This window comes from Aotus nancymaae, unplaced genomic scaffold (assembly GCF_030222135.1).
Source record: "Aotus nancymaae isolate 86718 unplaced genomic scaffold, 86718_ANA_hifiasm-v0.15.2.pri h1tg000015l_1, whole genome shotgun sequence".
Taxonomy (NCBI): Eukaryota; Metazoa; Chordata; class Mammalia; order Primates; family Aotidae; genus Aotus; species Aotus nancymaae.
Window position 1 is genome coordinate 10,556,288 of NW_026988427.1, and position 121,053 is coordinate 10,677,340.

The 121,053-nt window shown below is 43.4% G+C and overlaps 2 protein-coding genes across 8 annotated transcripts; one reads left to right on the top strand and one right to left on the bottom strand.

Moving 5' to 3' along the window:
- The first annotated feature begins 9,854 nt into the window (after positions 1 to 9,854).
- Positions 9,855 to 98,408, top strand: CNOT6 (CCR4-NOT transcription complex subunit 6). 7 transcript variants are annotated; one of them, XM_021676302.2, is made up of 12 exons: positions 9,855 to 9,869; positions 48,161 to 48,274; positions 72,729 to 72,915; positions 75,470 to 75,555; positions 86,265 to 86,369; positions 86,451 to 86,519; positions 87,586 to 87,743; positions 88,847 to 89,001; positions 89,593 to 89,747; positions 90,655 to 90,885; positions 93,078 to 93,280; positions 96,115 to 98,408. In XM_021676302.2, exons 2-12 carry the CDS (start codon positions 48,163 to 48,165, stop codon positions 96,325 to 96,327), a joined length of 1,674 nt encoding a protein of 557 aa, XP_021531977.2. In that variant the 5' UTR covers positions 9,855 to 9,869; positions 48,161 to 48,162; the 3' UTR covers positions 96,328 to 98,408. The 7 variants fall into 7 exon arrangements, with proteins under 7 accessions (XP_021531977.2, XP_021531976.2, XP_064232698.1 ...); XM_021676301.2 differs by lacking the exon at positions 9,855 to 9,869 and adding an exon at positions 10,039 to 10,156; XM_064376628.1 differs by lacking the exon at positions 9,855 to 9,869 and adding an exon at positions 17,037 to 18,067.
- A 12,518-nt stretch (positions 98,409 to 110,926) lies between these two features.
- SCGB3A1 (secretoglobin family 3A member 1) lies at positions 110,927 to 112,278 on the bottom strand. Its single transcript, XM_012451510.2, has 3 exons — positions 112,190 to 112,278; positions 111,378 to 111,616; positions 110,927 to 111,076 (listed from the first exon to the last, which is right to left on the bottom strand). The coding sequence occupies exons 1-3, from the start codon at positions 112,242 to 112,244 to the stop codon at positions 111,053 to 111,055; spliced, it is 318 nt and encodes a 105-aa protein (XP_012306933.1). The 5' UTR covers positions 112,245 to 112,278; the 3' UTR covers positions 110,927 to 111,052.
- Between the last annotated feature and the right edge of the window lie 8,775 nt (positions 112,279 to 121,053).

Consider the following 121,053-nt stretch of genomic DNA (forward strand, 5'->3'; position numbering starts at 1 on the left):
CTCGGCCTCCCAAAGTGCTGGGATTACAGGCTTGAGCCACCGCGCCCGGCCGGTTTCTTTTTTTGAGACAGAGTCTTGTTCTGTCACCCAGGCTGGAGTGCAATGGTGTGATCTCAGCTCACTGCACCCTCTGTCTCCCGGATTCAAGCGATTCTCCTGCCTCAGCCTCCCGAGTAGCTGGGATTACAGGTGCATGCCACCACCCCCCAACTAGTTTTTTACTAGAGACGGGGTTTCACCATGTTGGCCAGGATGGTCTCAAACTCTTTGCCTCATGATCTGCCCCCCTCGGCCTCCCAAAGTGTTGGAATTACAGGTTTGAACCACTGCGCCCAGCCCATTATGTTGTTAAATAAATAAATAAATTTTAATGAAAAAAATAAATAAATGAAATAAATTTAAAGAGCAATTGGGGCCGGGCGTGGTGGCTCACGCCTGTAATCCCAACACTTTGGGAGGCCGAGGTGGGCAGATCACCTGAAGTCAGTGTTAAAACTCGCGCTCTGAATGAAGAGACCCCCCCACCCCGCCCCAAACAAGCTTTGTGCGAGCAACATGGCTGTTTATTCACCTGGGTCCAGGTGGACTGAGGCTGCAAAGGGCATTAGCAAAGGGCAGTGGGGTAGGATTTGGTTTTATAGGTTTGGGGTGGGCAGTAGAAAGTTACAGAAGTTATTTTAGGGCGGTATTTTGCAAGCTGGGAGGGGTTCCTAGGGCGTGGAGGCACGAGGTTGACCAAGGTCGATTACAAAGTCCAGTGACCTTATCAATTAGGGCGGGAGTAAGGAACAACAGAGAATATCTCAAAGTTGGCTGGGCTCAGTGGCTCATGCCTGTAATCCCAGCACTTTGGGAGGCCGAGGCAGGTGGGTCATCTGAGGTCAGGAGTTCGAGACCAGCCTGGCCAACATGGTGAAACCCTGTCTCTAAAATAAATAAATAAATAAAAATAAATAAATAAAGAGAATGTCTCAAAGTTAAGTAGGTGTCTCAGGGGTTGATACTTCTTCAGTCTTCCAGGTACTTTAGATTTTCCAGGAACTCTTCTGCAGGTCACAGAGGTGAACATGGCATCCATGACACCGTCAGTCTGCTTAAAAGACCTTACAGTCAGAAGTTCAAGACCAGCCTGGCCAACATGGTGAAACCTTGTCTCTACTAAAAATACAAAAATGAGCCGGGCATGGTGGCGGGTGCCTGTATAGTCCCAGCTATTTGGGAAGCTGAGGTGGGAGAATCGCTTGAATCCGGGAGGCAGAGGTTGCAGTGAGTTGGGATCGTGTCGATGCACTCTAGCCTGGGCAACAGAGCGTGACTCCATCTCAAAATAAAAATATCATGACTATAAATTATTTTATAATGGCAAAAAAAGGTGGTTTAACCTTTAAAAGGTAGGGCCTGGTGTGGTGGCTCACGCCTGTAATCCCAACACTTTGGGAGGCTGAGGAGGAAGGATCACTTGAGCCCAGGAGGCTGAGGCTGCAGTGAGCTCTGATCAAACCACTGGCAGAGGAATATCCCATCTCTTAAAAAAGACAAGAAGCATCTGGTATAGTCATGATGCTGTGTTAGAGAATAATGAAAAAGAAGTTGAAAAGAGAGAAAAAAAAAAACAAAAGGTAAAACCAGAAATAAAGCCAGATTGGCCACCTTTTCCCCTTCCCACCAATTCTCTACGGCAAGTCTTTGGGGAGCGCATCTGAGCTCTGCATGGGAAACCCCGTCTCCTACATTCTGAGACCTCGAGGCATTTTCTCGACTTCACATACTGAGTTTGAGGCCAGGACAACAAGGTGCCCAAGAGAGCAGCTGGCAAGATGCCTGTGCCGTGTAGGTGGAGGCTTGACAGAGCGTGGACCTCAGGCCTCTGTCTCTTTCTTCTTCTATTCCTCTCTTCCAGCAACGGCATCCCAGATTTTTGAGAAGTTTTGCTCATGTCATCCAGGCTGGAGTGCAATGGCATGATCTTGGCTCGCTGCAACCTCTGCCTCCCAGGTTCAAGGATTCTCCTGCTTCAGCCTCCCAAGTAACTGAGATTACAAGCATATACTACCACGCCTGGCTACTTTTTTGTATTTTTAGTAGAGACAGGGTTTCACCATGTGGGCCAGGCTGGTCTTGAACTCCTGGCGTCAAGTGATCCGCCTGCCTCAGCCTCCCAAAGTGCTGGGATTATAGGCATGAACCACCATGCCTGGCCCCCTTCAAATCTTTCCATGTATGCTTGCGTGCAGCTGAAGACGACCTGCCCCCATGATTAGGGCATGTGACTTCTTCCTTATGGGTGTATGACACACACCAGAACACGGTGTTTGATTTGGAGATGGAAATGACAGTCAGGGCTGGGACCGCTGTTTGACCATTTGGGGGATGCTCTCTTTCCTGCCAGGCTTGAACCTTGAAGGAGCTGGTACCCCTTTGCTTGAATATGGTACCTGATGATAAAGTCACCATGGAGGTGAGCAGAACCAAGTGGCATTAGCTCCCAGATCAAGCCACACCTGCAGCTAGTGGACTCTCGTAAAGCTAGCTGAGCCAACAAATTCCTTTGTTCCCCTCTTAAAGCTGTTTGAGTTAGGTTTTCAACCAATCGCAGGCTGATACAATGGGCTCAGGGACAAAGGATAACAAGGGTAAGATATGCTTGGGATCAGAAACTGCATCTAGGATACCAGGCCCCATCTAAGGAAAACTGTGGTCTGCAAGCCTCAAGTCCAGAGAATGGAAGACAGATGGCCAGGATGTGTCCATGTCTCTGGCACTACATGGCAGTGAGAAATTTTGGTCATCAATGCTGATCTCTGGCCACCAAGCCTGCAGCCCTAGAAAGGAGGGGTCCAGCTGTTAGAGCTGAATGTCTCCACAGGCCTGTATTTAGATTCACCAAACAACCTCTGAATGGCTTTGCTTCCCTCTAGAATGTGCTTTCCTGCTAGGAGACGGTTTGTCACACGGCTGTTCAGTTTGTCTTACAGATAAACCTGGGGACCTGCTTCATTCATCAGTCTCCTGTGAATTTCAGTTCTTGTGGCCAGTCCCTAATCAGCACTGCATATCTCTGGGTTATGGTCCATATCATCTCTGCCCATTTTCTTTTGCCTATAACAGAATCTCTCTCTCTCTATTTTATTTTTTTGAGATAGAGTCTTGCTCTCTTGCCAGGCTGGAGTGTAGTGGTGTGATCTTGGCTCACAGCAACCTCTGCCTCCTGGGCTAAAGCAATTCTCCTGTCTCAGCCTCCCTAGTAGCTGGGACTACAGATGTGCACCACACACCCAGTTAATTTTTGTATTTTTAGTAAAGATGGGGTTTCGCCATGTTGGCCAGGCTGGTCTCAATCTCTTGACCTCATGATCCTCCCACCTCACCCTCCCAAAGTGCTGGAATTACAGGTATGAGCCACCGCACCCAGCTCACAGAATATCTTACGCTGGGTAGTTGATATAGAAAAGGAATTTCTTTTTCTTTCTTTGTTTTTTTTTGAGACAGAGTCTCACTCTGTTGCCAGGTTGGAATGCAGTGGCAGGATCATGGCTCACTGCAATCTTCACTTCTCAGGTTCAAGCGATTCTCCTGCCTCAGCCTCCTGAGTGGCTGGGGCTACAGGCACACCACGACGCACAGCTAATTTTTGTATTTTTAGTAGCAATGGAGTTTCACTACGTTGGCCAGGAGGGTCCCAATCTCTTGACCTCGTGATCCACCTGCCTCAGCCTCCCTAAATGCTGGGATTACAGGCGTAGGCCATCACACCCAGCCAAAAAGGAATTTATTTCTTACAGTTCTGGAGGCTGAGAAGTCCAAGATCAAGGGGCCACATCTGGCGAGTGCCTTGCTGTTGGTGGGGACTCCCTGCAGTCCCAAAGCAGCACAGGGGGTCACATGGCTACCGGGCTGGGTGTGGGAGGTGCCAGCTCAGGTCCTTCCTCCTCTTTCTACAAAAGCACCAGTTCCTCTCCCATGATATCCAATTAATCCATTAACCCATTAACTGATCTATGAATAAATTAATTTATTCACGTGGGCTGAATTTTACCTCAGTTAAAGAAAATAGGGTAACCTAACCTTGAGAACATTATCATAGAAACTTTGAGGAATTATTTAGCTTTATGTATATGTATTGTGAAATTCAAATACTTATTTCCCATAGACTCTTATTCATGTATGTGTAAGAGACAGAGAGTGAGTCAGAGACAGAGTTTTAGTTGACTTGAAAAGAATAAACTATGGGCTGGGCGTGGTAGCTCACACCTGTAATCCCAGCACTTTGGGAGGCTGAGGTGGGAGACTCGCTTGAACCTGGGAGGCAGAGGTCACAGTGAGCCGAAATTGTGCCACTGCACTCCAACCTGGGTGATAGAGCAAGACTTGTCCTCAAAAAGAAAAAAAAGAAAAAAGAAACTTAGATTTTTATACACTGTTGGTGGAAATATAAACTGGTACAGCCTTTTGAATGAGCCATTCGGCAATATCTACCAAAACCCAATACATTGTTTTGCAGAGAGGGGGTTTTGCTATGTTGCTCAGGCAGGTCTCAATCTCCTGAGCTCAAGCAATCTGCCAGCCAGGGCAGAGTCCTCATGACCCAGCCACCTCCTAAAGGCCCTACCTCTCATTACTGGGCCATCCCCTGAAACCATTCTGCCCTCTAGGGCCTCTAGGCCTCAGAGCCTGTGACAGCAGGTTTTCCCAGGGGAAAGACCCTTGCTTTCTGCTTCTGAACACACATTTTCACTCTACACGGCCGGGCTGAGTTTTCCAAATTTGTCTGCTTTGCTTCTCTTTTCTTAATTCTGTCTTCATGAGTGCTGGAGGGGACACATATTCAAACCATAGCAACATTCACCATCAGTCCTGGGTTGGAATTCCAGTGCTCCAGTCATGTTTGAGTGACAGACACCACAGCAACGCAACAATTATGGCCATGACCCGGGTGTCCATTTTCATTATTCAACCACCCATCCGAAGCCATCCTCTCAGGGTTAACAGGAATCCTGGACAGAAATATCGTTACAATTAAGCACTAATCAGGCAGCACTGCGACCCACTTCCTTATAACAGAAAGTCACGTAGCTCCAGACACTGACCGAGTGCAGCCTCTTTGTTCCTACAGACAGGATTTCTGACGTTAGAGTCCTAAGGCTTTTGTTTAAGAATCACTTGAGCAGCCAGGTACCGTGGCGCGCACCTGTAATCCCAGCACTTTGGGAGGCAAAGGTGGATAGATTGCTTGAGACCAGGAGCTGGAGACCAGCCTGGGCAACATGGTGAAACCCCATCACAACAACAACAATTAGCTGGGTGTGGTGGTGTGTCCCTGTAGTCCCCCACTCCAGAGGCTGAGGTGGGAGGATCACCTGAGCCCAAGGAGGTTGAGACTGCAGTGAGCTGTGATTATGCTACTGCACTCCAGCCTGGTGACAGAGTGAAACTCTATCTCAAACAAACAAAGAAACAAACAAAAAACAAGGACAAAGCAAGACTCTGTCTCAGGGAAAAAAAAAAATAAAGAACGAAAATAAATAAAATATATATACGGGAGGCTGAGGCAGGAAAATCGCTTGAACCCAGGAGGCAGAGGTTGCAGTGAGCTGAGATTGCGTCACTACACTCCAGCCTGGGTGACAGAGCAAGACTCCATCCCAATCTATCAATCAGTCAATAAGAAGTACTCAAGCAGAACCTGAATTCCAGCGGAACAGCTGATGCCAACCAGTTTGAAGAGCCCCCCAACCCCCACCCAAAGGAACCAAATCAGCATGAGAACACCCTGCTTCACCCTGCTCTCCTTGACAAACCAACAATCTCCACTCTTCAGCCCACTCTAAAACCCTTGAAAATCCCAGCCCCAGACTCATCAGGGAGGCAGATTTGGTCTTCCAGCCTCCACGTCCTGCGGGCCTAGGATCAAACCTGCTCCTCTGCTGCAGCCTGGTGTCTTGGTGCACCGACTTGCTGTGCACACCTGATCATGACCCTGTTTTGGTCACACATCCATCCGTGCAATGCATTTATGGAGTCAAATTAGAATTATTTTGGTTGTAAGCTACAGAAGCCAAACTCAAACTAACTTAAGCAAAAATGAATAAATAAATAAAGTATGGGTGTGTATACTTGGAATAGGTCGCATGCTAAAGGCAAAAACTACTGAAATCAAGTTGTCAGGACTTTACTCTGAGACTCCACATCTTCATCACTGTCTCCTCTCTCCCTGTGGTGAGGAGGATGGTGCTGGCTGCCAGCAGTTCATGCTGTCCTAGCTTGGCACGTCTCAAGCCCAGATGGCTCCTGCTTTTACTGCCTGGCTGCAGTAGAAACAAGGCCCAGGCCAGGCCAGTGAGAGCTCGCCCTGGGTCTTCGGCTGGAACCATTAGGAAAGAAGCACCTTCTCTAAGTGGAGAAGCTGGTAGAATCTAAGCCTGCAGGTGTTGGTGGCAACTTCCCTGCCTGTGTGAGGCCAGGAGAGAGCATGGCGAGCAGGGTGGAGGGTGGGAGGTGAGATCGATTCTTGATGCCACCTTACAATGCCTGAATGGTTCAGCCATGTGGCACTTGAATATATCAATTCCCTCCTTCTTGCAAAGCCTATTGAGTTGTGAGTTTCATAACTTGCAATGGGAGGCCTAATGGGAGGGGCACTTTGATCTGGGTCTGAAAGGGTGAATAGGCATTTTGCAGGGTTCTTTTCAGATATGCAGAAAGAACAGGGCATGCACAGCAGAGCCACCATTGTACCCTCCTGTAGTAGCAAGTCTCCCCAGAGGGCTCCAATAAGTCCACCCGCCCTGTATGTGCACACAGCTCTCCACAGCTCCTGAATCTGGCTTGGGCTTGTGCCTGCTTTAATTAGCAGAATACTGAAGTGACCTTCTTCAGAAGGCTTGGCAGCTTCGGTTTCCTTTTGGAGCCCCTGGTTGTCATGTAAGAAGTGCAGGATGACCTCCTGCTGGAGAGAGGAGTCACACACAAAGGCTGAAGGATGGGATGAGACACTGCAGGGGGAGGCCTCATTAGGGGGCACTTAGGTGCCAGACGTTCAACACCCAGCTGCCACCTATGGCACAGGCATGAGGCCCCAAGGGAGAGTATCAGACTCATGAGATACATTAAAGCTGTTGCTTTATGCTACTGACGTTTTTGTTGTGCAACAAGACCTCCCCTCCTCCATACACACCATGCCAGTCACAAGGGAATAGCTCCCTCTTTTTTTTTTTTAAAATACAGAGTCCTGCTCTGTTGCCCAGGCTGGAGTGCCATGGTGCAACCGTAGCTCACTGCAACCTCTGCATCCTGGATTCAAGTGATTCTCATGCCTCAGCCTCCCAAGTAGCTGGGATTACAGTCATCTATCACCATGCCTGGCTAATTTTTTTTGTATTTTTAGTGGAGATGGGGTTTTGCCATGTTGGTCAGGCTGGTCTCCAACTTCTGGCCTCAAGTGATCTGCCCACCTTGGCATCCCAAAGTACTGGGATTAAGGCATGAGTTACCTCGCCCGGCCAAGAGTAGCTCCCTCTGGCCCTACAAATTACAAAAAGGCACCCAGGCTGGAGCACGGGTGGCCAGGGCACTCACACAGGGAGGAGAGGCCCTGCAGGATGTCTGTCCCATCGGCCCCTCAGCCTGGATGCTCTGTACAGCACAGGGCTGCATGACGCCCTCTGCCTGGGGCTGGAGGAGGCTCTGGAGCGATGGCCACAGGCGGCTCTTTGGTCTGCAGGTGTTCTTCCCGACTCCTGGGCTTTTGCATTGCCCTCCTTTTGCCCAGTGTCCTATGGCCCTAGAGGCGTGGGCTGTCACTACTGATGTCATGGCAGTGCCAAGCAATGACCATCCCAACACCATGCTGGGAAAAGGGAGATCATCTTGATCTTTTCTTTTTTTGAGACGGAGTTTCGCTCTTGTTACCCAGGCTAGAGTGCAATGGCGCGATCACGGCTCACCGCAACCTCCGCCTCCTGGGTTCAGGCAATTCTCCTGCCTCAGCCTCCTGAGTAGCTGGGATTACAGGCACGCGCCACCATGCCCAGCTAATTTTTTGTATTTTCAGTAGAGACGGGGTTTCACCATGTTGACCAGGATGGTCTCAATCTCTTGACCTCATGATCTACCCGCCTCGGCCTCCCAAAGTGCTAGGATTACAGGCGTGAGCCACCGGGCCCGGCCCATCTAGATCTTTGAGCAGCTTTTGTCCCTCATCCTCTCCTTGCCGTTCCAGCCAGGTCTCCACCATCCCAGACTACAGCAACCCATTTCCCACATCCCCAGCTCAAAACAGCCTTCGATGAAGTAGAAACTTTGGTTTGTTGCTATAGTTCCTGGAACCTGTCTCACTCTCATTTCTGCAGGGTTGATTTTCCAGGAAGCAGTTAGCAACCTATCCTAGTTTGCCACATAGGTGGGCAGGCAGCTATTCCTTTTCCTACCCTTTAGCACATACCTCGATTTTTTTTTTTTTTAGACGGAGTCTCACTCTGTCTCCAGGCCGGAGTGCGGTGGCAAGATTTCGGTTCACTGCAACCTTGCCTCCCAGGTTCAAGCGATTCTCTTGCCTCAGCCTCCGGAGTAGCTAGGATTACAGGCGCCCGCCACCACGCCCAGCTAATTTTTTGTATTTTTGGAAGAGACGGGGTTTCGCCATGTTGGTCAGGCTGGTCTCAACTCCTGATCTCAGGTGATTCGCTCGCCTCGGCCTCCCAAAGTGCTGGATTACAGGTGTGAGCCACCGCGCCCAGCCAAAAATACAAAAAAATTAGCCGGGCGTGGTTGTGGGTGCCTACGTAGTCCCAGCTACTCGGGAGGCTGAGGCTGGAGAATCGCTTGAAGCTGGGAGACGAGGTTGCAGTGAGCCGAGATCTCGCCACTGCACTCCAGCCTGGCGACAGAGTAAGACTCCGTCTCAAACAAAACAAGACAAGTCTGTCGGGTGTTATTCTTGGCCCTAGACTGTGAGCTTACTCAGGGCAGGGTGGGGTCTGATTCATCTCTGTGCCCTGAGCATCAGTCAAGTAATACTTCCCAATGTGAGCATCATGAATCAGCCAGTCATTTCTCTGCCCTCCTTCAATCACCAGAGTTTGCCCTGAACAGAACATCTTGATCTTTGAACGCAGCAGCTCCTGTCCATTACTCAGGCTAGGACCCCAGCACCAAAACAGTCCGTTAATGTACTGGAATGAATTACCACTAATGGACTGAAACGGGCTATTAACTTACTTTTTTCTGCACAATTGAGAAAGGAATAATTATTTGACTGTTGACGATTGAATGTCTTGTCTTTAGGCAGAGCAAAATACTGTCTATGGTCAAAAATCTGTGTTTCGACGTGATTGACAGGTGAAGGCCTAAGGAAAAGGAAGAGAAAAGGGGAGGAGGATCAAGGAAAAGAGGGAAAGGGGAGATAAAAGTGGACAACCCGAGGTGGAAAAAGAGCTAGATGAAAAATGAAGGAGCGCTAAGGAGAGGAGAAAATAGAAGCGCCAAGGAAGGAAAGGAGCGAGGAGAGCGGGAAGAGAAGGAGCGGATGGATGGACGGAAAGACGAAGGGAGGGAGGGCGGGAGGCGGGGAGGAGGGGAGGCAGGGCCGTCAGCGCGCCGGGCCGAGCCACCGCTCCCCAGCGCGGGGGTGAGGAGGCGGGGCCTGGGCAACGGCCTGCCGGGAGCGACCCCTGCGCCGAACGCTGGATGGTTGCGCCCGGAGACGGCGGCCAATGAACGGCCGGGATGTTGGAGCGGAGGCGGCGGTCGGGGCGCTCGCTGGCTGAGAGACGGCAGCCACCGCCATGATGCTTGTTTGCTTTCAATGAAAGCGAGGGGGGCGCGGAGGAGGAGGCGTCGGCGTCGGTGGCGGCGGCGTCGGCGGCGCGGAGGTGAAGGCGGCGGCAAAGGCGGCGGCGGGCGCAGCGAGGAGGGCGAGGCCGGGGTCCGAGAGGGCGCGAGGGCGTAGTGGCCGCCCGTCGGGGCGGCTGAGGCGGGCGGCTGAAGTAGTGGCTCTCGGAGGGGGAACAAAGAGCGGCGGCTAAGGCGGCAGAGGAGCGGCGGCGACGGCGCTGCAGCAACTGGCGGGACTGGTATGGTGGTTCCACAGGGCAGACCGCGCTGCACTCACAGGGAGGAGGCGGCGGCAGCGGCGGAGGAAGGCGGCGCACCCCGAGAGGTGAGCGCTGAGCGAGGCAGGCTCGAGGCCCGGCTGGGGCGCCGTTCTCCGCTCCGGCCGCGCACGGATCCCCCATCGGCTGGGCTCCCGGGCCCCAGAGCCCCAGAGCGGGCCGGGCTCGGTCGCGGGCAACTTTAGTTTCTTGCGCGGCGGTCCCGCTGCCCCGCAAGCTGGCGGCTGTTGGGGGGGTGCCCCTTGGACGTGCCGCGATCCCGCCCCGCCCCGGGCCGAGTCCAGGGGCTGGGGGCGTTGATTGGCGGCGGCGGCGGCGGCGCGCGTGGGGAGGGGGCCGGCGCTGGGCTCCCGGATCCCAGCTGATCCCGGCTGCTGTCGCCAGAGGAGGCGAGTCCATGTCCCGGGACTGGTGGCCGAGATGGGTGGCAACTTTTGAGGAGCGCTCTGTGGATGGCGCGCTGCGTGGTGTGGAACTGGGCACTTCGTAGCGGCAATTACTGTCAAGCGAGAAACCAACTGTTTATCCCCTCCCCCAAAATGTTTTTGAAATTCAGTTTAACGCAGATTTTGTGGGGAGAGGACAGGGTGGATTACAGGTTAAAGAATTAAGCACTTAGCATGCAATGAAGAGATTTATGGTATTGCTAAGGATTCGGAGATTGTCCTGGTTTCTTGAAGCATTTTCTCTGGTAACCCAAATTACATCCCTCCTTTTTTCCCAACACTAATCGTTATTTTCTTTGGAAACTTTTCCGTAACTCTTTACCTCCTTCACCTTCCTTGAAGAGCTTGCTAACAACACCTGTAGCCTTACTTCTGTTTTTAACCGTTATTGCCATTGGCAACATTGTGAATGGTCATCTCGCTTGACCTTCTTGGATTTGTTGTTACTGTGTTAAGCTGATGTGTTTTAGATAATCTGCTTGAATTTGAGTTCCATACTTACCTGTTTTCCAGGTGGATTGTCTCATTGTTAGTTCTGAATCTCCTTGCCTACTTGTATCTGGGAATTTAACTTTTTTTTTTTTTTGGGAATTTAACTTTGACGAGGAAGAGAGTGAATATGAATAACTGAAAAATAAAGTAGTGTGTAGTAGCAGTTTGTATTTTTTACAGTATACTAGAATTTACCATTCCAGAACAGATTTGTAGGCTGTAGGAGTGGACATGGGCGGTTGATCAAAACAGTTTAAAGGCTTTTTTGGGGAATTGCTGTTAACACATTTATCACAGTCTTTATTAAATGTATTTATTGTTTTTGAGACAGGATCTCACTGTGTCGCCCAGGCTGGAGTGCAGCGGAACAGTTCTCGGCTCACTGCAACCTTGGCCTTCTGGGTTCAAGCGATCCTTCTGCCTCACCCTCCTGACTAGCTGGGACTACAGGCAGATACCACCACGGCTAATTTTTAAATTTTTTTGTAGAGACAAGGTCTTGCTTTGTTGCCCAGGCTGGTCTCCCAGCTCCGGGGCTCGAGCAGTCTTCCCTCCTTGGCCTCCCAAAGTGCTGCAATTACAGGCATGAGCCAACATGCCCGGCCATCACAGTCTTTAGAATGTGATGACTTTTAGAGTAAAATTTAGAATAAAAATTGCTTAATATCTTTAGATCTGTGATCTCTTCCAGGTGTTTTGTTTTAAATACTTGAACAGCTGCTGGTGAGAAAACAGACCTTTCTAGGTGGAGGTGACTTGCCCACGTTATGTAGCTATAAGGGAAAGGACCGTGTTTGTGTGCATGTGAGAGCACGTGAGAGTGTGACCTAATTGCCAGAGGTTTGTTCTTTTGGGAGGGTAGGGGTCGTTTTAATGGTTAGAAGTTATTTAATGTAGTTGACTCTGGTCACTTCTCAGTAGGTGAACAAGATGCTTAATGAAATGGTCAAAAAAGATTGTTTTTCCTATATGTAAGCAAAAAAAAAAAAAAAAAGATTATGTGATGGCCAGTCTGTAATCCCAGCACTTTGGGAGACTGAGGAAGGATGGCTTGAACACAGGAGTTTGAGACCAGCAAGACCCTGTCTCAAAAAAATATGAAATAAAATATGTAAAGACTGTGATAACTGTCACAACATAGTGTGACCATGTCTTGATCAGTTTTAAAAATGGTGACAAGCGAGACCAAAGATTTTCTCTGAAAGTCAATCATTAGATAATTTCCAAAGTGTCTTGATAGTGGTGGTGTAGCTCAAGAGGCTCCTTTTGAATACCTCTTCAATTTGTAGGTATTTTCAGGTTTCTTAAATCTTGTTGGCAAATAGTCTCAGCTACTCGGGAGGCTGAGGCAGGAGAATTGCTTGAACCCGGGAGGCGGAGGTTGCGGTGAGCCGAGATTGTGCCATTGCACTCCAGCCTGGGTAAGAAGAGCGAAACTCTGTCTCAAAAAAAAAAAAAAAAAAAAAAAAAAGTAAAACTACAATTATTGGGAAATTTCAAACTGTTTTCTTTTGAGCAGACATAAGGTTGGTTTATAGAACTTGGTCCTATGTACAAATATATAAAGGCATTGTAGGAATGCCCACTGTAGCTGTAGTTTAAAAGTATACGTTTTATGCCAGGCATGGTGACCCACCCCTGTAATCCCAGAACTTTGGGAAGCTGAGACGGTTGGATTTCCTGAGGTTAGGAGTTTGAGACCAGCCTGCCGAATATGGTGAAACCCCATCTCTACTAAAAATACAAAATCAGCCAGGTGTGGTAGTGCATGCCTGTAATCCCAGCTATTCCCTAGGCTGAGGCAGGAGAATTGCTTGAATCCAGGAGGTGGAGATTGAAGTGTGAGCCAAGATCGCACCACTGCACTCCAACCTTGGCGACAGAGTGAAACTCCGTCTCAAAAAAAATTATGCATTTTGGTTAATGCTTATACATTTCAGTACCTGTATTTGCCTTCTTATATTCTTCAAAGCATAAACCTTTTTCATAGTACAATAGAAAAGGATTATATAGGTAAGGCATAGTGTAATAAATGGTTAAGGCAGCTCACAGCTGTATTCTTTGGGACATTAGGGGTGAGGGATCAATATGTTCAGCGTATTTAGAACCCATTCCCATATGCAAAGTCCACTGGTTTGAGAAGTTCTGCTTTAAAGCTTTTATCACTTTGGAATAGTCTTAATAGGTTCAGCTAAAAATGTATGTTTTACTGGGATAGCCAAAGACTTGGAGTTGTAGATATCTTTGGCCCACTACTCAAAGTAGTCATTTTACAACAAAGTATGATTAATAGGCTGGGCACGGTGGTTCATGCCTGTAATCCCAGCACTTTGGGAGGCTGAGGGTGGGTGGATCACCTGAGGTCGGGAGTTGGAGACCAGCCTGACCAACATGGAGAAACCCTGTCTCTACTGAAAATGGAAAATTAGCTGAGCATGGTGGCGCATACCTGTAATCCCAGTTAGGAGGTTGAGGCAGGAGAATTACTTGAACCCAGGAGGCAGATGTTGCGGTGAGATCATGCCATTGCACTCCAGCCTAGGCAACAAGAGAGAAATTCCATCTAAAAAAAAAAGAAATGCTGAATAAACTGTAAACATACTGTATGCATAGCTGGGGTGCATTAGAGTACAGTGGAATGTACCATATTTTGGTACTTGAATGAGTAATTAGCGAGAAGGGGGATTAGTTGATCCAAAATGGAGACTCATTTAGGCTTTCACTCTACCCTTCTCTGGTCTTTACCCCTCCTTCATCCATTTATATTTTCTTGGTAACTTAAGTTACACATTAAGGGAGGTACTGGCCACAGTGTCTAACACTGAGAATTCAAAGAGAAATGATACTCCAATTTTGTCTTCTAGTCATATATAGGCTTAATAAGTGCACGGAGTGCTGCAGAAGACAATAATGATTAAACTTGTGGAGGGTGTGGAGGCAGTTTACGGAAAATAACCCCGACTAGGAATTTGCCTCACTGGGGAGAGAGAGTCATTTCGAACAGAAGAAACTGTGAGTGCACCGAGGTGTCAAGTGTTAGGGGAAGGCTAGTGATAAGGCGTGTTACTGGAACAGTGGGAATGACTTGAGGTGAGCCTGCAAAGGTGTGTCTTGTCTAGATTTTGAAGGACCATGCTTGCTCAGCTAAAAATGAAGTTTATACCTGTATTTTATAGCAGAAGAGAGAGCCAGAATATTTTCAGCAGGGGAGCAAGGTGATTTAGAGATCACTTTGGCATCTCTGTGGAGAATAGAGTGGAGGCCCTACAAGTAAAAATCGTATTTGAGAAGTATGGAGTTAATGACTTTGAATGTTTTTTTTTTCTTTTTCTTTTTCTTTTTTTTGAGATGGAGTATCACTCTGTCACCCAGGCTGGAGTACAGTGGCATGATCTCGGCTCACTGCAACCTCCACTTCCTGGTTTCAAGTGATTCTCCTGCCTCAGCCTCCTGAGTAGCTGGGATTACAGATGCCTGCCACCACAGCCAGCTAATTTTTTGGTGTTTTTAGTAGAGAGGGTTTCACCATTGGCCAGGCTGGTTTCGAACTTCTGACCTCAAGTGATCTGTCCGCTTTGGCCTCCCAAAGTGCTGGAATTATAGGTGTGAGCCACCATACCTGGCCTGAATCTATTTTTAACTTGGATATGGTGTCTCCTGAGTCTGTGGTCCTTTTTGTAGTAGGCTTGAGGGCTATGGCCAGTTGCTCTATAATACAAGGTCATTTAAATTCAAAATGTCAGTACGTTTCGGAATAGGTTAAGAGCAGTCAAAAGTATGAAAGTCATAAAATGGTACACATGAAGGTTCAGGTATGGAGAACACTTGTCTTTTGAGTTAGGCTTAGGCAGACTATAGAACTTAAGCTGGAAAATTCAATCCAGTGCCTACCTGAAATCAAAGCCACCAGACTTAAAAAGTTATCAGTATCCTGATTGTTTGCTAGGGTATGGGCTGTAAACATTTTGTGAAATTTTGGGGGAAGGCAGTCTTCTCTCTAGTAAATTATTGGAATTGAAACAGAGTAGCTTAAGGTCTCCTCATTCAGCTGTTAATTTATACAGTCAGTTCTGCTGTAAAGCAACATAACAGGTTCCTAAAAATCACTACTTTGCAAGATCGTATAGTAGAAATGATGGACAAATGGGATTGGGGTACACATGCTAAAGCGTTGTCAGTAACACATTTAAAAAAGGAACCTGGGCCGGGCGCGGTGGCTCAAGCCTGTAATCCCAGCACTTTGGGAGGCCGAGGCGGGTGGATCACGAGGTCAAGAGATCAAGACCATCCTGGTCAACATGGTGAAACCCCGTCTCTACTAAAAATACAAAAAATCAGCTGGGCATGGTGGCGCGTGCCTGTAATCCCAGCTACTCAGGAGGCTGAGGCAGGAGAATTGCCTGAACCCAGGAGACGGAGGTTGCGGTGAGCCGAGATCGTGCCATTGCACTCCAGCCTGGGTAACAAGAGTGGAACTCCGTCTCAAAAAGAAAAAAAAAAAGGAACCTGGACTGGGTGTGGTGGCTCACGCCTGTAATCCCAGCACTTTGTGAGACCGAGGTGGGCAGATCACGAGGTCTTGAGATTGAGACCATCCTGGCCAACATGGTAAAACCCCTTCTACCCTGTCTTTAAAAAAAAAAAAGAAAAGAAAAAAAGTCTGGGCATGGTGGCTCACGCCTGTAATCCCAGCACTTTGGGAGGCCAAGGCAGGCGGATCACCTGAGGTCGGGAGTTTGAGACCAGCCTGACCAACGTGGAGAAACCCTGTCTTTAAAAAAAAAAAAAAAAAAAAAACCTCTACTAAAAACTACAAAAATTAGCTGGGCATGGTGGCTCGTGCCTGTAACCCAGCTACTTGGGAGGGTGAGGTAGGAGAATTACTTGAACCAGGACTCGAGAGGCCGAAGTTACAGTGAGCCAAAGCCGAGATCATGCCACTGCACTCCAGCCTGGGCTACAGAGTGAGAGACTCCATCTCAAAAAAAAAAAAGAAAGAAAGAAAGGAACCTGGTAAAAATGATAGAATAGTTTTACACATGTTGAATAGTTAAGGAATATGTAGATACTGTAATAAATGTGGCATTTTGCCTTTTATTTTTTTATTTTTATTTTTTTTTAAAGATGGGTTTTCACCATGATGGCCAGGCTGGTCTTGAACTTCTGACCTGAGGTGATCCACCCACCTCAGCCTCCCAAAGTGCTAGGATTACAGGCGTGAGCCAGTGCACCTGGCTTGCCTTTTATTTTTATTTATTTATTTTTTCTGAGAGTATTCCAGATAAGCATTTTGCCTTGAAGAGACCTGGTTTGCTTGTGGAAAGGGAAGTCAGAAAGGTTGCACCTTATCAGTTACTATGAAGTGGTAGAAGGAGAATTATTACCTCTAATCTGATGGAAAGTGGTAACACCAGAAACGAACGGGTATGGCTCTTAACACAGAGTGAACTGACTTAGCTGGTAGGTGTTTGAAGTGTGTTTCATGTATTTCTACAAAGTTCAGTTTGGCTGGATGCAAGTTTTTTGCCTTCATCTAGTGTTTACATGACAAAATAGCACATAAATAAACAGGAAGTATGCATTGTGCTCAAATTCTCTAATTTGTATATCAATCACGTTGGAACAAATTCTCCTTTCCTTTTCCTTTCTTAGCATGGTCTCACTGTGTCACCCAGGCTGGAGTAATCATGGCTTGCAGCAGCCTTGACCTTTCAGGCTTACGTGAGCCTCCTGAGTAGCTGGTATCACAGGTGCGTATCATCACACCTGGCTGATTTTTCTGATTTTTAGTAGAGATGAGGTCTCTCTATGTTGCCCTGTTTGGTCTCACACTCCTGGGCTCAAGCAGTCCTCCCGCCTTGGCCTCCCAATGTGCCGGGATTATAAGAGCCACTGCACCTGGCCAAATTCATGTTTTCAAAACAAGTGTTACAGATGATTATACTTGTTTAGTACTGTTTTTAAATAGTACTAAAACTCAGTTTCAGAAATACTTGTTGAACAACCTGTGTGTCAGGTACCATGCTGCCTTTGTGGGGCTGACAGTCTTTTGTACCAAATAGGTTTATAATGTTGTGGAAAAAGACAAATGAACCAATACAGCACTGATCAGGTTATACAATAATAAGGAATGCACAAAGCATTTTGGGTATGCTAAGGAAGGAGAAACTTACTCTGCTTGGAAAACCCACAGAGTCATCTCAGAGGTCTTTAAGCTGGGTTTTAAAGGATGAATAGAGATTTGTCAGGTTGAGTAGGATAAGGAGAAGGAACAGCATGTTGGGAACAACTTGGGCTGTGGAGCAAAGGACACAGGAATGAGAGGGACAGGAAGAGTGGTCAGAAACAGCTTGTAAATGGTTGTAGGCTTTTTCATTAAGTGTTGGGATTTCCTCCTGTATATGACCGAAATCCAGTGAGTTTAGGTGGATGGGGTGAGCAAATGGTGCATGTAACGTACTTTTTCAGGAGGCACATAATGAAAATGTGGAAGCTGGATTAAAGGAGTCACAGTTCATTTACGTCCTGTGAGAGCTCAAGTACATCAGCTTAGGGGATAGAAAAGCATAGGATACCAGAATTAGGGACAGACAAGCCATGAGCTATAAAAATAGGGAAGAACGAGTATGATTCAGAAGTTGTTTAGCTTGGAGAACTGTTGGTACAGTTCAACTTGGGAAATAGAACAGATTTGGACAAGGAAAGTAGAATAGTTTGAATTTTGATCCTGTTAAATTTGACATACCTCTTGATATTTAGGTGGATATGTCTAACAGGTATCTGGACCAGAGTGTGGTTGGGGGTTTGATAGATTTGGTCATTGTATAGTTGGCATTGGAAGTTAGGGGATTACTCAGGAAGAGTGTGTGAACAAATGCTTTTTACCTTTTTAGCAGAGATAAGATCCCCATTTGAGAATTGGTTGAGAATTATGGACTCTGCTGAAGAGGATGAAAGTATGCACATACACAAGTGTGAAACTTAACTCATGGACCACAAGAGGAGAGGACCAAGGGAACCGTAAGGAACAACTAACATTTTGTTCTGGACAGGATTAAAATGGTTAAAGAGATAAGCGCAGAACAGGAGAGAGTAATGTTACAGATGCCAAGAGAGGTCATAGTGCCAAGAAACGGAGTTTTTAGTGGTGATCATTGTGCCCAGGTTTAGAGTGGGATGAGGAGATCTGGAAATGGGTTGATAGGATTTGGCAGGTGGGGGAATGAAAGCAGGGAAAATTTTGATGGGACCAGGGGATATGTAAGTCAGACTGTAGATTGGGCTGAGGAGCCAATGAGAGGTTAAGATGAAGGTTATAGACTACTATTTGGAAAAATTTAACTAGAAGAGAAGGAAAGAAGGGTAGTAGTTTAAAGAGGAGAAAGGGTTGAGAGAAGGTAGGCACCTGTGTTAGTCACCAGCTTTGTTTCCTTAAGTCCAAAACTTAGCAAATAAATTTCTGACATATATTGCATGTATGTTTTTCAAATGTTCCCCTGATCTATTAGTTGAAATGATTGTATTTTTATTTGGTCACACAACATTGTTTTGCCTGTGGAATTTTATGTGATTTCAAAAACAATAAAAGAATTCTTCCTCATTAGAGGTAGAGATTATCTGCTGTAAAATTATATTAAAATCTTTTTTTTTTTTTTTTTGAGATGGAGTCTTGCACTTTCACACAGGCTGGAATGCAATGGTGCAATCTCGTGTCACTGCAACCTCTGCCTCCCAGGTTCATGCAATTCTCCTGCCTCAGCCTCCCGAGTAAGTGGGATTACAGGCACATACCACCACAACCAGTTAATTTTTTTTTTGTATTTTTAGTTGAAACGGGGTTTCATTATGTCGGTCAGACTGGTCTTGAACTCCGGACCTTGTGATCAGCCCGCCTCAGCCTCCCAAAGTGCTGGGATTACAGGCGTGAATCACTGTGCCCAGCTAATATTACAGTCTTCAGCCTTTAGTTACTAAACGAAGATTTGCTTTCATATGCCCTGTGCTAGGTTTGCACTTGGGTTGTGCTTCATTGCCCAAACTTTGATTAAATATTTGATGCAGTTTTAAGTGTAAAATAGTAGGAAAGAGAATCATTAGACATGGTCATTTTCTTTCCAAGTTATTACTGCAAACACGTAGAGACTTAATAAAACAAATTATCCAGTGGCTCCATATATACAAAACAGAGTATTACTGGTGATTCTTTAGGTACATAGATGAGGTCTCTCTACGTTGCCCTGTTGAGTGGTTAAATATAGTTTTACTAGGCAGATTTCGATTATAGGGAGATAGATGTATTAGTAGTCTTCTAATTAAAGACTAAACAGAGATGAAGATATGACTTGACTAAATTAAATCAAAAATTTTATTGCACTCAGCATTTTGGGAGGCAAAGTTTTTTCTTCTGTAAGATTGTGTATTGTTGTTAAGTAAACACTTCAGCATCATAAAACAACGTTTGATGAAGCAGACTTCCTTTGTTAATGTAAAACTACAACAATGAAAACTGTAGTTTATTTGAGACTAAAGAATTGTCATTTGGTTTTTAGTTTTATGGAAACTACAGAAACTCAAAGATTTAGGGGTTTGTAACCACTGAAGAAAATAGTACTGAATGTTAGTGGTGCAGCGGGCTCTGCCTCTTTACATGGTTGTATCTCATTTAATCCTCACATCAAAATTGTGATGTGTAGCTATCACATCTACACATCTTTAATCCTTTAAGCATTAAAGATGATTATAAGCCTATCATTTCAAGCTGGGACTTGATACAGCTCTGACTCCAGTTTGTATTCTTTTTTTTTTTTGAGGTGGAGTTTTCACTCTTGTCTCTTGTTGTCCAGGCTGGAGTGCGCTGGTGTGATATCGGCTCACTGCAACCTCTGCCTCCTGAGTTCAAGCAGTTCTCCAGCCTCAGCCTCCCGAGTAACTGGTATTACAGGTGTGTGCCACCACGCTAGGCTAATTTTTTTGTATTTTTAGTAGAGATGGGGTTTCGCCATGTTGGCCAGGCTGGTCTCAAACTCCTGACCTCAAGTGGTCTACCTGCCTCAGCCTCCCAAAATGCTAGGATTACAGGCATGAGCCACCATGCCCGACTCGTTTGTATTCTTACTGACACTGTGCCCTACTTCCTTTTTCCTCTTAACAGACTCCCAGGGAATTATGACTTGGAATGGTCCTTTGAGGTTAATTTGATAATATAGGAAGACCCAATTATTGCCCCAAATTTATAACCACTTATACTAGTAGTTGATCATGTTGACGTAATGGAGCTAAGCAACAGAATCTTTGTTAATATTTGTGATTCTCTTTTTGGTTATGGATCAAAAACCTCCTGAGAGTCCACATAAGGTTACTCTTCATGCTAGTCAAACATTCGGTTATAAAGCATTTCATTGTTTTGGAAAAGGCAGTCTGTTATACATCTGTAGTCAAAAAGCAGTGTGTAGTGTTGACATTTTCTGAAACATTATCAGTGGCCTTAGAGTAAGATTTTAGTATTGTTGAAAGCTTCTTGATGCTTTGTAAGGTCGACATTTTATGAATAATTTTCTTTCTTAGTTTTTTTTTTTTTCTTCTGGACGGGGTTTTACCGTGTTGGAAAGGATAGTCTTGATCTCCTGACCTCGTGATCCTCCCAGCTTGGCCTCCCAAAGTGCTGGGATTACAAGTGTGAGCCACTGCACCTGGCTTCTTTCTTAGTTTTAAGGGGAAAAGACTAGCGGTTCAAAACTGATTGCTAATACATTACAACTTCCCAAGTCATTGTTAGCAGCTAGAATAAATACTGAATGGCTCAAAAGACCAAAATTCCCAATAGATAGTAGTACTTAGAATATTATGATTCATTGTAAGGTGAGGGGCAGTAAATAGATTTTGGAAAGTCTGGCAAAAGTTAAGAAAAATGCAAAGATTCATGTTGGCATAAATGTTAGGGTACTGAAGCTATAAACGAAATGGCGGCTGCTGGTCTCTTGCTAAGAGAACAGATTTAGGACTGATGACTTCCCCACTCTTTACCTTTTTAATCTTGGTGAGATTTTTACAACACAAATCATAGTTTTGACTTAATACCTTACATATTAATATGCAGACTTTAAATAGAGATTTGCAAAACAGTGAGACAGTGTCACTCTTCTCACTAAATTTTACTTTGTTTTTAAAAATAGTTTTCATAAAAGTGTCATTTAACATGTGATAGGTTTATTACTGTTACTGAGTTCATAAATATTTTAAAAGTTCTCAGAGAGATCCAAGATGGCTGATGATTAGCAGCTCGGGCACGTACCTCCCAGTGAAAGCGCAAAGAACGAGAGGACGCCACACTTTCAGACGAATATTAGTTGCTCACGGACCACGAGATTCCCAGTGGAGGAGCTCCACGGGTCGCCAGGGCGACTCTTGTGGCCGGCGTGGCGGTTTTGCTGGTGCCTTAGCACGCCAGTTCTTGGTGCAGAGTCCGGAGATTCCCGGGCAGAAAAGCACCATCAATCTTAACACCGCTGTTTTGGCCGGCTCAGTGGATTGCTCAGATTTTGGCGCTGGGAATCAACAAGTTGGACGTCAGAGACCCAGTTAGAAAGTCGGTAATTATAAAGACGACAGATGGACAAATATATAATGAAGGGAAGAAACCAGCGTAAAAAGGTAGAGAATACTCAAAATCAGAATGCCTCTCCCTCTACAGGGGATTGCAATTCCTCATCAGTAACGGAACAAGGCTTAATAGATTACACGTGCGTTCCAATAACAGAAGCAGGTTTCAAAACGTGGGTGATAAGAAACTTCTGTGAATTAAAAGAACTTGTTCTAACCCAATGCAAAGAAACTAAGAACCTTGAAAAAAGTTTGACGAAATGTTAACGAGAATGGACAATTTAGAGAAGAATATAAGTGAATTGATGGAGCTGAAAAACACAACACGAGAACTTCGCGAAGCATGCACAAGTTTAAACAGTCGAATTGATCAAGCAGAAGGAAGGATATCAGAAGTCGAGGACCAGCTCAGTGAAATGAAACGAGAAGACAAGAATGCAGAAAAAAGGATGAAAAGGAATGAGCAAAGTCTCCAGGAAATATGGGACTATGTGAAAAGACCTAATTTACGTTTGATAGGTGTACCTGAATGTGATGAAGAGAATGAATCCAAGTTGGAAAATACTCTTCAGGATATCATTCAGGAAAATTTTCCCAACCTGGCAAGGCAGGGTAATATTCAACTCCAGGTAATACAGAGAACACCACAAAGATATTCTTCAAGAAGACCAACCCCAAGGCACATAATCGCCAGATTTATTAGGGTTGAAATGAAGGAGAAAATACTAAGGGCAGCTAGAGAGAAAGGTCAGGTTACCCATAAAGGGAAACCTATCAGACTTACAGCAGATCTCTCAGCAGAAACCCTACAAGCCAGAAAAGAGTGGGGACCAATATTTAACATCCTTAAAGAAAAGAACTTTCAACCCAGAATTTCCTATCCAGCCAAACTAAGCTTTATGTGCGAAGGAAAAATTAAATCTTTTGCGAACAAACAAGTACTTACAGAGTTCACCACCACCAGGCCTGCTTTACAAGAGCTTCTGAAAGAAGCACTATACATATAAAGGAACAACCAATATCAGCCTTTCCAAAAATATATCAAAAAGCAAAGAACTTTAACACAATAAAAAATTCACATCAACTAATGGGCAAAACAGCCAGCTAGCATCAAATGCTGGTATTAAACTTATATATATTTTAATTGGATAAAAAGCCAAAACCCATCGGTATGCTGCATCCGGGCCCATCTTACATGCAACAATACACAAAGACTCAGAGAGAAGGAGGAAGATTTACCAATTGAACAGAGAGTAAAAATAAACTAATAAACAAAAAGCAAGAGATGCAATTCTCACCTCTGATAAAGTAGACTTTAAAGCAACAAAGATCAAAAGAGGCGAGGAATGACATTACATAATGGCAAAAGGATCAATGCAACAAGAAGAGCTAACGATTCTATAGATAAACGAGATAGAAAATTAACAAGGACATTTAGGACTTGAACTCAGACTTGGAACAAGTAAACTTAATAAACATTTATAGAACTCTCCACTTCAAATACACAAAACATACATTACCACCTCACACCTATTCCAAAGGTGACTATATAATTGGAAGTAAATCACTCCTCAGTAATCGCATAGCATTTCATAGGTTTAAATTAAATATTGGTTGGCTGTTTGTTTGTTATCTTCTTCCCTTATTCCTTCCTGACTACATCATTAAGTATAATTATCAGTATAAAAGAGGTTTTCAATACCCATTACTAAATTGCATTCTAGCCTGGGCAAGAAAGCAATACTCCCATTCTCTCTCCCTCTTTCTTTTCCTTCTCCCTCCTCCCCATTCTCTGTCTCTCTTTCTCTTCCTTTTTTCTCCTTCCTATTCTCTCTCTCTCAAAAAAAAAAAAAAAAAAAAAAAAAAAAAAAAAAAAAAGTTCTCAGTTTTGATTTGATTCTTATTTATTCTTCTTATTATTTTATTTATTTATTTAGAGACGAAGTTTCGCTCTTCTTACCGAGGCTGGAGTGCAATGGTGCGGTGCGATCTCGGCTCACTGCAACCTCCGCCTCCTGGGTTCAAGCAATTTTCCTGCCTCAGCCTCCCGAGTAGCTGGGACTACAGGCGTCCGCCACCATGCCCAGCTAATTTTTTTGTATTTTTAGTAGAGACCAGGTTTCACCATGTTGACCAGGATGGTCTTGATCTCTTGACCTTGTGATCCACCCGCCTCAGCCTCCCAAAGTGCTGGGATTATAGGCGTGAGCCACCATGCCTGGCCTCTTATTTATTATTGATAGCTATAACTCACATCAGTGAAAGCTCTAAGGTACTAGTTAATTTTTTTTTTTTTTTTTGAGATGGAGTCTTGCTCTGTCACCAGGCTGGAGTGCAGTGGCATGATCTCAGCTCACTGCAGCCTCTGACTCCCAGGTTCAAGTGATTCTCCTGCCTCAGCCTCCTGAGTAGCTGGGATTACAGGCATGTGGCACCACGCCCAGCTAATTTTTGTGTTTTTAGTAGACACAGGGTTTCAACCATGTTGGAAAGGATGGTCTTGATCTGACCTTGTGATCCCGCGCCTTGGCCTCCCAAAGTGCTGGGATTACAGACGTGAGCCATATTGCCTGGCCAGTACTAGTTTGTGTGTGTGTGTGTGTGTGTGTGTGTGTGTGTGTGTGTGTGAGACGAAGTTTTGCTCTTGCTATTTTTTTTTTTTTTTTTTTTTGAGACAGAGTTTCGCTGTTGTTACCCAGGCTGGAGTGCAATAGCATGATCTCGGCTCACCGCAACCTCCGCCTCCTGGGTTCAGGCAGTTCTTCCTGCCTCAGCCTCCTGAGTAGCTGGGATTACAGGCATGTGCCACCATGCCCAGCTAATTTTTTGTATTTTTAGTAGAGATGGGGTTTCACCATGTTGACCAGGATGGTCTCGATCCCTTGACCTCGTGATCCACCCACCTCGGCCTCCCAAACTGCTGGGATTACAGGCGTGAGCCACCGCGCCCGGCCTTGCTCTTGCTCTTCTTGCCGAGGCTGGAGTGCAGTGGCACAATCTCGGCTCACTGCAACCTCTGCCTCCCGGATTCAAGAGATTCTCCTGCCTCAACCTCTCGAGTAGCTGGGATTACAGGCATGTACCACCATACCCAGCTAAGGGTTTCTCCATGTTGTTCAGGCTGGTCTTGAACTCCCAACCTCAGGTGATCCACCTGCCTCAGCCTCCCAAAGTACTGGGATTGCAGACATGAGCCACTGTGCCCGGCCTGGTAATAGTTAATTTTTTTTTTTTTTTTTGAGACGGAGTTTCGCTCTTGTTACCCAGGCTGGAGTGCAATGGCGCTATTTTGGCTCACCGCAACCTCTGCCTCCTGGGTTCAGGCAATTCTCCTGCCTCAGCCTACCGAGTGGCTGGGACTATTGGCGTGCTCCACCATGCCCAGCTAATTTTTTGTATTTTTAGTAGAGACGGGGTTTCACCATGTTGACCAGGATGGTCTCGATCTCTTGACCTCGTGATCCACCCGCCTCGGCCTCCCAAAGTGCTGGGATTACAGGCGTGAGCCACTGCGCCCGGCGGTACTAGTTAATTTTTAAGGGTGCGAAAGCGTTCTGAGATGGTAGTGTTTTGAGATCTGCTAAGTGTATTGTGGAGGGTTTGGGACTATAGAGTATAGATGAGGAGGTTAACTTGGGAAAAATAATCATCTGAGAAATAAACGAGGGGCTCAAGATCCCAGCCGCGTAATATCTGGATAATGAACAGAAGATCTTAGTTTTGTAAATGATAGAATTCTTGAGAATGAGGCTGTAGTAGAATAGAAAGACTTTAGCTTTGCAGTTAGATTGTCCCTGGTTCAAATCCCAGCTCTACAACTCAGTTACTAGGAGTGTGCAATCTTGGGCAAATTATATAAACTCTAGGTCTCAGTTTCCTCTTCTATAGAATGAAGGTAGAATCAGCCTCGTGGGTTGCTATGAGAATTAAGGTCATACAGGTAAATTATTGTATAGTAGTTGAAAGCACAAACTTCAGTCAGACTTGGGTTAAAATAACAGTTGTGCCCTTTACTATCCCTGTGACCTCAGGAAAGTTACTTATTCTCCAGATATTCTTTCTTTATGTAAGGATTATAATAGTGTCTGCTTACAAGAGTACCGAGGGTTAAATGAGATAAAGCATGTTAAGTGCTGGATAGACCTGGTGGGTAATGAGTGCTCACAGAATAGTTGGCTGCTGTATGCCTACTGCAGTACATGGCAGATCGGTACACAACACACATTTGCCATTACAACTCTGTTTGATGTTTGCTCTTATCTTGCTATAGCATGTCACAAGATAGAGTTTATATAGTTTAACCTTGAAGTTTGTCCCCTTGCTTATCTCAGGCTATCCCAGAACCAGTAGTATTAGTTTCCTTGGATATGGAAGTCTTTTCTGTCTGTTTTCTCTAGATTTTGCCTTTTAGATAATAATTTTTCTTATTCCTAGTAAGATAGGCTCTGCTTTTAAGACTTCTTTTGTACTCTTACAAAATGTTTGCTTTTATACTATCATGGCTTCTGCATTTGAATTCATATAGGCATTACCTGAATATTTGCTAAGCTCTGGAGTTATAAGAATACTTAGAATATAAGTGCAAGGAGCCTGTATTATAGAAGGTGAGATGAAAAAATATTAAGGCAGGGTTAATGAATACCACAGTAGACCTTTTCAAGGTTTAACATAGCTCACAGCTGGAAACAGTAAACTTCTGTGGCAGTGATATGGAAGAAGGTTGTGATGGACCTTTTGAAGTTGAATGTCTGAGTTGGCGTTTGAAAGATGACTAGGGGCCTTTTAATGTCTGGGGCATTTCAGGCAGAAGCAATAGCATTGCTAAGGCATGAAGGTTTGTGAGGGGTAAGTGGGAATTAGGGAGATCCAAGATGATACTAGGGAGGTGTAAAGAGATCAAGTCAAATTCAACTTACTTGTTTTGTAAATGAGCCTGGGTTTCCTATTTCCAAGGGTATTGAGATGAACAAGATACAATTTTAGGGGCCCAGTGAGGTGGCTCACGTCTGGAATCCTAACCCTTTGGGAGGCCCAGGTGGGCAGATTACCTCAGGTCAGGAGTTCGAGACCAGCCTGGCCAACAAAGTGAAACCTCATCTCCACTAAAATACAAAAAATTAGCTGGGCATGGTGATGTGTGCCTGTAATCCCAACTACTTGGAAGGCTGAGGCAGAAGAATGGCTTGAACCTGGGAAGTGGAGTAAGCCGAGATCGCTCCACTGCACTCCAGCCTGGGTAACAAGAGTGAAACTCCGTCTCAAAAAAAAAAAAAGAAAAAGAAAAAAAAGAAAAAGAAAAACTAAATAAATAAAAAATTGTTTTTGAGAGACGGGATCTCTCTCTGTTGCCCAGGCTGGCCTTGAACTCCTGGATTCAAGCAGTCCTCCCGCCTCAGCTTCCTGAGTAACTGGGATTATAGGCATGTGCCATTGCTCCTGGCTCCATTTTAACATATTACTATTTTCCTCCTCCTCTTTCCACCAGGAGTATGGCTTGAAACTCATTTCTCTTAATCTGTTTTGAAATTTGTAGACTTTCATTCAGCTCTCTGCTCACTGCAAATGTGTGAAATAATGAGGCTCTTTGAAAAGATGAGTTATATATTGTGTGTGGTATATATATTGTATATCTGTTTTGTTTTGTTTTGTTTTTGAGACAGTTTCACTCTGTCTTCCAGGGTGAAGTGCAGTGGTGCTAACTTGGCTCACTGCAACCTCCACCTCCCAGGTTTAAGCAATGCTCCTGCCTCAGCCTCCCAAGTAGCTGGGGCTACAGGTGCATGCCACCACTCCCAGCTAATTTTTGCATTTTTAATAGAGACAGGGTTTCTCTATGTTGGCCAGGCTGGTTTCAAACTCCTAACCTCAGGTGATCCACCTGCCTCAGCCTCCCAAAGTGCTGGGGTTACAGGCATGAGCCTCCTTGCCTGGCTCTTATATTGCATTTTAGTCTGTTTCCGAAAGCTATGAATTTCAGAATGGTCTTTGAAGAATACTCAGCAAAACTCTGTATTACTGTTCAGTCTAATCTTGCTTTGTGTAAGGCGTTCATGGTCCTGATTTTGTGAGAAAACAGCTTGTGAGCTGGTGATCTTCCCGCCTCGGCCTCTGAAAGTGCTAGGACTGCACCCAGCCTTCTTTATTTTTATTTTTTGTAGAGATGGGTCTCCCTATGTTGCCCAGGCTGGTTTTGAAATCTCTGGCTCAAATGATCCTCCCACCTCAGCCTCCAAATGTCCTGGAATTACAGGCTTGAGACATGCCATATGGCTGAAACTTCCTGATTTTATAGTCAGAAGTCTGCTTCACTGTAATCTCAGCACTTTGGGAGGCCCAGGTTGATGGATCACGAGGTCAGGGGTTTGAGACCAGTCTGGCCAACATGGTGAAACCCTGTCTCTACAAAAAAACACAAAAATTAGCCAGGCATGGTGGCGGGCACTTGTAATCCCAGCTACTCGGGAGGCTGAGGCAGGAGAAGCACTTGAAACTGGAAGGCGGAGGTTGCAGTGAGCTGAGATCACGCCACTGCACTCCAGCCTGGGCGAGAGAGCGAAACTCCATCTCAAAAAAAAAGAAGTCTGCTTCACAAAGAGCTTGTTTTACTGAATTTTGCAGTGTAATTAGAACTTGGCTTTAGGAAGAATAAGTGGTATTTAGGTTAGTTGTAATCCTAAAACCGTAAGTACCAATTAGAAGAGGCCATTGTAATGGCTGAGGAAATGAAAATTAAAGTCCTAAATTAGAGTGGTGGTAGTAAAAATAATAGAGTTGTAGTGTGAGTGTATGGTTGTGAGATTTTTGTTTGCTTCTCGGTTGCTTAAGCTGTAAGGTCATGCATTTCTTATTTATTCTTTATTCCTAGTACCTGGCAGAGTGCTTGGCACGAAGACGGTGCTCAATAAATATTTGTTGAAAAATGATTCTGTAGAGAAAGCTTCCTTAAAGAGCATGGTTCTGTATTGAATTGCTTTTGGATTTTTCTTCTATGAAAACCTTATTTTGGTTGTGAAGGAAAAAAATCGACCAGTACATTAGCGTAATTTGCTAGGCATTACACAAGACATTGGGAGACACAAACTGGAGGTAACATGCTGTGGTAAATGTATGGTGTGCATGCAGAGTGGGGAGTACTGAACTTGTTCCTGTGTTGAGGAGGGCTTACCAGAGACTGTAATATGTCATCTGAGTTCCTGTGAAGAGAAAGTAGGAGTTTAGGATGAAGGTTGTCTTTGGCAAAGAGATTAGCATGTATTGAAAGACTTATGTCTTAAGCTGGGCGCAGTGGCTCACATCTGTATACCTAGCACTTTGGGAGGCCGAGGTAGGAGGATCCCTTGAGGCCAGGAGTTCCAGACCAGCCTGGGCAACATAGCGATGCCCCATCTCTACAAAAAAATACAAAATGTTAGCTGGGCGTGGTGGTGCTTGAGCCCAGGAGCCTGTGACTGTACCACTGGACTCTAGCCTAGGTGACAAAGCGAGACCTTGTCTCAAAAAAAGTCTTAGAACTAGGTTTCCTCTAATTAGGACATTATTGGGTAGGATATGTCAGAGTAGCTGGAGACAAGTGAGAAACTAGTTAGCTAAATCGAGGTATTAGAGGACTTTGAGGTTTGGACTTCATGTAGGCAGGCAGGCAGGCAGGGCCATCTTAAGTTTTAACAGGAGAGTGGCATGAGCAGGTGCATATCAGGAAGGTAATCAGTGGCCGTGTGGGGAGGTTGTGTAATAGCTGAAATTGAGAAATGAGGAGGGCTTGTATTAATTTCAGTGAAAATAGATTGGCATGAAGGTTACTGTCACTGCCTTTTCAAATGTGCCCTAACTTATGATTGCTCTAAGGAGCCTGATTACTCAAAAGGGTCTTTCTGCACATTAGTTTATTTGTTTCTGCTTATCTCCCTTCTTTTCCTCTGTTGCTCTTTTTTTTTCCCCTCCTTTGTGGTTGGGAAAAGAAGTAAAACACAAAGAATGGAGAAAAAGAAAATGTAAAAAGCATAGTAAAAGAAAAGAGAAATGTCAGATTCAAGATTTAAAAAAATTTTTTTTTGAGATCAGGGTCTTACTCTGTCATCCAGGCTGGAGGAACAGTGGCTTGATCTCATCTCACTGCAACCTCCGCTTCCTGGGCTCAAGCCATCCTCCCACCTCAGCCTCCCAAGTAGCTGAGACTATAGGCACACACCACCACACCTGGCTAATTTTTGTAGAGACAGGATCTTCCATGTTGCCCAGGTTGGTCTCATATTCCTGGGCTTGGAGTGATTGGCCTGCCCAGGCCTCCCAAAGTGCTGGGAAAATTTAGGATTTTTTTTTTTCTTTTGAGATGGAGTCTTTCTCTGTCGCCAGGCAGGTGTGCAGTGGCGTGATTTTTGTCTCACTGCAACCTCCGCCCCCCGGATTCAAGCCATTCTTCTGCCTCAGCCTCCCGAGTAGCTGGGATTACAGGTGCACGCCACCACGCCCAGCTAATTTTTGTATTTTTAGTAGAGACAGGGTTTCACCATGTTGGCCAGGATGATCTCAGTCTCTTGACCTCGTGAGTGATCCACCGGCTTCAGCCTCCTGAAATGCTGGGATTACAGGTGTGAGCCACCGCACCCAGCCCCAAAGTGCTGGGAAAATTCAGGATTTTATCTTGCCAATTAAGATTGCCTGTAACTCAGTCTCATTTCCTTTAAAGAAGGTCTGGCCAACTAAAATAAATAGTTTAATGTCTGAGAGCCTTTTAACAAAAAACCGCATTTTTGTACCTGGTCAAAGTAACATCACACAAATCATTAATGTAAACATGAACTAGGTATTAAATGTCTTCACTCATTGTCCATATCTTTTTTTTTATGGCTGACTTGTAGGTCCGATGTAGGGACCATTCATTGCATCTGATTATATTCCTTAATTCTCTTCAAATCTAGAATAGTGCTGACATCAGTTTGCTGAAGGCAACAAGCCCATTTACCTGCAGGAAATCCCACATTCTAATTTTGTCTGATTGTTCCTTTGATGTTATTTGGCCAGTTCCTCTAGTTTTCAAATAGAGGTGTAAATATGACTGATGTGTATTTCATTCTGCATCTCATCAAGAGACCCCAATATCTGGTTCTTCCCCCATAGTGTTGGTAAGATTGGTGAAGGGGGTAACGATTTATTCGTCCATTAAATGTTTTCTACCTTAGGATTAGAAAGTAATCTATGTAGAATCTATGTAGTGGTGCTTTTTAGCATTTCATTAATGCTATTATTCATCTAATGCTTTTAACCTAGTATAATCCTTTTTTTTTTCCCTAGGGGTTTCACTCCTGTCACCCAGACTGGACTGCAGTGGTGTGATCACTGCCCACTGTAGCCCTGACTTTCCTGGCTCAGGTGATTCTCCCATCTCAGCCTCCCAGGTAGCTGCGACGTACCACCACGCCCAGCTAATTTTTGTATTTTTAGTAGAGATGAGGTTTTGCCATGTTTCCCAGCTGATTTTGGACTCATGGACTCAAGCTGTCTGCTCACCTCGGTCTCCCAAAGTGCTGGGATTACAAACATGAGCCACTGCATTTTTTTTTACTGCTGTTTTTATAATGCTTGAATAATGTTGATTAGGAATTATGTTGTTTTAAAAAAATTCTTTCACACTTAATTTATTAGCCATCATTTTTTTTTTTTTTTTTGAGACAGAGTTTTGCTCTGTCGCCAGGCGTCAGGTTGGAGTGCAGTCACGTGATCTCAGCTCACTGCAACCTCCGCCTCCTGGGTTCAGGCACTTCTGCCTCAGCCTCCCGAGTAGCTAAGACTACAGGCACGCACCAACACTCCCAGCTAATTTTTAGTAGAGATGGGGTTTCACCATGTTGGCCAGGATGGTCTTGATCTCTTGACCTTGTGATCCACCCGCCTCAGCCTTCCAAAGTGCTGGGATTACAGGCATAAGCCAATGCGCCCCGTTAGCTATCATTCTTTTGTAAAGTAGGGCTTTTCTTTTTTTTTTTAATTGCATTTTAGGTTTTGGGGTACATGTGAAGAACATGCAAGATTGTTGCATAGGTACACACATGGCAGCATGATTTGCTGCCTTCCTCCCCTTCACCTATATCTGGCATTTCTCCCCATGCTATCTCTCCCCAACTCCCACCCCCGGCAAGTAGGGCTTTTCTTAAACTGACGAGCTGTTTGATTACTCTGGATCCAGTTCCTGCTGAGGCATAACCACTTAAATCTTTCTTTTTAGTCACTCATCTCCATAGTGTAATAGCTGCCTCAGATAGTGGCTCATTTGCAGCAGATGTGCTGTCTCTTCCCCATCTCCCCCTCCTTGTCTTGATTTCTTTAGTAGTTTCATCTTTTACATCACTGCCAGCTCTTTTTCTGCATTTCTGCAGCACAGAAAGCATTATGTTATCTCTCTTTTGTTTTGGCTTTCTTCTTCTTCTTTTTTTTCTTTTTTTGAGATGGAGTTTTGCTCTTGTTACCCAGGCTGGAGTGCAGTGGCGTGATCTTGGCTCACCGCAACCTCCGCCTCCTGGGTTCAAGCAATTCTCCTGCCTTAGCCTCCCAAGTAGCTGGGACTACAGGCATGTGCCACCATGCCCACCTAATTTTTGTATTTTTAGTAGGGACGGGGTTTCACCATGTTGACCAGAATGGTGTCGATCTCTTGACCTCATGATCCACCCGCCTCGGCCTCCCAAAGTGCTGGGATTATAGGCGTGAGCCACCGCGCCTGGCCTGGCTTTCTTTTTTGAGGTTCTCATAATTTGTATTGATTCAGTGTGTTTTATTTCATTGTAATTATGATTCTTACTGTTCACATGTCATAGTTTGTCCTGTGAGGACCCCTTCTAGCTGTCTTCTGTATCATGTTGACATTATTACTCCATTAGACTTAGGTTTTTGGCACTGAAAGATGTCCTAGGATCATTTTACATATTTCCTGCCCCTGTCTTGCAATTGGCCATTTTACAAAGAACTTTGCTTCTTGGTATTAGAGCTAGAAATTGAAAATTTAGAAATGCCATTATTTCAGAAGTAATATTGCTTCTACAACACTTCAGTAGATAGAAATATATTAAATCATGAGTTTATATTTATATTCTCAAGCCAGTTTTAGTATTTGTGTGTGTGGTGAGGGGAGTTGATGAGGGGAGGGAGAGACAAGGTCTCACTCTCACCCAGGCTGGAGTGCAGTGGTGTGATCATAGCTCACTGTAGCCTCAACCCCCTGGGCTCAGGCAGTCCTTGTGCCTCTACAGGCATGTGCCACCACACCTGGCTGATTTCTTTTTATGTTTTGTAGAGATGAGGAGTCTCCGTTTGTTCCCCAGGCTGGTCTCAAACTTCCGGGCTCAAGCAGTCCTTCTGCCTTGGCCTCCCAAAGTGCTGGGATTACTAGTGTTTGCCTGGTCAGTGTTTCCATTTAATTTCCTTGATTTATATACACTCTGTTTCTCTGACAATCTTGGTTCCTTTTAATTTAGTTGTTTAAAAAATTTTTTTTGTAAAGACAAGGTCTCACCATGTTGCCCAGGCTGGTTTAAACTCCTGGGCTCAAGTGATCCGCCTGCCTTGCCCACCAAAGTTCTGGGATTATAGGCGTGAGGCACCTCGCCCAGGTTATCTTTGGTTCCTAAGGTGAAGCTAAAATGAGCTGCTGAGAGACCAACTTTCCAGTGTTTATTCAGGAATAGCAGGAGATTGTAATCAGGGACACATATGCTTTAAGGGTCGTAGGTACATCCAAGGAGGTTGGGGTAAGGAGAAACTTTTAAAGACAAAGAGGAAGTCGAAGTAAGTTGTTTTGAAAGAAAGACTGTTGGCTACAAGGGCTTAGTGCAGGAGTTAGTGTTGGTTCATTGGTAGAGACAGCTGTGTCAGGCAATTGTGCAAGCACGTTATCTGGGATACTGCCATTTCGAGGGATTCCTTGCATAGTGAGTGGTCCATTTTGTTAGAGCTTGACATTAGTCACTCCATTTTGATACTGATAACTTTTGCACTAATACCATTAATGTCGTAATGAGTACTTATTTAGCAAAAGTTCATGAGTTGTATGTTTTCTTAGTAATTGCTTGTCTGAAAAAAGTCCTTTTATCTGACCGAGTGTTAGAATATAGAATATTTTTTAGTTTAGGTAAAATTTACATAAAATGCAATATGCATGTAGACCATAAATGTATAATTTAAGACTTGATAAATATATATACCCATATAAACCATATACCTATTAATATAGTGAGTATTTCCATCACTCACTATAGGGGCAAAATGTTCTGATTTTTATCTCCACAAATTCATATAAATTGAATCTCTTGGGTTCTTAATGTTTGCGATTTATTCATATTTGTGTGTATCAGTACATTAATTCATTTTTTTTAATTGATCAGTAGTATTTAGTGGTGTCGATATGTTAAAATTTTATTATCCATTTACTTTTTTTTTTCTTTTGAGAATAATCTTGCTCTGTTGCCCAGCTGGAGTTTAGTGGCTCAAACTAGGCTCAACACATCCTCTGCCTCCTGGGTTCAAGTGATTGTCCGATTCTCCTGCCTCACCACCCCCGCCTTTTCAGACCCCCAGTAGCTGGAATTACGGGCGTGTGCCACCACACCCAGCTAATTTTTGTATTGTTAGTAGAGACAGCGTTTCACTATGTTAGCCAGGCTCGTCTTGAACTCCTGACCTCAAGTGATCTGCCCACCTTGGCCTCCTAAAGTGCTGGGATTATAGGCGTGGGCCACCATGTCCAGCCTATCCATTTACTGTTAATGAACATTTGGGTTTTTAGTTTTCGGCAATTATGAATAAAGTTGTTATGAACGTTTTATATTGTCAACCTGAAGTAATAGAAAGGATCATAATCCAATTTCAAAGAGTTTATTTAAGTGGAATCTGGGAATGACCATCTGGGAAACATGGACTCTAGAGCACTGGGATCTGGGCTTCAAAGTTAAAAGTTAAGGTCCTGGGCCAGGTGCGGTGGCTCACACCTGTAATCCCAGCACTTGGGGGAGATCATGAAGTCAGGAGATGGAGACCATCCTGGCCAACATGGTGAAACCCCGTCTGTACTAAAAATACAAAAATTAGCTGGGCATGGTGGTGTGTGCATGTAATCCCAGCTACTCAGGAGACTGAAACAGGAGAATCTCTTGAACCAGAGAGTCGGAGGTTGCGGTGAGCCAAGATCGCGCCACTGCACTCCAGCCTGGTGACAGAGTGAGACTCTGTCTCAAAAAAAAAAAAAAAGTTAAGGTCCTGCTTATATAGGCAGAAAAAAGATGTTTAATAGGATTACAACATTTTCTTGGCGAGGTTGGTTTATGAGTTACAACAGTTTAATGAGTAACAGATTATTTTCTTTTCCATATAGCTTTTTCTTTTCTTTTTTTTTTTAAGATAGGGTTTCACCATGATGGCCAGGCTGGTCTTGAACTCCTGACCTCAGGTGATCCACCCACCTCAGCCTCCCAAAGTGCTGGGATTACAGGTGTGAGCCACCGCGTCCCGCCAGCTTTCTTTTTTTTCTTTACAAGAGTGTGTTTAACATTCTATCTGTTTTTTTTTTTTTGGAGGCAAAGTCTTACTCTGTCGCCCAGGCTGGAGTGCAATGGTGCAGTCTTGGCTCATTGCAACCTCCACCTCCTGGGTTCAAGCAATTCTGCCTTAGCCTCCTGAGTAACTGCAGACTATAGGCATATGCTGCCACGCCCAGCTAATTTTTTGTATTTTAGTAGAGACGGGGTTTCACCGTTTTGCCCGGGCTGGTCACGAACTCCTGAGCTCAGGCAGTCCACCCACCTTGGCCTCCCAAAGTGCTAGGATTACAGTTGTGAGCCACCGCGCCTAGCCACATTCCATCTTAAACAATGTAGTCGTGAAGTCTTTATGTGAGAGAGGAAAGAGGGAAATTAATCTATAATGAATATCAACAGTTAAGAGGAAGAGGGAAGACATCTTCCCTGGCACTGGTTAGTCATTTACAACATTTTACAGAACAATGTAGGTAAGAAATAAGGTTAATTTATAATCAGAGAACCAAAAGTTACAGCTGCCTAGGTTACAGTTGTCTGCTTAAGTGACTCAGGTCCCATAATCACATTCTCTTAAGGCTCAAAATATTTAACAAGTTCCAACAGTTTAGATTTTAAATTACTTATTTTCACAATATACCTATATTTTTGGGTATGTATATTTTCATTCTTCTGGGTAAATACTCAAAGGTATATATGCTGAGTTGCAGGTTGAGTAATTTTTTTTTTTTTTTTAATAATTTCAACTTTTAGATCGGGGGTATGTGTACAGCTTTGTTACATGGGTATATTGTGTGACATTGAGGTTTGGGACATGAATGATCCCATCACACAGGTAGAGTCCGTAGGTAGATTTTCAGCCCTTACACTCCTTCCCCCTCCTCCCTCTAAGAGTCCCTAGTGTTTATTGTTCCCATCTTTATGTCCATGTGTACTCAGTGTTTAGCTCCCACTTACACAGTATTTGATTTTCTTCTCCTACATTAATTCACTTAGGATAATAGCCTCCAGCTACATCCATGCTGCTGCAAAGGATATGATTTAATTCTTTCTCGTGGCCAGTAGTATTTCATGATGTATATGTGCTACATTTTCTTTTTTTTTTTCTCCCCCCATTTCTTTTTCTTTCTTTCTTTTTTTTTGTTTTTTGAGATAGTCTCCCTCTGTTGCCCAGGCTGGAGTGCAGTGGCACAATCTCGGCTCACTGCAACCTCCACCTCCTGGGTTCAAGTGATTCTCCTGCCTCAGCCTCCCGAGAAGAAGCTGGGACAAAATTTTTTTGTATTTTTAGTAGAGATGGGGTTTCACCATATTGGCCAGGCTGATCTGGAACTCCTGACCTTGTGTTCCACCTGCCTCCGCCTTCCAAAGTGCTGGGATTACAAGCGTGAGCCACCGCGACCAGTCCACTACATTTTCTTTATCCAGCCCACTGTTGATGGCAGCTGGGTTGATTTCTTTGCTATTACTTTGCTGCATTAAACGTATGAATACGTGTATGTTTTTTGTAGAAAGATTGATTTTCTTTTGGGTGTATGCCCAATAATGGAATTGCTGGGTCAAATGGTAGTTCTGTTTTTTTTTTTTCCCTTCTTCTTTTTCTTTTTTTTTTTCCTTGCAGATTCATCAGGATTTTTTTTTTTTAGAGACAGGGTCTTGCTATGTTGCCTAGGCTGGAGGGCAGTGGCTATTCACAGGTGCGATCCCACTACTGATCAGCACTGGAGTTTTGACCTGCTTCATTTCCAACCTGGGCCGGTTCACCCCTCCTTAGGCAACCTGGTGGTCCCCCGCTCCCGGGAGGTCACCATATTGATGCCGAACTTAGTGCGGACACCTGATCGGCATAGCGCACTACAGCCCAGAACTGGGCTCAAGCGATCCTCCCACCTCAGCCTCCTGAGTAGCTGCGACTGCAGGCACGTGCCACCGTGCCCAGCAGGATGTTTTTAAAATTCATTTTTATCTATCTGTTTGTTTATTTATTTATTGAGACAGGGTTTCACTCTGTCACCCACGCTGGAGTGCAGTGGTGTGATTTCAGCTCACTGCAAACTCCACCTCCTAGGCTCACATGATCCTCCCACCTCAGCCTCCCAAGTAGCTGGGACCACAGGTACATGCCACCATACTGGCTAATTTTTGTATTTTTTTTTGTAGAGACAGTGCTTTGCCTTGTTAACCAGGCTGGTCTCAAATTCTTGGGCTCAGGTGATCTGCCTGCCTCAGCCTCCCAAAGTTCTGGGATTACAGTTGTGAACCATTGGGCCTGGCCTAGTTCTGTTTTTAGTTCTTTGAGAAATCTCCAAACTGCTTTTCACAATGGCTGAACTAATTCCCACCAACAGTGTATAAGTGTTCCCTTTTTTGGGCAGCCTCACCAGCATCTGTTTGTTTTTGTCTTTTTAGTAGTAGCCATTCTGACTGGTATGAGATGGTATCTCATTGTGATTTTGATTATATACCATTTTTCTGTTTAGTTATGTTGAGCATCTTTTCATGTTTGTCGGCTGCTTGTATGTCTTGGTTTTTGAGACAGAGTCTCACTCTACTGCCCAGGCTGGAGTGCAGTGGTACGATCTTTGCTGACTGTGGCCTTGACCTCTTGGGCTCAAGTGATAGCTCCGTCTTGGTCCCCAAAGTAGACTGAGGTGGGAGAGGGCATGGAAGTGCTGCACCCCTATGCTATTCTTTGCCCTTTATACAACCCCATCTGTATACTTTATCATATCCTTAAACCAGTGAATGTGTTTTCCCATGTTCTATGAGCCGTTCTAACAAATTAATCCAACTTCAGGAGAGAGTGTTGGGAACCCACAATTGTGTGTGAGAACCTATTACTTCAGTCTGAAGAAGAGAGGGGCAGTATTGTGGGACTGAGCACATAATTTCAGTGGGATCTAACTCTGGATAGATATTGTCAGGACTGAATTAATTTCAGTGGGATCTAACTCCGGATAGATATTGTCAGGACTGAATTTAGCTATAGGACACTCAGTTGGTATATGCTGGAGAATTGCTTGGTGTGTGGGGAAAAACCTTCACGAACATTTGGTCACAGAAATGTTCGTGTTAAGTGTGAGAGTAGAGGAAAAATCATGTGTCTTTTATTTAACAGCAGCTTCTCAGGCACCCTTGTTGTTTTCCCCTTAAATGCTCATTTTGAAGTTTAAGTATAGGTGGCTTTCTTTTGCTTATGGGGGTCGGGGAGAGGTGGGGTTGTGGCATACCTGCTGGCCAGGGGCTGCTAGGATGGGTGGATTTCGGCTCTGATTTTTATTATTTTGTAATTACCAATCCTTTTCTGAGGGGGAGCACTCGGATGTTTGATTTTCCCCAATTTTCACTGAACATGTTTGATTCCTGACTGAAAAACAGACCAGAGACCCTCTCCCTTTCCTAGGTTTCTTTTCACCTCTTGCCTAACCAGAGGAGGTTCAAATATATTTAAGTGCTTTAAATGTAACTTTTTATATTTGACCCTTGTGGGTGTCTTTATTCCAGTTGGTTTTCCTAACTTTTCTTATTTCTTTTTGCTTTACCTCATATTCTGCTGTAGGATACAGTAAAATTCCTGTTCAAAGGTTTAGTCTGTTAACTCCCTTTAAAATTCAAGAGGGAGACAATTGTTAAATACAGTAAGTTCTGGGTTCCTGTTCAAAGAACCAGCATATCAGTTTGTTCAGCTTCCCTCTTCTTTGTTCTCCATTTTAAAGTTTAACTTCCTCATTCTTTATGCCTCCTTGCCCCTAGTTTCAGTAAACAACCTTCTGCTAGCCTCTGTCACCTGATGTATCACCTGCTCTGTAACGATTCTTCCTGCTGAAACTACTCATCCCACCACTCCGACTCGTACCTCTGCTCTCTTTAAAATAGCCAATTGGAATTAGCTTAGACTATGCCGTCCAACCCTAGCCAGTAGGGAAAAGACACAGCAGTAGGGACTAACTGCATTAGGGATTAGACCCCCTTCCCCTCCCTTGTCTGGTGTGTTCTTGCCATTGTTCCACCCACAGGACACACCCTTCTATAGAAGTACATAGCCTTGCTGAGAAAACTTTTGCCTGACTGCTATTTTCACTTTGCAGCACTGAGCATTTTACTTCCAACAATTTTGGGGGCCCACACGGAATTTTCCCATTCTCCTCTGGGGAACGGGTTTCCGGTCACTTCTTGTGGAGAGGCGTGTCCCACTCCCTCATTGCAGTGGCCTCAGGGTGAAAGATCAGGACCCACCTGGTGTGAAGAATAAACCTGTACTTTTAGCAACGCAGAAAGAAACAGACCAGAAGCTCGGGGGAAGGATTCTCACGTACTGCAGTGACCAAGTAACTCTGTGACCAGACCAAGATAAGAAATGCTGCAGGGGCGACAAATAATTCCTTGGTGGTTGGGATATTCTGGAGGTTGAAAGGAGTGTGTGTGTGAATGATCCACAAGCACTACTGATTGTGGTGCTACTTGTGTGAATGGTAGTAAGCAGTACTGCTGTGCAGAGTGAGTGGATCCTATCTGCGGTTCTGTGGTCATCTCATATGGCTTAGGGCAGATCCTGCCATGGGGTTTATACCAGCATGCCCATGCCAAGAGGGACCTAAATCTCTTCCAGGGGAGAGGCCAGAGTGAGCGAAGCACAGTAAGGGTGCAAGGAGCCTCCAGCAAGTTGAGGGAGGTGCTAAAGGATCGGCAAGAAATCACTAGCAGGAGAGATTGAGCCTTGGCAGGCCTCCAGAGAAGAATAGGCAAAATATCTCTAGTACAAGGGATTGAGCCTACCTAGGACCCAACATGGGCAATACCCCAAGCAAGATAGGGAGTAAGAAGAATAAAGATATCCCCCCGATAGTCCCCTTGATCTCATGTTAAAATACTGGAAAGACGAGAAGCCTAAACATACAAAAAAGCAACAAATGATAAAATACTGCTATTTTATTTGGACTCAGGGACCCGTCCTCAAACCCTCAGTCTTCTGGCCAAAATTTGTGTCTAATGAGGATGTGATGTGTCAGCTTTTGATTCAGTACATAAATGACAAAATCCGGTTTCTCAAGAGGAACTAGACTATGCTCTTTGTTGGAGGCAGGGACCTGTCCTGCCTTTTCCCCTAAACACAACTAGAGAAGAACCCGATATAGTATCACAAAAGGACATGAGACTCCAGCACATGGGATCCCCTAGATATTCTTCCCCTGCTCAGCACCCCCACCCCTCTCCTCAGGCAGCTGCTGCCGCCCCACATCTCACTCCAGATCCTTCACCTGCTCACGTTATTCCTTCTCCTTACGATCCTAACCCTTGGGAATCATCCCAGGAGCCTGTCACCTACCAGCCTAAGGACCTCTCCCTAAAGGTGCTCCACCGTGAAACAGAGCAACGTAAAAAGGATATCCAGAAGTTCCCTTTTCCCTCTGCAACTAAAGAGTCAGTTCCTACTCTCTTTCCCTTAATTGAAGTGCCACAAGGAGGGGGAGCCATTGGCTTTGTGAATGCTCCCATAACCAGTTTAGAAGTCTGGAGTTTAGTTGAGCACCATGGCTCACACCTGTCCCTGATGTCAGGAGTTTGAGACCAGCCTGACCAACATGGAGAAACCCTATCTTTACTAAAAAATGAAAAATTAGCCAGATGTGGTGGCTCATGTCTGTAATCCCAGCTACTTGGGGGGCTGAGGCAGGAGAATTGATTGAACCTGGGAGGCAGAGGTTGTGGTGAGCTGAGATTGTGCCATTGCATTCCAGCCTGGGTGAAAAGAGTGAAACTGCGTCTCCCCTGCCAAAAAAATAAAAAATAAATAAAATAAATCTGGAGTTTAAAAAAAGAGTTAAGGCCACTACTAGATGACCCTTACGGAGTGGCAGATCAAATTGATGAATTCTTACTTCTCTTGCAACCATAGTAGGTGTACTGATTCTTGTTGGTTGTCATGTCATACCATGTGTCCATGGGCTAGTGCAAAGACTTACAGAAACAGCACTTACTAAAACCTCCCTTAACTCTCCACCTTGTTCAGAGAAGCTTTTTCTTTTAGAGGATCAAGTCAAGCAGCAAAGCAAAGACATGTTAAAAAGGTTTGAAGAGGGAAGAGCTATAAAAATTGAAAGGGGGAAGTTTTAGGATACAGTAAAATTCCTCTTCAAAGGTTTAGCCTGTAAGCTCCCTTTAAAATTCAAGACGGGGAAAATTATTAAATACGATGAGTTCTTGGTTACTCTTCAAAGAACTAGCATATTGGTATGTTTAGCTTCTCTGTTCTTTGTTCTCCATTGTAAAATTTAACTTCTTCGTTCTTCACGTCTCCTTGCCCCTAGTTTTAGTAAACAACCCCTTTCTAGCCTCTAACACCTGCTCTATACTTAGTCATCCTAAGTCACCTGCTCTGTCCCTAGTCATCCTAAGTCACCTGCTCTGTAACCGTCCTTCCTGCCGAAACTACTTACCCTGCCACTCCAACTCAGACCCCTGCTCTCTTTAAAATAGCCAATCAGAATTAGCTTGGACTGTGCAGTCCAACCCTAGCCAATAGGGAAAAGACACAGCAGTAGGGACTAGTTGCCTTAGGGAAAAGACCCCCTCCCCCTCCCTTGTCTGGTGTGCTCTCACCATTGTTCCACTTGGGGGACACACCCTTCTATAGAAGTAAATTGCCTTTCTGAGAAAACTTGCCTGAGTGCTATTTTCACTTTGCAGCACTGAGCATTTTACTTCCAACACCGCTAAGTCTCTTATAACCCCTCACTGTGATTCCTATTCCCAGCTCCCTCTAACCTACAGCATTTCTAGAAGTGTGAAGTAGATTGGATTCATGAAGGTTTTTTTCTTCCTCTAGATTCTGGCAAGCATTCGAGGTTTCTGGTATATATGTAGGCCACTTTTAATTTAAATGTTTTTGTATGGTCTTTTCATGGTTTGTAATTCTGCCTTGCACCACTGACTTTCCCAGGATGGTCATAAGTTTTGTATATTTAAGCTATTTTGTAAGCGAATCTGAAAGCATATCTTTCTAATAAATACAAGTAATGTTTTGTGTTTGAGTGAAATAATTATTCTAAGATCATGAAAAAGTGCTCTGAGATCTGAAACAGGTAGAGATTTTTGTTTTATTGTACCAGGATCAGTAGTGGTGTCTGGCATTTGATTGGTAAGATGTTAACTAGTTAGGTGCTATATGCCTGCTGACTCTGACTGTGGCCTAGCTATTTAAAAAAAAGTATTCTTTTGTAATTCTCCTTGAAAGTTTTCAGGTGTTTTATTTGGGAATACTTTTATTATTTTAGATAGTAATCTTAAGTGGCATACTATACATTTTAGAGAGCAAGAACTACTTGTTGATTTAAAAAGCCTTGGGAAAAATCCTAAGTTGCCTGTGTTTCTGTATCCTTTCTATTACCTAGACTTCAATGCTATACTTTGTCAGACTCCCAGAAAAATGGATTGGGGTTTTCAGTGGGCATATGTCCAATCTGCTGTGTTTCTTTTATTCTAGCCTTTTTTTTTTTTACTTCCTAATTCCCAATCTCAGGAAAATAGAGAAGCACTGAAGATCTCTTCAGTGCTTTGGGGATTAGAATGATGAGTACCTTAAATTTTAAGACAGCCGATCTCACGAAAAACCAAGAAAGGGAGTGATTGGATGCCTAGGCAGAAATCAAGACTGTTTGATGGAATGGCCATAGGTACAGGGCATGGTTTTCAGATTTCTTAGGCCAGTAACGCTTCCTGAAGTGTGATCAAACTGAACATTGATTCATACTAAGCTTACATGAGATTGATAAGTCAGGTTTCTGAACTTCAATCAAGAATTGAAATGATTAATAGAACTAAAATACTAATAGCTGGTCAGAGCAATTTCTTATTGTCATTAAATTCTATTTGGGAAAGCTAATGAAGATCAGATAGTTATTTTGTAAGTGGAATCTGGTCAGAATAGTGGCATTTAGGTGATCTTAAGGGATGTTTGTCATCAAGCTCTGGTAGCACAGAACAGAGCATTTTATGTTTTCTAGGTTATTACTGACATATTCATGTCATTCAGAAAGGACGCTTCCTTTTCCACATTGTCCTCTGGACAGAATGAACACTTCTTTATGTTTACCTTTCTGTACTGGGTATTTTGTATCAGTCTAAAAACAGCAGGTACCATATTTCTATATTGGAGAAATTAATATATGAGACCAGTTTGTTTTATCTGGCCATTTATATTCTTATTTCAAGCAGCTTTTTAGGATTACTTACCTCCTTCTGTGCTTTGACTCTACAGTCAAAACCCATTTCTATGTTTGAAAAGTAGACCAGGTGTGGTGGCTCATGCCTGTAATCCTAGCACTTTGGGAGGCTGAGCCAGGCAGATCGCAGGAGCCCAGGAGTTCGAGACCAGCTTGGGCAACATGGTGAAAACCCATCTCTACAAAAATTAGCTGGGTCTGGTGGTACATGCCTGTAGTCCCAATTACATGGGAAGCTGAGGGGAGGATGGTTTTTGAGTCTGGGAGGTAAAGGCTGCAGTAAGCAGAGATTGCACCATTGCACTCCAGCCTGGGTGACAGAGTAAGACCTTGACTCAAAAAAAAAGTAGTTCTACTTTCTGTCAGCAGGGAGGCAGCCTAGCATAATTAAATTAGCTTTAACTTTTTTTTTTTTTTTTTTTGAGACAGAGTCTTGCTCTGTCGCCAGGAGCCAGGCTGGAGTGCAGTGGCGCAATCTCAGCTCACTGCAATCTCCGCCTCCTGGGTTCAAGCAGTTCTCCTGCCTCAGCCTCCCGAGTAGCTGGGACTACAGGCCCAGCTAATTTTTGTATTTTTTAGTAGAGACAGGGTTTCACCATGTTGGCCAGGATGGTCTCGGTCTCTTGACCTTGTGATCTGCCCGCCTCAGCCTCCCAAAGTGCTGGGATTACAGGCGTGAGCCACCGCGCCCGGCCATTAGCTTTAACTTTTAATCAGACTCGTTCAAAGCCTGACTCTGCTATTTCCTAGCCTTGTAACACTGGGCAAATTGCTTAAACCTTTTTGAGCTTGTTTTCTGGTAAAATGGAGATAATTGCACCTCTGCAGGAAGAACTAGCAAAAAAACTAAATCTAGAGAGATAGGAGGAAAATCAAGAAAACAGATATCCTGGGAACCAAGCAGTGTGTTTCAAAGAGGGAATGATCATCTATATCAAATGCTGATCATAAGCAAAAAGAGGTCAGAGAAGTGACCATTGGAAATAAGAACATAAGATCACTGGGTTTCTCTTTTTTTGAAAAAGAAAGTTGTTAGAGACAGGGTCATGCTTTATTACCCAGATTGGAGTGCAGTGGCATGATCATGGCTCACTGCAGCTTTGAACTCCTGGGCTCAAGTGATCTTACCCCCTTAGCATCTCAAAGCATTGGAGTTACAGGTGTAAGCCATTGTGCTTGGCTACTGGGTTTCTTCTTGATAGTTTTTGGTGAAATGTTAAAAACACTCATTTGAATGGGTTTAACTGGAGGAGGAGAATAGAAGAGAACATAGACAACTCCTGAGGATTGTTTTTGCTATAGAGAGAATGAGACAAGGGAAGTACCTGGAGTGAGAAATGAAGTTAAGACATTTTTTTAAATAGAGGAGAGAATACCACATATATGTGTGCTGAAAGTAAAGATCCAATAGGGTGGCATAATGTGGTGAGAAGAGAGAAGGGATTGCCAGAGTAATGTCCTTGAGTAGGCAGAATGATGGGGTGGATAGACGTGCACAAATGGCTTACGTGTTAAGGGAAGGGATAGATTGGTATAGGTGGGAGTTTGTAGAAAGGGCCCTTCTTTTTCATTGTGAAAATAGAAGTAAGGTCATCAGCTTAGAGGGAGGTTGGAGGAGTAGGTGTTGGAGGTTTGAAGACAGAAGTCGTCTAGGAGAATGAGATAGACTAGGAATTTACAGTATTATTTCCGGGCAGTATATAGAGTCTGAGGAATTATTGCTGACTGGCTCACTTTAGGCTCACATGGTCATAGGTTTTTCTCCAGCTGTGTTAGCTGCATGGGTATACAGAGTAGGCGGACAATTGGTTAGATCAGGATTATGGTTTAGCCAAAAGAATAAAAGCGAGACAGGAACAAGGGCTTTGAGGAAATATGCATGGGAGTGATGTTTTATTTCACCTAAATATTTTAGAGTGTATCATCAATTATGGACAAGGATTTTAAAAAATCACATACAGGCTGGGCGTGGTGGCTCATGCCTGTTATCCCAGCACTTTGGGAGGCCAAGGCAGGTGGATCGTGAGGTCAGGAGATTGAGACTATCCTGGCCAACATGGTGAAACCCCGTCTCTACTAAAATACAAAAAATCAGCCAGGTGTGGTGGTGCATGCCTATAGTCCCAGCTACTCGGGAGGCTGAGGTAGGGGAATCTCTTGAACCCGGGAGGCAGAGGTTGCAGTGAGCTGAGATCGCACTACTGCACTCCAGCCTGGCAGCAGAGCAAAACTCTGTCTCAAAAAAAAAAAAATCACGTACAACCATAATACCTTTTTTTTTTTTTTTTTTTAAAGACGGGGTTTCACCATGTTGGTCAGGTGGTCTTGAACTCCCGACCTCAGGTGATCCGCCCATCTTGGCCTCCAAAGTGCTTGGATTACAGGCGTGAGCCACAACGCCTGGCCAATACCTTTTTTTTTGAGGCAGGGTTCACTGTTGCCCAGGCTGGAGTGCAGGCACATAAATCTTACTGCAGCCTCAACCTCCTGGGCTCAAGCAATCCTCCTACCTCAGCCTCCTGAGTTGCTGGACTACAGGTGTATACAACCATGCTTGGCTAATTTTTAATTTTTTTTGGTAAGAGATGGGACCCAGGCTGGTGCCAGTCTCATAAACTCCTGGGCTCAAGCCTCACAAGAGTGCTAGGATTACAGCCATGAGCCACTGTGCTTGAATCACAATACTTCTTTAATATTAACTAATATTTAGTCCACTTTCAACTTTCTCTGATTTTCAAAATCAGAAAACCCAGATTTGTTCAATTTGGGACTAAACAAGGTCTGTACATTGCCTTTGATTGCTGTACCTCTTAAGTCATTTATTCCATATGTTTCATCTTAATCCTCTTTTTCAGACCATTGATTTGTTCAAGAAATTTGGTCTTTTGTCATTTAACTTTTATATTCTGCATCTGGCTGACTGTATTCTTGTATTATTTTTAATTGAAAAAAATTTTAATTGTGGTAAACTTGATAGTTGCTATCATAACCAAGTATACCGTTTGGTAGTATAAAGTATATTCACATGGTTGTGTCCTGTGATGTTACTTTAAACATGTTCCTCTAGATCCCTTACTTTCTGTAAACTAGAATCAGATCTGGAGAGGCTTGATTTGATTCAGGTTCAGTTTTTAACTTTGTTGGTGAGGAGTCATGGACATAGGTGATTTATGTGTACTTCTCATAGTGTCTTATTGGGAGGCACGCGATGTTTGGTTGTCCTAATGATGAGACCGATCATTGGATTTAGGTCTTCTAGCTCAGAGGTTCTCAACCCTGGTACTTGTCCATGGCCTGTTAGGAACTGGGCTGCACAGCAAGAGTGAGCGGCAGGTGAGCAAGCATTACTGCCTGAGTTCCGCCTCATGTCGTCAGATCAGCAGCGGCATTAGATTCTCATAGGAGTACAAACCCCTTTGTTAACTGCACATGCGACGGATCTAGGTTGTGTGCTCCTTGTGATGCTATCTAACTAATGCATGATGATCTGAAGTGGTACAGTTTCATCCTGAAACTACCCCACCTCACCAAATCGGTGGAAAATTATCTTCCCAAAACTGGTCCATGGGGCCAGAAGGGTAGGGAACTGCTGTTTTAACCTGATCTATCCATTTGAAAATTTTCCACTGATTTTTTTTTCCACTTAATGGTTTTATTAACTATTGATAATCATTGCCTAGATCCATTATTTTATTAGAGATTGTAAACTGATTATTTTCTAATTATATAACTCTTTTTGCATTTATTAGCTAGAATTCTGTTAAAAACAATCACTCACCTAGTTTCTGCCAGAAATACAGGATAATTGTTTGATTCTTTTCTTTTTTCTTTTCTCTTTTTTTTTTTTTTTTTTGAGATGGAGTTTCGTTCTTGTTACCCAAGCTGGAGTGCAATGGTGTGATTTTGGCTCATTGCAACCTCCGCCTCCTGGGTTCAAGCAATTCTCCTGCCGCAGCCTCCCGAGTAGCTGGGAGTACAGGTGTGGACCACCATGCCCAGCTAATTTTTGTATTTTTAGTAGAAACAGTGTTTCACCATGTTGACCAGGATGGTCTCGATCTCTTGACCTCGTGATCCACCCGCCTCGGCCTCCCAAAGTGCTGGGATTAAAGGCGTGAGCCACTGCGCCTGGCCGATTCTTTTATTTTCTAATTTTCAGGTGACTTAAGTTTTTTGATTTTCAGATAAAATTATGAATTCATGAAATTCATAATGACTCAGTTGCAGTCATTCTTGTGATGTTCAGATTGTCTCATATTTGGCCAGTGGAAGCTTCTTTAAGCTGGCTCCTGTGTCTGCCGTAACTGCACCCTTGTTAGCTTCTCAGCTTGTTTGTTTCTGTCTTGTCTTACACTTGAAATAATCAGTTTCTGCAAGAACGTCTTTTAGTGGAAGATGGTAGAGATTATAATATGGGTGTCCACTTTTAAAAGGTGGTGTGGGCCTGTCGTGGTGGCTCACGTCTGTAATCCCAGCACTTTGGGAGGCCGAGGCAGGCGGATCGCGAGATCAGGAGATTGAGACCATCCTGGTCAACATGGTGAAACCCTGTTTCTACTAAAATACAAAAAATTAGCTGGGCATGGGGGCACGCGCCTGTCGTCCCAGCTACTTGGGAGGCTGAGGCAGAAGAATCGCTTGAAGAGGTTTCAGCGAGCCGAGATCACGCCTTAAGCCTGGGCAATAGAATGATACTCTGTCTCAAAAAAAGATGTTGTGGCTTTTGTTTATTTGATTTTTTAGAATGCTGATTGGTTTCGTTTTTTTAACAGGCATGCCCAAAGAAAAATACGAACCCCCTGACCCTCGGAGGATGTATACAATTATGTCTTCTGAGGAAGCAGCAAATGGAAAGAAATCCCACTGGGCAGAGCTTGAAATAAGTGGTAAGACATGGAAGCATGAATTTAGTATGGAAATTAAGATACGATAGTAAAGTGAGATACTGAGATTTCTAATGCCAATACACAAAAGAAACAATGATTATATTTTACGAATGTAGTACATTTATAAATGATTGTATTTTAGTAACTTACCTTAGAAGCGGGAAGGTTCAATGAAAAGAATATGATTTGAGTCCAAGTTCAAAACCCATTCATTGCATATTTTCTCAGTATTAGTGTCCTCTTACAAAATATATAAACGTAAAATAACAAGGATGAAATGAAAAAAACACATGTAAAATGCTAGTGCCCAGTCAACTGTTTGTTCTGGTATTTGATTCTCTGATAAAGTAGGAATGAGCTTTTGGATTATCAAATGATAGATTTCTAGTGGGGTTCGAATGACTGACCTGTATAGATTTTGGGGTAGATTTGTTTCTCCTTATTTTCTTCATTGGCTTTTCAGTCTGAGTCACTGAGGACAGCCTTATTTAGAAACACATAATCTTAGGAGTTTGGAGCAGATGTCAAATTTCCCTTCCCCTTTTAATGCAGTCTGAACATATTCAAAGAAATACGTAAGCCTTCGAATGTGAAGGATATCCTTTCCCCGGCATCTCTGCCAGTGGGCACACAGCCTCTTTTAAAATGTTTCAAAGATGGTGAAGGGACATTACTTCTCAGGGCAACCAGTGCTAATGAAGCTTTGTGTTACTGTTGGCCTAATATGCTCCCCCTTACTTTCCTTTCTGATTTTTGCCTTCTGAAATAGTACAGAACAAACTTTCTCTTCTTTGACCTGACTGCCCTTGATTTTTAAAAGTTTAACGCGGCAGGCATACTCAGCATATGCTATGTGTAAAACATTTTACCTGGTCCTGGCCCACGTGCATGGAAGATATATAAAAGTCCCTCTTTTTATGGAGGTTATGACATTAGGGAGTAAGAAGAAGGGAGTGTGCAAGTATAAATAACTAATAGACAAAACATAACAAGTGTAGGTATAAAAGTGCTATAACAGGAAGTAAAAAGGAAATAATGATCATAGCATTTCTCCTTTCTCAGCTCAAAATTTCTGGTTAACCTATAGAGTAAACTTAAATGCCTGCCTTTGCAGCCATAGTAGGAGTCGGTACACACATGGGTCTCTCCTGTTTTCTCTCTTCTGATTTCTAGAGTGCTGGACTTTACTAAATCAAGTTGAGCTCAGTAAGTAGGTATGGTCGTGGAGAGTAAAATTTCTCTCTTTCCTCTCCTGTCAGATTTGGCTTTCTGTGCCAGGGGAGTTCAAAGAGAAATATGCACTCTTGTTCTGTAGTTATTGTCAAAGCACAGGCAGTTACCACTCCTCTTTTTTCCCTTTTAAATTTCGCAGGATTGGCATTTAACTATATTTATCTCTCCTTTTTTCAGCCCTTATTAGCAGTTTTTGAATTACAATTCCTTTGCTTAAAAGGAAGTTTCCCCTTTCTTAAAGCATTGGAATACGGTAGAAAGCACTCAGTTAGGTCATTGATACACACCTCTGAGGCTAAGGAGATTCTCCTCCATCCTCTTCTCCTTCCACCACATGCTGTGAACTCCTTGGTGATTTTGAGTCACTGTTCTCTGCTTACCCTGAACTTTGGGAGGAAGTCCTGTATACATGAATCGGGAAAAACTCTCAAACCATGTTTTTTCTTTGCTCTCACACCATCACAACAATCATCAACACAAAAGAAGACTTCTGTGACCAAAGGTGTGGGTTTCTTTTCCCCACACACTGAGCAGCAGACACCAGTTAGGTGCCCTCCAATTCAATTCCAATGCTGTTTGCCCGGAGGTAGCAGTGGATCCCATAGTCTGGACTCAGTCCCCAAGATTTCCCTCTCCCACTTGAGTCACCAGTCCCATGTCTGGGCCTCTAGAACTTTGACCAGCTTCAAGTTGGGGTTCCCCAACCCCCTATTTAGGTTCAATTAATTTGCTGGAGTGGTTCACATAACTCAGAGAAACATCTACTTACATTTACCAGTTTATTATAAAGGATGATGTTACAAAGGATACAGATGAAAAGATGCATAGGGCAAGGTGTAGGGGAAGGAGTACAGCATCCATGCCCTCCCTGGGCATACCACCCTTAAGGAGGAACCTTATGCGTTCAGCTATCTAGAAGCTCTCTGAACCCTGTTCTTTTGGGTTTTTATGGAGAATTCATTACATAGGTATGGTTGACAACTGTGTAGAAATGTGATCAGTGGACAAGCAAGGCACATCTGCTCAGACCTTTCTTGGGCTCTCTGTAGCATTCCTTCCTCTAGGTTATGGGGCAGGACTCTGTCTGGAATGTGGGTCTTTTGACCCACAGTCAGATTAGAGTCCTGCCTTGGGCAGATGAAAGAAGGACAGGAGAAGGTCAGAGAGAGATCCTGTTTCCTGAGGCCTTAAGCACTCCAAGATTATAAAGACTATGGTAGTTAGGAGCCAGGAACTGTGGATGAAAACGTATATATATATATGTGTATAAAACTCACCATAATACAACATAAGAAGGAAGAGGGGAGACTCCTCTAAAGTAACCTTTCTTAATTTATTATTATTATTATTATTATTATTATTATTATTATTATATTTAGTGATGAGGTCTTGCTCTGTTCCCCAGGCTGGAGTGCAGTGGCGTGATTATACATAGTTTACTGTATCGTTGAATTCCTGGGCTCATGTGATCCTCCCACCTCACCCTCCTGAGTAGCTGGGACTACAGATGCATGCCACCATACCTTCCTAATACTTAAAAAATCTTCCTTAGGGATGGGGTCTTGCTTTGTTGCCCAGGCTGGTCTTGAACTCCTGGCTTTGAGCAGTCCTGCCGCTTCAGCCTCTCAAAGTGCTGGGATTATAGGCATGAGCCACTGTGTCCGACCAAAAGATGCCTTCTTAACAGTTAATCATCTTTACCATTTATCTTTACGGAGGATAAACTATTGGTTCAATAGGTTTGTAGAATGGAACCTTGTACTTCCTATTAATGAATTATTATAAGGCCAAAAGCCTTGTAATCACTACCCAGGTCAAAAATTAGACGTTTTTCAACTTTACCCAGAAGCTTCTCCATATGCCACAGCCAGTCACAGCCCCAACCCTGCCCCCAAAATTAACCATTATCCTGACTTTATAGTAGTTACTTTCTTGTCTTTTCCTTATGGTTTTAACACCAAATTATGTATACAGGGAAGATTTTTGGAGGTGCCAAAACTACTACCTGTTTTAATTGTGGTGGTTACATAGCTATGCATTTGTAAAGGAATCATAAGACAGAGTGAATTTTATTGTATGTAGATTATACTTTGACATTTTTAAAAAAAGAAAACAATTTTTTTAAAGATTCAAGGGAGAGTGACAGATAAGCAACGTACAGAGAAATAGACCTCTGAAAAAAATCAATGCACAGGTTTAGAACAAATGCTAAAAATGGTAATTCAAGGAAACTTTCCTAAATTAAAAAAAAAATTCAAACTACCCACTGAAAGAACACACAGTATACCTGAGAACGTCAATGTGGAAAAACCAACACCAGGATATATTCTGGTAAAGTTACTGAGTTTAAGGAAAAAGCACATGTTTTGGGCATCTAGGCTAAAAGAGCAAGTGACTAATAAGAAAATTCAAGTGTCATTAGACCTGCATCAAGGCTTTATGCCATACCAAAAAAATTTTTTTTGGAGTAACATATATTTAAGATACTTTAAGATCATGTGAGCCAAGGATCTAGACTTCACCAAAACCAGTTTTCAAATATAAAGGGTACAGACTGTTATCAACATACAGTAAACATAAGACATACTGTTACTGTGAATGCTTTTATTTTTTTTTTTGAGATGGAGTCTTGCTCTGTCACCAAGGTTGGAATGCAGTGGTGCAATCTTGGCTCACTGTAACCTTCACCTCCCAGGTTTAAGCAATTCTCTATCTACATCAGTCTCCCGAGTAGCTGGGATTACAGGTGAGTGCCATCACTCTCGGATAATTTTTTGTATTTTTAGTAGAGATGGGGTTTCACTAGGCTGGTCTTGAACTCCTGACCTTGTGATCCACCCACCTGAGCCTCCCAAAGTGCTGGGATTACAGGCGTGAACCATCACGCCTGGCCCTTATGAACGCCTTTTAAAGAATCATCTAGAGAACAAGCTTCTAGACAACCAAAATGATTGACATATGAGCTAGTAGGGGGCGTTTAATATGTAATGACTTGCAAAACAAAGTCCAAAAATAGGGGTTTATGCAGGTTAAATGGGAAAGCTATAGTATGTAGTGGATACATACTCTGCCAATGTAGACAGAGCACAATTATGTAAAGGAGGGCAGGGCAGATGAGATGATATGCACACAAAGTTTTGTCTGCTCTTGGTAATCATATTGGTGGGATGAAGCAAATAAATATTCTATCATCCCATATCCCTGAGAACCAGGACTTTCAGTATTAAAGAAGATGCAGATATAATTATAAAAGAGGGTAACTAAAAGCCCTGTTATCCTGAATTTGAATTGAAAGTTCAGTATGTTTTCATAAGATATTTTAGCTTTAAGTGTATGTTTGATATTTTGTCATACATCATATAAAACATAAAATTATATCACACCATTTGTTTATAAATGCATATGGCTACATATTTATGTCCTAAATCTGTTCATTGAAAACCTAGAAACAAGACTGACTCTAGCTATAAATATCTCTAGCACCGGCTGAGTTTTATTTTTCTTAGAGATGAGGTCTCATTATGTTGCCCAGGCTGGTCTTGAACTCCTAGCCTCAAGCACTTCTCCCACGTTGGCCTCCCAAAGTGCTGGGATTATACACATAAGCCAACTTACTCAGCCCAGGTTAGCTTCTTTAACTTATTTATTACATTTTTATAGATTTAGAGGGTACAAGTACAGTTTTCTTTTTTACATTTTAACAATCTGTTAAATATGTATTTATCCCTCCATAGAACCACCACCCATACCAAGGTGGAGTGGGTCACTACCTGGCGCCTGGACTCTGAAATCTAAGGCTTCCTTCTCCTTCATTTTATGGCTTAGGTGGGGGCATGGTTCAGGCAAAACTCGTGTCTCCTTTTGAATACTGCAGAAGCAGAACCTAAGCATACCCATAAAGGTGGCCACACCCATCAGGGTTGATTGGTAGGCTGGAAGACAATATTCGCCTAAGAAAGGCATTTTTACCTCTATAGGGGGTTGGGAATTGGTTGGCTGGAAGTGGTGGTATTGGGGCAGGGAAGTGTTATTTCAATGGAGGACTTACTTTCAGGTTGCAGAGAGAAATGAGGGGAGTTTGCCTATACTGGGCCATCTGTGGGGTCAGTGGGGGCTGCTGTATGTCTTTGCTACTGAAGGGGGAAAGTTGACATAGGCATTAAAGCCAAAGAGGCACATAGTAATTAGGCCCAGTACCCCTGAGATGATTTTGGAGTGGTTTCCTCTCTCAACAAGGACGATAATGGAGGTGATAAGGTAGAGGATCACTGCTAAGAAATCACTCCGGGGCCATTGATGAATGGTATTTTGTTGTGCAGATCACACATGTAGATGATAAAATAGCACCTAGGATCATTTCAGCTACCAACAGGGAGGAGTACCCTGGTGTGGAGGCACTTAAAGCACATCAGGATCACCAGGCACGATATAGTCTTAGCAAGCCTAAACGATTCCCTTTTGGGTATACAAGAAGTTGGCCCAGCAGCGGGAGGGCTGAGAGGCGGGCTGAAGTCCTTGGTGATGCAGAAGATTGCTCACTTGTTCATGGTGTTGAGGACACTGCACATCCAACCATCTGGCTAGGAAGGGGGCCCCTGGGGCAGAGGGAGTCACAAGTAGTTTTCTTACCTGGATATATTGTGTAGTAGTGAAGTCTGGCCTTTTAGTGTACTTATTGCCCTAATAGTGAACATTGTACCCAAAAGGTAATTTTTTCACCTTTTTCACCCTTGCATATCTTGGAGTCTTCAGTGTCTGTTTTTCCATTTTGTATGTGCGTGTGTACCCATTGTTTAGTTCCCCTTTGTAAGTGAGAAGATAGTATTTGTTTCTGAGTTGTTTTGCTTAGGATAACGGCTTCCAGTTCTGTCCACATTGTTGCACAAGATAGGCTTTCATTCTTTTTTATAGCTGAGTAGTATTCCTTGGTGTATATATATTCTACATTTTCTTTATCTAGTCATCCATTGATGGACGTTTAGGTTGATGCCATATCTTTGCTATTGTGAGTAGTACTAGGAGACATACGAGTGCACATGAGTATGAGACATGATGATTTTTTTCTCTTTGGGTATACCCAGTAGTGGGGTTGCTGGATAGAATGGTAGTTCTATTTTTAGTTCTGTGAGAAATCTTCATACTGTTTTCCATACAGACTGTACTAATTTACATTCCCACCAACAGTGTATATAAGTGTTCCTTTTTCTTCACATCCTTGGCAACATCTGTTGTTTTTGACTTTTTAGTAGCCATTCTAAGTAGTGTAAGATGGTATTTCATTGTGGTTTTAATTTGCATTTCTGTGATAATTATTGATGTTGAGCATTTTTTCATATTTGTTGATGACTTGTGTGTCTGTCTTTTGAAAAATATTTCATGTCCTTTGCCCACGTATTATTGGGGTTCCTTGTAGATTCTCTATATTAACCCTTTGTCAGATGTGTAGTTTGCCAGTATTTTCTCTCATTCTATAGACTGTTGATTATCATTATTATTTTTGCTGTGCAGAAACTTTTTTTATTTTTATTTTTTTGAGATGGAGTCTCACTCTGTACCCTAGGCTGGAATGCAGTGGCACAATCTCAGCTCACTGCAACTTCTGCCTCCTGGGTCCCGGTTCAAGCAATTTTCCTACCTCAGCCTCCCAAGTAGCTGGGATTACAGGCACGAGCCATCATGCCCACCTAATTTTTGTATTTTTTAGTAGAGACAGGGTTTCACCATGTTGTCCAGGCTGGTCTTGAACGCCTGACCTTGTGATCCACCTGACCTCGGCCTCCCGAAGTGCTGGGATTACAGGAGTAAGCCACCACGCCCAGCCGCTGTGCAGAAACTTTTTAATGTAACTAAGTCCCATTTATCTGTTCATTTTGAGGTAGGGTATCATCATTCTGTGGCCCAGGCTGGATAGAGTAGTTTGTAACCTCAAACTCCTGAGCTCTAGTGATTCTCCTGCCTCAGCCTCCTGAATAGCTAGGAGTATAGGTGCACACAACTGTGCTTGGCTTTTTTTTTTTTTTTCTTTGAGACAAGGTGTCACTTTGTCACCCAGGCTGGAGTGCAATAATGCCATCTCAGCTCCCTGCAGCCTCAACCTTCTGTGTTCAAGTGATCCTGCTGCCTCAGCCCCTCAAGTAGCTGGGACTACAGTAGTATATGCCACCATGCTCAGCTAAAGGCTAATTTTTATATTTTAGTTTTTTGTAGAGACAGGGGTCTTGTGTTGGCCAGCCTGGTCTCTAACTCCTGGCCTCAAGTGATCTTCCTGTCTTAACTTTACAAAACACTGGGATAACAGGCATGAGCCACTGTGCCCAGCCAGCTTCTTTAACTTAGTAACAGATATTTATATTTTCACTCTGTCTTTTTATGGTTTGATAGCTCATTCCTTTTTAGCATTGAGTAATAGTCCATTGTCTCGATGTACCACAGTTTATTTACCCGCTCACCTACTGAAGGACATCTTGGCTGCCTCCAAGTGTTGGCAATTTTGAATAAAGCTACTATAAACATTTATGTGCAGTTCTTTGTGTGGACGTAAGTTTTCAGCTCCTTTGAGTAAATGCCAAGGAGGCATGATTGCTGGATTATATGGGAATAGTATGTTTAGTTTTGCCAAAAAGTTCCAAAGTGTATTCTGAAGTGGCTGTATCATTTTACCGTTCTACCAGCATATCCTCCTCAGGGTGTGGTGGTATAAGTGTTTTGGATTTTTTGCCATCCTGATAGGTGTGTAGCGGTATCTCACTGTTTTAATTTGTGATTCTCTAATGGCATATATGTTGGCCAACTTTTCATATGCTCATTTGCTGTTGGTATATCTTCTTTGGCTAGGTGTCTGTTCAGATCTTTTGCCCATTTAAATATTGGGTTGTTTTCTTATTCAGTTTTAAGAGTTTTTTTTTGTAACTTTTTTTTTTTAATGTGAATGTGTCTTTTGCAAAAATATCTCCCAGTCTGTGTTGTCTTACTCTTTTGGTAGTGTCTTTCACAGGGCAGAAGTGCTTAATTTAAATGGGATTTTGATTGCGATTCTCTTTAGTTTATATATCAAATTGGGAAGAACATCTGGACAGTTTGTGTCTTCATATCCGTGAACATGGAATATCTCCATTTATTTAGTTATTTGATTTCTTCAGAGTTTTAGTAGTTTCCCTCATATGCAACTTGTAAATATTTTGGTAGATTTATTCCTATTTCTTTCTCTCGCTTTTTTTTTTTTTTTTGGTGTAAATCGTGTCTTTTTAGTTCTAAATTCCATTTGTTCATTGCTGGTATGTAAGAAAGTGACTTCAGATCTTTTAAGTATTTGCTTATTTATGATTTAAACAATTTTTAAGGCAGGGTACAGTGTCTCACACCAGTCCCAGCACTTTGGGAGGCCAGCATGGGTGGCTTATTCTGGAGACCAGCCTAGGCAATGTGATAGAACACCATCTTTATTAAAAAAAAAATACAGAAATTAGCCAGGCGTGGTAGTGTGCACCTGTGGTCTCAGCTACTCAGGAGGCTGAGGTGGGAGAATTACTTTAGCCCAGGAAGTGGAAGTTACAGTGAGCTGAGATCACACCACTGTACTCCAGCCTGGGTGACAGAGCGAGACCGTGTCTCAAAAGAAAGAAAATTGCCCGGGTGCTGTGGCTCACGCCTGTAATCCCAGCACTTTGGGAGGCTGAGGCAGGCGGATCACGATATCAGGAGTTAGAGACTAGTCTAGCCATATGGTAAACCCCGTCTCTACTAAAGAAATAGAAAAATTAGCCAGGCATGGTTGCGTGTGCCTGTAGTCCAAGCTACTCATGATGCTAAGGCAGAAGAATCACTTGAACCAGGAGGCCAGTGTTGGTGTGAGCCAAGATCGCGCCACTGCACTCCAGCCTGGGTGACAGAGCAAGACTCCGTCTCAAAAAAAAAAAGGCCGGGCGCTGTGGCTCATGTAATCCAGCGCTTTGTGAGGACAAGGTGGGCGGATCACAAGGTCAGGAGAACGAGACCGTCCTTGCCAACATGGTGAAACCCCGTTTCTACTAAAAATACAAAAATTAGCTGGGCGTGGTGGTATGCATCTGTAGTCCCAGCTGCTCGGGAGGCTGAGGCAGGAGAATGGCTTGAACCTGAGAGGCGGAGGTTGCAGTGAGCCGAGATTGTGCCACGCTGCACTCCATCCTGGTGACAGAGTTAAGACTCTGTCTCGAAAAAAAAAAAATCTATTTTCTTCTCCTTAAAAGTATTCTGTTTTTTATAGTTATTCATCATTAGGCTCCTTGTAGTTTAGTTTTCCTTTATTGAGCCTTTCATCTCATTTTGAAATACTAGGTAATAGTTTTTTGGGCATGTTTGGAGTATGCTTTTATTGGAACTTCTTAAAACAATTATCAGCTTTGACTTCAGTGCTTTTTTCTGTTCATTTTCATTTGAATTCAGTTTTTCTAAAGTTTTAGAAGGAGATGTGACTCAGGGTAGTTTTACTAATGTCTATGCTCCCTTTCCCGTAGTTTTCAGAGTGTTCACAATTTTGGGAACTTACTTTCTGAGAGTTTCTGGTTTTGTTCCCCTCTCTCATTTTTATCTTTTTTCCTTTATATTTTGTATTCCTGTTCTACTAATTTTAATTCCATTTTTGAAGCTTTTTTCTCAGTGTGGGACCTTGGTTGGTCAGTTTGGAGAGTCCCTGGGGCAGAGACTGTTGTAATCTTTCATTTCAGGCTTAACTGTGGACACTGTACTCACTTGTTACTCACTGGGACTATATTCCCCTCGGTTGTAGGTGTTAGACTTTCCGCCGAATTCAATGAGGAAACAGAGACCGGAGTGGGGAAATTAAAAGCCAATTTATTCGGCTCCCGGGCGAGGTTCTATGGTCCGAGAAGGGGCCAGAGAAGTCGCGCTTCTCTTCTTGGGGCGTGGGGTTTTATAGGGAGTAGAAGTGGCTGATTGACTGCGGGGGAAACAAAGACAAGGTAGTTCTATTGGGTGTTAAAAGACTGGGGACGGGCGAGGTGAACAAAGCGGGGGCATTTCCATTGGGTATGAAGGGATTGAGCACGGACGAGGGGCTGGCCGAGGATGTACGGGGGAGCTACCATAGGGCAGGCTCTTGGCAGGCCTTTTCAAAATTTATGGCAGGTGCAGGACTGAGATTGGAATGCGGACATGGGCAAGGGGAGCCTGCGTGGAGAGGGCAAATGCTGAGCAATGTGCTCAGTATGATGATGTAGTTTTTAGGCATGGAGAGAGAAGGGCATGTCCATTCGGCTCCCAAGGAGGCACCGGCCTTACAGTAGGGATGTTCTGAAATTGGTGCTTTCCAGTGTATACCCGTGGGTTTCCCTCTTTTCAGTTCCATTAAACACATTTACATGTAATGCACTTATTGATATGATTAGGCTCAAATAAGTAATACTGTACTATTTCACTTACAAAAATCTTATAACAATATACAGGCAGCCTCTGACTTACAGTGGTTCAACTTTATGATTGTATGAAGGTGTCATGCATTCAGTAGAAACCATAATTTGAGTACCCATACAACCATTCTGTTTTTCACGTTCAGTAGAGTATTCAGTCATTACATGAGATACTCAACACTTTATTAAAAATATGCTTTTTTTTTTTTTTTTTTTTGAGATGGAATCTTGCTCTGTCGCCCAGGCTGGAGTGCAGTGGAGCGATCTCAGCTCACTGTAACCTCCGCCTCCCGGGTTCAAGCGATTCTCCGGCCTCAGCCTCTGGAGTAGCTGGACTACAGGCGCATGCCACCACGCCCGGCTAAGTTTTTGTATTTTTAGTAGAGATTGGGTTTCACCGTGTTAGTCAGGTTGGTCTCAATCTCCTGACTTCATGATCCGCCTGCCTCGGCTTCCCAAAGTGCTGGAATTACAGGCGTGAGTCCCACTGAGCCCAGCCAAAAGTAGGCTTTGTGTTAGATGATTCTGCCCAAATGTAGGCTAATGTAAATATTCTGAGCACATTCAAGGTAAGTTAGGTTGATATTTTTATCATGCCCTAACCCCATTGTAAGTTGAGGTGCACGTGTATTTCTGTTTCTTGTCTCCTGGCCTCTATGCTATTGTAGTCATGTATTTTATTTCTACATATGGTGTAAGTCTCAAAATACATGATTATTTTACTTTAAACATTCAAGTAATAGGAAATTGGTTAGTATTTTCCTGTATACTTAGCATTTCTGTTGTTTTTCATTTCTTTCTGAGTGCAAGTTTCTGGAATTTTCCTTCTGACGAAAAGACTTGTAATGGAGTCTGCCAGTTGTTTGTGTATGTGTGTGTATTTTAGGTTTTATGTCTGGAAAAGCCTTTCTGTTGACTTATATTTTGAAAGAGATTTTTGCTGAGCATAGAAATCTAGGTTGACAGTTTGTATCTTTCAGTACTTTATTTTCTTTCTTTTTAAATTAAATTAAGATTTTTTTTTTTGAGGTGGAGTCCTGCTCTGTTGCCCAGGCTGGAGTGCAGTGGCGCAATCTGTACTGACTGCAACTTCTGCCTCCCGGGATCAAGTGATTCTCCTGGCTCAGCCTCTTGAGTAGCTGGGATAACTGGTGTGTGCCACCATGCCCAGCTAATTTTTGTATTTTTAGTACAGATGGGGTTTTACCATGTTGGCCAGGCTGGTCTCAGTCTCCTGACCTTGTGATCTACCTACCTGCCTTGGCCTCCCAAAGTGCTGGGATTACAGGTATGAGCCACTGCGCCTGGCCAAGAAAAATTTCTTAAGAGACAGGTTCTCATGTTGCCCAGGCTGCAGTGCCAGGGCTGTTTACAGGTACTATTGTGATACACTGCTGCCTCAAACTCCGGGCCTCAAGGAATCCTCCTGCCTTCCAAGTAGCAATGATGACCTGGAAGGCGCACATCGCAGTGAGATCTTCCATGCTGCTCTGTGGCCTTCTGGTGTGCATTGTTTCTGAGGAAAGGTCATTCCTGTCCTTGTTTCTTTTATGTAATCTTGCTTTCTGTGACCGCTTTTAAGAGTCTCTCTTCTCTCTTCATTGCTAGTTTTAAGTAGTGTGATAATGATGTGTCTTGGTGTAGTTTTGTTTTGTTCTTTCATTTTTTTTGTGCTGCTTAGGTTTTGTTGAGCTCTTGGCTATTGGGTTTATGGTTTAGGCTACCATTTTTCAAGTAATTTTTTTTCTGCCTCCCTACCTCCTCTCCTTGGGGAGTACAGTTGCTTGTATTTTAGCCTACTTGAAGTTGTCTTATAGCTAACTAATGCTATGTTTTATTGTATTCTTATTTTCTTTTTAAAAAATATTTTAGGCAGCTTTTATTGCTATTTCTTCAGTTTTATTAATATTTTTATTTGCAGTGTCTAATCTGCCATTAATTCCTTCTTTTTCCTTTTTCTTTTTTTTAATTTTTTTTCTTTTTTTTTTTTTTAGAGATGGGGTTTCACCATGTTGGTCAGGCTGGTTTTGAACTCCCGACCTCAGGTGATCCGCCCGCCTCAGCCTCCCAAAGTGCCATTAATTCCATCTAGTAATAGTATAGTTTTCATCACAAGTTGAGCCATGGATGTTTTTTATATCATTCATGTCTTTACTTAACATTTTTCCTCTACTTTTTAAAGTATATTTAATACAGGTACCTCTTAATGTCCTTATCTACAGATTCTGTCATTGTTTTCATTTCTTGGTTCGTTTTAATTTATTTCTGTCTTGTACTTTATGTGCCTGGTAATTTTTTATTGGACTCAGTATACTGTGCATTTTACCTTCTTTGGTGGCTAGATATTTTTGTATGCCTGGAAGTACTCTTCAGCTTTCTTCTGAGATACTGTTAAATTATTTGGACAGTTTGATGCACTTAAAGCTTACTTTAAAGTAATACTTCTGAATGAATACTCTGTTAAGAGGTTTTCTACTCTGACTGATCGAACACAAACTATAGCAAACTATTCCTGACCCATGTGATCTCCAAGGATTGTTCCCTCTCTGCTTTTTTTTTTTTTTTTTTTTTTTGTCTCTGCCCCATCCTTGGTCCCTGGCCTCAGGTTATTTCTCTCATGCATTTGGTGTGCAAAGACTCAGGAGGCAGGGCCTCATCCTTTTCAGCTCTCCAGAGCTTTGTATCTGTAGCTCTCTCCTCTTTGGCAATCTGTCCTGTGGACGTGAGCCACCTTGGCCTCTCCATACTCCCAGCTTCGTTTCCTCAACTTACATATTATGTAGACCACCTGGGTTCCGTCCCTCTGCCCTACTGTCAGGAAAGTTCCAGTAAGCTGGAACCGTGACAACTGCTCACTTTGTGGTTTCCCATCACTGTCCTGTGCTATGTGGTATTTAGTGTCTAAAAAATGATTTTTTAATGTATTTTGTCTGGTTTTTTAGTTGTAGTAGGCAGGAGGATAAATCCAGTTCCTGTTAATCTATCTTGTCCAAAAGTTTAGTAAGCCTCCTATAGATTTTTTTTTTTAAAAGACCATATCTTATAACTTCAGTGTCTGAATCTTCTGGGGGTTCCTTTGGTCCGTAATTTTTATTGAATGCTAGAAATGGTAGAATGTGATGGTGTTCTCTTCCCTAGGAGTGAATTTAGAATGGGCGCGGTGGCTCAAGCCTGTAATCCCAGCACTTGGGAGGCCGAGGTGGGCGGATCACGAGGTCAAGAGATCGAGACCATCCTGGACAATATGGTGAAACCCCATGTCTACTAAAAATATAAAAATTAGCTGGGCATGGTGGCGTGCGCCTGTAGTCCCAGCTACTCGGGAGGCTGAGGCAGGAGAATTGCTTGAAACTGGGAGGCGGAGGTTGCAGTGAGCCGAGATTGTGCCACTGCACTCCAGCCTGGCAACAGAGTGAGACTCTGTCTCAAAAAAAAAAAAAAAAAAAAAAAAAAGATTTTTTAGGCCGGGTGCGGTTGCTCACGCCTGTAATCCTAGCACTTTGGGAGGCCAAGGTGGGTGGATTACCTGAGGTCAGGAGTTCAAGACCAGCCTGGCCATCATAGTGAAACCTCATCTTACTTAAAAAAAAAAAAAAGGAATGAATTTATTTTTGTGTTTCTCAGGAAGTTGTGGAAGGGGCGGATGGCCTTAATCTAATTAGGATTTCGGCATGGCACCATGGCTCATACTTGTAATTCCAGCACTTTTAGGAGGTCTTGGCAGGCAGATCACCTGAGATCAGTTCAAGATCAGCCTGGCCAACATGGTGAAACCCCATTTCTACTAAAAATACAAAAAGATTAGCTGGGTGTGGTGGCAGGCACCTCCCAGCTACTTGGGAGGCTGAGGCAGAATTGCTTGAACCCAGGGCAGGGACAGGGTGGAGGTTACAGTGACCCAAAATTATGCCATTGCACTCCAGCCTGGGCAACAGAACAGGACTCCATCTCGAAAAAAAAAAATTGTCCGGGCATGGTGACTCAACACCTGTAATCCTAGCACTTTGAGAGGCTGAGATCGGAGGGTCACCTGAGGTCAGGAGTTCGAGACCAGCGTAGCCAACATGGTGAAACCCTGTCTCTAATAAAAATAGAAAAAAATTAGCTGGGTATAGTGGCAGGCACCTGTAGTCCTAGCTACTCGGAAGGCTGAGGCAGGAGAGTCACTTGAACCCAGGAGATGGAGGTTGCAGTGAGCGGAGACCATGCCACTGCTCTTCAGCCTGGGCAACAGAGTGACACTCTGTCTCAAAAAAAATAAAGAATAAGTAATAATAATAATTAGGGTTTCATGGAATTCGAATCAGATGTTCAGTGCTCGTGAGGGTTGGCCTCTTGCTGGGTCACCCCATTCCATTTGTAGCTCTCAGCTGTGTAAGATGACTTTAATAAGTTCCACTCAGTGCCTTATACTCTGATTTCCAGCTTTTGGCTCATCAGCTTGCCTCTTAGCTGCTGCTTGTGATTCTGTCTGTTCTTTGAGAGGTAAAGTGGTGGGATGTGTCCTGCTTAATACCTCTCTGTGCTTCCCGTCTCTCCAGGTTATTTGTCACACCTTTGCTGCCTTTATAGTTCTCTGGTGCTTTTGAAGTTTTACTTTTGTAGGGTTTTTAAAAATCTAGTTTTTCTTTCCCTCAGTGGGATGGTTGGTCAACACAAACAACTCTTGTTATAGGAAGCTGAAATCAGACATGAACAACCTTTAAAATACTGCCTGAAGACCTGAAAATACCAAACTGCTCTTCTGTTTGTTTTGTTTCTATTACATTGGGACAGTATTGTGGTCACCTGCTTTTGAGGTACATCTGTAGCTCACAACAGCTGTACCTGTTCCAGACCCTTGAGATGGTGTTGTAGGCCAGAGAGAGAAATGTATTAACCAGAGCCACACTCAGGAAGCTTCTAGGAAATAGACACTTGGATCTGAACTTCTCGGTAGTCACTAAATGATCTCTGAATCAGATGCCATGGCTGTAGTCCCCACCTTCGCCTTGGTTTGCTTTGTGGCGTTCTCCAACATTTTGAAGCCTTTAAACAGCAAGAGTGTTGGCTCTATTTATACTTATTTTTCCATGAAAGAAGGATAGACCAAATCTCTCAAATTCTAGATCATAGTATTCCAAGGTTGTTTTAAAAAGAGAATATTAGACTTTGCGAGAGAGAAATCCAAGATGGCTAATCACTAGCAGCTTGGGCTTGTAGCTCCCAGTGAAAGCGCAGAGAACGAGAGGACGCCACACTTTCAGACGAGTATTTGTTGCTCACGGACCAAGAGATTCCCAGCGGAGGAGCCCCACGAGCCGCCAGGGTGACTCTTGTGGCCGGCGCGGCAGTTTTGCTGGCGCCTTAGCGCGGCAGTTCTTGGTGCAGAGTCCGGAGATTACCGGGCAGAAAAGCACCTTCATCTTAACACCGCTGTTTTGGCCGGCACAGTGGATTGCTCAGATTTTGGCGCTGGGAATCAACAACTGACATCTGCTCAGAGACCTAGTTAGAAAGTCGGTAATTACAAAGATGACAGAGGGATAAATATATAATGAAGGGAAGAAACCAGCCTAAAAAGGCAGAGAATACTCAAAATCAGAATGCCTCTCCCTCTACAGGGGATCGCAATTCCTCATCAGTAACGGAACAAGGCTTAATAGATTACACGTGTGTTCCAATAACAGAAGCAGGCTTCAAAACGTGGGTGATAAGAAACTTCTGTGAATTAAAAGAACTTGTTCTAACCCAATGCAAAGAAACTAAGAACCTTGAAAAAAGGTTTGACGAAATGTTAACGAGAATGGACAATTTAGAGAGGAATATAAGTGAATTGATGGAGCTGAAAAACACAACACGAGAACTTTGCGAAGTATGCACAAGTTTAAACAGTCGAATTGATCAAGCAGAAGAAAGGATATCAGAAGTCGAGGACCAGCTCAGTGAAATGAAACGAGAAGACAAGATTGGAGAAAAAAGGATAAAAAGGAATAAGCAAAGTCTCCAGGAAATATGGGACTACGTGAAAAGACCTAATTTATGTTTGATAGGTGTACCAGAATGTGACGAAGAGAATGAATCCAAGTTGGAAAATACTCTTCAGGATATCATTCAGGAAAATTTTCCCAACCTAGCAAGGCAGAACAATATTCAACTCCAGGTAATACAGAGAACACCACAAAGATATTCTTCAAGAAGACCAACCCCAAGGCACATAATCGCCAGATTTATTAGGGTTGAAATGAAGGAGAAAATACTAAGGGCAGCCAGAGAGACAGGTCAGGTTACCCACAAAGGGAAACCTATCAGACTTACAGCAGATCTCTCAGTAGAAACCCTACAAGGCAGAAGAGAGTGGGGACCAATATTTAACATCCTTAAAGAAAAGAACTTTCAACCCAGAATTTCATATCCAGCCAAACGAAGCTTTACAAGCGAAGGAAAAATTAAATCTTTTGCGAACAAACAAATACTTAGAGACTTCACCACCACCAGGCCTGCTTTACAAGAGCTTCTGAAAGAAGCACTATACATATAAAGGAACAACCAATATCAGCCTTTCCAAAAATATATCAAAAAGCAAAGAGCATTAACACAATGAAAAATTTACACCAACTAATGGGCAAAACGGCCAGCTAGCATCAAATGCCAGTATTAAACTTATATATATTCTAATTGGATAAAAAGCCAAAACCCATCGGTATGCTGCATCCAGACCCATCTCACATGCAACGATACACAAAGACTCAAAGAGAAGGAGGAAGATTTACCAACCAAACAGAGAGTAAAAATAAACAAATAAACAAAAGCAGGAGATGCAATTCTCGCCTCTGATAAAGTAGACTTTAAAGCAACAAAGAGCAAAAGAGGCAAAGAAGGACATTACATAATGGCAAAAGGATCAATGTAACAAGAAGAGTTAACGATTCTATAGATCAACGAGACAGAAAATTAACAAGGACATCCAGGACTTGAACTCAGACCCAGAACAAGTAAACTTAATAAACATTTATAGAACTCTCCACTTCAAATACACAAAACATACATTACCACCTTACACCTATTCCAAAAGTGACTACATAATTGGAAGTAAATCACTCCTCAGTAATCGCATAGCATTTCATAGGTTTAAATGAAATATTGGTTGGCTGCTTGTTTGTTATTTTCTTCCCTTATTCCTTCCTGTCTACATCATTAAGTATAATTATTGGTATAAAAGAGGTTTTCAATACCCATTACTAAACTGCATTCTAGCCAGGGCAAGAAAGCAAAACTCCCATTCTCTCTCCCTCTTTCTCTTCCTTTTTCTTCCTCTTCTTCATCCTTTTTTTTCTTTCTTTCTTCCAAAAAAAAAAAAAAAAAACCAAAACCAAAATCTTCACTTTGCATTTTTCTTATTGTGGTTTAAGATGGTTGTAATTATCCTTGATTGATGATACCTATCAAAAGGCAACCCTAACCAACCCTTTCTGCAGGATTCTGAATGCTGAGAAACAAAAACTGAGAATTTTGTGAGATATTACAAGTCGTCTGTAAAATGAGGTAATAATACTGACTTTACAAGGTAATTTTGACTTTTGTGAAAATGCTTAGTAATGTGGTAATGTGCAGGTGCTCTACAAATGTTGACTATTATACTTCTCTGGATATAAGATAACTCCCTTTTTCCATGTTAAAAAAAAAAAGAGAATATTAATATTGTATGTAGCTCTATTTTTTTTTTTTTTTTTTTGATAGTCTTGCTGTGTCATCCAGGCTGAAGTTTAGTGGCACAATCTTGGCTCACTGTAACCTCCACCTCCTAGGTTCATGCCATTCTCCTGCCTCAGCCTCCCAAGTAGCTGGGACTACAGGCCCATACCACCATACCTGGCCAATTTTTTGTATTTTTAGTAGAGACAGGATTTTACCATGTTGGCCAGGCCGGTCTCGAACTCCTGACCTCAAATGATCTGGCTGCCTTGACCTCCCAAAGTGCTGGAATTATAGGTGTGAGCCACTGTGCCCGGGTGCTTGTTAGTTTTTTTCTATATCAGCAAATGCATATTTTGATTTCCTGGTAGGTATACTAATTACACCTAGTTCGTAGTGTTTGCTAATCACTCGCCTGATTTCAGAAAGCACAAATTAATTCCTCTTGTCTCCTGGCATTTAGCAATAAAAGATACTGGGTATTTTAGAATGAAATCACTTATCAAAACAGGGCTGTTAACGTAGGTCAGAATAATCCCAGCCTTCCTTAAGTCACTAAGTTGCTTAAAAATAAGCAAATTTGCCGGGTTCGGTGGCTCACGCCTGTAATACCAAAACTTTGGGAGGCCGAGGTGGGCGGATCATGAGGTTAGGCGTTCAAGACCAGACTGGCCAACATGGTGAAACCCCGTCTCTACTAAAAAATGCAAAAATTAACTGGGCATGGTGGCTTGTGCCTGTAATCCCAGCTACTTGGGAGGCTGAGGTAGAAGAATTGCTTGAACTGGGACCCAGGAGGCGGAAGGTTGCAGTGAGCTGAGATCACACCACTGCACTCCAGCCTGGGCTACAGAGTGAGACTCCATCTCAAGAAAAAAAAAAACAAAAAAAACCAAATTTTTGGCTGCTTATGAGTATGTACAGTTTTGTGGGAGAAGAAGTAGATAGATATCACCAGATTATCAAAAGGTGACATCCTTTTGTTCATTGACCTCTTCCAGAAAATTAGGATTCTTTATTTCTTGTATTGCATAGTTCCATGCTAGAGATTTATCTTTCTCTAGTACATACGTTCTTTTACTTCTGTAACTGATATATATTTTTTTCTTTTTTCTTTTGAGACAGAGTCTCATTCCATCTCCAGGCGCCAGGCTGGAGTGCAGTGGCACAGTCTCAGCTCACTGCAACCTCCGCCTCCTGGATTCAAGCAATTCTCCTGCCTCAGCCTCCTGAGTAGCTGGGACTACAGGCGTGTGCCACCACGCCCAGCTAATTTTTGTATTTTCAGTAGAGACGGGGTTTCACCATGTTGGTCAGGATGGTTTCGATCTCTTGACCTTATGATCTGCCCGCCTCGGCCTCCCAAAGTGCTGGGATTACAGGTGTGAGCCACTGTGCCCGGCCTGTAACTGATATTTTTTTAATGAAAATAAGTGCCACGTTTTGAAATTTGCTTTTTTTGCTTCATTTGTTGTGAATGTATTTCCACATCAGTGTATATAACTGTTTCATTCTAAAAGGGAATGACTAAGGAATATTATATGAATGAAACATAATTAAGTATGCTCTGTTAATTATCATTTATGTTTGTAATTTTCCCCAACTACCAAGTATCTTAGCATACCTGAACAAGTATTTTCATAAGGTAAATCACAACTTGTGGAATTGATGGGGCAAAGAATACTCAGGTTTAAAATTTTAGTAGATATTTCAAAATAGTTGCATCTTTCCCATAATGAAACAGTGTGTGTTTCCCCCTTAACCTTGTCAATATTGGATATTAGTCTTTTTTATTTTGCTGTTGTAAACATTTTTTATTACTGAGGATGAACATTTGTTTTTAATATGACTGTTTTTTAAGTGATCTATTCTTATCCATTGTTCATTTTCCTGTTGATTTGTTTGTTTTCTTTCATTATACAACTCACAGGAAATCATGAAGACAGGGATATGGTTATTTATTTACCATTCTATCCCCATGCCAGCATGATAGATACTGAAAATTGACTGAATTAATGGTTAGCTTCCATACATGTTGGTTCTTCACCATATAGAAATAAATTTTACATTTTAATGACTTCAAGCCTGACAACTCCTGTCATGTTTGGATTCTAGGACTTGAGTTGTGCTGAGGAATATTCTGTTTAATTTCTTTCCTGTTTTTTTGGTATTTAGAAATTTATTCCAGAATTGCATGTATGGTGGGGATTTGAGTTCGCCTTGTCTTCTTGCCTCTACCTCATATGGTTATTCTTTTACTTGGCTTTTTTTCCTTTTCTTTATTCACAGACTTTGTGGTTTTCTTTCTGGCTACCTTCTCCCTTCTTGAAATGGCAGATAGAATTATGATCACCCTCTGTGGGAAAATGAGATCTACAAATTGGCAGACTTTTAAAATGAACCTCTGTAAGTCCATAGAAGTTGTCTGTCTCCATTCAGAAGCTCTGTTTGCCTCTGTAGGCATGCCTGTGCCCTCTCTTGAAGGAAGAGGGCAGAGACACAGAAAACATGGTAGGGAACTAGGCGCAGTTGCCACGCCTGTAGTTCCAGCTACTTGGGAAGCTGAGGCAGGAGGATCACGTGAGCCTAGGAGTTAAAGGCTACAAAAAGCTATGAGCATGCACACCACTGCACTCCAAGCTGGGTGACAGAGTGAGACCATGCCTCAAAAAAACATAAAGTACCTTATTCATATTGAATATCAACTGTGTGTTTTCAGTTTTATGAATGGAAAATTAAGTCAATAAAATTCCGTTCTACAATAGCTTGTGGTATGTTGTCTGTTCTGTTTATGGCAAAGTAAGAGTAATACCTTCTTGAATTAAGATAGATTTTATTATACAGTTTTACTGAAGTAGAGTTGGCATTCAAAAATTGGCATTTATAAAGTGAATAATGTATATATTTTGACTGTGTACACCTGTGAAACCGTCACCACTGTCAAGAATGATCATATTCATCATTCCTGAAAGTTTGTGATCTTCCTTCCCCACCTCTTTTGTTTATTCCTTCCTCTGTTTCTAAGCAACCACTGTTCTGCTTTCTATAACTGTAGATTAGTTTAAATAAATGATTTTATACAGTATGTATGCTTTTTTCATGCAAATGGATACCTTGCCCTTTTTTTTTTTTGGTGATTTTGGACTGCTCTTATCCTCTATACTTATTTTGTAGTTCATCCATATTGTTTTGTTGGTTTTTAGTAGTTAATTCTTTTTTTATTACTGAGTAGTAGTCCATTGTGTGGTTACACCAGCATTTGTTTATTTGTTCTCCTGTTGAACACATTTGGGCTGTTTTTAGTATCTGACTATTACAAATAAAGCTGCTGTGAACATTCCTCTTTGTGTGGGCATAACTTTTATTTCCTAAAAATGGAATTGATCATATGGTAAATGTATGTTTAACTTTTTAAAAAACTGAAACTGGTTTGCAAAGAGATCTTGTTTTATATTCCTACTAGATGTCTTTGATCCATGCCCTCACCAACACAAGTCTTAAATTTAGCCATTCTTCTGGGTGTGTAGTGCTATCTTAGAGTGGTTTAAATTTGCATTTTCCTAATGACTGCCAATTTTGAGCATTTTTTCATGTGATTATTTGCCATCTGTTTATATTGTCTTTGGTGAAGTATCTGTTCAGATCTTTTACTCATTTTGAAAATTATGTTCTCTCTCTCTCTCTCTCAAGACAGAGTCTCGCTTGGCTTATTTGTGTATTTTTAGTAGAGGTGGGGTTTCATCATATTGGCCAGGCTGGTCTTGAACCCCCGACCTTCAGTGATCTGCCGGTCCCGGCCATCCAAAGTGCTGGGGTTACTGGCATGAGCCACTGCACCTGGCCCCTCAATCTTTCTCTTTCTCTCCCTTTTTCTTTCTTTCTTCCTTTCTTGCTCTCTTTCTTTTTTTTGAGACAGAGTCTCATTCTGTCGCCCAGGCTGGAGTGCGGTTGTGCCATCTCAGCTCACTGCAACCTCCGCCTTCTGGGTTCAGGCGATTCTCTTGCCTCAGCCTCTCTAGAAGCTGGGATTATAGGCGCCTGGCACCACACCTGGCTAATTTTTGTATTTTTAGTAGAGATGGGGTTTCGCCGTGTTGGCCAGGCTGGTCTTGAACTCCTGACTTCAAGTGAGCCACCCACCTTGGCCTTCCAAAGTGCCGGGATTATAGGTGTGAGCCACTGCAACCTGCCCTCATTGAGCTTTTTTGTATCTGTGAGTATAGAGTTTTCATCAAACATAGACATTTTCTGCTGGGTTTGTGTGTGTGTGTGTGTGTGTAACAACTTGAGATACAATTCACACATTGTAAAGTTCACCCATTTAAAGTACAAATTTAGTGGATTTTGTATATACACAGAGTTGTGCCACATTTACCACTAGCAGAACATACTCATCATCCCAAAAAGGAACCCTGTAATCATTAGCAGTCCTTCCTCTGACATTTAGGAACAAAATCTAGCCTCAGTTCTGTGTGAACTTGGGGATTGCTGCCTCAGCAATCCTTTTGGGTGTTTTTCCCGCTCTGGCTCAGGCAGTTTCTCACATGCATGTACCGATCAATACTCTGTTGACAACTTGAACCGGGCAGTGGGGGCCTCTTCAGATCTCCAGTCTTCTCTGTTCTTTTCTCTTCTCTGATGTTTTGCCTCTTGATTTCTAGTCACCGTGGCTTCTCTGGATTTTCCGTCTCCAGAACTCAGGGAAGATCACTATGCCCTACCTGGGATTCCCCTCCTTGGGCTTCCTCTTGTAAATGCTGTCCAAGCAGTAAGCTGAGACGGTTAGAGGGTCTACCTTGTTTGTTTCTCACCCTTCAGGAATGACTCTCCTGCATTGGTTGGTGTCTCCTCTTAAAAATTTGCTGACTCATGTGTATTATATGATACGATACTTGTTTCAGGTGGCATGGTAAATTTAGTTCCTGTTACCACTATTTTGGTAAGAAGTCTCAAGGTTGCATTTTCAGCCAATAGAAAATCAGTTCTGAAAGACTGGTATGTTTTCATTACATTTGTTTCATTCTGTCTCAGATTAGATCCTTAACCATTAAGGAGATTATGGGGAAAGTTCTTAGATTGTAGAAACCATTGAGAATTTATCAAGAAGAGCCAACGTATAGATTTACTATTGCATTGAAAGATTTTATCCTGTTCTTAGTCACTGAATCTTATGCCTACTACTATTTGATTATAATGGTATGACTTAATATCTGAAGTGTTTTTACTTGTTAACATGTAATACATATAGTAAATTGTTTTACTTGTTAGCATATAACACAAAACATGTAATACAAATTCTGCTTAGTTGTGTGGTTCTTGATTCAGTTATCACTTGGGTACTCTGGTCTTTTTTTTTTTTTTTTTTGAGAGACAGAGTCTTGCACTGTTGCCTGGGCTGGAGTGCAGTGGCACAGTCTCAACTCATTGTGACCTCTGCCTCCTGGGTTCAAGCGATTCTCCTGCCTCAGCCTCCCAAGTAGCTGGGAATACAGGCATGCACCATCACCTCCGACTAATTTTTTGTATTTTTAGTAGAGACAGGATTTCACTATGTTGGCCAGACCTGTCTTGAACTCCTGACCTCGTGATCCGCCCATCTTGACCTCCCAAAGTGTTGGGATTACAGGCGTGAGCCACCGTGCCCAGCCTGGGTACCCTGGTCTTAAAACTCAGCTAAACTAATACCTTGTGTTCCTTTTTGTTTTTAGGCAAAATTCCTGTTTTCTGGAGATACGAACAGCCTCTGAGATATTAGAATTTGTGTTATTTTGTATAAGTCCAAACCAATCATGATGTTCAGATGTTGGATTTATCATTACTATAAATTAATCATATTTCCCTCTCATATCTCAGATCATTTTAAAGGATAAATTCTTCTTGTGCTCCTAAAAATAAAGATGCAATCTAAGCAGTATTGGTACATTAACTTTTTATTTTAACCTGCTAAGTGAAGAGCTTATAAGTTAATCATAGCATAACAATGAATTGCCATAGAACAGGTAAGATTTCCTGTTAACCCCTTCTCACAAGTTTTTGGATAATAATTTAAGTTACTCATAAAAACAGCTAAACCTTATTTGATCTACAGAACAAATTGTAGAGAAACTATATAATCTGTTCCTATCTTTTTTCTCTTACAGGAAAAGTAAGAAGCTTAAGTGCATCTTTGTGGTCACTAACTCATCTGACAGCTTTGCATTTGAGTGACAATTCCCTGTCCCGAATTCCTTCAGACATTGCCAGGCTTCATAATCTGGCGTATTTGGACCTGTCATCTAATAAAATCCGTAGCTTACCCGCAGAACTCGGAAACATGGTATCACTCAGGTATGCAGATTCAACTTAATACGTACTAACTGTATAACCCCTAAACCAAAATACAGCATTTGTCGTGTTAGGAAACAAAACTGTTCATTTAATGATATTTGAATAAAAGGGAATATAACTATATCCTTTATAACTTTATAGTTATGTTTTTGGGAACACTGAATTGTCAGCTAATAATAAATTAAGGTAGATCATTGCCTGAAATTTTAAATTACTATATTTTGTGTAATATACTTTATTCTCAAATGAAAAAGTTTGGACAGAGAGGGGCTAAGGCACTTACTTTACCCCACATACTTACCCATGACAAATAGGGCACCGTACCATCCTTAACACAGGGTCCAGGAAACCATTGCCAATTGGTGAAACCTTTTTTGCCATCCCAGGGCTTGTATGTTTGATTGTAGTAAAGTCTGGACTTGAAAGAGCTAGAATTAATTATTAAATTTGGTGGGGGCTATAGCATGAAATATGTAGCATTTGCAGTCACATGTGAGTTCAGGTTGGAATCTTAACTTTGCCATTTACAAGTTGTGTGATCTTAGACAACCTTCTTAACCCAGGATTAGGGATATTTGAGATAACGGGTAAAAAACACTAGCACTATGCCTGGCATATTACTGTATTTTAAGGAATGGTAATTACTGACTGCATGCGGTGGTTCACATCTGTAATCCTAGCACTTTGAGAGGCTGAGGCAGGCTGATTACTTGAGCCCAGGTGTTGGGCTTTGTGGCATGCAGCTGTAATCCCTGCTACTTGGAAAGCTGAGGCAGAGGGATGCCTTAAACCCAGGAGGTCAAGGTTGCAGTGAGCAGAGATCATGCCACTGCATGTCTCCACACTCCTCCTGCCTACTGCCAATAAGGAAAAAAAAAGAAATGGTAATTGCTATTTATAAAAGATTTGTTCTATTTTTATTTTGATGGAGATGGAGGTCTTGCTGTGTCGCCCAGGCAGCTCTTAAACTCCTAGTGTCTACCTTGGCCTCCCAGAGAATTGGGATTTCAGACATGAGCCACTGTGGCTGGCCCATTATTATTATTATTATTATTATTATTATTATTATACTTCCATTTTATAAGGTATATAAGATCTAATCAGGTTAAATGTAAAGCTAAATTCCATATATTATGTTAATCCCAATGGAATATTTTGTGCTATTTCATATTAACTGACTTTTCACCATGGTTCCTCTGTTTTTTTTTTTGCTGCCTTCTGCCATTAGCCATGTAGTAAAAAGGAACAAGGACCTTGTGAAAGGTCTGCCTCTGTTGCTCCTACTCCAGCCCTTTGAGGTTTTTCTAGGCTTAATTATTGAGTTTATTCTATGACTGTTTTTAGTCCTGTGAAACAAATTTACTTGAAGGATCTCCTTTTCTTTCTTTTTTTTGGAAATGGAATGTCGCTCTTGTCACCCAGGCTGGAGTGCATGGAGTGCAGTGTTGCGATCTGGGCTCACTGCAGCCTCTGCCTCGGGTTCAAGTGATTCTAGCCTCCTGAGTAACTGGGATTACAGTCACCTGCCACCACTCCTGGCTGATTTTTGTATTTTTTAGTAGAGACTGGATTTCACCATGTTGGCCAGGCTGGTCTCAAACTCCTGACCTCAAGTGATCTACCTTCTCAGCCTACCAAAGTACTGGGATTACGGGCATGAGCCACTGTGCCCAGCCAAGGGACCTCTTTTTTTCTGTGTATTACATTTGGAAATAAACAGGAGTCAGATATTCAGAACTAGCTCTTCTTGTTCAGTTTACAGCCATACAGACCTTTGGCTTGCTCGGTAACCAAGATTCATTTAAATGTCAAAACCCAAAGATTATAGAAATAGATTTCCTGCACACTTAAAAATTGACAAAACTTAATGTGTTACATTTAGTGTATCAGTATTTGGTCTCTGGTTGTTCTTTCCTTGCATGTCTCCCCCACTTGGAAGATTCCTTTGACATTTATGGTTATCTCTGCAAAACAAATTATTAAGAATAATCATGAAGAGTTAATACAGCTGCTGTTATTTTTTAAATGCAACTTTAGTTAATAGTAATCATAAGCTTAATTGTGCAGCTGCTATAAATTCTTTTGAGTCGTTAACTAAATGGTCATTTTATTTCTCTTGTAAGAATTCACATGGTAGGCTGCTTTATCATTTCTGCTTTCTTAAGTGTGTAGTAGACCCCACATGTGATCGACCAGTGATACTCAGTGTGATCTGTGACCTAGTGCCAGTTTGCAAACTGTCTTGCCAGTCTGCGGTGAGAGTAATACAGCAGTTGAATAATTTTATATGTCTGTTGAATCTAATACTTTTTAAAAATTGAAGTTTATATTTTATCCTTTTTCTCTTATTTTTCTAGTAATTTGTTTGTTGTATTCTCTGGCAGTTTTTTTTCTTTTTAACCACATGTAGTTTAAGAAACACTGTACTAGACATTGGAATATAATATAACATTTTTTCATTCTTAGGTGCTTACATTCCTCGAAACTGTGTTGTTGATTTTAACTGCTAAAGGCTAACATGTTTTTCTGTCTACTGGAATTTTTGCATCAACAGGGAGCTCCATTTAAATAACAACCTGTTACGAGTTCTACCTTTTGAGCTGGGAAAACTGTTTCAGTTGCAGACTTTAGGCCTGAAAGGTATGACTTCTGTATTTGTTCTTATGGTTTGTATATATGTCTTTGAATCTAAAGAAGCCAATAATCTTTCTACTAGGGGATTTTTTGAAAGACTTATTTTTCCCCAGACTTCGTCAGTTTCTTAGGTGTATCTCAATGGTTTTATCTCTTCTCTGTTCAGCTGTAGACTATCTACTAGTTTTTTTTTTTTTTTTTTTTTAATCACCATGTTAATCATGTTAAGTGGCTCTTCACCAGCCTTGGGTAGGTGTGTCTAGCCTACTTCAAAAAAGTCCCTGGATGAAGTTTTCAAGAATTGCACTCATAGGCCAGGCACAGTGGCTCACACCTGTAATCGCAACATTTTGGGAGACTGAGGTAGGTGGATATCTTGAGGCCAGGCATTCAAGACCAGCATGAGCAACATGGCAAAACCCCATCTCTACCAAAAATAGAAAAGTCAGCTGGGCGTGGTGGTTGCCAACAAGAATTGCTTGAACCCAGGAAGCAGAGGTTGCAGTGAGTTGACATTGTGCCACTGCACTCCACCCTGAGTGACAGAGCGAGACCCTGTCTTTTTTTTTTTAAAAGAGGAATTGCACTCTTAGTTTCTTAAAAATACAGTTATATAAAAGGTTTTATTTGTGTAAATATTTCATGTATCATAAAATAACAGTTTTTTTAAAAAATGCAAATATATGTTTTAAAATGTACGGAAAGTCATATTTAACAAACGTCAGTTTTGTAAATGGTTCTTTGGAACGTTTTTTTCTGCGTGGGCTGAACTAGCTAAGGCTTCTACAAATAAGGGCCAGTGAAATGCAAGATGAAGATGCCCTTTTCTGTTATATTTCCCAGTCTAGCTGTTTCTAAATTCGAAGAACAGAAAAGTACTGTGTGGCAAAGTGTCCATAAAATGACTGCCAGAATTAACAGCGAATTTATCATTTTTGTGTATAATTTTTTTGGATGCAAAAGAAATAGAACATTACGGAATGCTGAGACCCTCTTTGTTCTTCCAGTCTTCCTCATGGCAGAGGTAGTTACTGTTGTATGTTTTTCCACTTCAAGGTTTTTATAATCTTACAATGTACAAACTGTAATTCATACTCACTAAGGCTTTTCACATTGGTTGAAGTTTTAGGGTCACCAGTCACAAATTTGCTTTTTCTTTCTTTCTTTTTTTTCCTTTGAGTGGAAGTCTCTCGTCGCCCAGGCTGGAGTGCAGTGGCACATTCTTGGCTCACTGCAACCTCCACCTCCTGGGTTCAAGTGATTCTCCTGCCTTAGCCTCTTGAGTAGCTGAGATTACAGGCGCCCACCATCATGCCCAGCTAATATATATATATATATATTTTTTTGAGACAGAGTCTTGCTCTGTCACCCAGGCTGGAGTGCAGTGGCGTGATCTTGGCTCACTGCAACCTCCACGTCCCAGGTTCAAGTGATTCTCCTGCCTCAGCCTCCTGAGTAGCTGAGACTACAGGCATGTGCCACCACGCCCAGCTAAGTTTTTGTACTTTTAGTAGAGACGGGATTTCACTATTTTAGCCAGGATGGTCTCGACCTACTGACCTCGTGATCCACCCGCCTTGGTCTCCCAAAGTGCTGAGATTACAGGAATGAGGCACCGCGCCTGGCCCAATTTTTTGTATTTTTAGTAGAGATGAAGTTTCACCATGTTGGTTAGGCTGGTCTCAAACTCCTGACCTCAAATGATTCTCCTCTCTCAGCCTCTCAAAGTGCTGGGGTTAAGGAGTGAGCCACTGCACCTGGCCATAAATTTTCCTACTGATTTAATGTACATGAAAGCCTCTAAGTGTAAATGCCTGCAGAGGTAGGGAGGTTCTTTATGACTCCTTACATTTTTGCTGATCTTCTTGCTCTTCCATTTTTCTTTCTTGGAAGTATAGTTTCAAAGAGACATTTGTTTATCTCACGTATCCTGTTGGACAGTGTTACACATCTGTAATGGCAGTCTTCTTTCACGGGTTTTACCTCCTTTGTACAAATCCTTTTATTTTTCTGAGTTTTTGCAGTTTACGCTTTAATTCTAATGTCGTGTCAGAACATTGGGTGCAATGATCCATTTTGGGGTAGATCTGCTACTTTACTTCTTAAAGGGATTATATCATCCTTGCCCTTTGAAAACTACCATTGCTTTCTCCTGGCATCCGTTTGGAAGAAAGAAAATATGTTCAGAGTCATGTCTGTTTGCAATTATATGTCATACATTCTTGTAGAACCAAAGTATTTCTGTCTCATGAATCAGTTCATACTATTTTCTTTGAAGTTGTTGCATAATGGCTGGCATTCTTCAGCTTTTCTCCCTCAGATTCTTAAATGTTCTTCAAAATTGTGCTACAGTGATACAGTTCAAGGCAGTGCTGTGACCTTAGGTGCTCATTCACTTTTTTTTTTTCCTTAAACTGTTTATTTTGAGACATTTGTAGATTCACACGCATTTACAAGAAATAATGCACAACAGTCCTATCCTCTTTACCCAACTCCCTTCAATAGAAGCATCTTTCAAAGTTATAGTTTTACATTATTGTACACAGAACAGTCAAGATACAGAATATTTTGTGAAATAAGCCAGACACAAATATAATGATCTCACTTAGTGTGAAGTCTTAAAAAGTCAAACTCATAGAAGTAGAGAGTAGAATGGTTGTTCTCTGAGGCTGGGGACAGGGGACAGAGTAGAAAGGAGAGATCTTGATCAGAGGGTACGCAGTTTCATTTACACAGGAGGAATAGGTCTGGTGATCTGTTGCAAAGCATAGTAGCTATAGTTAATAATAATGTATAATTTTAAACAGCTAAAAGAATGGATATTAAATGTTTTCACCACAAAGAAATAACTACAGGATACTCAGAAGGCTGAGGCAGGAGAATTTTGCTTGAACCTGGGAAGTGGAGGTTGCGGTGAGCAAAGATTGTGCCATTGCACTCCAGCCTGGGCAACAAGAGTGAGACTCCATCTCAAAAAAAAGAAAAGAAATAAGTATTCGAGGTGACGGATATGTTGATTAGCCTGATTTGATCATTCCACCATGTATAACTGTGTGGAGGCATCACATTGTTCCCCATAAACATACTATTGTATGTCCATTTAGAAAAGGATGTAGACTATTTCCATCACCGGAATATCCATTTGTTGCACTTTTATAGCCATACCTACTTTGTTCCTTCCCTAGCCCACTCCTTCTATAGTTTTGCTGTTTTAAGAATGTCACTGAATGGAATCATACTGTATGCAGTCTTTTGAAATTGGCTTTTCCACTCAGGTTAATTATTTGGATATTTATCCTATATAGATGAGAGTAGTATTCTGTGATACAAATGTCTCCTGGTTTGTTTAACCGTTTACCTACTGGAGGGCAACTGGGTGGCATCTAATTTGGGGCTGTTACAAATAAAGCTGCTGTGAACATTCAATGTACAAGTTATTGTGTGAAAATATGTCTTTATTTCTCTAGGATAAATATCCAGGAATGCAATTGCTGGGTCATTTGGGGGTTATGTTTTTAATTTTTTAAGTAATTGCTAAATGGTTTTCTATAGTGTCAGTACTATTTAACATTCTAACCAGCACTTTCTCTGCATCCTCACCAGCATTTGGTGTTGTCACTATTTTTATGTTAGCCATTCTGGTAGATGTGTAGTCATCGCATGGTTTTGATTTATAGTTCCCTGATAGCTAAAGATATCCAACATCTTTGCAGGTGCTTATTTGTCATCTGTAATATTTTTCTTCTGTGACATTTCTTGTCTTGTATTGTTTGCTTTTTTACTGGAAGTCTTTTTATATTCTAGATATGAGTCCTTGGTGGGATATGTGGTTTGCACATATTTCTCTCAGTATGTAGCTTTTAACAAGGTTATTGCATAGCAAAAGTTTTCAATTTTAATGAAGCCCAATTTATCAGTTTTTTCTTCTGTGGATCCTGATTCTTGTTTCAAATCTAAGAACTCTGAATAGCTCTAAATCCCAAAAATTTTTCTCTTAGGTTTTGTTTTAAAAGTTTTATGGTCTTATGTTTTACATTTAAGTCTATGATCCATTTGGATTTAAGATTGAGTTAAGTTTAGCTCAAGGTTCTTTTTGTGCGTGTGTGGCCTGGATGTCCAGTTGCTCCAGCAGCATTACTGAAATATGATCTTACCTCCATTGAATTGCTTTTGCATCTTTGGCAAAAATCAGTTGAGCATATCTATGTGACTCTGTTTCTGGATTTTTCATTGTTTCATTAATATGTGTGTCCATCCTTCTGCCAACATCTGCAACTACCAATTCTGAGACATTAAGAAGGAATTGGCTCTTTGCCTGAGCCTCAGAAAGGGGCAGCTGTGCGTGGCCACAGGGAACACACTCAAGGCAGCTGGGGTCTAGTGACCAGGCACTTTTAGTAGGATGTGGTCCACAGAGAGGAGGAAAGAAATGTTCTTTAGTCTCAGAGACCAAGACAGACGCATGGGAGGAGAAGGAGATGGTGAGGACCTGGATAACTGGAGGCATGATGAGTGGAGAGCCTGAGACAGGATCCATGCGATGGGAGGAGGCCCCTGTGGACGGGGAGACCTTGGGCGGTCGGGGCTGACTGGACTGGGCCCCCTGCTCCTCACAATGAGGCCTAAAGCTACGGCCTCATGTCCAGTGCTGTCCAGTGTCGCCCAGGAAGGCATGCCCTCCTTCAGCAGAAACAACTTAAAAAAAACTGCTATTGCTTTTTAGACAAAAACAATATGGAGACTTTTATTTCATTGAGTTCCGCTTTTTAGTATTTCCTTTCTTCTTCTTTTGTTCTTTTTTTTCTAGGTTCTTGAGGTGATAGATTATTGGATTGAGACTTTTGTCTTTATTAATGTTTACATTTAGTGTGGAAATTTTCTTCCCAGCCCTACTTTAGGAGCTATGTCCAGCAACAAATTTTGATATTTGTATTTGTATTTTCATTTCACTAGCTCAGTACATTTTATTTATTTATTTATTATTTTGGGTTGAGATCTGGCTGTGTTACCCAGATTGGCTTCCAACTCGTGGGGACCAAGCAATCCTCCCACCTCAGCCGCTCAGGTAGATGGAACTACAAGCACTTTACTCCCAGCTCAGTTATTGATTTTTAATATGATTTAATTGTGGTCAGAAAATGAATATTCTGTATGATTTCAATGCTTTTGAATTTGTTGAAGTTTGTTTGATGGCCTAGGATATGTTGTCCATCCTGGCATATGTTTCTTGAGCAATGGAAAAGAATGTGTTTTCTGTTTTTGGGTAGAAAGTTCCATAAATATCTGTTAGATCCTGTATATTAACCTAATGTCTATTAGGTCGATGGTAGTGAAGTTTTTGTTATGTGCTGTCACTTATTGAGAGAGGTGTTAAGGTCTCCAGCTATAATTTTGGACTCTATTTTCCTCTTAGTTTTGTCAGTTTTTGCTTTTAAAATATTTTGCGCTTCTCTTGTTTGGAAGTACACTTAGAATTGCTGTCTTCTTGAGATACTGACCGTTTATTATTACATAATGTTACTTTCTATCTCTGGCAATTTTATTTCCTCTGAAGTCCACTTTATCTGATATTAATATACTACTCCTGCTTTCCTTTGATCAACTTTTGCATTATATTATATATATCTCTTACCATTCCTTTCCTGCCTCTATTATTATATTTGAAGTGAGTTTCTGTGGACAGTATATAGTTGGGTCATATTTTTAAATCCATTCCACCAGTCTTTTAATTGGTATATTTAGACCATTTACATTTAAAGTTAATTACTAAGTTAGGGTTTAAGTCTGCCATTTTATTTTTTTGTTTTCTGTTTCTTTATCTCCACCCCCCCCCCTTTGCTTCTGCCTGCCTATGGGTTACTTAAACATATTTTAGATTCCATTTTGATTCTTCTGTAGTGTTTTTAGTATGCCTATTTGTATAGATGTTTCATGGTTCCTCTGGGTATTACACTGTATATGTATAATTTATCACAGTGTAGTGGGTGCTGTTCTACCAGTTCAAGGGAAATATCAAACCTTAACTCTCTTTACATCCTTTATTCACTGCCATTGATAACAGTTCAAAATACTTTCTCTATATAAATTTAGAATTACATTAGTTTTATTATTATTATTATTATTATTTGAGACAGAGTCTCTCGTTGCCCAGGCTAGAGTGCAGTGGCATGATCTCTGCTCACTGCAACCTCTGTCTCCTGGGTTCAAGCGATTCTTCTGCCTCAGCCTCCTGAGTAGCTGGGATTATAGGCATGTGCCGCCACGCCCAGCTAATTTTTGTATTTTTAGTAGAGACAGGGTTTCACCATGTTGGTCAGGCTGATCTTGAACTCCTTACCTTGTGATCCACCCACCTCAGCCTCCCAAAGTGCTGGGATTACAGGTGTGAGCCGCTGTGCTCAGTTGAAATTTTTTTTAACTGTCAAACATGATTTAGAAAACTTAAGGAAATCCCATATTTGCCCATATTTTTTTGTTTGCTGTATTGTTTTCTTCTTTCCTAATGTTCCAAAGTCCTCCTTTTATCATTTCCCTTGTATTTAGATAACTTTTTTAAATGGTTTCCTTTGGGTAGATCTGCTCGCAACAGATTCTCTTGGTTTTTTGTCATCTGAGATTATCTTTATTTCTCCTTCATTCCTGAAGGATATTTTCACTGGATATAAGATTCTGGGTTTGACAGTTCTTTCAACACTTGAAAAATATTTTGCCACTTCCTTCTGGCCTTCGTGGTTTATGATGAGAAATCTGTTGTCATTCAATTTTTTTTTTTCTCCTGCAGGTAAGGTGTCATTTTTCTCTGGCTGCTTTCAGTGTGTTTCATCTTTGTCTTTAGTTTTCAGAAGTTTAATTATGATGTGTCTTGCTGTGGATTCCTTTGGGTTTTTCCTGTTTAGGGGTTCATTCTGCTTCTTGAATCTGTAGGTTTATGTTTATTGCCATATTGTGAGAATCTTCAGCCATTATTTCTTTGAGTACTTTTTCAGCCCTGTCCTTCGTGTCCTCAGCTTCCAAGGCTCTGATGACATGAATGTTAACATCTTTTGTTATAGTCCCACAAGTCCCAGAGACTGTTCTTTTTCTTGTTGTTGGTCTCCCTCCATCCGTCTTTCCTTCCTTTCTTCCTTCCTTCCTTCCCTTTCCTTCCCTTCCCTTCCCTTTCCTTCCTTTCCTTCCTTTCGAGACCGACCGTCTCAGGCTGGAGTACAGTGGCACAATCTTGGCTCACTGCAGCTTAACCTCCCAGACTCAAGCGATACTTCCACCTCAGCCTCCCGAGTAGCTGGAAACACAGGCACATGCCACTATGTCTGGCTAATTTTGTTTGTTTGTTCGTAGAGACAAGGTTTTGCCATGTTAACAAGGCTGGTCTCAAACTCCTGGCTTCAGGTGATTCTCCTGCTTCAGCCTCCCAAAGTGCTGGGATTACAGGCATGAGCCGCCCTGCCTAGCATTCATTTATTTTATTTTTCAGTTCTAATATTTCCATTTGGTTTTAAATGTTTTGTTTTATTTGCCTGAACTTTCTTTTTCTTTGCTCAGTCCTCCTGTTTTTTGTGTTTTTTTTTTTCCAAGCATGTTTATAATTTCTCTTTGAAGCATTTTTGTCATGATCCCTTTGTCTTGGTTGGATAATTCTGTTTCTGTCATCTCAGGGTTGGAAGCTATTGTTTATCTTTTTGCGTTTGATGTCTTCCTGGTTCTTGGTGTGGTGAGCTATTTTCATTTGAAACTGGACTTATATTATGAGACTCTAGATCTCATTTAAACTCTTTAGCTTGGTTTTCTTTCCCTAGCACTGCTGTGGCAAGGGAACCAGGGCACTGTCTCCTTACTGCCAGTGGAGGTAGAAGTTCAGGTTCCACTTAGCTTTCATTGACACCTGGGAGTAGGGACTCCTTGTTACTGCTGGTGGAGGTGGTAGTTTTGGCTCTTCATGTGGTCTCCACAGACACCGCATTGGTGTGTCCTCATTACTGCAGGGAGATGGTGAAAGTCTTGACTCTACTTGACCTCCTCTGACACCACCTCAGAGGGAGGAGGGGGAGCTCCATATCGCCTCCTTTCTTTCTCTTGCAGCAGAAGTCTAGGCTCTCCACTTGCTCATTGCTGGCATGAGTAGAGATGGGACCACATTTTTTTCTTTAGTGTTAAGCTCGAGTAGAGTAATTCTTACCTAAAACTTTTCTTTTTAGGTAGGCCTTCCCTGGTCCTTTGGCTTTTGTTAGGATTATTTTGGGTCTGAACCCATTGGTGTTTCCATGTTACTGGCTTCTTAGCTGCATGCTTGGGATATCTGAGGCAAGAAGTAAACCCAGGGAGCTCATCCCTGTGCCGTTTGTCAGGTCCTGCAATCTCTGGCTATTCTGCCATCTCTCCGCGTTTCAGAGTTGTCTGTTTGTTTTATGTATAATAATACGGTGCTGTTAGTTGTACCTAGTGGGAAGAATAGGGAAAAGTGTTTTTACTCCATCTACCCTGAAGTAACCTCTCATTTACTTTGTTCCTTTCTCACGACTCAGTGTAATGTTTTAATTCCAGCATTTTATTGTTGTTAACTTTATTCATGTATATTATTTTCTTTGGCAGGTAGTGAAGAATAGATTAATTTTCAATTTAAAAGAATTTCCAAAAGCAAGCAGATGTAGGTGACATCCACCATTGGGTTTCAGATACATTTATTAGAGTCATAAATAGGTCTTTGTGTTTGGGGATGCTTTTTAGTTTACAAAGCAAGATCTTATAAGAGGGGGATCACATAGGTAGAAGCGATCACTTCTTAATATTTTTTGTACTGACAAGTAGTAAAAAGACATTGTCACTGTAGGTCTGGTTAGAATGGGCTGTTTACTTGATACTGAGAAGTTTTCAGTTGACTTCATTTTCTCAAGATACGTTTCACAAAGGGTCCTGGTAGATTTCAGGTTATAACTGGCTATCTCACAGGATTATGACTCAGTGAAAACATGAAAAGGCTTTGGGGGATATAAAGAACCATGCATGTGAGAGAATGGTACTCTTGTAATTGTCTTCCTGCCAAGACCTACTTTGCACTTAGAGCAGCACATTTTTACTTTCTGTAATTCTTAGAATCCTAGAATCTTAAAACTGAAAGCGATCTTAAAGGTAAATGAGTGCCGGGCGTGGTGGCTCACTCCTGTAATCCCAGCACTTTGGGAGACCAAGGCAAGTGGATCATGAGGTCAGGAGATTGAGACCATCCTGGCTAACATGGTGAAACCCCATCTCTACAAAAAATACCAAAAATTAGCTGGGCGTGGTGGCGTGTGCCTGTAGTCCCATCTACTCAGGAAGCTGAAGCAGGAGAATCAATTGAACCCGGGAGGCGGAGGTTACAGTGAGCCAAGATCGTGCCACTGCACTCCAGGGACAGAGCAAGACTCTGTCTCAAAAAAAAGGTACATGAACTTTGCCATTTTTCCCATCCACGCAACTCAGCTTCTTTGAAGGATACTCCACTAGCTTACAGCACAGGGCGTCTCAAGTCGTTAACAATGTTTGCCAACCTCTTCTGTTCTGCCTTGGCCTGTCCTGTTAGAGCTTATTTCTCTGTTCTGCTTTTTTGAGTCTAGTCTTTTATGAGAGAATAGGAAAAAACCACTTCCTCTGGGTTGTGGTCATTCTTTTTCTTTTTCTTTCTTTTTTTTTTTGGGTTGTGGTCATTCTTATCTGCCATATCCTTTCATTTTTCTTCATTTTGTATGGTTAAGATCTTTGACCATTTTATCTGCTTTCTTCAATCTGCAGAATTTGATTTTCTTAAAGTGGTACCGTGGCATCCAGAATAATACACGACGCTTGTGTCGAATGGATAGAAACTTTGCTCCTTGAAACCGTGCACTGCACTGTTGTTATTTGTACTGTTATTTCTCATGTACGTAGAAACCCTTCTGAGAGGATTTCAGAGTCTTATAGGTATATGTAAATCATTGTATTTGCTCTCATTTTGGCACAAAACAGTTACTGAATTTACAGGTGGTTCATGGCCCTGGGATTTTTTTTCCCCCCTCCTTAGCGAGTTAATTCTTAAGTCTGCCCTATTTTGTTGCTTTATTCAGTTTAACTGTAGAAAATCTAAGTGCAAGTGTACATTTGTCATTAGGATGTTTTCTTGTTAGCCTTGTGGCATTGTAGAGTTTTGATTTTCTGATGCATTACGCTGGCTTTCATCCTTCCCTTCACTGTTTCCTCTTCCTGATCACTCCCCCAGTCACCTGCCTGCTCCGTGTGTGTTTTATTCATTCCTGTTTGTTATAACAACCTGTGTTATTGAAAGTATTGGCGAGGCAGGGTCAGATACAGAGCACTGCTAGAGCATTTCTGATTGACATCAGCTCATTAATAATCATGTTTTGGCTATGTGTATAGAACATGGTATGAATCATTTTTACTTTTACATCAAAAACTGAAAAAAAATGGTATTTTCTATATGTTTGACATCTTACTAGTAACTATAACATTGTTATCAATGATCTGATAATATCGGTACCTTTTTTTTTTTTTAAGATGGGGTTTCACCATGTTGGCTAGGCTGGTCTTGAACTCCTGACCTCAGGTGATCCACCCACCTCGGCCTCCCAAAGTGCTAGGATTACTGGCATGAGCCACCGCGCCCAGCAATATTGGTACATTTTAAAATTTTGAAACATATTTAGTACCTAGTTTCATTTTACCTATTTTAAAAATATTTCCAGGAAATCCCCTTACCCAGGATATATTGAACCTTTATCAGGAACCAGATGGAACAAGACGGCTGCTGAACTATTTGCTTGATAATTTGTCAGGTACTGCAAAAAGAAGTAAGTGGTTATTTGTTTAAACCTTTTTATTAGGAAGATGTGTAAGAATATTGCTTAATTCTTTATTTTCTGTTCAACTAGTTTCAACAGAACAACCACCTCCAAGGTCTTGGATTATGTTACAAGAACCAGATAGAACAAGGCCAACTGGTTGGTAGTCTTTTATTTTTTAACTGTTATTTTTGCTCAGTCTCCGTAAGCCTAACAGTATCGTCAGCGTGCTTAGATAACAGGTAGCATTAAGATAGAATGTTTAAGGCTGATTTAGTTTGGGAGATAATAAAAAAAGACTTAATTATTGCTCACATGACCTCTATATATACTATGTTGTGCTATATAGAAAGTGTGCTGTAAAGCAGTGCTTCTCAGATGGGCAGTTTATCCCCCAGGGGACATTTGGCAATATCTGGAGACTATTTCGATGGTCATAACTGGGGAGAAGTGCTGCTGACTGCTAGTGGCTGGAGACGCAGGGATGCTGCTCTACATCCTATATAGTACCTGGCACAGGCCTCCACAACAGACTTCACCTAAAATGTCAGTGGTGCCTGTCTTGTTGAGAAACTCTTCTGTAATGTATTGGTGAAATTCACTTAAAATGAATACATTCAAATATTTCTCTAGAAGTTTCCAAATCCTAGCATGTTCCAAATGGATTTGACACTACTGAGTTATAAGAGAGCTAAAACCCTTACTTAAGGGGAAAATTGAACTAATGACCTCTAATCTCCTTTTAACCTAAATTCTATGAAAATAGTTTGGGAACTTTCATGGCGTGTGTAACAAAATTTGATCTATGATACCTTTTTTATTTTACATAAAATAACAGTTGTGCTGTAGAAGAAAATGAGACATGCCTATTAAGGGAACTGCCTATCCTACATTAACAGTTGGTGGCATGGTAGAAGGAATCTAGAAATGAGGAATGTTAGGCTCAGAGGCTGAACGGCTCACGAGCTTAGACTTTTCACTTCCAAACCTTCTGTGCCTACCTCTGTAGCAAGTGTAGTACGTTGTATTCTAACTTGTTCACTTATCTGTCCTGCTTGCATTATCCGTGTTTATTTATATCCCCTATGTGTGGCATATAGTAGCTTTTCAGTGGCTATAGATTGAATGAATGCAGTCAAACTTAACATTTAAGTGAAAACCATTACTGAAATTCTATATTTTTTTCTGCCACGTGTGTGAATAAGTAAAGTTATCTTTCCTACAGCCTTGTTTTCTGTCATGTGCTATAATGTTCTTTGTGATAAATATGCGACCCGGCAGTTATACGGCTACTGTCCATCATGGGCACTAAACTGGGACTACAGGAAAAAGGCCATTATTCAAGAAATCTTGAGCTGCAATGCTGATATCGTAAGTCTTCAGGTAAGTCAGACAGAAGAGAGTTGACCTAACATTGATAAAGCAAGGAGCAAACTAGGAATACGTTACACAGATACATTTGAAGTTTCAGCTCTGGTAGTTCTTAAAGCACTGTTTTTTTTTTATGTTATTAGTGAATCCTGGGAGTACTATCTGCTTTGCTTTGCAGTACTGTGTTGCAAAATAAGCAAACGAGTTAAGTTGGATTTTATACATTTGCTATGACTGCTAAATACTCACCTTCCTCCTCCCTCCAATGTCCCTGCACACTATTTTTGAATTGGGTGGCAAAGTTACTGAAATTCTGGCATGATCAAGCTATAAACTTTGTATTCCTGACCATGTTACTAGAACAATTAAGGCACAGTGTAAAAAGGACTGACCTGGCACATAATCATTTTGGGTTCTCAGTCCAGCTCCCATAGTCACTTGCATAATCTTGAACATGTTACTTTGTCCGCAAGGGTCTGAAGTTACGATATACAAAGTTCCTTCCATCTCTGTGATTCTCAGTCCACAATAATTCTAAGACATAAGGGAAATACACATGCATAGAAGTATGTGTCTTTCCATTCATTGTTCCTAAACACTAATGAATTGCCCTTGGCAACTAACTGGTACCTGTAAAATGACAAGTAGGTGTTCCAGTTGGTTTCAGATAAATAGCATTGAAAAGATGTTACTTTTTTTTTTTTTTTTTTTTTTGGGTGGGAGACAGGGCCTTGGTCTGTCCTCCAGGCTGGAGTGCAGTGTTGCTATCTCAGCTCACTGCAAACGGGTTCAAGCGATTCTTAGCCTCCCTAGTAGCTGGAATTACAGGCATGCACCACGCCCGGCTAATTTTCATATTTTTAGTAGAGATGGGTTTTGCTATGTTGGCCAGCCTTGGTCTGAAACTTCTGGTCTCAAGTGATCCATCCGCCTCTGCCTCCCAAAGTGCTGGGATTATAGACATGAGCCACCATGCCTGGTTTGAAAAGATGTTACATTCTTATCTGCAGACCAATCCTTTGAAATTATTTCAAGCTCTCAGACTATACATAAGAGTCAATATGCAGGACTAATTTTTGTCATATGAAATAACTGTTCTGTTTACAATTTTTCAGGAGGTTGAAACGGAACAGTATTACAGTTTTTTTCTGGTAGAACTGAAAGAACGTGGCTATAATGGATTCTTTAGTCCTAAGTCTAGAGCTAGGACAATGTCAGAACAAGAAAGGAAACATGTTGATGGCTGTGCAATATTCTTCAAGACAGAAAAGTAAGTCATCTTGTTTTTAAAAAAGAAAATTTTCTCATTTGCAGGGTGGGTGCCAAGGGTGTGGAAATTAATTGGCAAATGAGAGAATAAGACACTATGTTATTACTCAAGAAAATAATGCTATTTGACCTAGGGGATTTTTGTTTGTTTTTAATAATCAAAAATAACCTTGTTTTGGAGACATGCTTAAAGTACTGCTGTTTCTTCAGGTGTTTGCTAGGGTTGAACTCCAATTGTTAATTGAATCACCAAATAGTTAAAATTCCCTCTAGGATGGTGCAGGGATTCTTAAATCCATACTTTAAAAAAGAATTGTTTAAAAATTACAAGGTAAAATATTCCAACATAAAACCTAAACGATGACTACATTTTTTTAAGTTGTAATTTTCAAATTGTTATTTGTATCAGTCACAGACTTAGCGCAACTTTAAATGGATGTGGGAAGCTTGGTGCTAAACGTGAAGGGTTTTCCATAATGTGATTTAAGTGCCATCATGTCTGTTCAGGAAGTTTGGGAAAACTACAGTTCCAGCAAAGCTAACCTCTTGGTGTTCCCAACTCTTGTTTGTGTGTGTTTTGTTTTTGTTTTAGATTTACTTTGGTTCAGAAACACACTGTTGAATTTAATCAGCTGGCCATGGCAAATTCTGAAGGGTCTGAAGCCATGCTGAACAGAGTCATGACAAAAGATAACATTGGAGTTGCAGTACTGCTAGAACTTCGAAAGGAATTGATTGAAATGTCATGTGAGTGGCCCTTTCACTTCCTGTAAAACTGACCTCCAAAATTTAATAGTTCTGACTAGACATCTTCAAAAGAATAGAAAACAGAAATTTCATTGTGTATTAATGGTCTTGTCTAACACCTGAAGAAACTCAGTGAGAATTTGTCTTTTCTAAAATGTATCTCTTTTTCTCTGCCACAAAGCTTAAGATTTGAGAAAGCATTAGCCCGTTAAAGTATTACAAACCTTGAAAAGCATTAAAAAACTTTTTTTTTCTCTTAAGAATTTTTTATGTAAAAGAAATGTTGAAGTAAATATTAAAGTAACCTCTCAGGGGTAAGAACGCCATACACTTTTATAGTTTTTTGGCAGCAAGGATATTTCTGTAAGCTAACTTCTTTTCCTGATCTATTTAAAATAATTGTTTTCAAGGTCTTGAGTTTTGGATAAATGGACCTCTTCAAATTGAAAGTATATTTAAGTGACCATTGTGCCAAGAGCTGAAACTTTGTCACTTGAGCAGTTGGAATAGGGATATTTAATGTGAAGTATAGAAAAGATGGAAATAGGACTTAGAGTTGTCTTACATTTAAGAAAGAGGGTTTAGATTTAATTTTGTGAGGCTTGATTTAGGACATCCAAACTAAGACCAAAAGTTTGAAGGAGACAGAATTTTAAAACTCAAGCTGTCCCAAATAGATGGGGCTATTTTTGTACAAGTAGCAAACGTCCTGTGCTGGAAGCATCAACCCAGTTTTAGATGTTTATTTCTTGGGTTTGTTGTGGGTCACATTTAGTCATCAGGTGGGAATTTTAGGTGACTTTTCTATTCTGGGACTCAGAGATTATTTGCTTTCAGACACTGTAAGAATATATGGGCTGATGGGCGGGTTTTGTCTGTTTCTTTGTTTTGTTTTTATCTAATATAGCTGGAAAGCCACATCTTGGAACAGAAAAACAACTTATTCTTGTGGCTAATGCTCACATGCATTGGGACCCTGAATACTCTGATGTGAAGTTGGTGCAAACTATGATGTTCCTCTCAGAAGTGAAGAACATTATTGATAAAGCCTCTCGTAACATCAAATCCAGTGTATTGGGAGAATTTGGAACTATTCCACTTGTGTTATGTGCAGATCTTAATTCTTTGCCAGATTCTGGTAAGAAAATAATGTGTTTTATGTAGAATACTTTTGACATAAAATGATTTAGTAATGTATTGTTTCTGATCATTCCAAATTAAGTCCAAATAAAAATTCCGTTTGTAATGGCAGCTATGAGTAGGTTTGTAATGTCGTGTCGGGGTAGAGGGGCTGTTTTGAAGATGAAATGGTATTATGAAACCTAAAGAGAAGGATGTAATCATCTTGAATAAAAACACATAGGCAATAACTCAAAATGACTCTTTAAAGAAAATATTTTATTATCCCCAAGTCAGAGATAATTATGGTTATTAAGACAGCTTCTTTGAGATTCCAGCATGTGGTAGTATAATCACAGTTTAAATTCGAGTTAAAATTATAGAATCTCAATTTTGCATGTATTTGTAACTTGATTAGAAAAATATACCTCAGGTGGAAATTGAGCTCCTTTATTTACACACATAACTAAGTCAAGTGATTTTTTATTTTTTTTGAGACAGAGTCTTGCTCTGTCGCCAGGTGCCAGGCTGGAGTGCAGTGGTGCAATCTCAGCTCACTGCAGCCTCCACCTCCTGGGTCCAAGCAATTCTACTGCCTCAGCCTCCTGAGTAGCTGTGACTACAGGCGTGGGCCACCACGCCCAGTTGATTTTTGTATTTTAGTAGAGATGGGGTTTCACTATGTTGGCCAGGATGGTCTTGATTTCTTTACCTTGTGATCTGCCTGTCTCAGCCTCCCAAAGTGCTGGAATTACAGGTGTGAGCTACCGTGCCCGGCCAGTCGAGTGATTTTAACAAAGAGCAAGGATCTTGACTTTTATTAAAATGTAGAGTACAGAAAGCCTGATCTGGAATGCTTTCTATAGATAGATAGTATACAATAAACAATAGCTCTTGTAATAACAAACTGTTTTTTCCTTTTTGTGTTTCAACTCATTTATACTCTTATACAAACGGGAATACTTTTACTTGGACTTCAGTGTATACATGAACACACACATACATGCACATTTGGAAGCACACATTGACATCACAATAGATAGAACCATTAGGAAGAAAGAAACTGGCTGCATGCTGTGGCTACGCCTAGTAATCCCAGCACTTTGGGAAGCTGAGATGGGCAGATCACTTGAGGCCGAGAGTTCAAGACCAGCCTGGCCAACATGGTGAAACCATGTCTCTACTGAAAATACAAAAATTAGTCAGACGTGGTGGTGCACACCTGTAATCCCGGCTACTTGGGAGGGTGAGGCACAAGAGTGACTTGAACCCTGGAGGTGGAAGTTGAAGTGAGCCAAGATTGCACTACTGCACTCCAACCTGGTTGACAGAGTGAGGCTATCTCAAAAAGAAGAAGAAGGAGAAGAAAGAAACTGAGTTAAAATTTGATTTCAGGGAAAATAAAGCTATCTAAAATCTTCTGTAATTCTTTATTCCAGCTCATCAAGTTATCTGGTTATTACTACTACCGAAGCAGTTGAGTATTAGTCTCTGGCAGTTTGTCTACATGCTTTCTACTTTCTGTGTAGCTACAAAGTATCTGAGGAATAAAGAGAAAATCTAGTCAAACATTAACATCCGAGACCCATTTCAGCATTGTGAAATACAGTATTATAATAGCAGGCAGGTCAGAAAATGTCCAGCCTTGCTAATTGGTGAATAAAATACAAATTAAAATATTATTTGTAGAGCCCATCTTGTGCTTAGTAAATTGGGAAGATACTTCACTAGGGATGGGTAAGTTTGCTCTGTAACTAGCTGGCGGTATTCTCTTCCATAGTTGGCAGTGTTATAAAGTGGCACATTCAGTCCTATTCTTGGGATTTTATACCAAGTAAATAATTGAGCATAAGCAGAAATCTACACAGTAAGATGTTGATTGTGGTATTATCTTTATTTTTAAAAAGTGGAAACTACCTTGCATTTTACAAAATTAGTAGTAAATATTATCCGCCAGCTCAATTGCATTGTGCAGCCATTAAAGAATGATATTTGGGAAGACACGTTTATAAAGCAAAGTGTAAACTGTTCAATATTCTGTGATTACAATTGTGTAAAAATAGATTTGGACAAGTCCTGGCAAATATAAAAAGGAATGTTTTGGAACATGGGAATACGTGTGGTTTAAAACTTTTTACTATTACATGATCTTTTAAAATTACTTTTTGTTTATATTATATTTGACAATAAAAAAATTTGTCTTCATTGTAGGTGTTGTAGAATATTTGAGCACGGGTGGAGTAGAAACAAATCACAAAGACTTTAAGGAGCTGAGGTATAATGAAAGTCTCACAAACTTCAGCTGTCATGGGAAGAATGGAACCACCAATGGAAGGATCACTCATGGTTTCAAGTTAAAGAGTGCCTACGAGAGTGGTCTGATGCCTTACACGAATTACACGTTTGATTTCAAGGTGTGTCTTGAGACATCATGATAAGTTTTTCAAACCTCTATTTTACTGGCAAGTTTTCTGATGCATTATTATGTCTTTAAAAAAGTGAATGTGTGTTCAGACTGGAATGAAGCAGTCTTGAATTCATTGACAACAATATTCTTTGTTTTATGTTTGAGATAAGGTCTCACTTTGTCAGTGAGGCCGGAGTGTAGTGGTGCAATCACAGCTCACGGCAGCTTCAACCTCGCAGGCTGAAATGATCCTCTCACCTCGGCCTCCCTAGTAGCTGGGACTACAGGTGCACACCACCACGCCTGGCTAATTCTTGTATTTTTTGTAGAGATGGAGTCTCACTATGCCCAGGTTGGTCTTGAGCTCCTGGCCTTAAATGATTCTTCCACCTCAGCCTCCCAAAGTTCTGAGATTACAGATGTGAACCACTGCACTCAGCCAGTAATGGGTGGCAGTTGGGGTAAGGTGTTCCTTCTCTTACATTTTAATTTAACTGAAACTAAATTCTTTTGAATGTCAAAATGTGGTTATTAGCTATTTTTAAATGTTTCTAAGATACGTCTTTTTTTTGCCCCAGAGACAGAGACAGAGTCTTTCTCTGTTGCCTAGCCTGGAGTTCAGTGGCACAATCTTGGCTCACTGCAACCTCCCCCTCCCAGGTTCAAGTGATTTCTCATACCTCAGCCTCCCGAGTTGCTGGGATTACATGTGTGCGCCACCACACCCAGCTGATTTTTGTATTTTCATTAGAGACAGAGTTTCACCATGTTGGCCAGGCTGGTGTCGAACTTCTGGCTTCAAGTGATTTACCCATCTTGGCCTCCCAAAGTGCTGGGATTACAGGCATGAGCCACTGCACCTTGCCAGACTCTCATCATTTTTTTTATTTAGGGCTATGTCACTTTCTTGTGTCTAACTATCCTTTTTTTTTGGTGGGGGGCGGGGGGCTTCTCCATTGTTCTGTAGATAGGTTTAACTGTCCTTTTTTAAAAAAAAGAGAAAAAGAGATGTCGTTTCATTCTGTCATCCAGGCTGAGGTACAGTGATATGATCATAACACACTGCAGCCTTGAACTGGGCTGAGGCAATCTTCCTGCCTCAGCCTCCCCACTAGCTAGGACTACAGGTGTGTGCCACCATGCCCAGCTAATTTTTTTTGTGTGTGTGTGATTTTGGTTTTTTTTAAAGACAGGGTCTTGCTATATTGTCCAGCCTGATCTTGAACCCCTGGCCTTAAGCAGTCCTCCTGCCTTAGCCTCCCAAAGTGCTGGGATTACAGGCAGGAGCTACTGCATCTGGCTCAACTGCCGTTTAAACTACTTTTTGCGTTTCTGCCTTTTTTTTTTTTTTTTAGACAGAATTTCGCTCTTGTTACACAGGCTGGAGTGCAATGGCGCGATCTCGGCTCACCGCAACCTCCACCTCCTGGGTTCAGGCAATTCTCCTGCCTCAGCCTCCTGAGTAGCTGGGATTACAGGCACGCGCCACCACGCCCAGCTAATTTTTTGTATTTTTAGTAGAGACGGGGTTTCACCGTGTTGACCAGGATGGTCTCGATCTCTTGACCTCGTGATCCACCCGCCTCGGCCTCCAAAAGTGCTGGGATTACAGGTGTGAGTCACCACGCCTGGCCCACATTTCTGCTTTCTTAACTCTTAGCTTTCTATTTCTAAGCTGCTGGCAAAGTAATAATTTAGGTTAGACTGTCAGAGTGTAAATAAGAGTTTAGATAGTATCTCTGGAGCTCTTACATTTTAGAGTATAGAAAGTAAAGCCCCTGTTTATCCTCAAGTGCCCCTTCCTTTCAATTTCTTAAGGAGACATTGAAAAGAAGGCATGGGTGATAGCCAAAGGGTGGGAAAGCTTAGGGTTTTTTTCTCTTTATGTTGCTGATGGAGGCAGGAAGAAGACACTCGAATGTGCTTCAGAGTGCGTTTGGCCAAGAGCATATAGAGGAGAGGAGCAGAACCATCAGATGGGAACAGTTTGTTAGATGCCGTGGTGGGGCGCTGCTGAGAGAGAAGGGGGCAGGTAGAGACAGCCCTGCCCTCATGCAGCTGAGATGTGATGAGAGAGACAAGTCTCAACCACACAGATGAGCTAATGACACCTTGAGATGGCCATTAGCAAGGGAAGTGAATCAGTCAATGGTGGGAAGTAGTAAGTAGTTAGGAGCAGGATTCAGGAAGGTCTTTGGAAAGCAATTGAACCTGACATTGAAAGATTAAGAAGGAATTGACCTCATAACAAGTGTAACAGGCAGAATGGAGAGTGACTGAGAGAGAGAGAGAGAGAGAGAGAGAGAGAGTGTGTGTGTGTGTGTGTGTGTGTGTGTGTGTGTGTGAGTGTGTGAGTGAAGGTCCTGAGGCAGGAAAGAGCTTGGTACCTAATATTAAGAAGAAGGAATCGCTATCATAACAAGTGTTCCAGGCTGAATGGAGTGAATGTGTGTGTGTCTGTGTGAAGGTCCTGAGGCAGGAAAGAGCTTGGTACCTATAAGTTCCCCTCCCGTCCTCACCCCTTTCTCACTCCAAAGGCTAGTGTGGCAGCAGGGAAAGTGGCGCAAATTAGGTTAGGAAAGAGAAGCAGAGGCTGCATCCTGAAGGGTCTTAGGTCTTGTTAAAGATCCAGATACGAAGAATGCTTCATTCTGCTGGATTTGACATTTTGTGGGAGGAACCATTTGGTGTATGTAGTACAGATCTCATCCTACAAGCTAGTAAGTTTCACTTGTTTAGTTCTGTTCACCAAATGCGACTGTAAAGACATGTCTTGAAAGCACTCAGGATTTTCATGTTGTCTTACGTGGTGCTTATATCTTTCTTTCTGTTGTTTTTCAGGGTATAATCGACTACATTTTCTATTCTAAACCTCAGCTGAACACCTTAGGCATCCTGGGCCCTCTGGACCACCACTGGCTGGTTGAGAATAACATCAGTGGCTGCCCACACCCCCTCATCCCCTCTGACCACTTCTCACTTTTTGCACAACTGGAGCTCTTACTGCCTTTCCTGCCCCAAGTCAATGGCATCCACCTTCCTGGCAGGAGGTAGTCAAGCACCTTCGGAGGACAGCCTCAGTTCACTTGTAAACTTGTGAAAATCTGAACATAGGGGAGTGAGGTATGGCCACTGAGGATTTTTGTTTGCTTAAGAATGATTTGAATTTTCAGTCTGATTATTTGATAAGGATATAGTATGAAAGCCAGGTGCTAGCAACAGACAAATTCTGAGCCCAATATGCTTTATACTGCTAGACAGGGATTGGTGTGTTTGCACCTATCTTTAATTTGTTATAAGAAATTTTCCTATTTCTTCTATCCAATATAATATTTTCATGCCTTGAAATAGGAAAATGTTTGAAGAGCATATTCTCTTTGCACAGAAATCTGTAGCACTACTTTTTTGAGGCCAGTAGTAACATCCAGAGACCATTCTTCCATACTTTACTCCCTCCTTTTTCAGACTTGTTTGTAAAATATAGAATTTGAATTTAGCCTTTATGATTGTATATGATCCACAGAAGACCTGATTTATGAAATTTTGTACTAAAAAGAATCATTTGGAAATGATTGTATTGTAAACTAAGGCTAAATTTTTTTTTAAACCTGTTTCATGTGTTATAAAGGCCAGCTTATAAAAGAAGCTGCAACAGACTTTCTCTGCTCATGATTTGCACTCTTAGGGTTTTGTTAGCCCTTTTGTACTACTTTATTTTTAAATTGAGAACATGGTTCTTTAAATATAAATCTGCTTAAACCTTAGGATGTTTTCAGACCAGAGGCAACTTATTCATGAATTTTTACGAAGACTATCTACCAGAACAGATAAGCTGAACAGTGATGATCTGTAGGCATTTATGGACTGAATGTAATGGTTGATATATGTACATTCTGATATTTTTAAATCTTTAACTTTTTTAAGTTAAAAAAATACAGCTGCTTAGGTACAGCTTAACTCCTTTTTGAGACACTTCCTGTCCTATCTCCACTGTGCCTGCCTAAATTTGTTCTCACCAAGCACTGCCTGTGCATGCAGAGAAAATCTGTGCATCCTCTTTTATATTTTTAAAATACTGTTTAACATTTGTGAGAATTTTATGAAAATGCTTTTGTATGAGGTGTGGCTTTTTTCCATTGTGAAGCATCAGATAACGCATTTTGGGACATGTTTATAGGGTGGGTCCCTGGATCTTTGCTCACCAGATCCAAGCACTGCTTCTCGGTGTCATTGCAGCGTGCTGCTTGTCACCCAGAATACTACTATCATGTGAATTCTTTTTGTTGTCCGTGTATTCCTTAGTCTTTTTTTTTAAATCATTCCTTATTTAAGAAGAAGTAATTTTCCATTTATGAAGCAGTATAAATTAGATGCATTTTCAAAACAGGTCCCTAAGACAATTGTTCAGATCATTTTTAAAATGACTAAGTCATTTTAGTATGTCAACCAAGATAAAAGTTACATCACACCCTCTATTTTGCCCGTAGTGCCATTAGTAGAATAGAAATGAAAACCAGCTTTAACTTTGCAAAGTGAACGTGTACATGGTCTATTCTCATTTATTCATTCTTCTGTCAAAAGTCAAATGAATTCAGAGGGAGCTTGGTCAAACTGCTTTTGTTTCAGCTGCAGGCAGGGGAGCAAAAGGAACCGTGTGAGCATTAGGGAAAAAAATGTCGACTCTTACTAACAATTTTTATACAGAGAGTAAGTCATTTTGGATAATGACGTAAAATTTTATGAAAAATGGTCCGCACTTAAATGTGCTTATTCTGTTTTTAAAAGAAAATAAAATTACATAGTTTAAATAAATGATTCTTTTTTTTTTTTTTCCTTTTAGAAAATTTTCCAAAGGGTTTTGATCTTGAATCTTTGTCTTGGACCTGTTTTTTCCTTTGAGGGTTTTTGTTGTTTTTTTAAGATTTCATTGTGATGTTTTGGTTTTGTTTTTTTGCTTTTTGTTGAAGTTGTGCTGACACCAAACACGTCCAGTTTATAATCAGTACATTGGAAAGCTGGTATTGATGTAGAACCAGTACATAACTTTTTATGGAGTTTTTGTTATTTGTTGTTTTTTTTTGTAAAGTGTGAATAAAAGGTATGTTTACTCATTTTCCCTAAACACTGTGTTGGTAATATGCATCATGACAATTTCCAGTGAAGGTGAGCTGGAGCTGGTTGGACTAATGAGACCGAGGAAGCAGCCTTTCCTACGATCTGCATTATGTAATCACAGGTCCAGAGAGCTTTATGGAAGGGGGAGGGGAGGAGCACTTACTCATTTTGTAATTGTTAATGGAGGATGTAATCTTTTCGTAGATGCTGGAACTAGAGTGCACTTGTTAGATGCTAAAGGTTTGAGCTTTACACAAAATGTATTCATCTGTATTTGTTACTGTCTGTAATATATTTGAATTTGGGGCAGCATATTAAGATATAATGGCCTGTTATGTCTTGAAAATACTTGTTTTGCCTCTTCCAGGCATACTGCATTATGTGGATCAGTTTGAACAGCTTCTCCACCTTAATTTGGACACTGATAAATTGAACCAAGAGTGTAGATTTACAATTTAACCTTCAAAAGAGGAAGAAATATTTGGGGTCTATAGGGAATAAACAGTCACACCAAAATAGACTATGATGCTTTTGTTAAGCAAGGTTTCATGTTTTAGATACTTTCTGTGTCTTAAATAATTTCCAATAGTCTATACTTTCTAAAATGCAATAAAAACTAGTATGTTTTCGCAGTGTAGATTTTTTTTCAAAAATTCTGTAACAAATATATTTAATGTGTTGCCATAATGTAATTTCAGTGTTTTTGCTGGATAAATCCATTTTACAAAATGTTTTACAAAAAGTTTGAGGCATGTTTTCTGTTTTAAAGACCAGGTGTTTGGAGGCACTCAAGGCCTTGTTGCAAATCTCTTGACGTACAGCTTTACCATATTAGTGGTAATTATTTATACCTTGAGAATTTAAATATTGTTTGTCAAGTTAATTTATGGCATAATTTAAGCTAAAGTTGTAGAAATGAATTGTCGAGTGCAACTTTAATAGTCCCAAAGATAGGCAAAGAACATCTCCAAAAATGTGTTTGTGTTTTTTTCTTTTGATTTAGTGACAACCAGGAAAGCTTACTTGGGGTTATTAGCACTTTCAAACTTAGGGACATTATTAATTTGGATGGAATGCACTTCTAAATGTTTAAATTAAAATTTCAAAGGTCTTCTGAGATTCAAGTTCTCAATAATAACATTGAAGTTTTAGAGTTTCACTCTGTACAATTTAAATTTATGCAACTAGTTTCCATTATGACTTCTAAGGTTTTGGGCTCATATATAAGGACAAAAGTCAACCTAGGCAAAACAATTAACAAATGTTGCAGATAATTCCAAGAACACCTTTAGCAGATGTCTCTTCACCATTCATAAACAGTATTTTAAGATGTTCACTTTGCTTTTCTTTTTGGTTACATAATTTTTAATAACTGGTATGTTGAAGTAGTGTCTAAAAGTATCTAGTCTTTATTCACAGTACATTATATTGTGTAATGCACTGGACTAACTCTTGTTTACCATTCATGTAACAAAACCCAGCACATTATCTGCACTATAAGCTCAAAGAATGTCACATTTGCCCAGGCAGCTCTTTGATAAGGGTGATGGGAAACTGAATATATATCATATGGACTGGTGGTAACAAGGGCTTTTACTGTTATTTTCAGTGGAACCTTCTTGGTCAAATTGTAACTAGCTAGTATTATATTTATATACAGGGTCTTTTTTCTTTACTGATGTATTTTCCTACTTATAGCCAACCAATAAATTCAGTTATCTGTTTCAAATATTTTAGAAGTGTAATTTATATAGCTGTAGTACTGAGGTTTGAGGAAAAATAAATGTTAATCAGCAGACCACGTATTTAAAATTCTGAATCATCTGGGACAGGGTTGTGACTCACCCTTCCAAAGGGAAGAGTGCAGGGGAACAGGGCCATGATATGGGGAGATGGTGTAAACAAATGTATTTCTTTATTGGCTGTGTTATTCTGTATAACACTCATATCTTTGCCAAAGTTCAATTTTATATTTAGGCAACTGATGGTCCTTTTGCATTTAGGATTTTCATTGTTGTTACCATATACCTCATAATATAAGAAATGGGCTCATGTGTCTTCCGTCTTTTGGAAGGAGGTTGACATATTTTAAATAAATGCTTTTAAATACAGTAGCAAACATTGTGTTGGGGTTATAATAATTCATTAAATGTTTTACTTGTCGCATGTATTTTGTTGTATATGTAAACTTTAAAAACACTTGACTTCCTGAGTCTTCAGATGGCAGCTTCCGATTGAGAAAACAGCGTGAGTTCCTTTACTTTTAGAAACAACTTCTACAAGGTAAATTTTTATGTAGATGCGGGAAAAATCATTTAAAATCTGGACAGTTTCGATTAAATGAATATTTGCTTTGATCTCCGATTTTTAAAGCAGGCGTGTTCTACTTAATTCTTAGTACAATGATGCACGTTAGGGGGATATGTTCTGAGAAATGCATCCTTCGGTGATTTTGCCATTGTTTGAACATCGGAGTGTATTTACACAAACATGGGTGGTGTAGCCTGTTACACATCTAGGCTGTGTGGCTTAGCCTGTTGCTTCTAGGCTAGAAACCTGTACAGCATGTTACTGTACTGAATACTATAGGCAGTTGTAAGACAATGGTAAATATTTGTGTATCTAAACGTGGAAAAAAGTAAAAATACAGTATAAAAAAATGGTTTGTCTGAGACTGGGGGCAGTGCCTCATGCCTGTAATCTCTCATTTTGGGAGATCGAGGTGGGCAGATCACTTGAGGCCAGGAGTTCGTGACCAGACTGGGCAACATGGCGAAACCCCGTCTCTATAAAAAATACAAAAATTAGCTGAGTATGGTGACACACACCAGTGGTTCCAGCTACTTAAGAGGCTGAGGTGGGAGAATTGCTTGAGCCCAGTAGGTGGAGGTATCAGTTAGGAGATTGTGCCACTACATTCCAGCCTCAGTTACAAAGTGAGACTGTCTCAAAAAAAAAAAAAAAAAAAAAAAAAAAGGTGTATCTGAATAGGCAGTTCTGTTCTATCTTATGGCCTATTCTCAAATATGTGGTCCATCTTTGATTAAAATGTCATTATGCACAGTGTATGATGGTATGTAGTTTTAACTCATTAAGTTTTGTTCCTTATATAATTGTCAAAAAATAAATATAGAAGAGTTAATAGGTCAGGTGCAGTGGCCCATGCCTGTAATCCCAGCACTTTGGGAGGCTGAGGTGGGCGGATCACTTGAGCCCAGGGCTTCAAGACCAGCCTGGGCAATATGGCAAAACCTCACCTCTACAAAAAAATACAAAAATTAGCCGGGCATGCTGGCACATGCCTATTGTTCCATCCACTCAGGAGGCTGAGATGGGAGGATCACTTGAGCCTGGGAGGTTAAGGTTGGAGTGAGCTGAGATTGCACCACTGCAGTCCAGCCTAGGTGACGGAGCAAGATCCTGTCTTAAAAAACCCAAAAAAGTTACTGAAGTATGTGCCATGTTACTTTTACTGACAAAAGTATTTAGTCGAAAAATCTTGTTTCTCAAGCTGGATTTTCCTTCATTCCCCATTATCATTCATTCAGATTTTAGTCTCCAAGAGAAAGCCAGTGTGCCCCTACTAAATGGCTTAGTAATTCCAGAACATGATAAAAGGTAGAATTTGATGCTACATTAATTCTTGTAGCCTATTTCTCTTTGGCTTTTTGTATTAATAAAATAGTTTAAATGTAAAAAGACTGCCTTTCTGAAATTGCTAGTAAGACCAAGCATTCAAAGATGGGTAAGTAGAGCAACATATTTATCAATGAAGGGAGGGATCCAAGAATTCTCAGCTCTGCGAAGCTCCCCTCATGCAACAACTCTGTTGTTCAGTATAATGGCTTCTAGCCACGTGTGGCTTTTGAGCATTTGAAATGTGACTGTTGTGACTGGTACTGTAAAAATTTATTTTTTGTTAAGCAAAAGTTGATTTTTATAGGATCACATTTAATTGTTGCATTGTGTAAGATAGAGGCTTGTTTGTATTCTACATAAACACATTGCCAGATGATATCAAAGAATTCATTCTAACAGCATTTTACTACTAACCAAAGTAACATAATGTGTTTATTGAATGTTCTATGCAGACAGAGTTACTGTGCCTATGTAAGTCCTAATTAGCAAAGTGAGATGTGTGTTCATATTTTTCTAGTTTAAAAAGTATAGACAACTTATTGAATTTAAAATCAGTTCTGATACAGAACTGAGCGGAAATGCGGGGCCAATTCCAGCTGCCATACTAGGTCTGTCACCAGCTAGCTGTATCACAAATGTCAGGACGAATGACAGCTGCAGTTTGCCTTACCACAGCAAAGAAAAAATGTGTGTAAAAAAAAAAATACATCTTGAATTTAATGATTCCCCTTGATGGATAAAAATGAATGAAATTAATCACTGAAATGTCCAACATTAAGACAATTTTTAATAGGATTCAAGCATATAGATTTGGCCAGTTATGTTATAAAAGGGCTTACCTTCTTCCATGGGAAAGTGAAAGGGGTACACCCCCCCTTTTTTTTTTTGAGACCTTACTCTGTCACCCAGGCTGGAGTGCAGTGGCGCAATTTTGGCTCACTGCAATCTCCGCCTCCTGGGTTCAAGCGATTCTCTGGCCTCAGCCTCCCGAGTAGGTGGGACTATGGGTGCGTGCCACCATGCCTGGCTAATTTTTTGTATTTTTAGTGGAGATGGCGTTTCACCATGTTAGGATGGTTTTGATCTCCTGACCTTGTGATCTATCCGCCTCGGCCTCCCAAAGTGCTGGGATTACAGGTGTGAGCCACTGCATTCAGACTTTTTTTTTTTTTTTTTTGGAGACAGAGTCTCACTCTGTTGCCCAGCCTGAAGTGCAGTGGCACGGTCTCGGCTCACTGCAACCTCCGCCTGCTGGGTTCAAGCCATTTTCCTGCCTCAGTCTCCTGAGTAGCTGGAACTACAGGCGCACACCACCACACCCGGCTAGTTTTTGTATTTTTAGTAGAGACGAGGTTTCACTGTATTGGCCAGGGTGGTCTCGATCTCTTGACCTTGTGATCTGCCCACTTCAGCCTCCCAAAGTGCTGGGATTACAGGCGTGAGCCACCACGCCTTGCCAAGTACTTGTTTACTTTAGATGAGTGTACAGCATAAAACACACTGCTCAGTTAATACTTTTCAAATAATTTCTTAAAAGATTTCCAAATTTACACAGAAATGTGCATTCTTAGCCTGAAAAAAATCACACTTTAGGCATATTTTTGCATCTTTTCCATCTGCCAAAGAACTTCAGCTAGATACGAAAAAAAAAGTTTTTCACTACTGTTAGTGCTCCAGCTGTGTGAGGTCAAAAATCTGAGATGGAGTCCCTTTTTGTTGCACCATATGGTGCTTATTAAAAACAGTTGTTTCAGTTTTCTGAAACATTTTTCAAAAGATGTCAGGGACACAGTTGTTAAAAATTGTCCAGTATATAGGTTCAGGTCAATAATTACCACCAGTTTGTGAACCATTCAAAGAAACAGAAGACAGTTTAAAGATCTTGTAGTCTTAACTAATGATTATTTGCTGAATTGTGAAGGAGTCTTAATGATTCATTCTGTTGATTCCAATTTAAGATTCTTTTGCAGCAGAAGGGATGCTACCATAGATGCAATAAACTGAAGCAAAGAATGTCAGTATAAGGTGCACGTTTTCTCACCAATATCACACTAAATATTAATGACCCAAAGTTGAAGCTCCAGGGAAAGGAAAAGCTTCTTTGTAATGTTTACAGACAGGTCTAAGAATTTATGTTGAAATTGTAACTTTATAATACAAATCAAGAATATGGATTTGACACATTTTCTAACATTTAAAAGTTTAATTGTAATCAACATTTTATAAGTCGCAAAAACTACAAGTAAAATTCGAACGCTGTTGACACATTGACAAGTTTAGAGTAGCTGCCAGGTGTGGTGGCTCACATCTGTAATCCCAGCACTCGGGGAGGCCAAGGCAGAAGGATTGCTTGAGGTTGGAAGTTTTTTTTTTTTTTTTTTTTTTTTTTTTTTTTTTTTTTGGAGACGGAGTTTTGCTCTTGTTACCCAGGCTGGAGTGCAATGGTGCGATCTCGGCTCACCGCAACCTCCACCTCCTGGGTTCAGGCAATTCTCCTGCCTCAGCCTCCAGAGTAGCTGGGATTACAGGCACGCGCCACCACGCCCAGCTAATTTTTTGTATTTTTAGTAGAGACGGGGTTTCACCATGTTGACCAGGATGGTCTCGATCTCTTGACCTCGTGATCCACCCGCCTCGGCCTCCCAAAGTGCTGGGATTACAGGCGTGAGCCACCGCGCCCGGCGAGGTTGGAAGTTTTAAGACCAGCCTGAGCAATATGGGGAGATCTTGTCTCAAAAATATAAAATTTAGAGTTTTTCAAATTGTGCATTACTCCTTTGAATTTGATGTTCATGTTCTAGAGTAAACACAAGAATTCATGAGTACTTAGAAACAAATACTTTTGTTACAAAGTCCAATAGATTCCTCTAAAACCGAAATACCAGGTTTGTTGATCTAGATCCAAAAATTTTTTTAATGATTTTGGGGATTGATTCAGTTATGAGAAAACAAGTATACTTGGTACAACTTTGGTATATGAATCTATTTTTTCAACACTACATTTTAGGAAGGTGGTAAAGGAGGAACAAAGATGAGGCAGAAAACGAAAAGTAACAGACATAAGTCAAAGTGTCGGTAACATTAAATGAGTGGATTAAACAATCCAACCAAAAGAAATGAGACTGAAGAAAATAAGATTCAGCTATATGCTATTTATAGGCGATGCACTTTAGTTATAAAGGTTACAGACAGGCTGAGAGTACAAGGATGGATGAAAATGTCATGCAAACAGGAACTATAAAAATTGGGGCTAGCCTGGGTGTGGTGGCTCACGCCTGTGATCCCAACACTTTGGGAGGCTGAGGCGGGAGGATTACCTGAGGTCAGGAGTTTGAGACCAGGCTGGCCAACAGGTGAAACCCCATCTCTACTAAAAATAGAAAATTAGCCAGGCATGGTGGCGTGCACCTGTAATCCCAGCTACTTGGGAGGCTCAGGCAGGAGAATCGCTCAAACCCGAGAGGCAGACGTTGTGGTGAGCCAGGATCGTGCCACTGTACTCCAGCCTGGGTGACAGAGTGAGACTCTGTCTCAAAAAATAAAAAATAAATTGGGGCTCTGCTAATATCTGACAAAATGAGTAGGAAACAAAAACAGAGTTCCTAGATAGAAAGAAGCGTGTCTTACAACGTTAAGCAACACTAAACAACAAAGCCCCAAACTACAGGAAGCAAAGCTGACAGAATGGAAGGGAGATATCGACAATTCAGTAATAATAGTTGGAAATTTCAGTACCTTTCTCAATGGAACAACTAGGCAGAAATCGATAAGGTAATAGGAAACTTAACACCAACTAGGCCGGGCGCGGTGGCTCACGCCAAACCCCAGCACTTTTGGAGGCCAAGGCAGGTGGACCACGAGGTCAAGAGATCAAGACCATCCTGGCCAACATGGTGAAACCCGGTCTCTACTAAAAATACAAAAAATTAGCTGGGTGTGGTGGTGCACACCTGTAGTCCCAGCTACTCGGGAGGCTGAGGCAAGAGAATCACTTGAACTCGGGAGGTGGAGGTTGCAGTGAGCCGAGATCATGCCACTGCATTCCAGCCTGGGGACAGAGTGAGACTCTGTCTCAAAAAAAAAAAAAAAAATCCCAACTGAACCTAATAGACACGTAAAACAATACCAGAATATACGTTTTTCAGAGGTGTACATGGAATAGGTCAGATCATATGTGATGCCATAAAACAAGCCATAATAAGCTCAAAAGAATTGATCATACAAAGTATATTATCCAATCAATGAAGTGAAACTAGGGAAGTCTGAAAATACGAGAACTTCCTCAACCTGATAAGGGGCATTTACAATGATGAAAGGCTTTCCCCCAAGAAAGCAAGGAATTCATGTTCTTGGGTTGAATGATAATATTAAGATGGCAATACTCCCTAATTGATCTACAGAATCAATGCAGTCTCTATCAGAATCCCAGCTGACTTTTTGTTTGTTGCAGAAATTGACAATCTAATCTTTAAAATCATATGGAAATCCAAGGGACCCCCAAAATAGCCAAACAGTCTTGAAAAGGGTCAAAGTTGGAGGACTTAAATGATTTTAAAACTTATTACAAAGCTACAGTAATCAATACAGTGTGGTTCTAGCATAAGACAGTAAATTAGTCAATAGAATTGAATTGAGAGAGCCCAAGAAATAAACCCTTACATTTCTGGCCAATTGATTTGTGACAAATATGCCAAGACACCTCAATAGGGGAAAGTATAGCGTCTTCAATGAATGGTGCTGGGACAGCTGAATTCAGGCATACCTGGGAGATACTGTGGGCTTTGTTTCAGACCACTGCGGTAAAGCAAGCTGTGAACTTTTTGGTTTCTCAGTGCATGTACAAGTTATGTTTACATGACACTGTCGTCTATTAAGTATGCAATAGCATTATGTCTTAAGGAACATGCCTTAATTTTAAGATACTTTATTGCTTAAAAATGCTGATGATCATCTGAGCCTTCAGTGAGTCATAAACTTTTTGCTGGAGGATCTTATCTCAGTGTTGATGACTGCTGACTGATCGGGGTGGTGGTTGAAGAGAGTTGGGGTGGCTGTGGCAATTTTTTTTTTTTTTTTTTGAGACAGAGTTTCGCTCTTGTTACCCAGGCTGAAGTGCAATGGTGCGATCTTGGCTCACCGCGACCTCCACCTCCTGGGTTCAGGCAATTCTCCTGCCTCAGCCTCCTGAGTAGCTGGGATTACAGGCACACGCCACCACGCCCAGCTAATTTTTTGTATTCTTAGTAGAGACTGGATTTCACCATGTTGACCAGGATGGTCTCGATCTCTTGACCTCGTGATCCACCCGCCTTGGCCTTCAGGCAATTTCTTAAAACAAGACAATGAAGTTTACAGCATTGATTCACTCTTCCTTTCACAAAAGATTTATCTGTATGTTGCATGCAATGCTGTTTGATAGAATTTTACCCACAGTAGAACTTCTTTCAAAATTGGAGTCAATCCCCTCAAAATCGGCTGCTGCTTTATCAACTAAGTTTATATACTCTTCTAAAACTACATCCTAGTGGTCATTTCAGTGAGGTTCACAGCCTCTTCACCAGGAGTAGATTCTATCTCAATAAACCACTTTCTTTGCTCATTGTAAGAATGAACTCCTCATCTGTTAAAGTTTTATCACGAGGTTGCAGCAATTGAATCACATCTTCAGGCAGGCTTCACTTCTAATTTAAGTTCTCTTGTTATTTCTACCACATCTGCAGTTGCTTCCTGAAGCCTTGATCCCCTCAGTTATTCATTAGTTTGGAATCAACTTCCAAACTCCTGTTAATGCTGGTTTTTGGATTGTTTGTTTTTTTTGAGACGGGGTCTTGCTTTGCCACCCACAGAAGGAGCCTCTCTCTGTCACCCCGGCTAGTGTGCAGTGGCGCAATCACAGCTCACTGCAGCCTCCTCCCTCTGGGCAAGCAACCCACCTAAGCTTCCCAAGTATCTGGGACTACAGGTGTGTGCCACCACATCCAGCTAATCTTTAAAATTTTCTGTAGAGACAAAGTTTTACCTTGTTGCCCAGTGTGGTCTTGAACTCCTGGGCTCAAGGGATCCTCCTGCCTTGACTTCCCAAAGTGCTGGGATTACAGGCATGAGCCACCATGCCAGTCATAAATTTTAAAAAAAGAAAAAGCTGGGTATAGTGGCTCACACCTATAATACCAGCTTCTTGGGAGGCTGAGGTGAGAAGATCGCCTGAGCCCAGGAGTTCAAGGCTGCAGTGAACTGTGATCGTGTCACTATACTCCAGCCTGAGTGACAGAGTCAGACTCCATCTCTAAAAAAGTAAATCTGGTATTTACAATTGTACTTCCAGGTGTGATCTTGAGCAACTCTAGGGTTTTACTTAATAGATCATCAGCTTTTTTTTTTTTTTTTTGAGATGGAGTTTCACTCTTATTGCCCAGGCTAGAGTGCAATGGCGTAATCTCGGCTCACCGCAACCTCTGCCTCCCAGGATCAAGCGATTCTCCTGCCTCAGCCTCCTGAGTCGCTGGGATTACAGGTGTGCGCCACCACGCTTGGCTAATTTTGTATTTTTGTAGAGACAGGGTTTCCCCATGTTGGTCAGGCTGGTCTCAAACTCCTGACTTCAGGTGATCTGCCCGCCTTGGCCTCCCAAAGTGCTGGGATTACAGGCGTGAGCCACTGTGCCTGGTCATCAGCATCTTCTTTTAACTTGGCAGAAATCTGACTTTAATGACATGAACATAATTACACATCTGACTTATCATAGAATATGCACAGAGCGGCCTCAGTATAGCAATACCACCAATGAAGGAAGCTTAAAATTGTTTTCACAGTTTCTCTTGTCCTTGGGGTGGACCCATCCCAGGGTGTAGAATGAAGTTACCACATTTTTACATTACTTAGAAGAGTCCTTTGGTGGTTATGCCACTATTAGAAACCAAGGTAAGTTTACTTCTTTTCCTAATTTCAATTTTTAGAGGTTGCTTTAAAGAATTTGTATTTGGTCTTTTCTTGCAATATAAAATATTTTTAAAATAGTAACCATTTTAAAACATTTTATTCTTGGGCTGGGCACCATGGGTCATAACTGTAGTCCCAGCACTTTGGGCATAACATTCTTTCCTTGCCCTGGGAGGTCAACTTCAGTTGTCTTCTACGCCCCTGTTGAAGCATGTGTACCTTTTCTGTCTGACATACTACAAACCCTGGGTCTGGGAGTTAGCGCTGTGGGGGTGCACCGCCTCGAGGCCACCCGAGACGGCTTCTGTTTCTAAGTCCCTATTAAGTGTTTCTTTGTGAGAAACTGGATTTGTCAGACTCTTTCTTCGGCCCCTTAGCTCCCTTGGTCTTTGGGGGCAGGTCTGCATATACCTGCTCACTGCAGAACAGTATGCTCAGCACCTGCAGGATTATGTTGATCTGTCTTCCAGGAATCTACAGGAGGAAGGAAGCTAAGCATTGCAGCTGGTCTTGGAACTTAACTGATGTTCACAGTTCCCCTTTTCTGCTAAGCACTTTGCTTTCCCCCATTGTTTTCCTGGGGAGATTGCAGGGGTGGAGGGTAGCAGGGCCGTCTCGGGATGGAGTCCTTGGTCTAGCACCACAGCCCACCCACCATCAGTTCCAACAGTTCTATAGTCCCTGCTGTAGCCTGCCATGCTCCCGTAATGATTTACCTGGATGTTTTAATCTAGTTAGTCGAGGAATTGTTAGCAGACAGCTCGTGAAAAGCCCGGATGTGTAGTACTGGGGGAGGTAAGCCTGGGCTCGTGTTGGGATCTGTGTCCCCACGACCTTATGGTTCTCACTCTTGGCTCACTACTGTCCAGACCAAAGCCTTCCCCTCCCCATGAAGATTCACAACCCTTCATGACCTTGGGGTCAATGTGTTGATGATAAGATTTAATGGAATCTGGATCCAGGTGGCTTCTTCCTTGTGGTTTGACAGTGAACTCATCAAAATGACTAAGATTTTTACTTTATTAATTATGTATTTTGAGATGGGGTATCTCTCTGCTGACCAGGCTGGAGTGCAGTGGTGCAGTCACGACTCACTGCAGCCTCGACCTCTCTTGGTCAAGTGATCCTCCCACCTCAGCCTCCCCAGTAGCTGGGATTACAGGCACACACCACCATGCCCAGCTAATTTTTATGTTTTTATAGAGACGGTGCTTCTTTGTGTTGCCCAGGCTGGTTTCAAACTCCTGGACTCAAGTGATCCACCTGCCTCGGCTTCCCAAAGTGCTGAAATTACAGGCGTGTGCCACTGCGCCCAGCCAAAAAATGTTTTAAATCTTGTGTGGGTAGTCATAATGGGGGGAAGCCCTGCTCAAGCCACCTGAAGCAGCGTTATTTATCCCAGCAAGGAAGATTCCTGGGAGGCTTCCCCTGAAATGGACGTCGATGTCTGGGCACCTTCCCACCGACACTAGGATAAGTCCAGAAATGGTGGTCTCTCGGGTAGAGTAGAAGGAATCAAAGTCACTAGGCTATTTGAATGAAACCAGAAGAGACCACAGGGAAAACAAGCCCATCAGTGGATTTCCTGCAGCCCTCAGTCCTTCCCATTCCGAGGAAGAAATCTACGAGTAAAGAGAGAAAAAATAAAAACGTTCAAATTTTAGCAACGAAGGTCTTTGGAGCGTTCGCATTGCCGCCAGGCTTTAAGGAGTGGGTAACGTCCATGTTCCATCAACAATTACAGAGCACGACAGGAAGAAAGACCTCCTAGTTGTGTTTCCAAATCCGATTTGCCTCTGATACCGGCCCCTTTTCTGTCACCTTTCACTGCTGGCTCTATGCCACCTGCAGACTCTTGTACCCTCCCTCCCTCCCACACAGCCCTCACAAAATCTGGGACTTGGCACTCTCGGCCCCCCACAGGGATCAGCATTTGGGTGAGAAAATATCAGGCGCAAATTGCTCTTAACCACGTTTATTGAGAGGTGCAGGGGAAGGGGATGGACTGTCCGCCCCGCGGTGGGGGTTTTCAGCCCTCGCGGGTGGGCAGCGTCTTATCCTCAGGTGAGGCGACTCCAGTCTCGGCTCAGCCAAACATTGTCAGGGCCTCCTGGAAAGCAGAAGTCGCGCTTGAGTGCCCCCAGCCCTGCCACCAAGAACTCAGGCGAGGGCGCAGCAGCGGCTGGTTCTGTCCGGAGTGGGCGCCGGCCACCTCCGCCTTCCCCGCCCCTGCAGCTCGGATGCGCCTCACCCGTTTCCCCCGGGAGACCCAGACTTCTCCCAGGGACAGGGCTTGGAGGAGCAGGACGGGAAACGGCCCTGATGTAGGCCCGGGACACCTCTGGTGCAATTTTGAGGCTGGCGGGAAAGGGACGCCCGCATAGGGAGGGCACCCGGGGTACCCGCGTTACCAGCAGGGCCTTCAGGGCGCTCACGGCCCCCATGGCCTCGGGGCCCAGCTCAGCCACACACTTCTGGGAGCCCTCTATGAGGTGGTTCACGGGGATGCCCACGGCGGTCAGCAGGAGCTTCAGCGGGTTGAGGGTGCCGAGGGGATTGGCCAGGGTCCCGGCCGCGGCCTCTGCCGCCGACTCCAGCGCAGCGACAGGCTGGGCCACCTGCTTGGCCGAGCCCAGTAAGAAAGCAGCAGCTGCAAGCGAACCGGGAGCGGTCACCGTCTGTGCGCCCTGGTCCCCAAGGAGGCCGGCCAGGACGCGCCCTCGCGGGAGGTGCCAAGGAACCCTCACGCCCTGCCCGGCTCCCTGACCGCCCTCTCCCTCCTGCGCTGAGGCCTTCCGGGTGCGAGTCCCGGCGACACAGGCGGGTCTGGAAAGGCGGCCCCGCTAGGATACGCTGCCGGGACACCGGGGTGGCCTGGAGGTGGCAGGACAGGTGAACTCTGTGCTGTCTCCAGGGCAGGCCCCCAGAGGAGGGGACACTCGCGCTGCGCCTTGCAGGATAAAGGAACTGTCGCCAGACAGGGGACAGACGGCTGTTCCCAGGCCAGGGGTGACCGCTGTCCTGGCCCTGAGAGTTGGGAGGCCGAGGGCTGCAGGCACGGGAAGTGCAGGCGCGAGGCCCTGGGGAGGGCAGCCGCGGGGAGGAGCCCTCAGAGCGCCGGCGAGGCTGCAAGGACCCTGGGGTCCAGGACCTGCGCGGGCGGGGGCCGGGGCGCAGCGGGCACCGAGTTCCACCTTGCAGGTCTGGAGCCCAGAGCACTCACCGGAGCTGCAGGACAGGGCGACGCAGAGCCCCAGGAGGGCGGCGGCGAGCTTCATGGCGCAGGGGCTGGGGCGCGCTGGGGGCCTGCGGGTGCCGGAGCCTGACCATGAGGCTTCATATACCCGGTCCTTCCCCCTCCCTGGCCGGCCTCGCCCACGCTCCCGAGAAGCCCGGCCTGCCCCGCTCACGGCCAAGCCCTGGCCAACTTCCTGCTGCGGCCAGCGGGGCCCTGGGAAGCCGGTGCCCCCTTCCCCGCCCGGGACTCAAGGACTTCCTCTTGGCAGGGGCTCGGGCCCGGGGCTGGGCCTTCTGAGAGCAGGCAGGGCTGGCCTTTGTCTCTGCGAGGCCCACCCCGGCCCGCACCTTTGCTTTGCAGTCTGACCCCATGGGCCTCACTGCAGGGCTGGGCCCAGGTGCGGAGGAGGCTCCCTCGCGCAAGAGCAGAGGCTGGATCGGTCCAGGTCCTGCCTCGGAGGCGGCAGCAGGTCCATGGTCCCTGCCTCTGATCCCAGACCGTGGCCATGTCAGGCAATGTGGGTCCTCATGGCGCCTTCTGAGCCCGGGGAAGCCAAGGTGGAGGCACCAGAGACGATGAGGTCTCACTCATGGCTACCTCCCGGGCTGGGCCACAGGCAGCCATAATGCAAACCTAAAGAACTGGGATGTTTTTCTGTCTTTAAAATTAGCCTCTACGCCAGCCAGTGAATGGGCCTGGTTTGTTCCAGAGTTTCTCTAAATATCTTCACTCCTCTGTCACCTGCAGAAGTACAACAGATGGAGAGCAAAATATATTTTGAAAACTTTTGCAAATGATACATAAATTAATTTGCTTTTAGTCCTTTTCTTTCCTCTATTTCTTGACCCCAAGCATCCAGCATTGAGTGACTTTCTTCTTGGTTCATGGCTGATCTCAGCATTGGTTGGTGCAAAGCCTCCCTTTTCTTTTGTGAAGTGTAGCTGTCATCCGCAGGAAACAGGCTCCTGGGTGGGAGGACCTGACTCTTCAGGCCCTGGACTTCCTTTGCCATGGCTGATAGCACGTCTTAGCCTTCAGCTGCCCGCAGCTACTGCGGCCTCCTCCCGACCTGCAGACACTTGTGGCTTGCCAACTGTCATGACCGGGTGCACGCATTGTTTCTGTTCTCTTACGCTTTCCCTTGACTATTTTCTTTGGGAGATTTTTGCATGATAAATCTGGAGTTTGGTTGTGTTATGTTTTGTTTGTCATCATGGAAGTAATTTTAATGGGAAATACATTTTCTTTTTAAAAACATTTTTAAATTAATTAATTTTTTGGTCGAGTAAAGACACTGCCTTGCTCTGCTGCCCATGCTGGTGTTGAAATCCTGAGCTCAAGCAATCCTCCCACCTCAGACACCCGAGTAGCTGGGACTGGAGGTGTAAGTCCCCACGCTCAGCACATTTTCATTGTGTTTGTTTGTTGTTTTTTCAGACAGAGTCTCACTCTGTCGCCCAGGCTGGAGTGCTGTGACATGATCTTGGTTCACTGAAGCCTCTACCTCCTGGATTCAAGCAACGCTCCCACCTCAGCCTCCCAAGCAGCTGGGGCTACAGGTGTGCACCACTATGTCCAGCTAATTTTGTTTATTTTTTGTAGAGACAAAGTCTCACTATGTTGCCCAGGCTGGTCTTGAACTCCTAGCCCCCAGCGACCCTCTCGCCTCAGCCTACCAAAGTGCTGAGATTATCAGTGTGAGCCACCATGCCTGGCTTGATTTAGTTTTATTTTTTGTAGAGATGGGGTCTCCCTGTGTTGGCCAAGCTGGTCTCAAAATCCTGGCCTCAAGCAATCCTCCCGTTCCAGACTCCCAAGATGCTGGGATTACAGGTGTGAGCCACTACACTTGGCCCATCTTCACCATTTTAAGGGTACAGTCCACTGGTGTTAAGTATATTCATAATGTTGTGCAAACATCATCACAATCCATTTCCAGAACTCTTTTCCTCTTTAAAACTGAAACTCATCCGGGCACGGTGGCTCACGCCTGTAATCCCAGCACTTTGGGACGCTGAGAAAGGTGGATCAGGAGGTCAGGAGTTCAAGACCAGCCTGACCAACATGGTGAAACCCGCCCCCCACATCTCTACTAAAAATACAAAAAATTAGCTGGGCATGGTGGCGCGTGCCTGTAATCCCAGCTATTCAGGAGCCTGAGGCAGGAGAATTGCTTGAACCCAGGAGGCAGAGGTTGCAGTGAGCCAAGATCGTGCCACTGCACTCCAGTCTGGGCAACAAGAGCGAGACTCCATCTCAAACAAACAAACAAACAAAGTGGAATGCTGAGCCCATTAAACAACTCCCTCCTCCCCTCCCCCGGCCCCTGGCACCACCGTTCTACTTCCTGTCTCTGAATTTTGCGCCTCCCGGCGCCTCATGTGAGCGGAGTCACGTGGTATTTGTCTTCTGTGTCTGGCTTATTTCACTTAGCGTGATCTCCTCAAGGTTCATTCATGCCTGCAGAGTTTCCTTCCGTTTTAGGGTCGGATACTACTCCATTGCATGGCTATGCCACATTTTCTTCACCCATTCATTTCACCTGTGGATGGACACATGGGCGCTTGCATGTTTTAACTGCTGTGAGTCATGTGGCTATGAACGCAGGTGTACGGATGCCTCTTTGAGACCCTGCCGCTGGCTCTTTTTGGTGGCTCCTGAGGTAGAACGGCTGGAGCCTGTGGTATTTGCATGTGTCGTTTGGTGAGGGTCTCCTGTCTCTCTCACAGCGGCGGGACCACCCTGTCTTCTCAGCAGCGATGCACAAGGGCCCCAGTGTCTCCACGGCCTCATGATGCTTATTCCTCTCCTGAGCAGGATCTGGCAGCCTTGGCCCAAGCAATCACATTGGGCACATCTTGGGAGCTGACTTTGGGGCCACCTTCCCTCATGCAGCCTGGGGACAGAGAACACTTCGGGGAAAGGCCAGATGATGCAGAGGACAGGAGGAGGGGGAGGTGGTGACCTGTGGGTCCCCAGCAGCACTTGGGATCCTGGCCACTCCTGTGGCCCCTTGCACCCACCTCCAGGGATTCTTTGTCTTTAAAATAACCTCCCTCCACCTTCTGGTTCATGGTGCTTTGGGTGAATCTGTTCCCATTTCCCGCAAGCCTGCAGGGCGGCGACAGACCCTCAATGCCCATGTACCCCAAGATTTCAGATTCCAAAAATACGTCCCCCAGTTCCCCAGAGAAGGGTGTCATGGTGTCCCGGTCTCACCACTGACAGGGCCAAAGGATGCGCTGTCCTCTCCCGAGCTGCCACGGTCAAGTCAAACCAGGACTCACCCCAGGCTGGCCCAGCCCCTCACCCCGCACTGGCTCTGGAGGCAAAGTCTCTGCAGTAGTTGGGGATCAGGGAGGCCAGACCTGCACAGCTGGGTCAGCAGCTGCCTCTGTATTCATGTCCTGAGGCTGCTGTGACAAGTCACCACATACCTGGTGGCTGAAAACAACACATTTATTCTGCTCACAGTTCTGGAGCCCAGAAGAGCAGTATCACGGGGGTGAAGGTGAGGCCTCAGCGGGGCTGCTCTTCCTCCAGAGGCTGGAGGACCTTGTCCACTCCTGGCCTCTCCCTGCTTATGGGGGCTGCCAGGGCCGCTTGGCTGATGGCTGTAACACTCCAGTCTCTGCCTCTCTGGTCACATGGCCTCCTCTTCTGTGTGTGTGTGTATTTTGAGTGTGTGTGCAAGTGAGTGTGTGTGAAGCAGAGTTGAGTGTGTGTGAGGGACAGTGAATGAGCATGAGTGTGTGTGGAGAGTGAGTGTGGGTGTGTTTGTGGGTGTGCTTGAGGTTTGAATGTGTGCAGGTGTGTGTGTGTGAATGATGTGCGTCTGAGGGAGTCTGTGTGAGGGAGAGAGTGTGGCAGTGAGTGCAGGTGCAGCTGTGCATGTGTGTATGTGAATCTGTGTGTGTGAGTGTGGGTGGGTGAGTGAAACCTCTGCCGCTATCTTAAGAGCGTGTGTGTTGTTGCATTTAGGGCTCAGTTGGATAATCCAGGACAGTCCCCTCGTCTCAGTGATGCCCCGGTCAGGGTGCCGAGACTGTCCCTGCTGAGTTTAACATTCCAAGGTTCCAGGAGTTGGGGCCTGGGGGTACCTGGGGCCTGCCATGCCCTCCAAGTGCTGCCCTGCCCCTTGTAGGCTAGGCTGGGTGAGGCTTCCAGGGCGGGTGTCAGAGTCCGCCTGGCATGGGACAGGGGCAGGGGGGCAGTGCCCTTACATCAGCCTGGGCCTTCCCTGCCACTCCTGCCCGCAGCCCCTGCTGGTGCAGATCGGCCGTGACGCTGAGAAAACACCTGGCACTGTCTGCAGACGACACCCTGTCCTGGGCGATGTTCGCAGGGCATCTTTTAGGCCAAAACAAACACGCACACCTTGCCCACTCCCACGGAATGCAGGAAGAGCTGGAAGGTAAACAAGCACTTTGTGGCTCTGGGGAAGGGGCCAGGGATTGAATCTGGGGCCTATGGAAGGACCTCAGGGCCTTGGACCAGGGTGCTCAGCCCCTGGGTGCTCCTGGGGGGGCGCCTAGATGCTCATGGTGCCTCCGCCCAGCCCGCACTTAGGCAGTGCTTCCGCAGACACCTACGAAGGGCTGTCCAGGTGGCAGACGCCCACTCTGATGCCTCCTCATCTCTCTGACGCCCCCTCTCTCTCTGATGCCCCCCTCTGTCTCTGATGCCCCCTCTCCCTCTGATGCCCCCCTCTCTCTCTGATACCCACTCTGTGATGCCCCCCTCTGTGATGCCCCCCTCTGATGGCCCCCTCTGTCTCTGATGCCCCCCTCTGTCTCTGATGCCCCCTCTCTCTCTGATGCCCCCGTCTCTGATGCCCCCTCTCTTATGCCCCCTCTCTCTCTGATGTCCCCTCTCTCTGATGCCCCCTCTCTCTGATGCCCCCTCTCTTATGCCCCTCTCTCTCTGATGTCCCCTCTCTCTGATGCCCCCTCTCTCTGATGCCCCCTCTCTCTCTGATACCCCACTCTGTGATGCCCCCCTCTCTGTGATGCCCCCTCTCTCTAGTGCCCACTCTCTCTCTGATGCCCCTCTCTCTGATGCCCCCTTTCTCTGATGCCCCACTCTCTGTGATGCCCCCCTCTCTCTGATGACCCCCGATGTCTCCTCTCTCTCTCTGATGCCCCCTCTCTCTTATGTCTCCTCTCTCTGATGCCCCCCTCTGATGCCCCACTCTCTGTGATGCCCCCCTCTGATGCCCACTCTCTGTGATGCCCCCTCTCTCTGATGCCCCCCTCTCTCTGATGCCCCCCGATGTCTCCTCTCTCTCTCTGATGCCCCCTCTCTCTGATGTCTCCTCTCTCTGATGCCCCCTCTGATGCCCCACTCTCTGTGATGCCCCCCTCTCTCTGATGCCCACTCTCTCTCTGATGCCCCCCTCTGATGCCCCACTCTCTGTGATGCCCCCTCTCTCTGATGCCCACTCTCTCTCTCTGATGCTCCCCTCTCTCTGATGCCCCCTCTTTGACACCCCCTCTTTCTCTGGTGTCCTCTCTTCCTAATACCTTGAGTACATAAATTATTAAGCAAACTGGGTTGAACTCCAGACGCCCATGCCTCTCCAATGTGATCGCCTGGGCAGGTGAGCCCAGCCCCACCCAGAGCAGGCATTTTGGTGACTGTTCATCACTGGAGTTTTCTGGGGCCCCTCCGTGCCCACCTCTGCTCTCCTGGGACGGCTGGCTGTCACGTGGTATTGCTGTGGCTCGGCCTTGGTTAGATTAGCCTTCCATGCTGTAAGGATTTGGGGTTTTGGGAAGAGTCTGTGGTGCTGTTCCAGTAGAAACTGCTCTTCTATGTCTGGAGCCAATGCCCACAGGTGCTGGACCCCGGCTCTGAGTAAACTTCCCCATTGAAGGTGGGGACCGATGGGTGGCCCTGGTGACATCAGCCGGCACCCTGTGTTTTCTGATGGTCCTGGGGCCCTTTCTCAAGGGATCTGTGGGGGCTTCTGGCCATAGCCTGGTCCCGGCCCCCATCCTCGGCCAGCACAACATCCAAGTCCCCTCCTGGGGAAGTCCTCCTGTCCAGGGCCACCACAGCAGCCAGCAGCAGAACCCCCTCCATGCTGCCCTGAGCTGCCACAAGGATAGGCAGGCTGCCTGGGCTCTGCTGGGGGCGGAGACAAGCTGTCCCAGCAGGGCCTCTGGGCTTCCACTTGTGCCAGTGGGAAGTGGTTTGCTGGGGAGTAGGCTGGGGTGCAGCAAGTCCCGGCAGGCGGGGCCGGAGCAAGGAGTGCTGCTGGGCTCTCCCAGGCACCCTGGCTCACCTGCCAGGTACACAGAGGTGTGGAGCCCTGCCCAGGGTCACCTCATGAATCCCTGCCAGCACCCCCTCCTCAGCCTCCTTCCTCCTTCCAAGCTGTGAGGCCCCATGGGCCCTGGGGTGCTGGACAGTGTGGTGAGCACATCCTGAGCCCCCTCCGTGGCACCGTCCCCTGGGTCAGTATTGATCTGGCTCAACCACTTCCTTTTGCCCCTTCCCTGTCCGGTGCCCTCCTACCCACAGGGCCCTGCCTGGGGAGTGGGAGCAGGTGCTGATACAGGCTCACAGGATGTCACCAGGACCTCATTTTTCTCTGCCATCTCTCAGCTCCCATTTTTTAGAGCGTTGTCTTTGGAGAGAGAGGCTGGCAGTCAGCAGTGACAAACCTCTGATTCTAATTTGGGCTCAGACACAAGCGCTGCTGCCATCCCCAGGGCCCTCCCGTGGGGCTTCACCTCACTGCTCTGAGGACCCTGCTGGCCACAGTGGCATCGCCGCCCGGGCACTGAGTAGGTCCCAGAGGGCAGGGGAGGCCTGAGTTGGGCAGGCCCAAAGGGTGGGCAGCCTGGGGGTCCAGCCTACACACTAGGGCAGCGACCTCCGGCCCCGCCCTTTGATGGGGTCCACTGGGCTCTCCTTGGCGCGGGGCTCCCCTGGACTGTGCCCCCAGCCCCTCCTGGCCCTTGCCTCCTGGATCCAGGCCGCGGACTGGGTTACCGCCGCCCGTGAGTCACCGCCCACTTTCTCTCCTGAGCCCCCAGCTCCACTCCATCCCCAAAGTCTGCTGGAGAAGGCCCCGTCCCGGGGGGCCAGTGTCCTGCCCCAACCGGCGGCCACCACCGTGACAGCTGCTTCCTAGTGAGGAGAGTCCCACAAACCCTACGAGCGGGCGCTGGGCTCTCTGCAGTCTCCCGGCAGGGGCCCACGGACCGGGAGAGAAACTAAGCCGCGGTCCCAGCGCACACCTTGCTGGCCCAAGTCCAGGCAGCTACAGAAATAGCGAGGGGCCCTCGCTCATGCGCCCCACAACCTACGTGCCCCGCTCCCGGCACCCCTCTACTCTGCGCCCCGCTCCCGGCGCCCCTCTACTCTGCGCCCCGCTCCCGGCGCCCCTCTACTCTGTGCCCCTCTCCCGGCGCCCCTCTACTCTGCGCCCCTCTACTCTGCGCCCCGCTCCCGGCACCCCTCTACTCTGTGCCCCTCTCCCGGCGCCCCTCTACTCTGCGCCCCTCTACTCTGCGCCCCGCTCCCGGCGCCCCTCTACTCTGTGCCCCTCTACTCTGCGCCCTGCTCCCGGCGCCCCTCTACTCTGCGCCCCTCTACTCTGTGCCCCTCTCCCGGCGCCCCTCTACTCTGTGCCCCTCTCCCGGCGCCCCTCTACTCTGTGCCCCTCTCCCGGCGCCCCTCTACTCTGCGCCTCTCTACTCTGTGCCCCTCTCCCGGCGCCCCTCTACTCTGCGCCCCGCTCCCGGCGCCCCTCTACTCTGTGCCCCTCTCCCGGCGCCCCTCTACTCTGTGCCCCTCTCCCGGCGCCCCTCTACTCTGCGCCCGTCTACTCTGTGCCCCTCTCCCGGCGCCCCTCTACTCTGTGCCCCTCTCCCGGCGCCCCTCTACTCTGTGCCCCTCTCCCGGCGCCCCTCTACTCTGCGCCCGTCTACTCTGTGCCCCTCTCCCGGCGCCCCTCTACTCTGCGCCCCTCTACTCTGTGCCCCTCTCCCGGCGCCCCTCTACTCTGTGCCCCTCTCCCGGCGCCCCTCTACTCTGTGCCCCTCTCCCGGCGCCCCTCTACTCTGCGCCTCTCTACTCTGTGCCCCTCTCCCGGCGCCCCTCTACTCTGCGCCCCGCTCCCGGCGCCCCTCTACTCTGTGCCCCTCTCCCGGCGCCCCTCTACTCTGCGCCTCTCTACTCTGTGCCCCTCTCCCGGCGCCCCTCTACTCTGTGCCCCTCTCCCGGCGCCCCTCTACTCTGCGCCCGTCTACTCTGTGCCCCTCTCCCGGCGCCCCTCTACTCTGCGCCCCTCTACTCTGTGCCCCTCTCCCGGCGCCCCTCTACTCTGTGCCCCTCTCCCGGCGCCCCTCTACTCTGTGCCCCTCTCCCGGCGCCCCTCTACTCTGCGCCTCTCTACTCTGTGCCCCTCTCCCGGCGCCCCTCTACTCTGCGCCCCGCTCCCGGCGCCCCTCTACTCTGTGCCCCTCTCCCGGCGCCCCTCTACTCTGCGCCTCTCTACTCTGTGCCCCTCTCCCGGCGCCCCTCTACTCTGTGCCCCTCTCCCGGCGCCCCTCTACTCTGCGCCCGTCTACTCTGTGCCCCTCTCCCGGCGCCCCTCTACTCTGCGCCCCTCTACTCTGTGCCCCTCTCCCGGCGCCCCTCTACTCTGTGCCCCTCTCCCGGCGCCCCTCTACTCTGCGCCTCTCTACTCTGTGCCCCTCTCCCGGCGCCCCTCTACTCTGCGCCCCGCTCCCGGCGCCCCTCTACTCTGTGCCCCTCTCCCGGCGCCCCTCTACTCTGTGCCCCTCTCCCGGCGCCCCTCTACTCTGTGCCCCTCTCCCGGCGCCCCTCTACTCTGC

Excerpts from the sequence above, each read along its gene's own strand:
- CNOT6 (XM_064376628.1), top strand. The coding sequence starts at position 17,998 with ATGAAAGTATGCACATACACAAGTGTGAAACTTAACTCATGGACCACA. Across the intron at positions 89,748-90,654 it reads GGAATTGATTGAAATGTCAT|CTGGAAAGCCACATCTTGGA; the intron begins GTGAGTGGCCCT and ends TATCTAATATAG. Across the intron at positions 90,886-93,077 it reads TAATTCTTTGCCAGATTCTG|GTGTTGTAGAATATTTGAGC; the intron begins GTAAGAAAATAA and ends TCTTCATTGTAG.
- SCGB3A1 (XM_012451510.2), bottom strand. The coding sequence starts at position 112,244 with ATGAAGCTCGCCGCCGCCCTCCTGGGGCTCTGCGTCGCCCTGTCCTGC. Across the intron at positions 111,617-112,189 it reads CGCCCTGTCCTGCAGCTCCG|CTGCTGCTTTCTTACTGGGC; the intron begins GTGAGTGCTCTG and ends GTTCGCTTGCAG. Across the intron at positions 111,077-111,377 it reads GCGCCCTGAAGGCCCTGCTG|GAGGCCCTGACAATGTTTGG; the intron begins GTAACGCGGGTA and ends TCTGCTTTCCAG.